This window comes from Phyllobates terribilis, unplaced genomic scaffold (genome assembly GCF_046119375.1).
Source record: "Phyllobates terribilis strain yellow unplaced genomic scaffold, ASM4611937v1 Scaffold_11__3_contigs__length_659146591, whole genome shotgun sequence".
Taxonomy (NCBI): domain Eukaryota; kingdom Metazoa; phylum Chordata; class Amphibia; order Anura; family Dendrobatidae; genus Phyllobates; species Phyllobates terribilis.
The window spans coordinates 540,807,392-540,951,570 of record NW_027362771.1 but is presented as its reverse complement, the minus strand read 5'-3'; the positions used below and the strand labels follow the sequence as shown (position 1 = coordinate 540,951,570).

At 45.8% G+C, this 144,179-nt stretch overlaps 2 protein-coding genes across 2 annotated transcripts; both read left to right on the top strand.

The window, feature by feature from the left end:
- Positions 1-9,670: 9,670 nt before the first annotated feature.
- Positions 9,671-38,892, top strand: LOC141165303 (uncharacterized). The gene is made up of 5 exons (XM_073650902.1): positions 9,671-9,758; positions 26,402-26,587; positions 32,345-32,440; positions 34,352-34,414; positions 37,591-38,892. The coding sequence occupies exons 1-5, from the start codon at positions 9,689-9,691 to the stop codon at positions 38,007-38,009; spliced, it is 834 nt and encodes a 277-aa protein (XP_073507003.1). The 5' UTR covers positions 9,671-9,688; the 3' UTR covers positions 38,010-38,892.
- A 22,728-nt stretch (positions 38,893-61,620) lies between these two features.
- On the top strand, positions 61,621-143,749 carry LOC141166815 (CD209 antigen-like protein A). Its single transcript, XM_073653884.1, has 7 exons — positions 61,621-61,744; positions 108,420-108,461; positions 121,670-121,726; positions 123,337-123,390; positions 126,196-126,347; positions 134,584-134,690; positions 141,088-143,749. Exons 1-7 carry the CDS (start codon positions 61,711-61,713, stop codon positions 141,200-141,202), a joined length of 561 nt encoding a protein of 186 aa, XP_073509985.1. The 5' UTR covers positions 61,621-61,710; the 3' UTR covers positions 141,203-143,749.
- The last annotated feature ends 430 nt before the right edge of the window (positions 143,750-144,179 follow it).

The window sequence follows — 144,179 nt, the reverse complement described above, 5'->3', positions numbered from 1 at the left end:
CCATGGTCCTCCATAGAATATAATGCATTCCCCATAGTCCTCCATACAGTATATTACACACCTGATAGGGTAAAATGCAGCCCCCCATATAGTATAATGCACCCCACAGTCCTGCAGTATTATGGGCACCACGTACTCACTGACTTTAAAATATTGTATATTTTAAATAAGCCGACTCAAGTATAAGCCAAGACCACTAATTTTACCACAAAAAAATGGGAAAACGTATTGACTCGAGTATAAGCCTAGGGTGGGAAATGCAGCAGCTACTGGTAAATTTCCCCATCCTGCTACGTATGGTACCCCTCATGCCCCAATCCTGGTATGTATGGCACACCTCATCCCCCAATCCTGGTACATATGGTAGCCCTCATCCCCAATCCTGGTACGTATGGCACCCCTCATACCCCAATCCTGGTATGCAGGGCCTCCTCATCCCCCAATCCTGGTATGCATGGCCCCCTCATCCCCCAATCCTGGTATGAATGGCCCCCTCATCCCCCAATCCTGGTATGCATGGCCCACTCATTCCCCCAATCCTGGTATGCATTGCCCCCTCATCCGCCCAATCCTGGTATGCATGGCCCCCTCATCCCCCAATCCTGGTATGCAAGGCCCCCCTCATCCCCCAATTCAGCTATGTATGGCCTCCTCATCCCCCAATCCTGGTATGTGTGGCCCTCTCATCCCCCAATCATGGTATGTGTGGACCCCCTCATCCCACAATTCTGGTATGTGTAGGTCCCCTCATCCCCCAATCCTGGTATGTGTGACCCTCTCATCCCCCAATCCTGGTATGTGTGGGCCCCCTCATCCACCAATCATGGTATGTGTGGCCCCCTCATCCTCCAATCCTGGTATGTGTGGGCCCCCTCATCCCCCAATCCTTGTATGTGTGGGCCCCTCATCCCCCAATCCTGGTATGTGTAGGCCCCTTCATCTCCCAATCCTGGTATGTGTGACCTCCTCTCATCCCCCAATCCAGGTATGCATGGCCTCCTCATCCCCCAATCCTGGTATGTGTGGACTCCATCATCCCCCAATCCTGGTATGCATGGCCTCCTCATCCCCCAATCCTGGTATGCATGGCCTCCTCATCCCCCAATCCTGGTATGTGTGGGCATCCTCATCTCCAAATCCTGGTATGCATGGCCTCCTCATCCCCCAAACCGGGTATGCATGGCCTCCTCATCCCCCAATCCTGGTATGCGTGGTCACCCTCATCCCCCAATCCTGGTATGCGTGGCCCTCTCATCCCCCAATCCTAGTATGTGTGGGCCCCCTCATCCCAAAATCCTGGTATGTGTGGGCTCCTTCATCCCTCAATCCTGGTATGTGTGGCCCCCACATCCCTGAATCCTGGTATGTGTGTCCCAATCACTTTACACATAAAAAAATAAACATTTATATTCACCTTCCTTCCTCACTTCGGCTCCAGCACTGCTGTGTCCTGTCTGCCAGCAGCTCATGTCGGCATCTGAGCAGCATGTGCTCTCAGACGCTGAGGTGAGCTGCTGCTGCTGCCGGCACATTCACTCCTCCGGGACTATGGGCGTGGAGAGGAGTGAATACACTTTCTCTTTAGTAGCGGGCACTGTCAGCTGGAGCTGCGGCTCAGCTCTCCACTGTGCTGGCTACTAAAGAGAATGAATATTCCCTCTTCTCCATGCCCATGGGAGTGGAGAAGAAGGAATATTCATGTCCCTTTAGCAGTGGGCACACGTGGTAACTGGTGTACCTGCCAGTGGCAGTACGCCACTGGCATCCGTCTATAACAGCGACGGCCAGAGTGAGTTCTGCCCATGGCTGTTTCACTTTTTAAATGCCGCTGTCAATCTCTGCCAAGGGCATTTAAACAGTGCGATTGCCGCTGTAGGTGTATGCAACAGTTCCCATTGGCTCTCTGCGGTGCAATTACAGAGAACCGATAGGTTTGTCTTAGCAGCAGGGGGTCTGCTAAAAATCCTACTTGCTGCCATATTGGTACTGTCATACTCCTCTTCAGCAGACCCCTGTAACAGCTAGCTTGGTCCTCCTGTGAAGCCCACCCTGCAGTTATTTTCACTATATACTGCAATAATGTGGTGTTGACCAGAGACATCTCTACTCAGAAACAACTCTCCTCCTCTTCTCTGTCATCCTACTGCCCAATGTTCCTTTTTTTCCAATCTCAACCAACTATTTTTTCCAAGTTCTTCAAACCTTAATGCATCCCTGTACACTGGTGGCCAAAAGTATTGGCACCCTTGCAATTCTGTCAGATAATACTCCGTTTCTTCCTGAAAATGATTGCAATCACAAATTCTTTGCTATTATTATCTTCATTTAATTTGCTTGCAAGGAAAAAACACAAAAGAGAATGAAGCAAAAATCAAATCATTGATCATTTCACACAAAACTCCAAAAATGGGCCAGACAAAAGTATTGGCACCCTCAGCCTAATTCTTGGTTGCACAACCTTTAGCCAAAATAGCTGCGAACAACCGCTTCCGGTAACCATCAATGAGTTTCTTACAATGCTCTGCTGGAATTGTAGACCATTCTTCTTTGGCAAACTGCTCCAGGTCCCTGATATTTGAAGGGTGCCTTCTCCAAACTGCCATTTTGAGATCTCTCCACAGGTGTTCTATGGGATTCAGGTCTGGACTCATTGCTGGCCACCTTACCACCTTAGAGGTCTCCAGTGCTTTCTCTCAAACCATTTTATAGTGCTTTTGGAAGTGTGTTTTGGGTCATTGTCCTGCTGGAAGACCCATGACCTCTGAGGAAGACCCAGCTTTCTCACACTGGGCCCTACATTATGCTGCAAAATTTGTTGGTAGTCTTCAGACTTCATAATGACATGCACACGGTCAAACAGTCCAGTGCCAGAGGCAGCAAAGCAACCCCAAAACATCAGGGAACCTCCGCAATGTTTGACTGTAGGGACCGTGTTCTTTTCTTTGAATGCCTCTTTTTTTTCCTGTACACTCTATGTTGATGCTTTTTCCCAAAAAGCTCTACTTTTGTCTCGTCTGACCAGAGAACATTCTTCCAAAACGTTTTAGGCTTTCTCAGGTAAGTTTTGGAAAACTCCAGCCTGGCTTTTTTATGTCTCGGGGTAAGAAGTGGGGTCTTCCTGGGTATCCTACCATACAGTCCCTTTTCATTCAGACACCGACGGATAGTACGGGTTGACACTGTTGTACCCTCGGACTGCAGGGCAGCTTGAACTTGTTTGGATGTTTTTCGAGGTTCTTTATCCACCATCCGCACAATCTTGCGTAGAAATCTCTCGTCAATTTTTCTTTTCCGTCCACATCTAGGGAGGTTAGCCACAGTGCCATGGGCTTTAAACTTCTTGATGACACTGCGCACGGAAGACACAGGAACATTCAGGTCTTTGGAGATGGACTTGCAGCCTTGAGATTGCTCATGCTTCCTCACAATTTGGTTTCTCAAGTCCTCAGACTGTTCTTTGGTCTTCTTTCCTTTCTCCATGCTCAATGTGGTACACACAACGACACAGGACAGAGGTTGAGTCAACTTTAATCCATGTTAACTGGCTGCAAGTGTGATTTAGTTATTGCCAACACCTGTTAGGTGCCACAGGTAAGTTACAGGTGCTGTTAATTACACGAGTTAGAGAAGCATCACATGATTTTTCAAACAGTGCCAATACTTTTGTCCACCCCCTTTTTAGGTTTGGTGTGGAATTATATCCAATTTGGCTTTAGGACAATTATTTTTGTGTTTTTTCATTGAAGACAAATTAAATGAAGATAATAATACCAAACAATTTGTGATTGCAATCATTTTCAGGAAGAAACTGAGTATTATCTGACAGAATTGCAGGGGTGCCAATACTTTTGGCCACCACTGTAGTTTTTTTTGGATATGGAATCTGAGAGCAGTATGAGGGCTGATACTCTAATTCCAGCAATGTGTCACTTACTGTTCTGAATGCTGTCATTTTAATACAATCCCTGTTTCTCTTTTCTCTGCTGCAGCTCTAGCAGTGCTTAGAATGCTTTACTCTGTATAACCCCGCCCACATCACTGATTGGCAGCTATCTGTGTACACTGTACATTGATATCAAGCTGCCAATCAGTGGTGCGGGCGGGATAACACAGAGCAGTTGACTAGGAGGCAAAGACACCTAGTCCTGTAGTGATAATCTCCTGCTGATAAAACACTGATTTTATTGAAATAGCAACACACAGCCTAGTGTGTGTCACATCGCTGGAATCAGGGTCTCAGTCCCTACATCATGCTGCTTTCAAACTACATAAAAACAGCTTACAGATACTCTTCAATTGCATATTTGTAAAATATTTAGTAGTATTAACAATTTTGTAAGAAAAAGCACAAATTACTACTAGTGATGAGCGAGCACCAAAATGCTCGGGTGCTCGTTGCTCGGGTCGAGCACATTGGAATACTCGGGTGCTCGACTAGAGCAACGAGCCCAATGTAAGTCTATGGGAAACTTGAGCATTTTTCAGGCGGCTCCCCCTGGCGGTCTGCAGAGTGCCTAAAAACTGCCTAAATCGATGGGAACAGTGCTCAAATGGCATGGGAACAGCATGGGGAAGACCCCTGGAAGCATTTCTCATTCCCAGGTCACTGCTGTCAACAATGTTGTCAGAGGTATTACGCCACTTTTACGGACTCACAATAAAACATACAAAAACGAAAACCAAAAAAGATTTTCCTGGGAAATATGTTAAGGAACATCCTTTCCAGGGTAATGACTTGTAGGTAAGGCAAAATAAATAACCAAAAACAAAAATACTCCTCCACACCTTGGGCTATGTTCACACGTAGCGTTTTTTCATGCGTTTTTGCACTTTTGCATTGCTTTCAACCAAGACAAGTGCATTCATCGGGAAATGTCATTTTAACATTTTACAACCTTATCTGGCCATGTGGTGTGTGAGACATCATCAGACACATCCTGTTTCATTTATGAAGGAGGGACTCTTAAAGTCACAAAGCCTATTTTTATAAGGCCATCAGGCGGCTTTTACTATTCTTAGAGAGCCATCAGCCGGCTATGCTTTGGTGTTCCCATTACTAAAGAGTGGGTTTCCTATACTGTTATTGCATGGAAGAGCTGTTCAAAATTTGGAAGCACCCCAATACCCATTTGAAGAGACTAAGAGGAGGGCCTCCTGAAAACAATGTTCCCCATTATTAGGAAGTGGGTCTCCCATACTGTCTGCCTATGCAGTGAATGCAAGGGCTGCCAAAAATTTGGACCTACTCCAATGCCCCTTGGAAGAGACGTAGAGGAGGGCCTCCTGAAATCAATGTTCCCATTATTAGTAAGTGGGTCTCCCATAGTGTTGACCTATGCAGTGAATGCAACGGCTGCCAAAAATTGGGAGGCACTCCAATTCCCTTTGGATAAGACGTGGAGGAGGGCCTCCTAAAAAAAAATTCCCCATTAGAAAGGAGCGGGTCTCCTATACTTGTAATGCCCATGCACTAAGTGTATGGGCTGACAAACATTTACCCCTGGGGGGTATACATGAACATACTGTATAAAAATTTTTTTTTACGGGCATCATAAACACTCTTTAAAAAAATTATGTGGGTGTTGCATCACGGACCACGGTCATCCTGGTGATATGGTAGAGCAGGGTTCCCCAACTCCAGTCCTCAAGGCCCACCAACAGATCATGTTTTCAGGATTTCCTTAGTATTGCACAGGTGATAATTCCATCACCTGCACAGGCAATAATTCCATCACCTGTGCAATACTAAGGGAATCCTGAAAACATGGCCTGTTGGTGGGCCTTGAGGACTGGAGTTGGGGAACCCTGTGGTAGAGGATGAGGATGAGGAGAAGGAGGAGGACAAGAGCAAATAGCTAAAATCAGAAAGCGTATACCCATGTGTGGGTGTGAAAAGGTGCATGGGAATACACCTCCCAAAAAAAGACACCGGATTTGAGCTTATGTTACGCTGCTATCATTTGTCTATTTCTTACACATTCCTCACATGTAATAAAGCTGTCAAACAGTTGCAAATCATGCACAAAGAGCGATTCAAACATATCACCGAGCAGCTGTAAATACTCGGAGCTCGGCCCGAGCATACTCGGACAGAACATACTCGCTCAACACTAATTCAGACCCCTTTAAATTTTTCACTCCTTGTTTCATTGCAGCCATTTGGTAAATTCTAAAAAGTTAATTTTTTTCTCATGAAAGTACACTCTGCACCCATCTTGACTGAAAAAAACAGAAATGTAGACATTTTTGCAAATTTATTAAAAAAGAAAAACTGAAATATCACATGGTCATAAGTATTCAGACCCTTTGCTCAGTATTGAGTAGAAGCACCCTTTTGAGCTAGTACAGCCATGAGTTTTCTTGGGAATGATACAACAAGTTTTTCACACCAGGATTTGGGGATCCTCTGCCATTCTTCCTTGCAGATCCTCTCCAGTTCCGTCAGGTTGGATGGTGAACATTGGTGGACAGCCATTTTCAGGTCTCTCCAGAGATGCTCAATTGGGTTTTGGTCAGGGCTCCGGCTGGCCAGTCAAGAATGGTCACAGAGTTGTTCTGAAGCCACTCCTTTGTTATTTTAGCTGTGTGCTTAGGGTCATTGTCTTGTTGGAAGGTGAACCTTTGGCCAAATCTGAGGTCCAGAGCACTGTGGAAGAGGTTTTTATCCAGGATATCTCTGTACTTGGCCGCATTCATGTTTCCTTCAATTGCAAACAGTCGTCCTGTCCCTGCAGCTGAAAAACACGCCCATAGCATGATGCTGCCACCACCATGTTTCACTGTTGAGATTGGATTGGGCAGATGATGAGCAGTGCCTGGTTTTCTCCATACATACCACTTAGCATTATCACCAAAAAGTTCTATCTTCGTCTCATCAGACCAAAGAATCTTATTTCTCATAGTCCAGGAGTCCTTCATGTGTTTTTGAGCTATGCGGGCTTTCATATGTCTTGCACTGAGGAGAGGCTTCCGTCGGGTCACTCTGCCATAAAGGCCTGACTGGTGGAGGACTGCTGTGATAGTTGACTTTGTGGAACTTTCTTCCATCTCCCTACTGCATCTCTGGAGCTCAGCCACAGTAATCTTGGGGTTCTTCTTTACCTCCCTCACCAAGGCTCTTCTCCCACGAATGCTCAGTTTGGCTGGACATCCAGGTCTAGGAAGAATTCTTGTGGTCCCAAACTTCTTCCATTTAAGGATTATGGAGGCCACTGTGCTCTTAGGAACCTTGAGTAATGCAGAAATTCTTTTGTAACCTTTACTAGATCTGTGCCTTTCCACAATTCTGTCTCTGAGCTCTTTGGGCAGTTCCTTTGAGCTCATGATTCTCATTTGGTCTGACATGCACTGTGAGCTGTGAGGTCTTATATAGACAGGTGTGAGTCTTTCCAAATCAAGTCCTATCAGTTTAATTAAACACAGCTGGACTCCAATGAAGGAGCAGAACCATCTCAAGGAGGATCACAAGGAAATGGACAGCATGTGACTTAAATATGAGTATCTGAGCAAAGGGTCTGAATACTTATTACCATGTGATATTTCAGTTTTTCTTTTTTAATAAATTTGCAAACATTTCTACATTTCTGTTTTTTTCAGTCAAGATGGGGTGCAGAGTGTACTTTAATGAGAAAAAAAAAAACTTTTCAGAATTTACCAAATGGCTGTAATGAAACAAAGAGTGAAAAATTTAAAGAGGTCTGAATACTTTCCGTACCCACTGTATATCTTCACTTCTGCTACATTCACAATTGGCTTTGCCCAAGTAATTAAAATACCCAAGCTTCTAGCTACGCAAGTGTAATTAAACTATCATGCCCTTTTCTGTCTGAAGTAATTGTCCACACCAAACTTTGGCTGATTGGGTACACTATATCAAACGGGAATTGGATGTTTTACCCCCAGCAGTTCGCCCTCAGCAGTTCGCCCCCGGGTACATTTAGCCGCCGCACATTTCGTCCCCAGCATTTGGCCCCTAGGATGTTTTGCCCCCGTGCGGGGGCGAATTGCTGGGGGCGAACTGCTGGGGGCGAAACTTCCTATAACCATATCAAACAGTGCCTAGTTAATACAGAGCTGCCATCACGTATACTGAAAAGTAACCTACTGTACAGTGCCTTAATAACTGCGCAATACAGTTATATGAAAAGTTTTAGCACCCCTATTAATCTTAAGCTTAATGTTATATAAAAATTGGTGTTTTTGCAACAGCTATTTCAGTTTGATATATGTAATAACTGTTGGACACAGTAATGTTTCTGCCTTGAAATGAGGTTTATTGTACTAACAGAAAATGTGCAATCTGTGTTCAAACAAAATTTGACAGGTGCATAAGTAAAGAACACAAGGAATGGACATTAGACCAGTGGAAATCTGTGCTTTGGTCTGATGAGTCCAAATTTGAGATCTTTGGTTCCAACCACCATGTCTTTGTGCGACGCAGAAAAGGTGAATGGATGGACTCTACATGCCTGGTTCCCACCGTGAAGCATGGAGGAGGTGTGATGGTGTGGGGGTTTTTTGCTGGTGACACTTTGAGGATTTATTCAAAACTAGATGGTGGCCCGATTCTAACGCATCGGGTATTCTAGAATATGTATGCGGCCAACCGGGCGCAATTAGCTGAGCGGTGTTTAAATTTGGTGCCAAAATCGCTGATTGGTCGCAGCCGGCAACCGCGACCAATCAGCAAAGCGGTGTTTAAATTTGGCGGCAATATCAGTGATTGGTCGCGGGCGGCAGCATATGTTAATTCATAGTTTTGATGCCTTCAGTGTGAATGTACAATTTTCATAGTCATGAAAATACAGAAAAGTCTTTAAATGAGGTGTGTCCAAACTTTTGGTCTGTACTGTATATTATAATGCTGATGATCTGTCCTCATATAATACTATTATATAGGTACTATTAAAATCCAGGAAATCTGAACCTCTCTCTGCAAGAGGGGCTGGTCCTATCTATGAATGCTCATATTGAAGACTGCTCGTTGACCTGGTACTGGAAGATTTCAGTAAAGGCCTCATACACAATAGATAAAAGTCAGCCAAACCGTTGATTTTGGCAGCACCAGCCGACCTCATAATGTGTATGGGGGCCTCCCAACTCTCCCTTGACAGATGATGTTGGAGGAAGAGAACAACCTGGAATTTTAGACTTCTCACAGCTGATCCTTTTGATAAGCCTCCGCCAAAGATGTCTGGCACTGGCTCTCTCATAGCAAACACAGGAGCGCTGGACTGAGATAAACGTCCCTATGTATGGGGGAGTCAAAGAAGAAAGCTGTCAACTGAACTACCATTCGACTGACTACTATCTACTCTGTGTGGGGGACGTAAATGCCGTTCATTTATCCAACTTATATTCTTTCACTGTAAATATAATATATTTGTAAGGACTAATTTTACATGAAAAATGTTTATTCTCCACAATTTTATATTAGGAGTACAAATAGTATTATTGTGATGGTGCCTTGCCAGACATCCATATTGGATTCCTATACAGTAGTGCCATTGTCATACTGGGTGACGCTTTGCTTCCCCTATCTCTTCCTGTTCACTGTCTCATGGACCCAAACATGATGAGCAGATGTATCATCGTACACACCATGTGTCTCCGGATGCCTAGTCTTATCTCCTTGTACAATAAGTCCTCTCCGTGCCCACACTGCTCACATTCATCATCTTATGGAAACATGTACGGCAACGTGGATTATGTTCCCCCAGCTAAGCACGGAGACGTTTTCCTAAAGAGAAGCCCATCAGGTAATTAAGAAAAATGGCTAAGGGTCGTAGAACAAAAGGGCCATATTTATAGGAGTGATTGTTTTTCTTTAACTTGCATATGTCAGTATATGGCTCAAATGGGTTTTCTGATTTTTGCTTCTTTTTAAGGGTTCAGGGGTGGCTTTGTTAATGATACGCTACATAATACACCCAGGTCCGGTACCGGATACTACCAAACCTGGACAAATGCAGGGTCTACTGCGCCCTGTGTCACTTGGCTTATCGAAGTATGGAGCAAACAACCCCTTAGATGCAGCTGTCAATTATGACACCGGCATTAAAGGGAAACTTGTCACGTCCTAGTTACTATCATCACTGCCCCCATTGGTTTGTTAGTGATGCAATGTGCATCACTAACAAGCTATTTTCATGAAAATCGGTAGTAGTTTAATGGTTTTATTACGTTTTATATACTTTGTCCTACCTGCTCTTATTCAGTCATAGGGGTGTGATTCTCATATTCAGTCACGGGTGGGCGCCGCTTTCAGTCTGTGCATAGGCATACTCAGCTCCGGACTCCTCAGCGTCGCCAGCGTCTTCCCGCTCTGCGCTGTGACTGCTCAGGAGAGGGTGCAGAGGAAAGACGTCATCGTGCCCTCTGACCTGAGACATCACCGTGCAGCAGCCACGGACGACACCGTACCTGCTGTGGAGGCACGGAGAGAGGTAAGTATTGTGCCGGGGCCCTGAGCAAGCGGGGGAGGGGGCGGGCGCTGGCACGGCTCTCCTCCGCTCACGGGGCCCCATAGCGTGCCGGGGTGCCTGACGGCGAGTGGCCCCCCCGCCTGTTCAGGGCCCCGGCACTTGCCTGGGTGCGCCGGGAGCTGACGCCGGGCCTGACTGGGGGCATTGTACTTAGCAACTAGGACGTGACAGGTTCCCTTTAGAGTGGTTGGAAATAGGGTGCTGATGTCATTGTTATGTCCATGTATGCTCACCTATGAAGACCAGCCTGTGGCTTATCTTCATAGGAGAATGGTAATTTTAAAGTGCTCTGCAATATTGCAGTGTACTGTACAAGTGATTGCAGCATCAAGTCATCTAAAGAGACTAATAAAAGGTGTAAAAAGCAATGAAAAACATCGGACATTGGACGATTGTTTATTGCCAACAGCTATCTTCCCTGCCTTACCTTACCTATACACAGGAACGGTCAGCTTGACCAAGCACTCCTTTACTCTCTATAAGAGATTTTATGCCTGAATAATCTGCCAGAGAATAAAAGGACTGGACAACACACTAAATCCTTTTCACTTCTGATACCATTGAGAAGCCCCCCACACACATTAGACTGTAGGCCAATCTTACAAATACTAGCAGCAGGTTTGGCCAACTTTAATCAAATATGTAGAGAGGCCAATTTCAGATTGGCGGTAGTCTGAGAACAGGAACCCCCCTACACGGATCAACAATTCAAATGAATAGAAGCTGATCTGCAGTACCCCAGAATGGCCACTAGACTGTGTACGGAGCTGAGCTGTTCCAGCTCCATACACTGTTTACATCTGGCAACTTTCGGAGCTGGTAACAGCTGATCCATGGGGGTGCAGGGTTCTGAACCTCCACTGATCTGATATTGATGACCTATCGAGAGATTAGGTCATCAATATAATGGTAGTGGAAAACCCCATTAAGGTGACTAGGATGGGCTACCAGTGTAGACTGTGTGAGAAGAGGGGGGATACTGATACTTGGGTGTCCCCTCTTCTACTTGAGCACCTGTGTAGTAAATAGGCTATATGTCTGTTCCTGACCATTTATCATGATATGGTTCGGTCTTTTATAAAAAGGACATGAGTCACAGTGGGACCTCATATGTTACAAACTGGGTCCATTGGAGGTTCCCATGACTTCTCAGTTTTTAAGCAACCTTCTTCAACCCTAGTATATGGAAACATTTTGTAACTTTCTAATATACATTTCTCACCGTTTTAAAGATATCTAATTGCAGTCCGTCAAACAAAAACATCTCAAGAATCAGTATTTTTCTCACCTTTGACTCGGCAAAAATTCTTACTGACGCTCTTATTCATTCTCGTCTGGACTACTAAACTTTCCCCTCTCCAATTCGTCCTTAACGCAGCAGCCAGGATCATATTCCTCGCCAACCGCTACACCGATGCCTCTTCCCTGTGCCAGTCCTTGCATTAGTTACCCATCCAATATAGAGTTCAATTTAAACTTATTATGCTTACCCACAAAGCGCTCCATGCTTCAGTACCCCCCTACATCTCCTCCCTTGTCTCAGTTTACCACCCTACATGTGCCCTCCGTTCTGTCAGTGACTTAAAACTTAAATCCTCTATAATCCGAACTCTCCACTCCCGTCTCCAAGATTTCTCGCGTGCTGCGCCAATTCTTTGGAATGCACTACCCAGGACAGTTCGATTAATTCCCAATACCCACAGTTTCAAGCGGACCCTAAAAACCCATTTCTTTAGACTGGCGTATCGCCTCCACACACTATCTGTCCGTCCCAGTTTTCCCTGATATTAAAATCTTCTTCAATTTCAGGTTCATACCAACCATGCACATAATAGCCTCGGTCAGGACTGCAAACATACTGGCAGGCGACCAGTCCATGTATTATTTATCCTATATAGTATATCAAGGCTGCATTATACAATATATGTACATTCTACCTTTTGTGTCTCCCCCATTTCCTCATAGACTGTAAGCTTGCGAGTAGGGCCCTCACTCCTTTCGATATGAGTTATGTTTATTCTGTATTGTTGTATAAGTCCCCCCTAAAATTTGTAAAGTGCTGCGGAATATGTTGGCGCTATAAAAATAAAATTATTATTATTATTATGATTAATGGTAACAATTCTTGGCACCCAGGGGCTAACACTTAGTTCACATCTTACAACAGCTGCAGAATTGCTGGGCCTAAAGCAGATTTGTCATCAGATTTCACAATACAAATGTAGCATATTATAGAGATGTCTTAGACCTGATGAACCTTTCGTACTTACTATGAAAATTTACGCTAGTATGACTGCATAATCCGTAAATGAAAAAAAAAAATGTACATTTCATGAAACTCAAAAAAAATCATCATTTTAAAATTAGGCAAAGAAACTTAAAAAAAAAGAATCATACAGCTATTCTGACGTGATTTTTCAAAGCAAGTACACCAACCACATCAGGTCTAAGATATCCATTTGAAAACCTATTTAGTCTGTATTGTGAAATCTAATGACAGATCCTCATTTGTAAGCAGCATGTGTCCAGGACAGCATCTGAATGTAAACAATGAAGTTTCAATTAGCTGATAACAAATGGAAAGAAAAGTGGAACACAGAAAAAAATTCTTTGTTACAAAGTGATTACGAAAACCGGAAATCCCCTTAATGATAATGACAAGCAAACACACAACCATCTTGACCAGCTGTGATAAAAAGTTACTGTAAAACAGGAACTTCAAACTAAAAGTCATCAACAAGTCAGAGCTCTAGGAAAAGGGTGACTTGAGAGACTCGTCATGGGCTTATTTCCATTCATATGGCCATCAGATGGCAATGCAAAACTCTTTCAATTAGTCCTTATATGAATTTTTCCAGGAAATACTGTATATATACAGTGGGGAAAATAAGTATTTAATACACTGCCAATTTTGCAAGTTTTCCCACCTACAAAGAATGGAGAGGTCTGTAATTTTTATCATAGGTACACTTCACCTGTGAGAAACAAAATCTGAAGAAAAAATCCAGAAAATCACATAAAATCTGCTTTTTACATAATTCATTAGCATTTTATTGCATGAAATAAGTATTTTATCACCTACCAACCAGCAGGAATTCTGGCTCTCACAGATCTGTTAGTTTTTCTTTAAGACGCCCTCCTACTCTGCACTCATTACCTGTATTAATTACACCTGTTTGAACTCGTTACCTGTATAAAAGACACCTGTCCACACATTCAGTGAAGAACACTCCAACTTCTCCACCATGGCAAATACCAAAGAGCTTTCTAAGGACACCAGTGACAAAACTGTAGACCTGTGCAAGGCTGGGATGAGCTATAGGACAATAGGCAAGCAGCTTGTTGAGAAGGGAATAACTGTTGTCATAATTAGAAAATGGAAAAAACACAAGATGACTGTCATTCTTCCTCGGTCTGGGGCACCATGCAGGATCTCGCCTCGTGGGGTAAGGATGATTCTGAGAAAGGTCAAGAATCAATCCAGAACTACAAGTGACAATCTGGTCAATGACCTGAAGAGAGCTGGGACCACAGCCTCAAACATTAGCCTTAGTAACACACTATGCCGTCATGAATAGTGTTGAGCGATACCTTCCGATATCGGGAAATATCGGATCGGATTGGATCGGACCGATACCGAAAAAGTATCGGATATCGCCGATTCCGATACCGGAAACCAATGCAAGTCAATGGGACAGAAATATCGGAATGAAAATAAACCCTTTCTTTCCTTGTAGGTTAATTCTACATGAAGGAAAACAACTAAGAATAATGTAGAATGTATTGGGGGAGGTGGGGGAGACAATAAAGGCATAGAGGTTTAGCCCAATCAAATGGAATAGCAGGAATTAATTTTTTTTTTTAAGACGTTCTGAGTTACGGAAATATTGACTATGTTAAGTTTTTTTATATTTTGTCAGATATTTATGTTTCACTACTTCCATGCTCTTCACCTTCTTTTTTACTTCTCCCACACTTTCTCCTTTATCATCCTCAGCATCTTTTTCAACCACTTCTTCTTCACCTTCTTCATCTTCTTCTTCTTCACCTTCTTCGTATTATTCTTTTTTTTTACATTCTTCATATTCTACTTCTTCATTTTCTTCATCTTCTTCTTCTTCATTATATTCTTATTTGTGGCAGGCATTCCTGTAGTTGTTATCTATAAAAGGTTGGATATTACACCTTTTGTTCTGCCCGTCACAAAAGATTTACAACAGGATTTGTCCGCGTTCAGTTTGGCCTGCAGCAGCAGGTCTTTTCCAGGGGCACCACGAGGAGGAACGGACTCACCCCCATACACTGCTTAGTCATCTTCTGCTTATAATTTAGATATTATCTTTTGCTCTGATTTTTAGTCTTATGCTTAATGTTCTTCCGCTTTTTGTTCTGCAGCTTCTTGTATTTCTGCTTCTTGGTTTTCTGTCTCTTGTTCTTCTGTATCTTGGTGCTTGTCTTCTCTTCTTTGTCCTCTTGGTCAACTTCTTCAGGGTCATCTTCTTGGTCTTCTTCGGGGTGGTCTTCAGGGTCGTCGTCTTCGGGGGTCCTCGTCTTCGGGGTCCTCGTCTTCTTCGGGTTGGTCTTCTGGGTCCTCGTCTTCGGGGTTCTCGTCTTCTTCGGGGTGGTCTTCAGGGTCCTCGTCTTCTTCGGGGTGGTCTTCAGGGTCCTCGTCTTCAGGGTCGTCGTCTTCGGGGTCCTCGTCTTCTTAGGGTTGGTCTTCAGGGTCCTCGTCTTCAGGGTCCTCGTCAGGGAGATCTAGAGTGATTACCAAGAACCATTTCAAAAAGCTTGAACTTGGAAATGTAGCAGAAGGTACAAGAAAGCTGAGGAACTACCGAGGACCAGCTGACGGTACTGGAACCCGGATGGGTAGCAGAAGGTACAAGAGCCAATGGAACTGCCGAAGACCAGCTGACGGTACTGGAACTCGGTTACTAAGCAGGAGGTACCTGTGCCAGAAAGCACTACCAAGGACCAGCAGACGTTGGTGGAACTTGGATACCGAGAAGGAGGCACCTAATCCAAAGGCACTGCCGAGTACCAGCTGACGGTACTGGAACCCGGATGGGTAGCAGAAGGTACCCATGTAAAAAAAAGTTCAAGGCCGCGAGCCGGCCGCAGTTACCAAAACCCACAGTCCTACAGGGGGTGCTTCTCCTATTGGCACTATGGAAGCAGCCTTCATTGCCAGATCCCGCAGCCCACATAGGAGTCACCTAAACTGCAGGCACCATAGAGTCGGCTAACCCGACCGCAACACGACAGGACAACGCATTGGAGGCAAAGTGACGTTGACACTACCCGGAAACAGCTGGCGTGCTGGAACCAGGCTGGGCAGGAGGGAGTACCCGTGCCAAAGTCACTGCCGAGAACCAGCTGACGGTACTGGAACCCGGATGGGTAGTAGAAGGTACAAGAGCAAATGGAACTACCGAGGACCAGCTGACGGTACTGGAACCCGGATGGGTAGCAGAAGGTACAAGAGCCAATGGAACTGCCGAAGACCAGCTGACCGTACTGGAACTCGGTTACTAAGCAGGAGGTACCTGTGCCAGAAAGCACTACCAAGGACCAGCAGACGTTGGTGGAACTTGGATACCGAGAAGGAGGCACCTAATCCAAAGGCACTGCCGAGAACCAGCTGACGGTACTGGAACCCGGATGGGTAGCAGAAGGTACCCATGTAAAAAAAAGTTCAAGGCCGTGAGCCGGCCGCAGTTACCAAAACCCACAGTCCTACAGGGGGTGCTTGTCCTATTGGCACTATGGAACCAGCCTTCATTGCCAGATCCCGCAGCCCACATAGGAGTCACCTAAACTGCAGGCACCATAGAGTCGGCTAACCCGACCGCAACACGACAGGACAACGCATTGGAGGCAAAGTGACGTTGACACTACCCGGAAACAGCTGGCGTGCTGGAACCAGGCTGGGCAGGAGGGAGTACCCGTGCCAAAGTCACTGCCGAGAACCAGCTGACGGTACTGGAACCCGGATGGGTAGTAGAAGGTACAAGAGCAAATGGAACTACCGAGGACCAGCTGATGGTACTGGAACCTGGATGGGTAGCAGAAGGTACAAGAGCTAAAGGAACTGCCGAAGACCAGCTGACGGTACTGGAACTCGGTTACTAAGCAGGAGGTACCTGTGCCAGAAAGCACTACCAAGGACCAGCAGACGTTGGTGGAACTTGGATACCGAGAAGGAGGCACCTAATCCAAAGGCACTGCCAAGAACCAGCTGACGGTACTGGAACCCGGATGGGTAGCAGAAGGTACCCATGTAAAAAAAAGTTCAAGGCCGTGAGCCGGCCGCAGTTACCAAAACCCACAGTCCTACAGGGGGTGCTTGTCCTATTGGCACTATGGAACCAGCCTTCATTGCCAGATCCCGCAGCCCACATAGGAGTCACCTAAACTGCAGGCACCATAGAGTCGGCTAACCCGACCGCAACACGACAGGACAACACATTGGAGGCAAAGTGATGTTGACACTACCCGGAAACAGCTGGCGTGCTGGAACCAGGCTGGGCAGGAGGGAGTACCCGTGCCAAAGTCACTGCCGAGAACCAGCTGACGGTACTGGAACCCGGATGGGTAGTAGAAGGTACAAGAACAAATGGAACTACCGAGGACCAGCTGACGGTACTGGAACCCGAATGGGTAGCAGAAGGTACAAGAGCCAATGGAACTGCCGAAGACCAGCTGACGGTACTTGAACTCGGTTACTAAGCAGGAGGTACCTGTGCCAGAAAGCACTACCAAGGACCAGCAGACGTTGGTGGAACTTGGATACCGAGAAGGAGGCACCTAATCCAAAGGCACTGCCGAGAACCAGCTGACGGTACTGGAACCCGGATGGGTAGCAGAAGGTACCCATGTAAAAAAAAGTTCAAGGCCGCGAGCCGGCCGCAGTTACCAAAACCCACAGTCCTACAGGGGGTGCTTGTCCTATTGGCACTATGGAACCAGCCTTCATTGCCAGATCCCGCAGCCCACATAGGAGTCACCTAAACTGCAGGCACCATAGAGTCGGCTAACCCGACCGCAACACGACAGGACAACGCATTGGAGGCAAAGTGACGTTGACACTACCCGGAAACAGCTGGCGTGCTGGAACCAGGCTGGGCAGGAGGGAGTACCCGTGCCAAAGTCACTGCCGAGAACCAGCTGACGGTACTGGAACCCGGATGGGTAGTAGAAGGTACAAGAGCAAATGGAACTACCGAGAACCAGCTGGCGGTGCTGGAACCCAGGGTGAATACTAAAAACAGAGTGGAGCCAGAGGTGTAATTGGAGCAAGTTTTAAATCCGTAGTACAGTGGATGTGGACAAAGCAGGAAAATTTGCCGGACACACAGCTGGGGATCAGCTGACGTTACTGAACCCCAATAACACTGGAGCAAGCGTTGACTGTGCAGATGGCACTTCTGAGCAGCAACTAGCGGTATTGGAGCCCAGGGTAAATACTAAAAACAGAGGAGCCAGAGGTGTATTTGGAGGAGGTTTTAAATCCGTAGTACAGTGGATGTGGACAAAGCAGGAGAATTTGCCGGACACACAGCTGGGGATCAGCTGACGTTACTGAACCCCAATAACATGGCAGCAAGTGTTGACTGTGCAGATGGCACTTCCGAGCGCCAACTGGCGGTGTTGGATCTCAGGGATAATACTGAAAACAGAGGAGCCAGAGGTGTAATTGGAGCAACTTTAAAATCTGTAGTAGTGAGAATGTGGACAGAGCAGGAGAAATTGCCGTCCGCACAGCAGGGGAACAGCTGACGTTACTGAACCCCAATAACACGGCAGCAAGTGTTGACTGTGCAGACGGCATTTCCGAGCGCCAACTGGCGGTGTTGGAGCTCTGGGATAATACTGAAAACAGAGGAGCCAGAGGTGTAATGGGAGCAACTTTAAAATCTGTAGTAGTGAGAATGTGGACAGAGCAGGAGAAATTGCCGTCCGCACAGCAGGGGAACAGCTGACGTTACTGAACCCCAATAACACGGCAGCAAGTGTTGACTGTGCAGACGGCACTTCCGAGCGCCAACTGGCGGTGTTGGAGCTCAGGGATAATACTGAAAACAGAGGCGCCAGAGGTGTAATTGGAGCAACTTTAAAATCTGTAGTAGTGAGAATGTGGACAGAGCAGGAGAAATTGCCGTCTGCACAGCAGGGGAACAGCTGACGTTACTGAACCCCAATAACACGGCAGCAAGTGTTGACTGTGCAGACGGCACTTCCAAGCGCCAACTGGCGGTGTTGGAGCTCAGGGATTACAGTTCAGGTGGTAGAAACATGAACACAACAGGAGACCTGGATACTGTTGCCAACCAATTATTTATTCTGGAAGAGGACTGGCAAATTCATGAGAGATCCAGGCCTTGTTCATTTTGAGAAAAGTAAGCCGGTCAACGTTATCGGAGGATAATCGCATGCGACGGTCTGTTAGTACACCACCTGCGGCACTAAAGACGCGTTCCGATAATACACTAGCAGCAGGGCAAGCTAGCACCTCCAATGCATACTGACTAAGCTCTGGCCATGTATCCAGCTTACAGACCCAAAACTTGAAGGGAGAAGAGCCGTCTGGGAGTACACTAAGAGGGCAAGACATGTAGTCTGTCACCATCTGACGGAAACGTTGCCTCCTGCTGACTGGAGCCGTCTGTGATGGTGTAGACATTTGTGGCGGCGGGGACACAAAACTTTGCCACATTTCGGCCATACTGGTCTTGCCTTGTGCTGAGGCGCTGCTTCTGCTCCCTCTTTGTGCAGAGCTTCCTCCACTGCCTCGACGCACTGAGCTGCTTTGTAAAGCACTAGCAGCACTGCTCTCGGTTGGAATGGAGAACATGATGGAATGCACCAGTGCGTCTTGGTACTCCCGCATTTTACGCTCCCGGTTCAACGGTGTTATGAGGCTTTGTAAGTTGTCCCGGTAGCGAGGATCTAGGAGGGTGGACACCCAATAATCAGCCGTGTTGAGAATGTGGGCGATGCGGCGGTCGTTTCTCAGGCACTGCAGCATGAAATCAACCATGTGCTGCAGACTGCCAACTGGCCAAGAAACGCTGTCCCCTGCTTGAGGCGTGATCTCTGCCTGCTCTGCATCACCCCACCCTCGCTCTAGATACTGACTACTAGAGCATTGTGTACCTCCCTCCTCTGGACAGATGTCTTCCTCATCCATTGACTCCTCCTCATCCTCCTCACAAAGTGTCCCCTGCCTAGGCCTTTGTGAGGAACCACGTTGCGCAGACTGTAGAGAAGCAGATGGCATTTGTGACTCCTCATCCTCCACCTCTTCCAAAACCTCGTCCCTTAGTGCTTGCAGTGTTTTTTAAAGCAGGCAGATAAGGGGGATAGTCATGCTGACTAGTGCATCATCTGCACTCGCCATCCGCATGGAATAATCGAAGGCACGCAAAACGTGGCAAATGTCCTTCATAGAGGCCCACTCAGTGGTGGTGAAGTGTGAACGGCGCGCACTGCGACTTGTTTGCGCCTGCTGCAGCTGGTACTCCATTACTGCTGCCTGCTGCTCACACAACCTCTCCAACATATGTAACGTTGAATTCCACCTGGTGGGTAGGTCACATATGATGCGATGTTCCGGAAGACGTAATCGGCGCTGCAGAGCTGCAATGCGTGATCTTGCATTGCTGGAACGCCGCAAGTGAGCGCACTCTATGCGGACCTTGTGAAGCAGTGCATCAAGATCCGGATAGTCCCTCAAAAAACTCTGCACGACCAAGTTGAGCACATGTGCCAGACATGGGATGTGAGTGAGGTTGCCTAGGCCCAGAGCTGCCACCAGATGTCAGCCATTGTCACACACTACCATGCCTGGCTGGAGATTCGCTGGCACAAACCACACGTTGCTCTGCTGCTTGATGGCATTCCAGAGCTCCTGCGCTGTGTGGCTTCGATTCCCCAAAGAAATTAATTTTAATACGGCCTGTTGACGTTTGGCCACGGCTGTGCTCATATTGGTCACCATAACAGGTAACCGTTCACGGGTCGATGTGGAGGTAGACCGTGACGGCTCCTGCAGCGCTGATTCAGAGGAACTGGAGTATGAGGAGGAGTCAATGTGTACAGACTGGATTCCTGCAATCCTTGGAGTTGGCAGAACACGTACAGCGCCACTCTCAAGATCTGTACCCGGCTCCACAACATTTACCCAATGGGCAGTGAGGGAAAGGTATCGTGCTTGTCCATGCTTACTGGTCCACGCATCGGTGGTCAGGTGGACCTTGCTACTGACGGCATTTTGCAGCGCATGTTTAATTTTTCCCTCCACATGATGTTGCAGGGCAGGGACGGCTTGCCTGCTGAAATAAAATCGGCTGGGCACGTTGTATTGTGGGACTGCCAATGCCATAAAGTTACGGAATGTGTCAGTCTCCACCAGCCTGAATGATAGCATTTTAAGGGCCAATAGTTTTGCAATGCCAGCATTCAGAGCCTGTGCTCGGGGGTGGTTTGCCGAGTATGGGCGCCTTTTCTCCCATGCCTGTGCTAACGATGGCTGTAGACTGGCCTGGGAGTGTGAGGATGACTGGGAAAGTGGTGCTGTGGGTGGAATTACACTGTGTCTCTGTACAACAGTGCCAGAGATTCTTCCATGGCGATCCTGTGAGGAAGCCGAACTAGCTGTGTGTGAGCTGGAGGAAGAGGCTACAACACGAGCTGAAGAGGTGGTAGGTGGTGCTGTAGGTTGGCCTAGGTCTTCAGTGTGTTTTTGTAACTCCACCACGTGCTTGGTCCGCACATGTTTCCACATATTTGTGGTATTGAGGTTGCTGACACTTTTCCCTCTTTTCACCTTCTGATTACACAGCTTGCATTTGACAAAGCAAATGTCATCTGCAACTGTGTCAAAAAAGGACCAGGCACTGCAAGTCTTGGGAGCGCCCGCTTTGGATTTTGGAAGAGCCATGCTCCTAATGGGTGCCGAAGTGGAGGCTACAGGCATCCAAGTCTGCCCCCTCCCTCTCCCTCCTTTTTGGGCTGTTTGGGGAATCTCTTCCTCAGAGCTGCTCCCACCACCTTCCTGTCCCTCACGCCATGATGGGTCAAGGACCTCATCATCTACACCACCCTCTTCAAACAACTGCTTCTCCTGGGTAGTCTCGACAGCACAGTACGCACCAGAAAGTGGCACCTGAGTCTCATCATCAGATGCGTACTGAGGTGTGCTGCTGACCATAGGCACTGGCCCACCCGCCTCTTCAGATTCAGAGAGACAAAACGGTTGCGCATCACTGCATACTACCTCTTCTTCAAATTCTCGAATTCTGCTTGGCTGGCCCCCTCTTTCCAAGCCAAGAGATTCAGAGAACAGAAGTAGAGATGGCTCCTGTCCAGGGCTCTCTGACTGCCTGGGCAATTTGGCAGGTGGTGAAGAGACAGATGGGTGCTCTTCAGTGCTCAGGACCTGAGAGGATCTGGAACTAATTGAAGTCGATGCGTTAGCTGCCATCCATCCGACAACAGCTTCAATTTGGTCCTCGCGCAGCAGTGGGGTACGGCTAGCTCCTACAAAGCTGCGCATAAAGGACTGTTCCCTGGTAAAACTGGGGGATGCTGAGTCACTGGTGCCCGCAGCAGGCACAGAATCCCCACGTCCTCTCCCTGCAGGCACAGAATCCTCACGTCCTCTCCCTGCAGAAACTCCACGCCCACGCCCACGACCACATGCCTTACTCCCTGCCTTCTTCATCTTGGTAGACTGATAAAGATAGGCAGAAAAGTACTAAGGGCTTAGTGTGCTTATTCCTGAACAGCTGCTAACAGGTATAAGAAACACTAATTTTATAAAGTGTGGACTAGACTTTAATATGAGCTAATGTGGCCTACACAACTGTAAAGTGGAGTGTTTGGTGAACTTTATTTAGGTTTTTTTTGTCACAAAAAGACACTGGATGTGCCTAAAGATGTAATAACGATAGTATCACAAACTTTTTGTAGCTATTACAATGTAGGAAGGTAACCTACAATGCAATAGATGAGTCTGCAAAAAATAGGCTAATACTAATCTGGCTGGGGCTGCAGGGCCCAATGCTGCAGAAAGGCTCCTCTAACTACTCCTATATAGTGTGTTTGGAACCAATTTAGCTGAATACGGATGGAACCACCACACTAATAGGAGAAATCAGGAAAAATTATGAATTGGCAAAAAAGGACAATGTATGAGGCAGTGACACACACTGAGTGCACTACAACCAGACGTGGTTGAAGCACACACTACAGGGTGAGCTGCACTCACACACCAGACCTTGCAGACAGCGGTGAACAGTACAGATGCAGAGCACTGTGCACTAGCGCTGCAAGACCAAAAAAAATTCTCTATCTACTCCTATATAGTGTGTTTGGAACCAATTTAGCTGAATACGGATGGAACCACCACACTAATAGGAGATATCAGGAAAAATTATGAATTGGCAAAAAAGGACAATGTATGAGGCAGTGACACACACTGAGTGCACTACAACCAGACGTGGTTGAAGCACACACTACAGGGAGAGCTGCACTCACACACCAGACCTTGCAGACAGCGGTGAACAGTACAGATGCAGAGCACTGTGCACTAGCGCTGCAAGACCAAAAAAATTTCTCTATCTACTCCTATATAGTGTGTTTGGAACCAATTTAGCTGAATACGGATGGAACCACCACACTAATAGGAGATATCAGGAAAAATTATGAATTGGCAAAAAAGGACAATGTATGAGGCAGTGACACACACTGAGTGCACTACAACCAGATGTGGTTGAAGCACACACTACAGGGTGAGCTGCACTCACACACCAGACCTTGCAGACAGCGGTGAACAGTACAGATGCAGAGCACTGTGCACTAGCGCTGCAAGACCAAAAAAATTTCTCTATCTACTCCTATATAGTGTGTTTGGAACCAATTTAGCTGAATACGGATGGAACCACCACACTAATAGGAGAAATCAGGAAAAATTATGAATTGGCAAAAAAGGACAATGTATGAGGCAGTGACACACACTGAGTGCACTACAACCAGACGTGGTTGAAGCACACACTACAGGGTGAGCTGCACTCACACACCAGACCTTGCAGACAGCGGTGAACAGCACAGAGAACTGTGCACTAGCGCTGCAAGGCACAGCAATTTATAAAGTAGCTTGGGTAAAGCAGAATAGACCAAATAGGTAGCTAAAACTGTCCCTCAGAACAACAGCGTCCTATCCCTAACTGAATTCACAGCAGAGTGAGCTCAAAATGGCGGCGGCGGCTTTTATAGTGCATCATGACATCATTTCAGCAGCCAATCACAGCCATGCCATTAGTTAAGATGCCTACATGCCTAACAGGATGTGCCCACACTTCTTAGGATCCTCATTGACTGAATAAAATGAAAATGGCTCATTGCATTATGGGAACTTCCGATTCCGGTATACGATATTGCAAAAGTATCGGAATTAAGTATCGGAATTCCGATACCGCGAATATCGGCCGATACCCGATATTTCAGTATCGGAATGCTCAACACTAGTCATGAATTAAAATCTTGTAAGGCATACAAGGTCCCCCTCCTCACGCCAGCACATGTCCAGGCCCATTTGAAGTTCGCCAATGACCATTTTAATGATCCAGAGGAGGCATAGAAAAAAGGTCAAGTGGTAAGATGGGATCAAAATAGAACTTTTTGGTATCAACTCCACTTGCCGTGTTTGGAGGAAGAAGGATGAGTACAACCCCAAGAACACTGTCCCAACCATGAAGGATGGTGGGGAAAACATCATACTTTGTGGGTGCTTTTCTATGACTGTGCCGTATTGAAGGGAGGATGGATGGGGTCATGTATCGCGAGATTTTGGCCAACAACTTCCTTACCTCAGTAACAGGATTGAAGATGGGTTGTGGCTGGGTCTTCCAGCATGACAATGACCCAAAACACACAGCCAGGGCAACTGAGGAGTGGCTCTGTAAGAAGCATTTCAGGGTCCTGGAGTGGCTTAGCCAGTCTCCAGACCCGAACCCAATAGAAAATCTTTGGAGGGAGATGAAACTCAATGTTGCCCAGCAACAGCCCCGAAACCTGAAAGATCTGGAGAAGATGCTGCAGTGTGTGCAAACTTGGTCAAGAACTGCAGGAAACGTCTGACCTCTGTAATTGCAAACAAAGGTTTCTGTACCAAATATTAAGTCCTGTTTTTCTATTGTATCAAATACTTATTTCATGCAACAAAATGCAAATTAATTATGCAAAAATCAAACAATGTGATTTTCTGGATTTTATTTTTAGATTCTGTCTCTCACAGGTGAAGTGTGCCTACGATAAAAATTACAGACCTCTCCATTCTTTGTAGGTGGGAAAACATGCAAAATCGGCAGTGTATCAAATACTTATTTTCCCCACGGTAGATGATAGACTTTAACAATATTCAGTTCAAAAACTATGCGCTTGCTATGGAGCCTTAAAGAAACTATGCAAAGAAATTGTCGACTCAATATTTGTTGTCCGACAGTAATCTCCCCCAATCTCAGAAGTCCATACTTGCCTTTGGTATGGGGAGAGAAGAGTAAAGCCCCCGTCTCATATAGCTAGATCGCTAGCGAGATCGCTGCTGTGTCACGGTTTTGGTGACGCAACAGCGACTTCACCAGCGATGTCGCTATGTGTGACACTTTGCAGCGATCAGGCCCCTGCTGTGAGGTCGCTGATCGCTGCAAAGTGTCCTGGACCATTTTTTGGTCGTTGCCCTCCCGCTGGTCAGCACACATCGCTGTGTGACCAGCGGGAGCAGCGATCAGGCTGGTAACCATGATAAACATCGGGTTACTAGGGGCACACGCGCACCTAGTAACCCGTTGTTTATCATGGTTACCACTCTGCTACAGTGAGCAGGAGGTTACCGCTCACTTTAGCAGGCTCGTAACCATGATAAACAACGGGTTACTAGGTGCGCGTGTGCCCCTAGTAACCCGATGTTTATCATGGTTACGAGCCTGCTAAAGTGAGCGGTAACCTCCCGCTCACTGTAGTAGAGTGGTAACCATGATAAACAACGGGTTACTAGGGGCGCGTGTGCCCCTAGTAACCCGATGTTTATCATGGTTACCAGCCTGCTCCTGCTTCAGCAGGCTGATAACCAGGAGCAGGGCATCGTGGAAAGATTCTTTCCACGATGTCGCTGCTCCCCTGATTGTTGGTGAGCCTGCCTGTTTGACAGCTCACCAGCGACCACATAGCGACGCAGCAACGATCCCTGACAGGTCGTATCGTTGTCGGGATCGTTGCAGCGTCGCTAAGTGTGACGGGGCCTTTAGACGACACCTCTGTTGGTGGATTGTCTCCAAAAACTAATGGACATTTGAATTCAAAGTGACTATCCATGAATGTTATCACCTGCAGGCTAGAGACAGGAGGCCTCCAAGCACATCAGATGATCAGATGGTTCTGCCGTAATCAACAACTCTGGCCAATTTTGCTCTAATGTGTGTTGGTATCTTTACATCTATTATGTAGCAATATCATTGGGCAGGGCTCCCCTCTTCAGAGGAACTGCATTTTTCACAAAGAGGTAGGTAGGTAATGGACTTTTAGGTTGTAGAAGATAAAATAAACACCAGACCTCTCTGCCATTGGTGTTGAAACCCATCACCAAAATGGTGTATAGGGCCTATTTGGATCTTTGCCTTGATGCCTTTTTTTTCTTTTATGGACATTATTGAGTGAATATATTTTATACTTAGGTAATGATGATAACTTATTACTCTGCCCAAATCCATACTTCTCAAGTATCCATTTTGGGAAGGAAAGTAAAATTTTTTACTCAAACCCTTCTGTTCCTCTTTATACCAAAAATCTTCTTCATATGAAAATGATTCATGGCACTAACCTTTTTGGTAAGAAATATGTTCATCTTCTATTTTCAGAACATAGTGACATATATCTTCAAGAAGAAAGTATATATGAACCAGTGCCAAGCAGTCAGAAGCCAGACTCCGATAACCTCTGGAGACTATCATCCATTGGAAGCAGTGTCGAAGATAGTACGCTTCAGTGGAACCCAGACCCACCACAAAGAAGTAAAGCATGGATCCCTTCTTATCAAAGCCATTGTAAGAATTCCACCAGGGTACGATGATTGATGTGAAGCAGTGGCTCATAGCCAAATTATATTGCCATGTAGCATTCTAACCAAGCAACCTAAAATGCAAGGTTTCTCCTGACCTAGTCACCTCCACATGAACTATTTAGTCATACTTATCTATCTAGGCATGGGAATAATGAACATATAAATAGAGAGAATAGTTCTTTCCTCCTCAACAGAACACCTCTGTACACATGAATCACTTCATAGATGTCCAAATTAAATATATGAGCCCAGGATGGGGAGACAGGAGGAAGGGGGAGAGGAGAGGGTGAGATGGTGTAGTGGATGGGTCTCAGCGTGGGCTGTAGGCCTGAAGGAAGAGGTGGGTCTTTAGGTATTTCTTGAAGGTTCCAAGGGTAGGGGAGTGTCGGATGTGATGGGGGAGAGAGTTCCAGAGTATGGCGGATGCACGAGAGAAGTCTTGTAGGTGGTTGTGGGAGGAGGAAATGAGAGGGGAGAAGAGGAGAAGTTCTTGAGAGGAGCGAAGATCGCGTGGGGGAACATATCTGGAAACCAGGTCGGAGATGTAGGGGGGGGGGACAGGTTATGTATGGCCTTGTATGTTAGGGTTAGGGTTTTGAACCGTGATCTCAGGGCAATGGGGAGCCAGTGAAGGGCTTGGCAGAGGGGGGAGGCGGGGGTGAAATGTGAAGATAGGTGGATGAGTCGGGCAGCGGAATTGAGGATGGTGCGGAGAGGTGCGAGGGAGGAAGCGGGGAGGCCAGTGAGCAGGGGGTTGCAGTAGTCGAGACGGGAGATGATGAGGGCGTGGATGAGTGTTTTTGCCGAGTCCTGGTCCTCAGTTGGAGTCGGCAGGTGGTGGTGAGGGCTTCGATGTGGGGCTTGAAGGAGAGGGCGGAGTCGAGGATTACCCCGAGGCACTTGGCGTGGGAGACGGGTGAGAGGGTGCAGTCGTTGATTGTGATGGATAGGTTGTGGAGCTGGGGAGAGCGGTTAGGGGGGGAAGACGATTATCTCGGTCTTGTCCATGTTGAGTTTGAGGAAACGGGCGGAGAAGAAGGATGCGATGGCGGATAGGCATTGGGGAATTTTGGATAGTAAGGCGGAGATGTCGGGGCCAGAGAGGTAGAGCTGGGTGTCGTCGGCGTAGAGATGGTATTGAAGGCTGTGGGATTCGATGAGTTTTCCCAGGCCGAGGGTGTAAATGGAGAAGAGTAGTGGTCCCAGGACTGAGCCTTGGGGAACTCCAACAGAAAGGGGGTGGGGCGAGTATGAGGTGTGGGAGTGTGTGACGCTGAAGGTCTGGTCCGTTAGGTAGGAGGAGATCCATGAGAGGGCTAGGTCGGTGATGCCAAGGGATTCTAGGATGTGGAGTAGGAGGGGGTGGTTGACTGTGTCGAAGGCGACGGAGAGGTCGAGGAGGAGGAGGACGGAGTAGTGTCGCTTACTCTTGGCAGTCAGTAGGTCGTTGGTGACTTTAGTTAGGGCTGTTTCGGTGGAGTGGTGGGGTCGGAAACCGGATTGAAGGCGGTCAAAGAGGGAGGAGGAGGAGAAGTGGGAGGACAGCTCGGCGTGTACGTGCTGTTCAAGTAATTTTGAGGCAAAAGGGAGGAGAGATATTGGGCGGTAGTTGGAGACTATTGCAGGGTCAAGGGAGGGTTTTTTGAGGAAGGGTGTGATTGTGGCATGCTTGAAGGATGATGGGAAGGTGCCAGATTTAAGTGATAGGTTGAAGAGATGGGTTAGGGCGGGGATGAGGACAGTGGTGAGGTTAGGGATGAGGTGGGAGGGTAGGGGTCGAGGGTGCAGGTGGTGAGGTGTGAGTGAGCTAGCAGAGAGGAGAGGAGGTCTTCTGTCATGGGGGAGAAACTGCATTTGGGTGAGGGGGGTTGGCCGGTGGGGGTGGGGGGCCGAGAGGCTTGTAGATCGAAGCTTTGTCTGACTTTGTCAATCTTGTCCTTGAAGAAGGTGGCGAAGTCGTTGGCTGAGATGAGGGGCGAGGGGGGGTGCAGGGGGATGGAGTAGGGAGTTGAAGGTACTGAAAAGTTGCTTGGGGTTGCGGGATAGGGCGGTTATTAGGGAAGAGAAGTAGTCTTGTTTTGCATTCGTGAGAGCAGTCTTGAAAGCAGTGAGGGACTGTTTGAACAGGTTGAGGTGTTCCGTGGAGTGGGATTTCTTCCATTTCCATTTAGCCACTCTGGACGTCTGCCGAAGTTTTTTCGTGTGGGGCGTTAGCCAGGGTTGTCTGTGTGCACGGGTTGTGACGTGTGAGAGCGGCGCAGCTTGGTCGAGGGCTGTGGTGAGGGTGGTGTTGTAGAGGGTGGCGGCGGCGTCGGCATCTTGGGAAGAAGATGGGCCAGAGAGAGGGAGGAGGGACTCGGAGAATGAGTGGAAGTCGATGAGTTTGAGGTTTCTGCGGGGGTGGGGGAGTGTGCGGGGAGTGGCGATCAGAGAGGGGGGGAGAGAGAGGTCAGTAGGTTGTGGTCAGATAGGGGGAGAGGTGAGTTTTCGAGGTCAGCGAGGGAACAGAGGCGGGTGAAGACAAGGTCCAGTGTGTGACCGTCGGTGTGTGTGGCAGATGAGGTCCATTGGGAGAGACCGAGGGAGGACGTTAGGGATAGGAGTCTAGAGGCGGCGTGTCGACGGGGATGTTGAAGTCGCCCATGATGATGGTGGGGATGTCAGAGGAGAGGAGGTGGAGGAGCCAGGATGTAAACTGGTCGAAGAAGGAGGAGGGTGATCCTGAGGGATGGTAGATGACTGCCAGTTGGAGGTTGCAAGGGGAGAAGATGCACACGGAGTGTGCCTCGAAGGAGGGGAGGGGACAGGAGGGGGGCGGCGTAATCGGGATGAAGGAGCACGTGTTGGCCAGGAGTAGGCCGATGCCTCCAACGCGGGTGTTGTTGGGGCGGGGGGAGTGGGAGAGAGTAAGTCCGCTGTAGGAGAGGGCGGCCGGGGAGGTTGTGTCAGAGGGGATGAGCCAGGTTTCCGTGATGCCGAGGAAGGAGAGTTTTTTGGAGATGAAGAGGTCGTGGATGTATGGTAGTTTGTTGCAGACCGAGCGGACGTTCCAGAGGGCGCCCGGGAGGGAGACTGGGGAAGCAGGGGCAGGAGGGATGGGTCTGAGGCTGCTGAGGTTACGGGGGTTGGTTATATGTCGTGGGAGTGGGGGGGTGGTATGATGGGGTGGGCCAGGATTGGGGGAGATGTCGCCCGCAATTAGGAGGAGCAGGGCGAGGGTGAGAAGGTGCGGGTAGGAGAGCTTGCATGGCGGGCGTGTTTGTTTGGAGATGGAGGGTTGAAAGTGGAGGAATAGTTCAGAGGAGAGGATGAGGTGGGTAGGTAGGATGGAGGGAGAGATGAGTATTTCATTGCTGGGAGGAGTGATGAGTGGGGGAAGAAGGAAGTGAAGAAGGATGGGAGTGAGGGTGAGAAGAAGTAGGAACATTGCGAGGGTGAGTAGTGGGCGAGAGGTGATAGGGGTAGGAGGCAGCCCGGTAGCGATGTATGTGGGGTGGGTCCTAGTGGGGGACAGGTGGCCACATGTGGGGTGATGTTGGGGGATAGGGTGCGGTCCGGGGTGGGGAGCAGTTCAGGGATGAGATGCAGTCCAGGGGAGAGGTACAAACAGCCGGGGTAGAGATGAGGGTGAAGCAGCCAGGGTGAGATGCAGCAGCCGTGGATGAGGTGATGGAGCCTGGATGAGAGGGTGCGGCTGGGGGTAGGATGTACGGCGGGGATGGGATGGTGCAGTGGGGATGAGGTGAAGCAGCCGGAGATGAGGTGATGCAGCAGTGATGATATGAGGCAGCCAGAGATGGGGTGATGCAGTAGGGATGAGATGATGCAGTCAGAGATAAGGTGATGGAGCCGGGGTGAGGTGAAGTGATGCAGCCGAGGATGGGGTGATGCAGCCGAGGATGGGGTGATGCAGCCGAGGATGGGGTGATGCAGCCGAGGATGGGATGAAGCAGCCGAGGATGGGATGATGCAGCCGAGGATGGGATGATGCAAAAAATGTCCCCTGATTTTAATAACTTTGCCACCATTCTACATGCACTATGTCACATCTACAGTGGTGTAAAAAAGTGTTTGCCCCCTTCCTGACTTCTTATTCTTTTGCATGTTTGTCACACTTAAATGTTTCAGATCACAAAATAAATTTAAATATTAGACAAAGATAACACAAGTAAACAAAAAATGAAGTTTTTAAATGAAGGTCTTTATTATTAAAGGAAAAAGAAATCGAAAAAGGTACAGGGCCCTGTGTGAAAAAGTGATCCCCCCCCATCCTTAAAACATAAATTAACTGTGGTTTATCACATCTTTGGGAAGCTGAGTTCAATTCCTCTAGCGACTGGTCAAAAATGGCATACATGGTAGAGTTCCAAGACGAAAATCACTGCTGAGCAAAAAGAACATAAAGACTCGTCTCAGTTTTGCCAGACAACATCTTGATGATTGCCAAGAATTTTGGGAGAATACTCTGTGGACTGACAAGACAAAAGTTAAACTTTTTAGAAGGTGTATGTCCCATTACATCTGGCGTAGAAGTAACACATCATTTCAGAAAAGGAACATCATGGCAACAGTAAAATATGGTGGTGGTAGTGTGATGGTCTGGGGCTGTTTTGCTGCTTGCTGTGGTAAATGGAACCATGAATTCTGCTGTCTACCAAAAAATCCTGAAGGAGAATATCCGGCCATATGTTTGTGACCTCAAGCTGAAGCGCACTTGGGTTATTCAGCAGGACAATGATCTAAAACACACAAGCAAGTCCACCTTTGAATGGCTTAAGAAAAACTAAATTAAGATTTTGGAGTGGCCTAGTCAAAGTCCTGACCTTAATCCGATTTAGATGCAGTGGCATGACCTTTAATGCTTGAAAACCATCCAATGGCTAACTTACAACAATTTTGCAAAGATGAGTGGCCAAAAATTCCTCCATAGCGTTATAAAAGACTCATTGCCAGTTATCTCAGACAATTGCAGTTGTTTCTTCTAAGGGGGGGCTCAACCAGTTATGAGGGGGCAATCACTTTTTCACACAGGGCCCTGTAAGTTTGGATTTCTTTTTCCCTTTATAATAAAGACCTTCATTTAAAAACTACATTTTGTGATTACTTGTTTTATCTTTGTCTAATATTTAAATTTGTTTTGTGATCTGAAACGTTTAAGTGTGACAAACATGCAAAAGAGTAAGAAATCAGGAAGGGGGCAAACACTTTTTCCCACCACTGTACATGTACAGTTAGTGATAGTATTCTTGTAACACCCCAGGTCATTTAGGATGTTTAGATGGAGAGAAGTCTTTATACATGTATGGCTAGCGTTAGTATTCCTGTAACACTCCTGGTGGTCTTTGGTGGTTAGGTGGGTAGTAGCCTTAATCTCTGATGTCATTTCATGGATAGTGCTATTGGTAGTATCAATAATTCATGATGGTTTAAGGTGGTTGTGATTGTGAGTAAATACCTAAACTCTCTATGGGTTCCATGATGATTTGGGGGGTTAGCATTTAATATTCCTGGCAGTTTAAGGTAGTTAAGGTGTTAATGGTCAAGAACAAAAACTATAACTATGATTAAAATGTATTTTAGTCATTTTGGAAAATCTCACTATTTTTTTCAGCCACTCAAATACAGGTTTCTGAATACTAGGAAGACACCTCAAGTCTTCCCCTTGCACCTTTAATACAACTGTGTTGCTTTCCAACACTGGTTTTGAAGCCCACCTCTGAAACACTTTCTTCTTTACTAGGTTGTTATCAGAAATCCCGACTCCTGGTTGCTGCTTTTAGCTGTGGTCTTCTGCTGCTCTTGAGTATCTTCATCTTGGGTTATTTTATGACTAAGTGTAAGTAGAGACCTATATTTTACATCCTGTTATAGGTATCTGAACCTTTGATTGAATAGAAGTTAAAATATGTTCATTTACTTAACAACCATTCCAGTTCCAACTAAGGGGGCTTCTAAAGACAAAAACAACAACCCTTCTGTCACGAACGTGGTTTGTGGAACCACTGTGCCACGGACCACGGAGAGCCTGGAGGGGCATGACTAAGCGGACACCGGACTGTTCACTAGAGCCTCTGATGGTGAGGTTAGACTTGGCTCCCGATGAACGCCAGACGCCACTCCAGAACAGACAAACGGGCGCGCAGTAGCTGGACCCAGTAGGACAGGCAGCATGGTACCCAAGGGAGGCAAGCAGGATAGCACCAGAGTGCATCAGGCTGGGCTTGCAGTGGAGTGCAGCAGACTGGGTTTGCACCGGAGTGCAGCAGGCTGGGTTTGCACCAGAGTGCAGCAGGCTGGGTTTGCACCAGAGTGCAGCAGGCTGGGTTTGCACCAGAGTGCAGCAGGCTGGGTTTACACCAGAGTGCAGCAGACTGGGTTTGCACCGGAGTGCACCGGGCTGGGTTTGCACCTGAGTGCACCGGGCTGGGTTTGCACCTGAGTGCAGCAGGCTGGGTTTGCACCTGAGTGCAGCAGGCTGGATTTCCACAGGAGTGCAGCAGGCTGGGTTTGCACAGAAGTGCAGCAGGCTGGGTTTGCACAGGACTGCAGGAGGCTGGGTTTGCACCGGAGTGCAGCAGGCTGAGTAGCGGGGACTAGCACGTAACCTTTACAACATAGACTACAGAACAGGAAGGTTGCTCAGGCATCCCCCCCATGGGGAGGATGCAATATATTTGGAATGCCCCACAGCCATTGGCTGGGGACGTAATAACAAGTGCGCTCGCTGGCCCTTTAAGAGGGCGGGGGCGCGCACGTGCGCGTGCCCTAAGGACACGCCCGGAAGCCCTGCTGGAAGCAGGCAGAGCACGGGAGGGGAAAGCGCCGGCCGCAGCGGGGGTGGGTGTGCTGACACACCGGAGTCCCTGCCTGTCAGGGTGGGGATCTGATGTGGCAGTAACACCTGCTGACAATTTCTATGTGAATACATACATATGACCAGCCTTGGCTACAGCAAATCAATAAATTTGTGTCAAAATAATAATGAGGCATGTTCTTAGTAAGTTTGATGCGTTATATGACTTATTTTTTAGCTCTGCCACTTTATCAGGTCACATTTTAAAACTGTTAAAAATTATCCAAACACATAAAGAATTTGTCACATACTAATTACTTCATTATTTGGATCAGTTATATTAATCTGAGAGAAGTCATACTAGACATCACCAGACTCTCAAAGGATCAATGCTAAAATTAAATGGTTAAAAATAAATTTGAGCAGATGCATAAAATCATTCCCCGTACATATCCCCTATGTTATGATAATGTTCCTGTTTATCCCAGGCTACCTTTAACTTGCTTTTTAGAAGTGAATAATCCAGATTCTCTGATTTTAGGAATTATTTTATTCATACAAGCTTAAGGCCCATGATGCTTTGTACAGAAGTCACATACTGAAGGGTGGTCACATTACATTTACCTGAAGTATAGATCATTCCTGTGAGCAGTTTGCTGGGGAGATACAGATGTAGGCCGAAGCCACAGGAGAGCAACACCCATGTCATAGACAAATTCAGGCTAACTTTAGGGAGAGGCAAAAATGATTGTTTAGTAATAGTTTTACATCACCGGCAGAAAAGAGCAAATATCCTATAGGAGATTGAGCGAACAGCAGAATACGCAGGTTTATCAATTTATAGCTCACAATTGGTACATTCTGTTGTTTACCTTCAAATGCTTTTCTTCTAATATTGAATGTAATATTTTTTCCCTTGTTCCTTTTAAAATAAATCTGATTTTAAACTTACAGATTATGCTATAGAGATGGAGTTAGAGAAAGTTAAAGAGCAGCATAGACGGCACATAATGATGGGTGAGTATTAATGTATACACATAATCTATAGAGGTGCAGAGCAGTGGCATATAAAGAAATCACAGGGCCTATAGAAAAAGTTCTATCTTGGGCAAACTCACCCCCTCTCCAAAAATATATATACAGTACAGACCAAAAGTTTGGACACACCTTCTCATTTAAAGATTTTTCTGTATTTTCATGACTATGAAAAGTGTACATTCACATTGAAGGCATCAAAACTATGATTTAACACATGTGGAATTATATACTTAACAAAAAAGTGTGAAACAACTGAAAATATGTCTTATATTCTAGGTTCTTCAAAGTAGCCACCTTTTGCTTTGATGACTGCTTTACACACTCTTGGCATTCTCTTGATGAGCTTCAAGAGGTAGTCACCGGAAATGGTCTTCCAACAATCTTGAAGGAGTTCCCAGAGATGCTTAGCACTTGTTGGCCCTTTTGCCTTCACTCTGCGGTCCAGCTCACCCCAAACCATCTCGATTGGGTTTAGGTCTGGTGACTGTGAAGGCCAGGTCATCTGGCGTAGCACCCCATCACTCTCCTTCTTGGTCAAATAGCCCTTATACAGCCTGGAGGTGTGTTTGAGGTCATTGTACTGTTGAAAAATGAATGATGGTCCAACTAAACGCAAACCGGATGGAATAGCATGCCGCTGCAAGATGCTGTGGTAGCCATGCTGGTTCAGTATGCACCCCCACACCATCACACCTCCTCCTTCATGCTTCACGGTGGGAACCAGGTATGTAGAGTCCATCCGTTCACCTTTTCTGCATCGCACAAATACACGGTGGTTGGAACCAAAGATCTCAAATTTGGACTCATCAGACCAAAGCACAGATTTCCACTGGTCTAATGTCCATTCCTTGTGATCTTTAGCCCAAACAAGTCTCTTCTGCTTGTTGCCTGTCCTTAGCAATGGTTTCCTAGCAGCTATTTTACCATGAAGGCCTGCTGCACAAAGTCTCCTCTTAACAGTTGTTATAGAGATGTGTCTGCTGCTAGAACTCTGTGTGGCATTGACCTGGTCTCTAATCTGAGCTGCTGTTAACTTGCGATTTCTGAGGCTGGTGACTCGGATAAACTTATCCTGAGAAGCAGAGGTGACTCTTGGTCTTCCTTTCCTGGGGCGGTCCTCATGTGAGCCAGTTTCTTTTAGTGCTTGATGGTTTTTGCAACTGCACTTGGGGACACTTTCAAAGTTTTCCCAATTTTTCGGACTGACAGACCTTCAATTCTTAAAGTAATGATGGCCACTCGTTTTTCTTTACTTAGCTGCTTTTTTCTTGCCGTAATACAAATTCTAACAGTCTATTCAGTAGGACTATCAGCTGTGTATCCACCAGACTTCTGCACAACACAACTGATGGTCTCAACCCCATTTATAAGGCAATTAATCCCACTTATTAAACCTGACAGGGCACACCTGTGAAGTGAAAACCATTTCCGGTGACTACCCCTTGAAGCTCATCAAGAGAATGCCAAGAGTGTGCAAAGCAGTCATCAAAGCAAAAGGTGGCTACTTTGAAGAACCTAGAATATAAGACATATTTTCAGTTGTTTCACACTTTTTTGTTAAGTATATAATTCCACATGTGTTAATTCATAGTTTTGATGCCTTCAGTGTGAATGTACAATTTACATAGTCATGAAAATACAGAAAAATCTTTAAATGAGGTGTGTCCAAACTGTACTGTATATACACATGTATATTTATTTATATTTTCAGCAGTCATGTCCTCCAAATTTTGTAAAGCAGCAGAAGGACAAGTATTGTGACACGCACACAATAATTTTATCCTTATTGAAGCCCCTTTTTGTTTTCACCAGCAATACCTCTTTTATGGCCACTATAGAAAATGATGCTTCCAAAAATGCCTCCACCCACACACACTGAGTATGGTATCCCACAGTGAATACCCCTCTACATAGTTTCCCCCCAAATGTACAGTAGGATGACTACGCAGTATCTCCAGCAAAGTATGATGTCCCCACAGTGCCACTAACACAGTATAATATGCCCCTAAAGTGCCCCCCTATAGTATGATATCCCCATAGTCCCCATACACACACACACACACACACACACAATATCATGGCCCCCACACATTATGATGGCCTGTTAGTATGATTCCCTCACTCAGTATGATGGCACCCGCAGCCCACTTTCAGCATGATAGTCCCCACTGCCCCCTACTCAGTATGAGGGCCCATACAGCTCAATACTTAATGTGAGGGCCCCCACAATATGAAGGGTATCAGAGCCCACACAGAATGAGGGCCGCCACACAGAATTAGGGCCCCTACAGTCCCTAATTCAGAATGAAAGCCACCACATCCCTCATTCAGTATAATGAGCCCTATAGCTCCTCACACAGTATAATGGCCCCTACAACTCCATACTCAGTATGATAGTATTATGGCCCCTACAGCTCAACACTCAGCATAAGGGCACTCACAGCCCCTCACATAGTGTGAGGGCCACCACAGCCCTCTACAAGAATGAGGACCCCCACTGCACACCACTCAGTATGGCAGCCCCCACAGTCCCCCACCAGCCCTCCGCTCAGTATCCCCCAACATTACCCTACCTAGTATAATCGCCCCTACCATCCCCCACTCAGCATAATGTTTCCCACCAGCCCCCCAATCAGTATAATGGCCCACTCAGTATAATGGCCCCAATAGCTCCCCACTCAATATGACGGCCCCCACATTTACTGACATTTTAAAAAAGCAAATATAACTCATATAAACCCGTTTCCCCATCCCCCAATGCTCTGCTCCGATATATGGGGTGCAGTATGAGGGGGGAGTCAATGTGGTAACGTCATCGTATGCAGATTCACAGGCAAAGGTTGAATGGTGGATGACGGCGCTCTCGGAAGGGGCTCGGGACCTTCCCAGAATCATGGGTCCTATAACTGCCATGTGAACTGTCACTATGGATGGTATGCCCCTGGTACAGAGGTAACAGTTACATCCACGCCCTGGTTTCTAAAGGCCCCCAGATGCCCCTTTGCCAAATAAGTAGAGTCTGGCATTATAAATGGCACATGGTAGGTGAGGTCCCAGTTACATATTTTTCACCGATGCCCAGAAGCATCAAGCTATACTTCTAATTAGCTACATTGCTAAGTGCTTTAATAAAACTCAGTCTTTTGTTCCCACAGGTTCCTTCCTTCTATATAACGAGGCCCATAACAAGTGTGCAGAGGTGCGCTCACCTTCCGATCGCAGAGAGCTTTTTGAGCTCACCGCCTCCGTTTGCTCCTCAGCTTCCAACTCTCAGCTCTTCCATTGGCTCCCAGGAGGCAGGCTCATGAGCTCAGAGGAGGGACTATGTGTAGGGGTGGAGGGAAAGCCTCAATCACAGAAGCCACTAAGGTTTTATCAATGTGACGCTAACAAGACCTTGAGCTGGGAGTGCTACAATGATACTTTGTTGGGAGTCAAAGGGGAAAATCTTTTCTTTAACTTTGGGAATAATCAAAAATATGTGGTCATGCTTTACTGGGGAACTGGGATTTGGAGTCGTTGGAGGGCCCGGAATCTTGATGGATCGGTATTAGATGGAGGGGCTTGTGCTTAAGGGGGATTATAACCATTTAGAAATATATATACACTGATTCAATGGATTTATTGTCAATAGTGATAACATGTCATGTCGCATGACTGCAGTGATAGGCAGGGAAAGAATAGTTTAGCAGATATTTTTCTTTATTTGTTCCACACATTTTGTTTTATTATATAAAGTGTTATTCTCTGTTTAGGCCAAAAACACCATATGGTTGGAATCCTTTTACTGGAGAGTAACGCATTATGACTGCTCAGATAATAGCTTCTCGGTTAGAGCTGGATACAATTGGACCTATGAATTTATCCAGTTTGATTTCAAACGCAGGTTGTATGCAAATAACAATGCCCTTTAAATCACATGACTCGGTAGAACTCATGTATATCACGTACAAATATCAAGTACTATCAAGTAAACTTTTGACTTTTTACTTTGGCCGTGAATAGAGAAGAAATAGAGCTCAAAATTTGTACAAGATAAAAAATACTGTTTAAAAAAGTTAAAGAGAATACAAATGTTTAATAAAACAAATATTTTATGCACATTTTTATTTTAGATGTATGCAAAATAGACAGCATCAAATTCAAGGTGATAATATGAACTCGTGATTTATTCTGGCAAAAACATGAGTGGCAACGTTTCGATCTACAATAGGTCTTCATCAAGTACAAACAGGAAGAGCAGGTTTAAATAGTGTGGCTCACAGAGGTAAACCAATCACCACAAAGCCACGCCCACATATACAATTAAACATATTAAACAACATCACCATTAAAACAATATAAAAAGTTGTTAAACTTAATCTCCTAAAGAATATGTACAAATTTTTTTCTACCTGGAACTATTCTATTAAACTTGATGGACAAAAAAAGAGACCATTCAATAGCAAATCTGTCTAAATATCAGTCAAGGAAACAAAATATACATTTACCACCAATCCTTGATCCTCAAATTGTCGTTCTGCCCCTCCTTCACCCGTGTTTCCTTCGAGTTGAGTCTTACCATCCTCTGATCTTGTCCTCCTCCTCTTCCTTCTATGTTTCAAACCACCTCTTTGCCTCCACTTGTTCGTATGATTCTGTCCATCATCCCTCTTCCTAAAAAAGGGGGAGAGGTATAGGGCCCCATACTTGATTCAACCATGGATTCAGAGTCCCTGGTGGTAAAACCAAAGTTGTTAGAGAATTTCTCCTGTGGCTTCTGGCAACGACATGTTGAGGCTGGTCTACCCCACCTGTTAAATTGTGCAGGCACAGTTCCAGATTGTCAACGGAATACACAGCCCATATTATAATCCTCTGCATCTCTGAACCATTTTGTGCATTTGGTTTGCTCAATACCTTGCTTATATTTAGAGAGGTTCTTATCCAGTTTCCCCTTCAGGGTACCCATCTTCTGAGTTGTATCCTGTTTCGCCAATTGACTTTCCAGGTCATTTGCTCAACGTAGGGTTTCTGTGGATTGAAATTGATATTCTCATGAAAATACTCTCTGACCTGGAAAGTCAATTGGCGGAGCAGGTTAAAACCCAGGAGATGGGTACCCTGAAGGAGAAACTGGATGAGAACCTCTCTAAATATAGGCAGGATATTGAAAAAACCAAACTCATAAAATGGTTGAGAGATGTAGCGGACTCTAAGACGGGCCATGTGTTCTGTTGGCAATCTGGAACTGTGCCTGCACAATTTAACATATAGAGTAGACCTGCCCCAAGAAGTTGACGTCTAAAACCACAGGAGAAATTCTCTAAAATCTTTGGTTTTACTACTGGGGACTCGGAATCCACGGATGAATCAAGTAAGGGGCCCTCTTCTGCTCCCCCTTTTTAGGAAGAGATCAATGATTGATGGCAAATATATCTTCCATTGCCTTGACTAATATTCAAATAGATTTATTATCAAAGGGTCTCTCGTTTTGTCCATTGAGTGGAAATCTTCTTGTTCCACCTAAAAAAGGATTTGTACATTTTCATTATGAGATTACTACTAGGGCATTAGGTTACGTACCTATGAAGGGTATGTACAATTGACTTCACTGAACGTGCACACTATTGCCCTCATAAGCAAGAGTTACAGAGCCCTGATGGTGATGTCACCTGTGTGATGGATGTCAATCATGTTTCCCTGCGCATGAGTACAAGACCCTAGGCAGGACTCGTCTTGGGTAACAAACACCCCATCGGACTAATCCTGGCTAATTTGCCTACCGCATGCCAGAATTATAATGCAATATTTAAAAAAAATAGGAATAAGTTTAAGACACATGAAGGACCTTCTTATGATTAACAAAAAGATATGGACCGCACATCCAAAAATCATATGGTGATTTAATGCCTCTTGGCAAAAATACACATAACTGAACAGGAGGTTCTTAGTTTAACATTCTGATCAGACTATATGAAACCCACTGCCACGTCACAGCACACCTCTTAGTGGGTCCTAACTTTTTATAGCCATAAAGGAGCAGCACCGTGCACTAACCACCGTCACAACGACAGTGCACCAGCAGGGCGGGTAGCCTGGTGCCTCACAGCACCCATAATGCAAGACTGAGTCCCCGTGACTGCCACACTGCCCCACAAGCACAAAACCACAGCAACAATGGACGACACACTGCACCAACACCAAGTAAAAAGAGCCATGAAACTCACCTTCCACAAGCTGAAACTCACCTTCCACAAGCTCTCAGACTGTGAACTGAGAGCAAAAATAGGCAGAACCCATCTTACAGTTTCCTGCTGCTTAAATGGGAGGTGTGCTGAACCAAGTAACCTGTCAGTCATGTTTCCCTAAGCATGAGTACAAGATCCGAGACAGGACTAGTCTTGGGTAATCAACACCCCATCTAACTAGTCCTTGCTAATTTGCATACCGCAAGCCATACTTATAATGCAATTTTTGAAAAATAGCAATAAGTGTATGGCACATAAAGGAACTTCTTATGATCCAGGGATATGCTTACATAAAGTTATGGTGGCAGGTTTGCAGGTTCCTTAGAAGAATGGCCGGAGATCACTTTAATCATTTACGGTCAAGTATGATAATGATCAAAAGTAATGCCAGACATTCACAGCTACTGCCTAGAAAATTGGACATTGAAAACTACTTTGACTTAAGGAAAAAGCTTTGGACACTTAACCCTTTTGTGACATAATGTGTTTTTAATCAATTGGGGCTCTAAAGTTGACTTGCGCTGATATCATTACCTCAGTTCAATAAACCTGGTCTTCCACATGAGCACAATGGAGACACCAGCTCCTGGAAATTGGTATCAAGAGGTAAATGGTGTTTGAATATAGTAGCTACTTGCTGTGTTGTCGTTCAATAATTGTCCTCTGTGTTTGCTCATTATCTCATCCTGAGGTCTTTCTAGATACTTGTGTTGTGCACACCACAAATGAGTAGATGCTTAGACAATGACAAATAGGCCCTCAGTGTTCTTTTGGAAGTGGCTGTTTTTTTGGGAGAATGTTAAAAGAGTATTACCGAGTTTGCAAGTCTATCCTTAGGATAGAAGATGAATTCCTAATCGGGGTGGGGGGTGGGGGGGGAGTCGGGACTCGCACCGATCTCAAGAACTGGGTCTCTGAAAAGTCCCATGTGAATGGAGTGGTGGTCTATTCTGTGCAACTCTGCACCATTCATTCTCTATGGAACGACAAAAGATAGCCATTTGGCCTTTGGCTCTTACAATTTACTGGGTATAGTTCAAGAATGGGTAAACGAGGACGTTAGGTATGAAACATAACCTAGTGAAAAGAAGAAGTATATTTCCTGTGCAAGAAAGAGATAATCTGCTAATCGGAAGGTTATTCTGAAGCTAAAATTAGACTTTTCAGAAATTGCATATCTACTTACTATACATGCCTTCTTTTCAATTTACTGTATGTCATGTGCAATTATATACAAACCTATGTCGCTTAGGGATTAGTGAAAGTACTTTTAGTAGTAACAGTATTCGTATCATACTCCTGGTGGTCTAGAATGGTTTAGCGTATTACTATCCCTGACGAACTAGGGAGATAAAGCGCTTTGCCCGACTCTCCCCATTGCCCTGTGGTGGTGGCAAGTGGGGTAATATATGTGGGGTTGATGTTACCTTTGTATTGTCCAGCGACTTCAACCCTATTGGTTAGTAATGGAGAGGCGTCAATAGGATGCCTCTCCATTACTAATCCTATAGTCAAATTGTTAAATAAACACAAACACCCAGAATAAATTAATTTATTTGAAATAAAACACACACACAGTTTTACTTTTTTATTAAAAAATAACAAACAATGTTATACTCATCTAACACCTAATCTCAGATGCCCTCATCTCCTGTAAGAAAGCAAAAATAAAAAACAACAGTATCCCTCACCTGTCTGAAGTTCTGTCCCACGTCGTAATCCAAGTCTGGGATAAATAGTGTTCAACTAGGATGGTGCCAAAATGCGACCGTCCCCAGCTGAAAACCACTGAAGAATGAGCTGCTGTGAGCTCAGCCTCAGTGACTAGCGGTGACATCATAGAGTTCACCGCCGGTCATTGAGGCCGTATTCCCAGCCGAGCCGCTAGCGGTGATCTCACAGAGGTCACCGCAGTTCATTGCCCCGGCTGAGAGTTCAGCCTCAATGACCGGCGGTGAACTCTATGATGTCACCGCTAGTCACTGAGGCCGAGCTCACAGCAGCGGCAGCAGCTCATTCCTCAGTGGTTTTCAGCCGGGGATGGTCACATCTTGCCACCGTCCAGGTTGAAAACTATTTATCCCAGACTTGGATTACGTTGTGGGACAGAACCTATGAACAGGTGAGGGATATTGTTGTTTTTTATTTTTGTTTTCTTACAAGAGGCGCATTGGGAATTAGGTGTTAGGTGCGTATAACAGTATTTGTTATTTTGAAATAAAAAAGTAAAACTGTGTGTGTGTTTTATTTCAAATAAAATACTTTATTCTGGTTGTTTGTCTTTATTGAGAATATAACTATAGGATTAGTAATGGAGAGGCGTCTGTAGGGTTGATGTCACCAGACAATACAAAGGTGACATCAACCCCACAAATATTATCCCAATTGCCAACCGCCACAGGGCAGTGGGAAGAGTGATTGATTCGTCATTTCTTGGGCCACTGAGAGCTGATATTTTTAGCCTCGGAGGGGGCCAGCTTCAAAGACCCCTTCCCTGGCTATTAAAATCAGATCCCAGCTGTCTACCTAGCCTTTGCTAGTTAGATTTTAGGGGACCTTACGTCAATTTTATTCTGGGCTCCCCCTGTAATCTAGCCTGTAAATGCTAAGCAAACAGCTATGGGCTGTTATTAATAGGCAGGGAACATTTGGGCCTAATAGCCCCTTCCTAGGTTATTAATATCAGCTCACAGCTGATGGTTTCAGCCCACAGCTGACAGTTTTGCCTGGCTGGTTGTCAAAAATACAGGAGAACCCATGCTATTTTTTAATGAATTTATTTATTTATAGCTCAGGCGCCGGCAGATGACTACTCCCATAAGCCGTGCCTGCTCCCCCTGTTATCGGCGACAGCAGGTGCAGGCTGATGGGTGTAGCAGTTGCATCTGCTGACGCCTGTGACTGGAGGTAAACTCTTTATCTCCGGTCACAGCTGCGTGCTCACACTGTCATCTGACAGCGTGGGAACTACAGCCCTCTAATCGGTGGTATTAATCTTACCACCAGTCAGAGGCAGTGTTTGCCATGCTGTCATGCACATGACAGCGTGGCAAACACCAGATGTTCCGGCCCTTATTCCCACGCTGCCATCTGACAGCGCAGGAACTGCAGCGCTCTGACCAGTGGTATTAATATTACCACCAATCAGAGCCACCAGATTTTCTCACGCTGTCATGCAGATGAGAAACACTCAATGTTCGGGGTCCCGAATCCGAACAGTAACACGGACTTCCTGGTGAAGTCCGTGTTCGGGGTCCATGCCCAAACAATAGGTGTTCATTACGGACCCCGCACTTTACTGTTTAGGTTAAAAATTTATCAGCAATTTTTCATTTTTCTAACAAAATTTACAAAACCAATTTTAGAGACCACATCATATTTGAAGTGACTTTGGGGGGCCTATGTGACAAAAAATATCCAAAAGTGACACCACTGAAAAAACTACCCCAAAAACTGTATATTGGACCTGAGGAAATAATTTACTTGTAAAATGTTGTTACACGCACGCTGCTAGGTTCAGATAGGGGCGAGACAGGTTACATGAATTCTTTGGAATCCTGGGGGAACCGTTGCTCAGGGCGACCATAGACCATGTGCTGCAGCTTCTCTCTGGCACACAGGGGTATTGACCCTAAGGCACAGAAACGTAGGTTGTTTCATTTGCTGACCAGACACACTTGACAAGAGTTCTCATAAATGGTAGAACAGTAGCATTTAATAAGAAGCTGCACAGCCATTGCAAGTTAAGTCTTATGAGCCACAGGCTCCAGTGACAAACAGTACAGTTTCCTTAGCAGCACAGCAGTTCACAGTTTTCCCAGTAGTACAGGACAGCACAGTTCTAATGCAAAGGCACATTAATGAACACAACATTCTTTACAGCACAGTGAGATGGAGGGGGGGAGGGTTTGCTGAGGGAGATAATCCCTGTGACACCATTTCTTCCAGTCCTTATCTTTCTGCCTGACAATACTCTGCACTGCTAGTTCAGGAACTCTACCTGACCTGTGCTTAGCTTCACTCCTGACTTGAATCCTTTTCACTTGCAGGGGCGCTTCTGTGAGATACAGAACACACACCACCTTTCTTTTACGCTCCAGCCAGACAGTAAACAACTTCCCCACAATCCCCCTGGGGCTCTGCTAAAGCACTCCCTGTCTCCTATGACTGTGTTAACCCCTCTAGTTGCTGGATGCTTCTGGAGCACAACACTTCCTGTCTCCTGTGCTTGTGTTACTTCTAATAGTTGCTGGATGCTTTTAAAGCAACAGCACTACTTCTAGATGTCACAATGTATGTTGTATCATCAATACAGCAAATGGTTCTTTCTTTGCTTCCTTCATTATCAATGTCGATGTACTATTACACTCTAAACTTCTGTAATGTCAAATGTGGTTTAAATTGTAACACTTAATAGTAAATACACTGATAACAACTTGTACAGAGTGCACAGCAATAGTAAATGCACCTAATTCATTATATACAACAAGAACACTCTTACCTATAATAAGGTGCACTGTGTAAAGTCCCACCAACCATGTCCCCAAATGCATGTTTCAACTGTTCCCACTTGCTTCTTCAGGGGGTGCATATACTACTGATTGGAGATACACAATAAAATATACACATTTTTTAGCATCAAACACTTTTTTGTTTTTCCTTGTTCAGTCTATAGTTTCAAGTTGCTAATGGTTACTACTGTAGAAGGCTGTTTTATGCTATGTTGGAGCTGCCTAGCTCCTAATTTGAAAATGTGCCTAGTGGTTTTGATTTATCTAAGTGATTACAGGAAGTGTGTGGTAATCTGAAACCCATCTTTTTCCCATCACCTAACCTTGCCTGTGTGAGTGGTTGTCTTGAGTGTAATTTGCATACTCGTCGTCATTTTCTAACTAGTTACGCATTAGCTTTTTGCAATGTGCTTGCTGAAAATTTACACTGGGCTGCACAACAGCTTTAATAAAATTGCAAAGTTTCAGTTTGCAGTCTCTATTTCTTCATTCGATGTCAGACACCCTGACATGCAGTTTGCAGTTTTGTAAGGGTGTGACAGGGACAGTCACACACCTCTTCCTTATGTGTATAAACCGGTTGTAACTTGTGGTTATAAAGGAATGTTTTATATTGCATAGAACCTTATAGGCACCAAGGTGCATAGTTAATGTAATGTTATAAGATATGTTCTGATAAATGGATAATGTCTGATATAGGGAAAGTATAGGACATCAAACAGTTCAGTTGTGGGCACAATAGAATCAGGAAGTGTGTAGTTACAGTCATGAAACAGTTAAATGGGTCCAGAAGCTGCCCCAGTGTGGGGGGAGCAGAACAGTTACCAAGTAGGATATTTTCTGATTAGAGTTAGTTAGAGTTAGCGTGAGATGAGGACTGAGCAGTATTTAGAGGTCCAAGAGCACTAGAAGCATGGGCGGTTCAGAAGCAAGAGTACGTCAGCATATACTCATCAGGGACATTCCTGAAACGTTCGGGGCCTACGATCCATGTGAGGCACTGAGAAGCGTGCCTCAATATCTTACTATGAGAGAAAGTCAAATGGGGAATCTCAGAAGGGAGTTAAGACGGGACGGGCAAGCGAACAGCGGACATCAGATCGTGTTGTGCTATGCACTTAGAAAACGGAGGAGTTTGTGCCCAATACCGTGTGTTTAATATGGTGAAAATGTATAGTTAAGTAAAGTTCTTTAATATAAAACAAATTGGATGTCCCCTAATGATTATGCAGTGGTTACTGAGATGGAAGAACCGAAGAACACAGAGCCGTGCGACCAAAACATGAGTGTCTCACTCCACATGCAGAGCATAGGAGAGTTGGGACATTGTTTATTTGCAAGGGGCAGGGTGTGGCAACACAGCAGCCCCTCCCTACAACTAGCACCCTGAACACCTCACAGCTTGATCCAAGTTTTAGATCTTTCTCTTGTGGGAGTGTCTCTCCCAGAAATATAGGCTGGATGTGAGATCTGTATATATCCAGAGTACTGCTGTCTTCACTTGCTTTCATGTATCAGTGTTAGAATCTATGTTGTTTTACTATCGGCCATCTTGTTGTGGTTTTCTGGCTTCTACTCTTTTCCTCTGGTGCTGGGTTTCTTGGTCATGTGATCTCTGCACCCTTTATTATTCAGCACCTGGCTCTCATTCCCCGCTGGACATCAGTGTTGTAATGCTCGTGCTCTGGCTAAGTAGCCTTGTTTAGTTCTTTTTGCCTTGGACTATTGTTATTCTGGGACTTCTTGTTCCACTCGTTTTGTTTCCTTTAATTTTCGTTTCTGCAACTAACTTTTCTGTTAGGAGGTCTCCTGCTTTTGCTCCCAGTCCTTAGATCTTTTAGGGACCCCTTTCCCCTCCCTACAGGTCTTCGTTTGAGTTCAGTGCAGGAGTTTCGGTGGGGCTATTCATAAGGAATAGGGCACCCACCCCAGCGTAGGGTAAAGCTGAGTCTCAGTACAGGGACAGCTTTTCCCTCCTATTCCTTAGTTCTAAGTTGCAGAACATAACAATCAGCACAGCTCCAGTATTGTATTGATTGCCTCTCTGTGTGCTTGTCACCTTGTATAAAGCATGTTTTTTCCCTCTCTGTGATACTTTCATCCCTCTTTGTGTACATCTCTCTACCCCACCCTAATTTCATCTGTAATAGTGAGAGAACAGAGAGAGCCATTAGAACCAGAACAAGAGCTCTGATGAATTTCTAATGTTTTTTTAAAAGTATTTAGCTAGATAAAAGACTTACAGACACTCTATAGCAGCAAAATGATTGCAAATGTTTAATGAATACTATTTAGAAGGCTGCATATCTTTGCTTTAAGGAAGCAAAAAAAATCATGAAGTATTCAATGGAAAGGTATACATAGCATTTAAAACAGTTTTAAAGTATAAAATTAAACAAAAAAAATATAAACCATCCCCCTATTGGGAATCCCTCTTTGCACCACTCATTGAACAAGTGTCAAAAAAGCTCAAAGTAAAAAGCAAAAAGTAAATCTCAAAAGGAGACATCTGGACCATTTGGTCTACTCTTGTCTATTCTTTCAGACAACTCTCTTGTTGACCCTTTACAATCTGGTTTCCGCTCTTTATGCTTTATTGAAACTACCCTTACTAAAGTCTCTAATGATGGTATACAGGTGGTTTCCAGTACCACCTGTATGCTGATGACACTCAAATCTACCTCTCTGGCCCAGATGTCACCTTTCTGCTATCCAAAATCCCAGCGTGTCTATCAGACATATCCTCCTTCTTCTCCTCCCACTTCCTCAGACTCAATGTGGACAAATCTGAACTCATCATCTTTCCTTCATCTCATGTATCTTCCCCATCTGATCTATCTATCTCAATAAATGACATCACTCTTTCCCCTGTACCAGAAATCCGCTGCCTCGGCGTAACCCTCGACTCTGCCCTGTCCTTCAAATCCCACATCCAAGCTCTTGCCGCCTCCTGTCGCCTCCAGCTCAAAATTATTTCCAGAATCCGTCCTTTCCTCAACCCTTAGTCTACTAAACTGCTTGTGCATGCCCTCATCCTCTCCCGCCTCGACTACTGCAACATCCTCCTTTGTGGACTACCTGCTAATACTCTTGCACCTCTCCAGTCTGTCCTTAACTCTGCTGCCCACCTAGTTCATCTCTCTCCTCGTTACTCCTCTGCTACCCCCATTTGCAAATCTCTTCACTGGCTCCCAATTGCCCAGCGTATCCAGTTCAAACTATTAACACTGACCTACAAAGCCATCCATAACCTTTCTCCTCCGTACATCTCTGAGCTAATCTCCCGATATATTCCCTCACGTTATCTCCGGTCCTCCCAAGGCCACTTCCTCTCCTCCACATTCCTCACCGAATCACCTCCAAGACTTTTCCCGAATATCCCCCATCCTCTGCAATTCTGTGCCTCAACATGTCCGATTATCTGCCACACTCGGATCCTTCAGACGGAACCTGAAAACCCATCACTTCAAGAAAGCTTACAACCTGCAATAACCACGTTGCCACATCACCACCACCAGAGCTGCTGCAACCCCCCAACCTACTGTCTGCTTCCCCATCATCCTGTAGAATGTAAGCCCGCAAGGGAAGGGCCCTCTTCCTTCTGTACCAGCCTATCATTGTTAGTTCATTTACTGTAAGTGTTATCTGTATTTTGTATATAAACCCCTTCTTATGTACAGCACCATGGAATCAATGGTGCTATATAAATAATAATAATAATAATAATAATGATCTACAAACAGCTAAATCTTATGGCCACATCTCTCTACTGATCTTCCTAGGTTTCTCTGCAACCTTTGACACTGTGGATCACCAGCTCCTCCTTAATATGCTCTGCTTTATGGGCCTCAAGGACACCGCTCTCTCTTGGTTCTCTTTGTACTTCTCTAACCGCTCCTTCACTGTATAATTTGCCGACTCTTCTTCCCCTCCTCTTCCCTTTACTTTTGGAGTTGATCTAGGCTCAGCCCCTCTTCTCCTTATACACTGCCCCTATTGAACAAGCCATCAGTATATTTGTCTTTCAGTACCATCTCTTTGCTGATCACACCCAATTATATACATCTTCCCTTGACATCACCCATGTATCACTACATACTATCAGTGTTTACCTTTCCCTGTTTCACATTTCTGTGTGTAGCTCCACCATAACTCCTGTAGCGTTATGCCTGGTGCCCCTGAATGGTGTCCCCTTCTCCCTCCATGCAGGGGCACCGGCTTACTCACCGCCCTGGCCCATGGCACGGTCCCCAGTGTGCTTCTGCTCCTTCCTCCTCTGTGCATGCCGCACTGCATCTTGGTGGCATGCCTAGGCGCACGTGCGCTCCCCCTGTTCTTAAATGTGTGTTCAACTGCAAGGTGTCTCCCAGCCAATAGCTGGGAGACATCTTGTATAAAAGGCACCCTCCCCAATAGAGAGGTGCCTGAGCAATTCCTAAAGTTCTGAGTTCGGTGGTTGGTGTGTATGCAACTGTATGATGCCAGGTCCCCCGCCCCTATTCTGTTATAGTATCCCATATCCCTTATCCTGTGTCCCGTTAGTCTACCATAGTTAGTCCTTGTTTCCTGTGACCACTTCGGCGATGTCCTAATCCCAAAACCACATCTGTGGTGCCTGTACTCTGTGGCCGCATTGGCAGTACCTGTCTGCCACCCTGGGGGCTGAATACCTTGGCCAGAACTCTGAACTTGTCCCTGTGGCCGTCCTGTCTGCGCAGAGTCTGAAACTGTCCTTGTGGCACTGTCTAAATTCCTGTTGTCCTTCTCCAGTTTGACCACTACTGACTGCTATTGTTCACTTTAATAGTTGTGCTGCAATCCTACTCCTTACCACTGGAGGCTGCTGGTTGTGTTCTGCAATTACCCTTTACTAAGATGGCATATTCTGAACCTGTGGAATCCATTTTGTTTCCTGTTTGGGCCTACTTAAAGCTGTATGGATCTCTCACTCATTGCTTGAGTATAGTGTCTAGCTGTTAGCCTAGATTGTTTCCTACAACTCCTTTTGCTAACTCCAAGAACTTCTTGTGACGAGGTATGCGGCAGAGCAAGAAGAGACCACCGGACTAAGAACGCTCCAACGGGATTTATTAAGGCAGGCAGCATACCAAATCAAAAATCCATGTTATTCCTAAGGTTCATAATAAGTCCACAATCACCGACGGGCGTGAGGTCTTGCCGCAGCTAAGAGCCCCCACACTTCTTCCTCCAGAGATCTCCCAACACAACACTGGTCACGCATAAGTCCATTGTCTTGGGCCACCGGGAACAGCCCAAGGGTAGGGGAGGAGAGGTTTCCCCCCTCCTAGTCGATGGTTTCGTCCATGGCATGGCTCCGATGTGTCTATAAAGATGTGTACTGTGAGTTCTCCCCCTGCTTAAGAGAACAATGGGGAGTCCTCTAGCGGTGTTGACACAAGCCCAAGTTAAATTATGGTTGAGGAACAAAGATCTGGGAAAGAGCATGGGTATTTACATCACATCATGACATTTTATACAGAAATGCAGGACAGGGAAAACGATGTACCATGACAATTGCTTCCCCTCCAATTTTGTGTACGTACGAGGGACCTCTACAGGTCGCTTGTTAAGTACACACAGGCAGGGCTGACCGGACTCAGGGCTCCTCCTGCATTTTGGTGTTGGCTGCCTCTTCTATACTGTACTGTAAAGTTATAGGGTTGCAGAGCCAGGCTCCATCGTAGTAAGCGTCCATTGTCCCCAGAGGCTCTGTTCAGCCAAGTGAGGGGATTGTGATCAGTAACCACAGTGAATTCTCGTCCATACAGATATGGCTTTAGTTTCTGGAGGGCCCACACTATAGCCAGACATTCTTTTTCTACAGTTGCATAGGCCACTTCTCGGTCCAGCAGTTTCCTGCTGAGGTAGGCGACGGGGTGCTCGTCCCCCGCTGCATTCACCTGGCTGAGTACAGCTCCCAATCCATAAGCAGAGGAGTCTGTCTGCACAATGAATCGCCTCTTGTAGTCCGGAGCAGCCAGAACAGGGTCACAGACCAGGGCGTCCTTCAGCCGGTTAAAAGCCTCCTCACAGGCTAGAGTCCAGATTACCAGCCTGGGCATCGTTTTCTTGGTCAGGTCGGTAAGAGGCTTGGCTACAGTGCTAAAATGAGAAACAAATTTTCGGTAGTAGCTAGCAGTGCCCAAAAAAGCCATAACTTGTTTCTTAGTTTGGGGTACAGGCCAGTCTCTAATAGTCTGGACTTTTGCAGGTTCTGGACGGAGCTTCCCTCCCCCTACTCTATGCCCTAGGTACTGGACTTCACCCATCCCCAATTGACATTTATCGGGTCGAATGGTCAGGCCGGCTGCAAGAATCAGGTCGAGAATAACGGCTACTTGATTCAGATGTTCCTCCCACGTCTGGCTGAAGACGGCGATATCATCTAAGTAGGCACAAGCAAAGTCCCCACATCCCCGGAGGATCTGATCTACCATTCTCTGGAAGGTTGCCGGGGCATTTTTCATTCCAAAAGGCATGCTTTGAAATTCATACAGACCAAAGGGGGTTATAAAAGCGGACCGTCCTCTCCCTTCCTCCGTCAGAGGAATTTGCCAGTATCCCTTACTGAGATCTAAGGTAGTGACATATCGGGATCCAGCCATTCGGTCTAGAAGTTCGTCAATACAGGGCATTGGGTAAGGATCACTGACAGAATGTTCATTAAGTCGTCTGTAGTCCACACAAAATCGAGTACTCCCATCCTTCTTTGGTACTAACACAACAGGAGAGGCCCAAGGGCTATGAGAGGCCTGGATTACCCCCAGCTGTAACATCTCCTCTAGTTCGTGCTACATGGTGTTTCGAACTGATTCAGGTACCCGGTAAGGAGCCTGTTGTATGGGACGGATACCCTGAGTGTCTACATGATGTTGGGTGACGGTGGTTCGACCTGGTTGAGATGAGAAAGCAGCCTGTCTCTGTTGAAGCACTCCCAGCATCTGGTCTTTCTGTAAGGGGTCCAGGTGATCTCCCAGAGGAACCTGTTCCACAGTGGACGGGGCTCTCGTGGCTTCCACGAGATCCGGTAGGGAGTCCTCTTCCTCGGGACCGTCTTCTGAAGCTAGCCGACAGCTTGCTATCATTGGAAGGTTCCGGTCGTGGTATTCCTTAATCATATTCACATGGACAGTCTTTTGTCTTAGTCCCTGATCATCTAGAGCAAGAAGGTAATTGGTGTCATTCAGTTTCTTGAGAACCCGGAAGGGACCCTCCCACGTGGTCTGCAGTTTATTTTGTGGATGGGGAATAATCATTAAGACCGGTTGTCCTTCTACAAACTCCCGATAGCGTGCTTTACGGTCATACCAGGTCTTCTGTCGGGTTTGAGCCATATGCACATGACTCTGGGCGAAACTAGCAAGTTGAGCCAGGGCTTCTCGCAGCTTTAGGACATAAGGGACAACAGGGGCTCCAGTATCTTCAACTTGCCCCGCCCAGTATTCATTGAGCAGAGTTAAGGGTCCTCGGACCTTTCTTCCATAGAGGAGTTCAAAGGGGGAAAACCCGGTGGACTCCTGAGGAACTTCCCGATAGGCAAACAAGAGATGGGGTAGGTATTTTTCCCAGTCTGAATCTCTGTCCGGGAAGGCCCTCAGCATATTCTTCAGAGTGCCGTTAAATCGTTCACAAAGTCCATTTGTTTGTGGATGATACGGTGTCGTTCGAATCGCTCGTACTCCACAGGTGCGCCACAGACACTGGACTAGTTCTGACATGAACTGGGAGCCTTGGTCCGACAAGATCTCACTGAGAAATCCTACTCTGGTGAAAATGGTAACCAGGGCCTCGGCCACCTTGGCTGCAGAAATACTGGACAAGGCCACAGCTTCCGGATATCGGGTGGCGTAGTCCACAACAGTGAGAATGTACTGCTTTCCTGATCTACTTGGCTTAGCTAGAGGCCCAATGATATCAACAGCTACTCTTTGAAATGGCTCTTCTATGATAGGGAGTGGTTGCAGAGGGGCCTTTGGGTTATCTCCGGGTCGCCCTCTACGCTGACATATATCGCAAGTTCGGCAGAAATGCGCCACTGCCTGAGAAATCCCTGGCCAATAGAAGGTTTGAGTCAATCGTCTCTCGGTGCGGGTTTTGCCTTGATGGCCAGCAGTAGGGATATCATGAGCAAGGTGTAGTAGGGGAATCCTGTATTTCTGAGGAACAATCATCTGTTTGTTACAAGTCCAGGGCTTATCTGGGGAGGCAGCATTGGTAACCCTATACAAAAGTCCATTTTCTCGGATAATCCTTTCCCTGTTCTCCCCTAACTGCCCTGTCTCAGCTCGTGCTCTAAAACTAGCTAGGGTGGGGTCAGTATCGACCTCTTGTCGAAACTGATCTCTATCCCTGGTATCACTCACATTGTCCCCACAAGAAGAATCACTCACCTGCGGTGTCGGTGGTTCTGGTGGCCTCATTTCCATGGATGAGTTGTATACGTCCCCATCTGCTGCTCTCTTGGCTTGACTTCTGGTTACCGCACCGACGAAGTGGCAATGCAGATGTCCCACATCATTTCCTAAAAGAACGTCTGCGGGGAGGCCGCTCATCATACCGACCACGCATTGTTTGGCCCCAAAGCCATAATCCAGGGTCACCCTCGCTCTTGGAATATATCTCTGGGTGCCTCCAGCCAATTCAATGGCAATTCCTGGTCCCTTTTGAATTGCTTCTGGCTGAAGTACGCGGGGATCGGCTATGGTGAGAAAAGCCCCAGTGTCACGGAAGCCGACAACCTTCTGGCCATCCAGCACGACCTCCTGTAGATGTTTGTGCTGACGGTCAGAAGAACAGGTGGCTGGGGCTCGCACCCCATAGACTCCTGGTATGGGAGCCAGGGTATCGGAGTTGACGCGCCCCCTGGGACATATTCCTTTTTGAGGGGAATACCCGGCACCGGATCAGATGGGGGGTTGTAGTCTCCGAGCGGCTGTGACCCGGTCCCGTGCCCAGGGCGTCAAGCTCAGTGTGATGTGGCAGTTCTACAGATGTTACTAAAGTTCTTTTGTGTCGACTACGCCACCCGTTGTGATGCGGTCACTGTGGCCGCCGCTGCAGCAGGGTCCGCTGAGGCTGATGGTGGGTGCGCAGCTTGGTGAGATAACCCCCAACGGGAGGGGTATAGCCTCAGAGGGGACAGGCGCAGAGGATGGGGGTTGTGGTGGTGTAGTGCAGACGGCAGTGAAGACAGAGTCGGGTTGTGCAGTTAAGGGTGTTTACTTACTGCAGATGTTGTACTGGTCACTCCAGCTGCTAGTGACCACCCGAGCCGTGCTGCGTCCACCAGGTCCTGGATCCAGCCAACCCCCAAACAAGTCCGGAGCGTGGCCCTGAGCTCTCCCTCTGTCCTTTCTTCAGCCGTCCCCACCAGTGATCCACCTAGGTCCAGCTCCCTCGGGCCTTCTGTTGGGACACCCTTGGCCCTGGGTTCCCTGACCCTTCATGTGGTGTGCCTTCGGGGTGAATGTGGTGGGTGACCGTGACAGACACTGCCCACGGTCTCCGGTCTCTGGCTGGGGATTGTTTTTACCCCCACCAGCTTGGGTTCCGGTACCCTGATGCTGACTCCTCACCCGGTGCTCTGATTTGGGTTCTTGGGTCCCTTCTCTTCTGTGCTCTGGGTCTTTCTCTTTTCTCCTCTCTCACTCTGGGTCTTGGTCTTTCTTCTCTCCTCTGCTCCTGACTTGTTCTCTGCAACTGACTGACCCTGATTCTAGTTGGTGCCCACTTTATATACACCCTCTATGTGTGAGCTCAGGTGACCAGCACCCAATGAGCTCCTATCTTTACCCAGGCTGCTCCCCCTATCTGCCCCTACACTACATGGGATGTACCACCCCCCTCCCACTCCAGCCAGGAACAGACTCGGTCGTACCTGCACATTTCTAAGTGGGAGTACCGTCGGCCTGTTCCTCGGAAATGGGATGTGTGTAGTGCATGCAGCCTACCGAGCTCAGTTCCACTCTCCATCCTTGCCCGGGAGTGGAATATCACACCTCTGGGTTGAGGTGCAATACCCCTGTAGCAGCCGAATCCTCAGGGTGCTACAGAGTCACTTGGCAAGTCGTCAGGGACTGAATCCAGCTCTTCTCTTGGTGAGGGTGCCTGTAGATAATGAACTGGCAAAGGCGGTCTGTAGCTGTCCTGCCTCCGAACACCTGGACATTGGAATTGCAGATGCCCAGGCTGCCCACATCTATAACATCTGCGCTCTGGGACTCTTCCTCCACGTCATAGTCCCGAAGGCGGAGCAGGAGTAATGTGAGGCACAGTCACACGAAAGTCACCATGAGTGGATGGTCTATTGGGATGGTGAGTATGGGAGGCCGAAGGACCAGGGGCCGCCATCGTCAGGGGGCTGGTAGTTTTTTTCTCACTGAGCAGTAATTTTTTCCATTGAGGCTTGATGGTGAGAGCCTCATCCGCTAGAGCTGCAGCTTCCTCCACCGTGGCTGGCCTCCTTTCACGCACCCATTCTCGGATCTCAGCGGGACACTTGAAGTAAAACTGCTCTTTCAAGATGACCTGGAGGAAGGCCCCCCAAGTTAAGGCCTCCTCCCTCCAGTCAGCGATGGCATATCTGTTTGAGTCTGTGGGCATACATCTTGAAGGACACCTCCTCATCACAGGCCAATGTACGAAACTGGGTCCTATAAGTGTCTGGGGTCACAGCGTAGTGTTCCAGAATAGTCCGTTTAATGTCTGCATACTCACAGTCCCCCCGAGGGTCCATAGCTCTATAGGCTGCGGCAGCTCCACTCTCTAAGAGCCCCACCAGATGTCAGACTCGCTCCCTTTCTGGGACTTCCATTAATCGACACTGAAGCTCAAAGTCCTGGAAGAAGCCCTCAATGTCACCTGCAGCCTCCTGGAACGGCTTGAAATCTTTGCGGGACTCTCTGAGGAGTTCCCTCATGGTGGGTGCTGGGGTTACAGTCTGTCTGGAGCTTCTAGCTGCTTCCAAAGCTATCTGCCTCTCCAGCAATGCCATCTCCTTAGCTCATCGCATGACCTCCATCTTATAGTCTATGGAGACCTCCTCTCCCATCATTGCCATCTCCTCCTCGTACCACACAGCCCACTGACTTTTTTGGATATTTACCTCTGCCTGTCGCCTTTCCTCCATTGACCGTGGAGGTGCTTCCTCAGCGTCCTCTTGCAGGCGAACTCCTTCCAAAGCCTCAGTTAGCTGCTCCTTTGAGAGTCCCTTGTAGCTGACCCCCAGGTCACGGGCCTTTGTTTGTAAGCTCACCACAGTCCAGTTCTTGTACTCTGAGGCTCTGGTTCCAGCAGTTGATGGGCCGTTGTCCTCCATTCCTTCTGCTCTGATCCCACCGCTGCCAACCAGTTTGTGACGGGGTATGCGGCAGAGCAAGAAGAGACCACCGGACTAAGAACGCTCCAGCGGGATTTATTAAGGCAGGCAGCATACCAAATCAAAAATCCATGTTATTCCTAAGGTTCATAATAAGTCCACAATCACCGACTGGCGTGAGGCCTTGCCGCAGCTAAGAGCCCCCACACTTCTTCCTCCAGAGATCTCCCAACACAACACTGGTCACGCATAAGTCCATTGTCTTGGGCTACCGGGAACAGCCCAAGGGTAGGGGAGGAGAGGTTTCCCCCCTCCTAGTCGATGGTTTCGTCCATGGCATGGCTCCGATGTGTCTATAAAGATGTGTACTGTGAGTTCTCCCCCTGCTTAAGAGAACAATGGGGAGTCCTCTAGCGGTGTTGACACAAGCCCAAGTTAAATTATGGTTGAGGAACAAAGATCTGGGAAAGAGCATGGGTATTTACATCACATCATGACATTTTATACAGAAATGCAGGACAGGGAAAACGATGTACCATGACACTTCTACTACCACTTGTTGTTCCTGCTTGTGCTCCTTCGGCCACTGGATTCCAACAGTACTATGCCAGTATCGTAACAGGTACAGTGGGTCCACGAACCACTTGTGCCATCTAGAAGCATAACAACTCTCATACAGCACACTCACTGTCTTTGGAATATATTTGATTCTGATCTTTCCTTTACTCTCTATGTCTAATTCAGATTACCTGCACCTTAAAAACATCTCTTGAACACTCTCCTCTCTCCAATCTATCCTAAATACAGCAGCCAGTGTCATATATCTGTCCAGCCGCTACACTGATGCCTCCACCTTGTGCCAATCAATGCACTGGTTACCAACCAGCTACAGAATACATCATAAACTTATCACAGCATCCACAAAGCACTCCACAGTTAAGCACTTCTCTCCCATCTCTGTCTACCAACCTACCCATTCTCTCCATTCCATTGTTAACCTAAGACTGACCTACTCTATAATCCGAACCTCCCACTCCCATTTCCAAGACTTCTCTTGTACACACTGCTCTAAAAATACATTTCTTTAGACTGCCCTATAACCTCACCTAATTAATCTATTCCATATTCTCCCTTCCTAACTTGTCCTCAGAATCTGGTTTCTCCTATCATCTGTATCCTCACCCTCCATCTACTCAGTAGCACTTTGAAACTGTACTTATTCTTGCTGGTAACAGGTTCATGCGGCGTTATTCGAATCCCCCTATTCATTGTACTAATTGCTGGACATTACACTACAAGCACTTTATTTTTATATTTTATGTCCCCTTATTTCTTTATAGATTGTACGCTTGCAAGAAGGGCCTTCACTCCTCTTGGTATTTGTTGAATTATGTGTTACTCTATAATTTCTTATTTTGTACAAGTCCTCTCTGATTGTAACGATGGTGGGTGTGGACCCACTGCTCCACTGGTCGGGCTTACCCTGGAGGGGTGTGACTAATTAACTATCTGGTCTTCACTACAGCCTTTGATGGTGATGATAGGCTTGACTGTTAGGGTAGTCACCAGGTGCCACTCCAGAACAGTGCTCGGACCTGCAGCAGCTGAACTGTGGGTCAAGACAGGAATGCAAGGCACAGAAGATGAAGACAGAGACATAGTCAGACAGTCCGAGGTCGGGGCAGGCTGCACAGGTTCAAATTAAGGATCCGGGATCAGGAGCGGAGACATCAGACAAAATGGGTAAACAAGCCAGGTCAGTAACTGGAGAGTCAAAACATGAATGCACCTAGACAGTAAACTGGAAACTAACTGCAGTTCAGGTGAGGTGTGGAGGGAGAAGCTTCCTAATATATCCCTTCCTGGAAGGGGATAGGCCAGGGAAGGAAAATTCTGCAGGACAGAGGGGGTTAAATTCCTGTAGAGTCTGGTGTCACCTCCCTATAGCTAGGTGGTGACAGCAGGAAGATACCGCAGAACTGTGAGTGCTGCTAGAGGCAATTTAGTATAATGGCCTGACATGGGGAGGAGCAGAGCGGAAAATGCAGTGAATATGATGGCGCCCACTAATTGTGCGAGTCACTGGCGTGATACTGATTTGTAAAGTGCTATGGAATATGTTGGTGCTATATAAATAAAATTAATAATAATTACTATTATCTGTCAAAGAATACATTTACCATCAAACTGTAATTTTAAGAAATTAAACATTTTTGGATTTAATGGAAGGAGCCTAAAATATTATTTTTAAATCTGAATTTCCTATATAATTACAAATTAATGCATAATAAAAATATGTATGATTAGCAAGTGCATTAGGTTTTTGTGTGATACTATTTTGTCAGGGAATGACAAATTATGGATTGATCTAAATTAATTTTATTCCTTTTTAGGACACAAAACCCAAAGGATGAAATCTAAAATTAATAAATGGGCAGGGGGAATCAAAAGGACCAACAATTCAATATAATTGTAATTGAACTTGGCCAAAGAATTTGTCCGTCAGACCTTTTTGTGAATAGAAACTAATAAAAAGGAGAACTATACTTCCAAGTAACTTTTCCAACTAAGCAATCATATGAGTGTAGATGAATAATAAAAACGATTTCTGACCATATGACTTCTAACCTGCATCTTGCATTTTTCAACAGTTTTCCCCTTTGCAGGTTCTTTTTTTTATCCTCAATTGTGTCTGAGCTAGAGGGAGGAGACTTGCTGCTATCATGTATCACATACACTAAACATACAGAAACAGCGATTCAGCTTTTTTGTTCCTTTAGTTTTATTCAGACAGCGGTAAGAATTTGTACTGCCATACTGAGCAGTGTAGCTGTGAATCCACCTCTGGGATGAGATAAACTAATTGTTAGGCTATGTGCCCACGATGCAGAAATGCTCCAGATTTTTCCTGAGCGTTTCTGCATCTCCCTGGCAGAAAAAACGCATGCGGATTGTACATGCATATTGTACATGCGGATTGTACATGCGTTTTTCCTGCCAGGGACAAGCAGAATTGAAGCTTTCTTCACATGCATTTCCGCATGCGGGTTGTCAAGCGCTTTCCAAGCAATTTTAGCATCACTTGGAAAGTGCTTGACAACTTGGTCACACAATATAAATCCATGCAACCGGCATGGATTTATATAGTGTGACCAAAAGAATGGTAAAAAATAAAAAATAAATATTATACTTACCTTCTGATGGCCCCCAGTGTCCTTGTCTTGGCTTGCCGGCAACTCACGGTAGACTAAAGGACCTGCCGACATCAGTGGTTGCGTGACCCGTCACATGACTAAATGACGTCACCGCAGGTCCTTTTAGTCTACCGCGATCTGCCGGCAAGCCAGGACAAAGAACTTGGGGCCATCAGAAGGTAAGTATAATATTTATATTTTATTTTATTCTTTTTTTTACAGGTTCTATGGTACCCGGGTCCGGAGGAGAATCTCCTCTTCTCCAAACCCGGGTACCATTGAAACGCATGGATTCCGCATGTACAGATCCAGTGATGCGGATTCCATGCGTTCCAATGCAAGTCAATGGCGGCGAAAACACAGCACTTCCGCAAAATAATTGGTAGTGCTGCGTATTTTTCCGCAATGATAATCCGCAGCAGAAATTTCCGCAGCATGTGCACAGCACATGCGGATTATCATTGGGGAACATGGCAGGCCTTCTACCAAGCGTTTTTTAAGCGTTTCTGCAGCGGAATTGCCACTGCAGAAACGCTTAAAAAACGCATAGTGGGCACACAGCTTTAGAGGAATTTCAGCACTGATCTGTTTGTTTGCATATGTGAGTACCTCATTCTGTTCCTCACTCCTACTTCTCCCTCCCCTCTCCATAGAACTCAATATATTCTGCAGCCTATACCTCACTGTGCATGTGCTTGTGTTGAATAAGTTAGAGCTGAGGGTTTTTTTTAAGAGTGGATAATGAGTTCAAGAGGCAGGGAGGGGGTGAAGAAGTGGCTCATAAGTGGAGAAAGAAGCAAATTTTTCTCACAAAGTTTCTTATATTCACTCATACGAAGGATTTCAGGAATTTTTTTTGAAAGTACAGTTCCCATTTAAGGTATTTTTACTGTCTGGGTGCATTTCTAACTAAGGGGATATTTCTAAAAAAATCTCTAGAATCTAGATTCTTAGATAATATTTCCTAAAGGTCTGATTGCATGGTCAGATTTATGCCCACAATAAGTGGGGATCGATCGTGCTAAATGTTGATTGGTGCTTGTTTAAAGGGAGGTGCTGCCTATAATGATGTCATTTAGGCCCAATATTCAAATCAGTTGGCAAATGAAGACGCTAACGTTTGGGAAAAAGTGTTCTCATAATGTCTCGTTTGCTAGTTATCACCCCTTTTGAAGGGGCTCCAGACGGCTCTTGAAAAGACTAAGTAGCCTTTTTTAATCATCTACAAATTAGGTTTTCTCCTCCACAGATGAAGCATTCATGATGGTAGTAGCAATTGTTTGTCCACTTACCTGTGCCTCTTGTCATCAGCTTTTTTAAAAATGCTTTTTAGCTGAACATAAGAAAAGACAATGGCTCTGATTTATTAAGATTGACGTCTCATATGCCAGTCTTAACGAAGGACGTCCTGTAAGAAAATGCACTAAAAATCATGCAGATACGTTTCACCAGAAATGTTACTCCAGTCAGAGGCTGGAGTAGCATTTCTGGGATAAGAAACATTGATCAATACGATGGGCGTTCATAGTCATACCCATCACGGCTCCTTTTAAGTGGGATGAAAGTACATGCCCAGAGAGAGGGTTGACCAAAATAAACAGCCCAGCTGAGTGCTAAAAAATGTAACCCATAAGGCACCAGTAATTTCTTCATTGGTTATCTCCACAGCAGCCTGGAAAAAATCAAAAGAAAAACGTTATGATCTGCATTCTTGCGCACTCTTCTGGTTATTGTAGCGAAAACCAAACTACGTCAGCTCAAGTGTTTAAGTTAACTCTCTGTAACTTAATTTCATATTTTAAAGCTTTGTTAACTCTATGGAATAATTTTAGGAAGTTTGGATAGAAACTCCCTTCCCCTTTGTGGTTTCCCATTAGGTAATAAATGTCTATATATATATATGTAACATGCTGACGTTTCTAGTGACCAGAACATGGAATGACATTGCTAAGCGACAGCATAGAACTACATATCTTACAACTTTACATTGAAAAGAACCAAAATGAAAAAAGTTGAAGATCATAAAAGAATGAAAGGTAAATTATACTGAGCTTGGACTAATTTTGTGTAAGAAAATGTCTTGAATTTAGTAGAGATGTTCTCTGAAGGAAATATGACTCTCATTTATGTAAAAACCTCTTTAACCTATTTATACTCAATATTGCACAAACTTAATTCTCGCTTTCAATGGTATAAATGTCTCTAGCCTGACTTACATCTGTGATCACCACTTTACTGCTTATGTATACTTATGTATAAAGGGTATATTGCATTCCAGAGCAGCATTCATAATTCTGCTAGTTGGAAACAATGGACAATATTGTATAATACAGGTTATCCCTTAGGAACAGTACAAGCAATATATTGTATGTACAGAATAAAGTTACTCAAGTTCATAGTTTCTATGTGTAAACTGTTTCATGATTTCCAGAGATGGCAGGAAACTTCTTATTTTTCTTACCCTTACTCATATTAGTCTGAAGGTGATAAGATCTGAAATGATTTTCAGAGTTTCTGAATTGAGATAAAATAATAAAATAAACCCTGTAAATACTAGATATAGTTGAGATATTCCTGGATACAATGTCTTCAAACACTTTCAAATTTTTCATAAATGTATTCATTAGTGTTGAGCGAGCATGCTCGACACTGCTCGGTACTCGCCCGAGCATCACGCTACTCGGGATGTTCGGCGAGCACCGAGCATTTCCGGGTTACTCGGGCGGGAGCTCGGGTCTCCGCCCTGCATGTTTGGCGCTCTTTACAGAGCCAATGAACATGCAGGGATTGCCAGCCAGTCACTGTAATGCCGCAGCCATGTTGTTTGTGGGCATTACAGTGATTGGCTGGCCGCACAGCGTCACCTCGAGTATTTAAAACCGGGCGCCGCCATCTTGGACACAGTCGCTCCGTAGCAGACGGTGTAGGGAGAATGCTGCTGAGCTAGAGAGAGATTTATACTGCAAAATAGGTAGTCTAGGGTCTGTAAAGGCTGCCAGATCAAACAAACAGTCCTTCTCAGGAGTAATATCCATCCCAGATATCAGGCAGGCAGGCAGGCAGGCTGTATAGGAGACGCAGTGGTTATACCAGCAAACGCTGCATTACAGTCCTGTGTGCTCCTGTTGCTGAAATTGCTGGACTTAGCTCCAGGTCTCGGGGGCCAGGAAAAATCCTTTTTTTTTCATCTAAATCCTCTTTTTTTTCCTCCTTCACACTGTACAAATACCAGTCTTATTAACCTTTTGGTGTCCCCCCCAAAAAAAAAGGTGTGTCTCTGATTTTTCAGACACAAATATATCTGTTGAAAATAGTCTGGTGTAGGCTAGAGAAACAGAAGTGTGGTTTTGCAGTTCCACGGTTCAAACCTCTGTATTATCCACTTTTGGGCCGTTTGTATCTAAAAAAAAAACAATTTGAGTGTGTCGCTCACTGTTCAGCCGCAAATATATATATTTAAAAAAGTCTGATATACACCAGTAAATTATATCTGTGGTTTCGCTGTTCCACGGTAAAAAAATCTCTATTATCCTGCTTTTGGCATTTTTTGCCGTAAAAAAAAAATAAGTGCCTCCTGATTGTTCAGACACAAATATATCTGTTGAAAATAGTCTGGTGTAGGACCGAGAAATACAAGTGTTGTTTTGCAGTTCCACGGGTCAAATCTCTGTATTATCCTGCTTTTTTGCATTTTTTGCCGTAAATAAAAACAGTAGTGTCTCCTGATTGTTCAGACACAAATATATCTGTTGAAAATAGTCTGGTGTAGGCCCGAGAAATACAAGTGTAGCTTTGCAGTTCCACGGGTCAAATCTCTGTATTATCCTGCTTTTTTGCATTTTTTGCTGTAAAGAAAAACAGTAGTGTCTCCTTATTGTTCAGACACAAATATATCTGTTGAAAATAGTCTGGTGTAGGCCAGATTACTAGAACTGTGGTTTTGTAGTTCCATGGGTCAAATCTCTGTATTATCCTGCTTTTTTGCATTTTTTGCCATAAAGAAAAACAGTAGTGTCTCCTGATTGTTCAGACACAAATATATCTGTTGAAAATAGTCTGGTGTAGGCCCAAGAAATAGAAGTGTGGTTTTGCAGTTCCACGGGTCAAATCTCTGTATTATCCTGCTTGTTTGCATTTTTTGCTGTAAAGAAAAACAGTAGTGTCTCCTGATTGTTCAGACACAAATATATCTGTTGAAAATAGTCTGGTGTAGGCCAGATTACTAGAACTGTAGTTTTGCAGTTCCACGGGTCAAATTATGTATTATCCTGCTTTTTTGCATTTTTTGGCGTAAAGAAAAACAGTAGTGTCTCCTGATTGTTCAGACACAAATATATCTGTTGAAAATAGTCTGGTGTACGCCCGAGAAATACAAGTGTGGTTTTGCAGTTCCACGGGTCAAATCTCTGTATTATCCTGCTTTTTTGCATTTTTTGCCATAAAGAAAGACAGTAGTGTCTCCTGATTTTTCAGACACAAATATATCTGTTGAAAATAGTCTGGTGTAGGCCAGATTACTAGAACTGTGGTTTTGTAGTTCCATGGGTCAAATCTCTGTATTATCCTGCTTTTTTGCATTTTTTGCCATAAAGAAAAACAGTAGTGTCTCCTGATTGTTCGGACACAAATATATCTGTTGAAAATAGTCTTGTGTAGGCCAGAGAAATACAAGTGTGGTTTTGCAGTTCCACGGGTCAAATCTCTGTATTATCCTGCTTTTTTGCATTTTTTGCCATAAAGAAAAACAGTAGTGTCTCCTGATTGTTCAGACACAAATATATCTGTTGAAAATAGTCTGGTGTAGGCCCGAGAAATAGAAGTGTGGTTTGGCAGTTCCACGGGTCAAATCTCTGTATTATCCTGCTTTTTTGCATGTTTTGCTGTAAAGAAAAACAGTAGTGTCTCCTTATTGTTCAGACACAAATATATCTGTTGAAAATAGTCTGGTGTAGGCCAGATTACTAGAACTGTGGTTTTGTAGTTCCATGGGTCAAATCTCTGTATTATCCTGCTTTTTTGCATTTTTTGCCGTAAAGAAAAACAGTAGTGTCTCCTGATTGTTCAGACACAAATATATCTGTTGAAAATAGTCTGGTGTAGGCGCGAGAAATACAAGTGTGGATTTTACAGTTCCATGGGTCAAATCTCTGTATTATCCTGCTTTTCTGCATTTTTTGCCGAAAAGAAAAACAGTAGTGTCTCCTGATTGTTCAGACACAAATATATCTGTTGAAAATAGTCTGGTGTAGGCCCGAGAAATGCAAGTGTGGTTTGGCAGTTACACGGGTCAAATCTCTGTATTATCCTGCTTTTTTGCATTTTTTTGCCATAAAGAAAAACAGTAGTGTCTCCTGATTGCTCAGGCACAAATATATCTGTTGAAAATAGTCTGGTGTAGGCCCGAGAAATACAAGTGTGGTTTTGCAGTTCCACGGGTCAAATCTCTGTATTATCCTTCTTTTAGCATTTTTTGCCGGAAAGAAAAACAGTAGTGTCTCCTGATTGTTCAGACACAAATATATCTGTTGCAAATAGTCTGGTGTAGGCCAGATTACTAAAACTGTGGTTTTGCAGTTCCACGGGTCAAATCTCTGTATTATCCTGCTTTTTTGCATTTTTTGGCGTAAAGAAAAACAGTAGTGTCTCCTGATTGTTCAGACACAAATATATCTGTTGAAAATAGTCTGGTGTAGGCCCGAGAAATACAAGTGTGGTTTTGCAGTTCCATGGGTCAAATCTCTGTATTATCCTGCTTTTTTGCCGTAAAGAAAAACAGTAGTGTCTCCAGATTGTTCAGACACAAATATATCTGTTGCAAATAGTCTGGTGTAGGCCAAATTACTAGAACTGTGGTTTTGCAGTTCCACGGGTCAAATCTCTGTATTATCCTGCTTTTTTGCATTTTTTGGCGTAAAGAAAAACAGTAGTGTCTCCTGATTGCTCAGACACAAATATATCTGTTGAAAATAGTCTGGTGTAGGCCCGAGAAATACAAGTGTGATTTTGCAGTTCCACGGGTCAAATCTCTGTATTATCCTGCTTTTTTTGCATTTTTTGCCGTAAAGAAAAACAGTAGTGTCTCCTGATTGTTCCGACACAAATATATATGTTGAAAATAGTCTGGTGTAGGCCAGATTACTAGAACTGTGGTTTTGCAGTTCCACGGGTCAAATCTCTGTCTTATCCTTCTTTTGGCATTTTTTGGCGTAAAGAAAAACAGTAGTGTCTCCTGATTGTTCAGACACAAATATATCTGTTGAAAATAGTCTGGTGTAGGCCCGAGAAATACAAGTGTGGTTTTGCAGTTCCATGGGTCAAATCTCTGTATTATCCTGCTATTTTGCATTTTTTGCCATAAAGAAAAACAGTAGTGTCTCCTGATTGCTCAGGCACAAATATATCTGTTGAAAATAGTCTGGTGTAGGCCCAAGAAATACAAGTGTGGTTTTGCAGTTCCACGGGTCAAATCTCTGTATTATCCTTCTTTAGGCATTTTTTGCCGGAAAGAAAAACAGTAGTGTCTCCTGATTGTTCAGACACAAATATATCTGTTGCAAATAGTCTGGTGTAGGCCAGATTACTAGAACTGTGGTTTTGCAGTTCCACGGGTCAAATCTCTGTATTATCCTGCTTTTTTGCATTTTTTGGCGTAAAGAAAAACAGTAGTGTCTCCTGATTGTTCAGACACAAATATATCTGTTGAAAATAGTCTGGTGTAGGCCCGAGAAATACAAGTGTGGTTTTGCAGTTCCACGGGTCAAATCTCTGTATTATCCTGCTTTTTTGCATTTTTGCTGTAAAGAAAAACAGTAGTGTCTCCTGATTGTTCAGACACAAATATATCTGTTGCAAATAGTCTGGTGTAGGCCAGATTACTAGAACTGTGGTTTTGCAGTTCCACGGGTCAAATCTCTGTATTATCCTGCTTTTTTGCATTTTTTGGCGTAACGAAAAACTGTAGTGTCTCCTGATTGTTCAGACACAAATATATCTGTTGAAAATAGTCTGGTGTAGGCCAGATTACTAGAACTGTGGTTTTGTAGTTCCATGGGTCAAATCTCTGTATTATCCTGCTTTTTTGCATTTTTTGCCGTAAAGAAAACAGTAGTGTCTCCTGATTGTTCAGACACAAATATATCTGTTGAAAATAGTCTGGTGTAGGCGCGAGAAATACTAGTGTGGATTTTGCAGTTCCATGGGTCAAATCTCTGTATTATCCTGCTTTTCTGCATTTTTTGCTGTAAAGAAAAACAGTAGTGTCTCCTGATTGTTCAGACACAAATATATCTGTTGAAAATAGTCTGGTGTAGGCCCGAGAAATACAAGTGTGGTTTGGCAGTTACACGGGTCAAATCTCTGTATTATCCTGCTTTTTTACATTTTTTGCCATAAAGGAAAACAGTAGTGTCTCCTGATTGCTCAGGCACAAATATATCTGTTGAAAATAGTCTGGTGTAGGCCCAAGAAATACAAGTGTGGTTTTGCAGTTCCACGGGTCAAATCTCTGTATTATCCTTCTTTAGGCATTTTTTGCCGGAAAGAAAAACAGTAGTGTCTCCTGATTGTTCAGACACAAATATATCTGTTGCAAATAGTCTGGTGTAGGCCAGATTACTAGAACTGTGGTTTTGCAGTTCCACGGGTCAAATCTCTGTATTATCCTGCTTTTTTGCATTTTTTGGCGTAACGAAAAACAGTAGTGTCTCCTGATTGTTCAGACACAAATATATCTGTTGAAAATAGTCTGGTGTAGGCCAGATTACTAGAACTGTGGTTTTGTAGTTCCATGGGTCAAATCTCTGTATTATCCTGCTTTTTTGCATTTTTTGCCGTAAAGAAAACAGTAGTGTCTCCTGATTGTTCAGACACAAATATATCTGTTGAAAATAGTCTGGTGTAGGCGCGAGAAATACTAGTGTGGATTTTGCAGTTCCATGGGTCAAATCTCTGTATTATCCTGCTTTTCTGCATTTTTTGCTGTAAAGAAAAACAGTAGTGTCTCCTGATTGTTCAGACACAAATATATCTGTTGAAAATAGTCTGGTGTAGGCCCGAGAAATACAAGTGTGGTTTGGCAGTTACACGGGTCAAATCTCTGTATTATCCTGCTTTTTTACATTTTTTGCCATAAAGGAAAACAGTAGTGTCTCCTGATTGCTCAGGCACAAATATATCTGTTGAAAATAGTCTGGTGTAGGCCCAAGAAATACAAGTGTGGTTTTGCAGTTCCACGGGTCAAATCTCTGTATTATCCTTCTTTAGGCATTTTTTGCCGGAAAGAAAAACAGTAGTGTCTCCTGATTGTTCAGACACAAATATATCTGTTGCAAATAGTCTGGTGTAGGCCAGATTACTAGAACTGTGGTTTTGCAGTTCCACGGGTCAAATCTCTGTATTATCCTGCTTTTTTGCATTTTTTGGCGTAAAGAAAAACAGTAGTGTCTCCTGATTGTTCAGACACAAATATATCTGTTGAAAATAGTCTGGTGTAGGCCCGAGAAACACAAGTGTGGTTTTGCAGTTCCATGGGTCAAATCTCTGTATTATCCTGCTTTTTTGCATTTTTTGCCGTAAAGAAAAACAGTAGTGTCTCCTGATTGTTCAGACACAAATATATCTGTTGCAAATAGTCTGGTGTAGGCCAGATTACTAGAACTGTGGTTTTGCATTTCCACGGGTCAAATCTCTATATTATCCTGCTTTTTTGCATTTTTTGGCGTAAAGAAAAACAGTAGTGTCTCCTGATTGTTCAGACACAAATATATCTGTTGAAAATAGTCTGGTGTAGGCCCGAGAAATACAAGTGTGGTTTTGCAGTTCCACGGGTCAAATCTCTGTATTATCCTGCTTTTTTGCATTTTTGCCGTAAAGAAAAACAGTAGTGTCTCCTGATTGTTCAGACACAAATATATCTGTTGCAAATAGTCTGGTGTAGGCCAGATTACTAGAAATGTGGTTTTGCAGTTCCAGGGGTCAAATCTCTGTATTATCCTGCTTTTTTGCACTTTTTGGCATAAAGAAAAACAGTAGTGTCTCCTGATTGTTCAGACACAAATACATCTGTTGAAAATAGTCTGGTGTAGGCCCGAGAAATACCAGTGTGGTTTTGCAGTTCCATGGGTCAAATCTCTGTATTATCCTGCTTTTTTGCATTTTTTGCCATAAAGAAAAACAGTAGTGTCTCCTGATTGTTCACACAAATATATCTGTTGAAAATAGTCTGGTGTAGGCCCGAGAAATAGAAGTGTGGTTTGGCAGTTCCACGGGTCAAATCTCTGTATTATCCTGCTTTTTTGCATGTTTTGCTGTAAAGAAAAACAGTAGTGTCTCCTTATTGTTCAGACACAAATATATTTGTTGAGAATAGTCTGGTGTAGGCCAGATTACTAGAACTGTGGTTTTGTAGTTCCATGGGTCAAATCTCTGTATTATCCTGCTTTTTTGCATTTTTTGCCGTAAAGAAAAACAGTAGTGTCTCCTGATTGTTCAGACACAAATATATCTGTTGAAAATAGTCTGGTGTAGGCCAGATTACTAGAACTGTGGTTTTGCAGTTCCACGGGTCAAATCTCTGTATTATCCTGCTTTTTTGCATTTTTTGGCCTAAAGAAAAACAGTAGTGTCTCCTGATTGTTCAGACACAAATATATCTGTTGAAAATAGTCTGGTGTAGGCCCGAGAAATACAAGTGTGGTTTTGCAGTTCCATGGGTCAAATCTCTGTATTATCCTGCTTTTTTGCATTTTTTGCCTTTAAGAAAAACAGTAGTGTCTCCTGATTGTTCAGACACAAATATATCTGTTGCAAATAGTCTGGTGTAGGCCAGATTACTAGAACTGTGGTTTTGCAGTTCCACGGGTCAAATCTCTGTATTATCCTGCTTTTTGCATTGTTTGGCGTAAAGAAAAACAGTAGTGTCTCCTGATTGCTCAGACACAAATATATCTGTTGAAAATAGTCTGGTGTAGGCCCGATAAATACAAGTGTGATTTTGCAGTTCCACGGGTCAAATCTCTGTATTATCCTGCTTTTTTGCATTTTTTGCTGTAAAGAAAAACAGTAGTGTCTCCTGATTGTTAAGACACAAATATATCTGTTGAAAATAGTGTGGTGTAGGCCAGATTACTAGAACTGTGGTTTTGCAGTTCCACGGGTCAAATCTCTGTCTTATCCTTCTTTTGGCATTTTTTGCCGGAAAGAAAAACAGTAGTGTCTCCTGATTGTTCAGACACAAATATATCTGTTTAAAATAGTCTGGTGTAGGCCTGAGAAATACAAGTGTGGTTTTGCAGTTCCATGGGTCAAATCTCTGTATTATCCTGCTTTTTTGCATTTTTTGCCATAAAGAAAAACCGTAGTGTCTCCTGATTGTTCAGACACAAATATATCTGTTGCAAATAGTCTGGTGTAGGCCATATTACTAGAACTGTGGTTTTGCAGTTTCACGTGTGAATTCTCTGTATTTCCTGCTTTTTTGCATTTTTTGGCGTAAAGAAAAGCAGTAGTGTCTCCAGATTGTTCAGACACAAATATATCTGTTGAAGATAGTCTGGTGTAGGCCCGAGAAATACAAGTTTGGTTTTGCAGTTCCACGGGTCAAATCTCTGTATTATCCTGCTTTTTTGCATTTTTTGCTGTAAAGAAAAACAGTAGTGTCCCCTGATTGTTCAGACACAAATATATCTGTTGAAAATAGTCTTGTGTGGGCCCGAGAAATACAAGTGTGGTTTTGCAGTTCCATGGTTCAAACCTCTGTATTATCCACTTTTGGGCCATTTTTACCTAAAAAAACCCAGTTTGAGTGTGTCGCTCTCTGTTCAGCCACAAACATATCTATTGAAAATTTTCTGGTATACCCCAGTAAACAATAACTGTGGTTTTGCCGTTCCACTGTAAAAAATCTTTATTATTCAGCTTTTGGTATTTTTTCCGTATAGAAAAACTGTAATAGTTTCTCCCTGATTGTTCAGATTGTTTAAAAGAGTCGGATGTAGGCCAGAGAAATAAAACTGTGGTTTTCCTCTTCCACGGTTCTAATTTACTTTTTATTACCCTTTTTCCATTGATAGTGCGAGTGTAAGCTATTTTACTTCCTTTACAATGGGCAAGGCGCGTGGCTAGGGACGTGGAACTGGACGTTCTGGTGATGGTGTGTGCAGAGGACGGGGCCGTGGCCAAGGTGAACATGTGCCACAACCAACAGCCACATCTCCTCGCTCCCACTTCTTGACCGAATTACTAGGGAAGCGCAGAACAACACCAGTATTGCGAACTGATCAGTGTGAACAGGTTATTAATTGGATAGCAGATAATACTTCCAGTTACCTGGGCACCACCACCTCTGGTCTGTCTTCCACACGGTCAACTCTTAGTAGCAGTGAGTCTCGACCGCATACTCCTCCTCACCCTGATGTTCCTTCCCCCCACCATGCCGAGTGTCGTCAGACAGCAACTGATCCCACACTTGGACACTCTGAAGAGCTGTTCACTGGTCCATTTCCAGATTTGTGCCCCTCGCCTGCTCTGCTTGAAGTGGTGGAAGAGGAGATCCCATGTAGCGATGCCCAAATATTTGAACAGCCATGGCCACAGGAAGTCGACGCTGGCAATTTGTCACAAGAGGTGGACGATGACGAGACACAATTGCCAGGAAGTGAGGAGGAGGATCGTGGTGTGCAAGTGGAAGAGGAGGAGGTGGTGGATGATCTAGTAACTGACCCAACAGGCAGGAGGACATGCAGAGTGAGGCCAGTAGCACACAGGGTGAGGGAGGAAGAGTACCCCAACAGGCAGGAAGAAGCAGTGTGGTGGCCGCACACAGAAAGTGGGCAACAGTTCCCCGTAACACCAACACGAGGGACGTTGCCAGTACAACCTGTAGGTCTTCCAGAGTCTGGAATTTTTTTAAGGACTCTGCTAATAACCCCAAAAAGGCCATTTGTACCACCTGCCATGCCAGCATCAGCCAGGGTGACAAAACTACCAGCCTGACCACCACCAGCATGATCAGGCACATGGCAGCAAAGCACCCGACTTTGTGGGGCAAACACCAGGGTCCACGACCAGTGTCAGCGGGTGTCACCACTGCTTCTTCCGCTGTTGTGCGTGCAATAGAACCCCCTGATGTGTGTGCAAGGCAATCCCATGTTCATACTGCATGCAAAGATGCCCCCTCCTCTCAGTCTTCACTTATATGGCAGTTTCTCAAGAAACAGCATCAACGTCCACGTCCACGTCCCACCGCAGCGTTCAATTGTCCATATCCCAGACCATTGAACGAAAGCGGAAATTCGCAGCTAATGCCCCACAGGCCACAGTCCTAAATTCGCACATTTCACGACTGCTTGCGTTGGAAATGCTGCCTTTTAGGCTGGTGGAGATGGAATCCTTCCGCAACCTTATGGCGGTGGCCGTCCCTCGGTACTCGGATCCCAGCCGACACTATTTTGCCTGGTGCGCCATCCCCGCACTACACAAGCACGTGTCCCAAAACATCTGCCGTTCCCTCAACAACGCAGTTACCGGGAGAGTCCACCTGACAACGGACACGTGGACAAGTGCTTGTGGCCAGGGACGGTACATCTCCCTGACGGCACACTGGGTAAACATAGTGGAAGCCGGGACCCAGTCGGACCTTGGGACGGAACAGATCCTCCCCACACCAAGGATTGCGGGCCCTATGTCAGTCAGAGTTGCCCCCACAGTGTACAGCTCCTGTGCATCATCCTCCTCCTCTTCATGTTCAGCCTTCATCTCAGATATCACCACATCAGTTACAAGCTGGAAGCACTGCAGTACTGCCTCCGCCAAGCGGCAACAGGCTGTGCTGAAACTCATAAGCTTAGGTGAGAAACCTCACACTGCTTGCGAGTTGTGGACAGCTGTGAAAGAGCAGGCAGATCTGTGGCTGAGACCGCTGAACCTACATCCAGGCATGGTCGTGTGTGACAATGGCCGTAACCTGGTGGCGGCTCTGAGGCAAGGCGAGATCACACACGTTCCATGCCTGGCTCATGTGCTTAACCTCGTAGTTCCGCGGTTTCTTAAATCGTACCCTGAGTTGCCAGATCTCCTCGTCAAAGTACGCCGCCTGTAAGCTCATTTTCGCCAGTCGGCTACAGCTTCCGCCGCCCTTGCTGTGTTGCAGCAGCGTTTGCAGCTTCTGTCACACCGACTGGTGTGTGATGTCCCTACACGTTGGAACTCTACCCTCCACATGTTGCAAAGGATTTGTGAGCAGAAGAGAGCAGTTGTGGAGTACCAGCTGCAACAAGGCCATCGATATTCAGGTCAGACTCCACACATAAGACCTCAGGAGTGGACCTGGATGTCTGACATATGTACCTTCTTGACAAACTTTGAGGAGTCCGCCAAGATGGTGAGTGGCGATGACGCCATCATTAGCGTCAGCATTCCACTTGTATATCTTTTGCAACACTCTCTGCAGAGGATTAAAGAGGAGGCATTGCAGCCAGAGTATGATGAGATGGATCAAGAAGCCGTTGCAGTCGATTACACACAGCCCAGCCTCATCTCATCCCAACGTGCATTGGTGGACAATGAGGGAGAGGAGTTGGAGGAAGAACAGGAGCTTGTATCATGCGCTGTAGACGTTAGCACCTGTACAACTTTCATACCGTCGGTTCAGCGTGGGTGGCCTGAGGACAGGGGGGAGGAGGAGGAGGAGGAGAGCATGGTCAGTCGTCATCTTGGTGAAGACACGGAAGTCTTGCCCGTTACCAGTTTGGCACGCATAGCTGACTTTATGTTACGCTGCCTTAACCGTGACCCTCGCGCTGTCAAAATGTTGGGTGACAGTCATTACTGGTTGGTGACACTTTTAGACCCCCACTACAAGGAGAACTTTTACTCTCTTATTCATGAGGTGGAGAGGTCTACAAAAATGGGGCAGTACCAGAAGGCCCTTGCTGCAGAACTGTTAAAAAAATTCCCATCTGAACACGCTAGCGGCAGAGGTCACAGTTTGTTGACCAACCAAGGCGTACAAGCGAGATAGAGGCAACTCCAATCCAGCAGAGGCAGGGGAACACTGTCAACATTCTGGGACAGTTTTCTGAGGCCCGCCAAGCTTACAGGCCCTGAGGCGCGGGGTATTCTCACAAGGAGTGGAAAGTTTCAAAAGATCGTGAGGGAGTACCTTGCTGACCGTACCAGCATCCTCCGTGATTCCTCTGTGCCTTTTAATTATTGGGTATTCAAGCTGGACACTTGGAATGAACTCGCTCTGTACGCCTTGGAGGTCCTGGCCTGCCCTGCCGCTAGCGTGTTATCGAAGCGTATTTTTAGTGCTGCTGGGGGAATTATAACTGATAAGCGCACTCGTCTGTCAACTGACAATGCTGACAAGCTGACCCTTATCAAAATAAACCAGGGCTGGATTGGGCCAGACTTCTCATCACCACCAAATGACAGCAAAGTAACTTAAAGTCAAATTCACTGTGTTATTTCGGGAGGTGTATTAACATGCACGGCTTCACACCCACACATGGGTATACGCTTCTTCATTTCGGCTGTTTTATGTTATTTTCCTTATCCTCCACCACCATTATACCACCAGGGTGACCGTGGTCCGTGTTGCCATTATTGAAAGTTCCTCCGTCCTTAATTTTGTCAGCTTTTGCTTGGTAGGCATAAGCAAAGACTGTGGGAGAACCATTCCCCAATAATGGGAATAATATTTTTAAGATGCTGTACTGTATGGCTCTTGTAAGGGGCATTTAAAGCATCTTGTTAAGCTACTGCGACCTCCACCACTTTTCCGAGGGGAATTAAAAGACTCTTGTTAAGCTACTGGGACCTCCATCACTTTTTTGAGGGGCATTAAAACCGTCTTGTTAAGCTACTGGGACCTCCAAGTCTCTTCTGAGGGGCATTAAAAGCATCTTGTTAAGCTACTGTGACCTCCACCACTTTTCCGAGGGGCATTAAAGCGTCTTGTTAAGCTACTGTGACCTCCACCACTTTTCCGAGGGGCATTAAAACCGTCTTGTATAGCTACTGTGACCTCCAACACTTTTCCGAGGGGCATTAAAATCGTCTTGTTAAGCTACTGTGACCTCCACCAATTTTCCGAGGGGCATTAAAACCGTCATGTTAAGCTACTGGGACCTCCACGTCTCTTCTCAGGGGCATAAAAAGCGTCTTGTTAAGCTACTGTGACCTCCACCACTTTTACGAGGGGCATTAAAACAGTCTTGTTAAGCTACTGGGACATCCACCACTTTTTCGAGGGGCATTAAAACCGTTTTGTTAAGCTACTGGGACCTCCACGTCTCTTCTGAGGGGCATTAAAAGCGTCTTGTTAAACCACTCTGTACTCCACAGCTCTTCCAATGGGCATTGAAATGTAGTTTTTAATTAACTCTAACCTCCAGGACTCTTTGAACGGGCTTTGCATTTCCTCCTAATTTTTGGCAGCTTTTGCTTGGAAGGCATAAGCAAATACTATGGGAGACCCACTCCTCAATAATGGTAATAATGTTTGTAATATGCTGTACTGCATGGCTCTTGTAACGGGCATTGCAAGTTCCTCCGTCCTAATTTTTGGCAGCTATTGCTTGGAAGGCATAAGCAAAGACTATGGGAGACACACTCCCCAATAATGGGAATAATGTTTGTAATATGCTGTACTGCATGGCTCTTGTAAGGGGCATTGCAAGTTCCTCCGTCCTAATTTTTGGCAGCTTTTGCTTGGAAGGCATAAGCAAAGACTATGGGAGACACACTCCCCAATAATGGGAATAATGTTTGTAATATGCTGTACTGCATGGCTCTTGTAAGGGGCATTGTAAGTTCCTCCGTCCTAATTTTTGGCAGCTTTTGCTTGGAAGGCATAAGCAAAGACTATGGGAGACACACTCCCCAATAATGGGAATAATGTTTGTAATATGCTGTACTGCATGGCTCTTGTATGGGGCATTGCAAGTTCCTCCATCCTAATTTTTGGCAGCTTTTGCTTGGAAGGCATAAGCAAAGACTATGGGAGACACACTCCCCAATAATGGGAATAATGTTTGTAATATGCTGTACTGCATGGCTCTTGTAAGGGGCATTGTAAGTTCCTCCGTCCTAATTTTTGGCAGCTTTTGCTTGGAAGGCATAAGCAAAGACTATGGGAGACACACTCCCCAATAATGGGAATAATGTTTGTAATATGCTGTACTGCATGGCTCTTGTAAGGGGCATTGCAAGTTCCTCCATCCTAATTTTTGTCAGCTTTTGCTTGGAAGGCATAAGCAAAGACTATGGGAGACACACTCCCCAATAATGGGAATAATGTTTGTAATATGCTGTACTGCATTGCTCTTGTATGGGGCATTGCAAGTTCCTCCGTCCTAATTTTTGGCAGCTTTTGCTTGGAAGGCATAAGCAAAGACTATAGGAGACACACTCCCCAATAATGGGAATAATGTTTGTAATATGCTGTACTGCATGGCTCTTGTAAGGGGCATTGTAAGTTCCTCCGTCCTAATTTTTGGCAGCTTTTGCTTGGAAGGCATAAGCAAAGACTATGGGAGACACACTCCCCAATAATGGGAATAATGTTTGTAATATGCTGTACTGCATGGCTCTTGTAAGGGGCATTGCAAGTTCCTCCGTCCTAATTTTTGGCAGCTTTTGCTTGGAAGGCATAAGCAAATACTATGGGAGACCCACTCCCCAATAATGGGAATAATGTTTGTAATATGCTGTACTGAATCTCTCTTGTAAGGGGCATTGCAAGTTCCTCCGTCCTAATTTTTGGCAGCTTTTGCTTGGAAGGCATAAGCAAAGACTATGGGAGACACACTTCCCAATAATGGGAATAATGTTTGCAATATGCTGTACTGCATGGCTCTTGTAAGGGGCATTGCAAGTTCCTCCATCCTAATTTTTGGCAGCTTTTGCTTGGAAGGCATAAGCAAATACTATGGGAGAGCCACTCCCCAATAATGGGAATAATGTTTGTAATATGCTGTACTACATGGCTCTTGTAAGGGGCATTGCAAGTTCCTCCGTCCTAATTTTTGGCAGCTTTTGCTTGGAAGGCATAAGTAAAGACTATGGGAGTCACAGTCCCCAATAATGGGACTTATGTTTGTAATATGCTGTACTGCATGGCTCTTGTAAGGGGCATTGCAAGTTCCTCCATCCTAATTTTTGGCAGCTTTTGCTTGGAAGGCATAAGTAAAGACTATGGGAGTCACACTCCCCAATAATGGGACTTATGTTTGTAATATCATAGAATCATAGAATCATAGAATGGTTGAGTTGGAAGGGAACTCCTGGGTCATCTGGTCCAACCCCCTGCTCAAAGCAGGATTCACTAGATCATCTCAGACAGATGTCTGTCCAGCCTCTGTTTGAAGACGTCCATTGAAGGGGAACTCACCACCTCTCGTGGCAGCCTGTTCCACTCATTAATCACCCTAACTGTCAAAAAGTTTTTTCTAATATCTAATCTGTGTCTCCTCCCATTTAGTTTCATCCCATTGCTTCTAGTCTTTCCTTGTGCAAATGAGAATAAAGATGATCCTTCTACAATGTGACAGCCCTTGACATATTTGTAGACAGCTATTAAGTCTCTTCTCAGTCTTCTTTTTTGCAAGCTAAACATTCCCAAATCCTGCAACCGTTCCTCATAGGACATGGTTTGCAGACCAGTCACCATTCTGGTCGCTCTTCTCTGAACTTGCTCCAGTTTGTCTATGTCTTTTTTAAAATGTGGTGCCCAAAACTGTACACAGTATTCCAGATGAGGTCTGACCAAAGAGGAGTAAAGACCGATAATGACTTCACGTGATCTAGACTGTATGCTTCTGTTAATACATCCCAGAATTGTATTTGCCTTTTTTGCTGCTGCATCACACTGTTGACTCATGTTTAGTCTATGATCTATTAGTATACCTAAGTCTTTTTCACATGTACTGTTGCTTAGCTCTATTCCTCCCATTCTGTATATGCTTTTTTCATTTTTATTGCCCAGATGTAGTACTTTGCATTTTTCCCTGTTAAAAACCATTCTGTTGATTGCTGCCCACTGCTCCAGTTTATTTAGGTCTTTTTGAATCCTCTCTCTCACTTCTCTAGTATTAGCTATCCCTCCTAGCTTTGTGTCATCAGCAAATTTAATCAGTTTACCCTCAATTCCTTCATCTAAATCATTGATAAAGATGTTGAACAATACAGGTCCCAGGACGGAGCCCTGTGGTACCCCACTTGAGACATTCATCCAGCTGGATGTGAAGCCATTTACAACCACCCTTTGAGTCCGATCACTAAGCCAGTTATAAATCCACCTAACAGTTGCCTGGTCCATTGCATACTTGGTCATTTTTTCAATAAGGATGGTGTGAGATACTTTGTCAAATGCTTTGCTGAAGTCAAGATATACTATATCTACAGCATTTCCCTGATCCACCCAGTCAGTGATTCTGTCATAGAAGGAAATTAAGTTAGTCTGACATGACTTGTTAGTTACAAACCCATGCTGACTCTGGTTAATCACTTCATTCTTATCCATGTACTTACATACATGTTGTTTAATAATTTGTTCAAAGATCTTTCCTGGTATAGAAGTCAGACTCACCGGCCTATAGTTCCCTGGGTCCACCTTCTTCCCCTTTTTGAAGATAGGAACAACATTTGCTCTTCTCCAGTCTTCTGGGACTTCTCCTGTTCTCCAAGAATTTTCAAAGATTATGGAGAGTGGTTCTAAAATTTCTTCTACGATCTCCTTCAGTACTCTGGGGTGTAATTCATCTGGACCTGGAGACTTGAACTCATTTATGTTAGCTAAATATTCCCTCACAATCTTTCTGTTTACAGATAACTTTGCTGTACTGCATGGCTCTTGTAAGGGGCATTGCAAGTTCCTCCATCCTAATTTTTGGCAGCTTTTGCTTGGAAGGCATAAGCAAAGACTATGGGAGACACACTCCCCAATAATGGGAATAATGTTTGTAATATGCTGTACTGCATGGCTCTTGTAAGGGGCATTGTAAGTTCCTCCGTCCTAATTTTTGGCAGCTTTTGCTTGGAAGGCATAAGCAAAGACTATGGGAGACACACTCCCCAATAATGGGAATAATGTTTGTAATATGCTGTACTGCATTGCTCTTGTATGGGGCATTGCAAGTTCCTCCGTCCTAATTTTTGGCAGCTTTTGCTTAGCAGGCAAGACTATGGGAGACACACTCCCCAATAATGGGAATAATGTTTGTAATATGCTGTACTGCATGGCTCTTGCAAGGGGCATTGCAAGTTCCTCCGTCCTAATTTTGGCAGCTTTGGCTTGGAAGGCATAAGCAAAGACTATGGGAGACCCACTCCCCAATAATTGGAACAATGTTTTTAAGATGCTGTACTGTATGGCTCTTGTAAGGGGCATTAAAACCGTCTTGTTAAGCTACTGCGACCTCCACCACTTTTCCGAGGGGCATTAAAACCGTCTTGTTAAGCTACTGCGACCTCCACGTCTCTTCCAAGGGGCATTCGAACCGTCTTGTTAAGCTACTGGGATCTCCACGTCTTTTCCGAGGGGCATTAAAACTGTCTTGTTAAGCTACTGTGACCTCCACGTCTCTTCAAAGGGGCATTAAAAGCGTCTTCTTAAGCCAATCTGAACTCCACAGCTCTTCCAAGGGGCATTGAAATGTTGTTTTTAATTACCTCTAACCTCCACGACTCTTCCAACGGGCATTGAATTTCCTCCTAATTTTAGTCAGCTTTTGCTTTTCAATGCAAAGGCGAAAACTAAGGGAGACCCACTCCCCAATAATGGGTAGAAGGTTTTTAGTATGCTGTAATCCACGTCTGTTTCAAGGGGCATTGCAGTTCCTCATAATTTTTGGAAAGCCTTCCATTCACTGCTTAGGCCAACAGTGTACAGGAGACCCAGTTGCTATAAATGGAAAAAACGGTTTAGTTAAGGCCCTCTGACCTCCATGTCATTTCCAAGGGGCATTGGAGTGCCTCAAACTTTTTGGTAGGCATTGCACTCACTGTATGCCCTATAACTGTGTAGCCGAATCGCTCCTTTTGTTACAGAAACATATCCTACAAGACAGATGTGGTTGACTGGACTGATATTGATGTGAATGGTCCCTGTTCCTCCTGCTCTTTCTCCTTTTCCACTACCTCATCCATCATTTATCACCTGAAGCTTTGTTTTATAGGGAGTCATAGAACTGGGATTGTAGCAGGAAAACATCCAGCAATCCTCGGAGGAGGTAGGATATACGCCAAAGAGCTGACCACCTCAGGCCTAGCCGCTACTACATACATGCCCTTGCATTCCAAGAAAACAAAGCAGATGCTAACTTCTATCATCATCATCATGCTCCTCACCTTGGCACTCTCAACTCCCCTGATGGAGAAGCCAGGGCCCACCGGAATAGTCTGGTTCTCTGGTGGGCTCGTCCAATGCTGCCCTAAAGCAGGCCGGGCTAAGAAAAGTGTGTGGGGGGAAGTTGACAGGAGTAATAGGGGTGGCTGGGGACCGTTTATGAACACCCAGCCACCCCCAGGCGGCTGGGGACCGTGCGTTGGCATCCGGTCGCAGGGCGGTTGGGGACCGAGTATTGACACCCGGCCGCCAACGCAGCCATGACGTGGTGGCCAGATTCCGCCTCCACATGCCTAAAAGGCCCAATTTCAAGTGCAAGCAAACAAGCAGTGTGGTATTGCAGCTTGGGGGTGGGCGGGTGGCAGGCTGCATACATGCGCTTGCATTGCAAGGAATGGGAGAGGTACAATTGAACACTGCCCTGGGACAAGGACTTGAACGGGGATAGTTGCAAGTCTGCAACGACAGGTGCAGGGTGGCAGGCATCTTCGCATGTACCATGAACAGGGGTTTGGCATGCACACACTACAGCGGAATAGGCTGTCCTTCCCACTAAATGCACTGGGGAGGGCACAGGTAATGTTTTGGTATGCGCGATTAATCTTATGTATAAGGCACACTGGGACAAATAGGGGCGGCTGGGGACTGAGTATGGATACTTCGCTGCCGAAGCAGCCATGAGGTAGTGGCCAGCTTCGGCCTCCTCCAAACTAAAAGGCCCCATTTCAAGTGCAATCTAGCAGTATGGCATTGCAGCCTGGGGGTGGGTGGGTGGCAGGCTGCACACTTACGCTTGCATTAAAAGAAAACAAAGCAGATGCTAACTTCTATCATCATCATCATGCTCCTCACCTTGGCACTCTCAACTCCCCTGATGGAGAAGCCAGGGCCCACCGGAGGAGTCTGGTTCTCTGGTGGGCTCGTCCAATGCTGCCCTAAAGCAGGCCGGGCTAAGAAAAGTGTATGGGGGGAAGTTGACAGGAGAAATAGGGGTGGCTGGGGACCGTTTATGGACACTCGGCTGCCCCCAGGCGGCTGGGGACCGTGTGTGAACACCCGGCCGCGGGGGGGCTGGGGACCGAGTATGGACACCCGGCCGCCGGGTGGCTGGGGACTGAGTATGGATTCCAGGCTGCCAACGCAGCCATGACATGGTGGCCAGATTCCGCCTCCACATGCCTAAAAGGCCCAATTTCAAGTGCAAGCAAGCAGTACGGTATAGCAGCCTGGGGGCGGGTGGGTGGTTGGCTGCATATTTGCGCTTGCATTGCAAGGAATGGGGGAGGTACAATTGAACAGTGCCCTGGGACAAGAACTTGCACGGGGATAGTTGCAAGTCTGCATCTTCTGATGCGACAAGGATGACTTCTGAAGGGCACACTTTTAGGCAGTGACCTGGGTGTCAGAAATGCTTCCAGGGGTCTTCCCCATGCTGTTCCCATGTCTTTTCAGCACTGTATGCATGTGTCACACAGCAGATGGCCAGATAAGGTTGTAAAATGTTAAAATGACATATCCCGGTGAATGCATTTGTCACGGTTGAAAGCAATACAAAAGTGCAAAAACGCATAAAAAATGCTACTTGTGAACATAGCCCAAGGTGTGGAGGAATATTTTTTTGGGGGGTTATTTATTTTACCTTATACACAAGTCTTTACCCTGGAAAGGATGTTCCTTAACATATTTCACAGGAAAGCAGTTTCAGTTTAGTTTTTGAACGTTTTATTGTGAGCCCTTAAAAGTGGCTTAATACCTCTGACCACGTTGTTGACAGCAGTGACCTGGGCGTCACAAATGCTTCCTGGGGCGATCCCCATGCTGTACCCATGTCATTTGAGCACTGTCACTATCGTTTTGGGCACTTGTTAGGCTTTTAAAAGACTGCTGGGGGTGCCGCCGCAAAAATGCTCGGGTCTCCCATAGACTAACATTGGGCTCATTGCTCGGGTCGAGCACCCGAGTATCACGGCGAGCTCGGCCCGAGCTTCGAGCACCCGAGCATTTTAGTGCTCGCTCAACACTAGTATTCATCAATGATTCCCAGGCTCAGCTTTTTATTCCTTTTTAAATATTAACATAGAAGAAATATTATTAGGTACTAGACGCTGCATACCTGAGACCTGCCGATTTGGAGATGTTTTGATCCTGTTGTCCAGCCATCACAATTTGCCTCTTATCAGAGATGCACAGAGTTTTACGCATTTTTCCTCCTTTCAATACATCAACTTCAGGAGCAAATTTACTGCCTTAAAAAACAGTTTCTTTGCTCTTGGCAGAGGCCATTGCAATAAGATGTCATTCACTTCTTCATAACTTGACCTAGGCATATATATCTCAACAGTCCATACTTTCCTGTGCTCTTTGCATCATTGGATATTATATTAGTGTGGGTACAGACCTTGGCTCAGTGATTGGTTCTCAAAATATTTTTCATTTCCCCTCATTTCACGTACTGGTGCCCAAGACAGAATGAACTCTTGATACCTACTGTAATAAAAAAAAACAGGACAAATCACTATAAAAGATTGCTTGCACATCCTGAATTATAACAATATGAATCAATATTATTATTAAGGAAATACAAAAGTCTAGACAAATGAAAACATTAACTACAGGGTGGGCCATTTATAAGGATACACCTAAATTAAATGGGAATGGTTGGTGATGTCAACTTCCTGTTTGTGGCACATTAGTATATGGGAGGGGGAAAACTTTTCCAGATGGGTGGTGACCATGGCGGCCATTTTGAATGTGGCCATTTTGGATCCAACTTTATTTTTTTCAATGGGAAGAGGGTCATGTGACACATCAAACTTATTGAGAATTTCATAAGAAAAACAATGGTGTGCTTGGTTTTAACATAACTTTATTCTTTCATTAGTTTTTTACAAGTTTATAACCACTTATAAAATGTGTTCAAAGTGCTGCCCATTGTGTTGGATTATCAATGCAACCCTCTTCTCCCACTCTTGACACACTGATAGCAACACCGCAGAAGAAATGCTAGCACAGGCTTCCAGTATCCGTTGATTCAGATGCTGCACATCTCGTATCTTCACAGCATAGATAATTGCCTTCAGATGACCCCAAAGATAAAAGTCTAAGGGGGTCAGATCGGGAGACCTTGGTGGCTATTTAACTGGCCCACGACGACCAATCCACTTTCCAGGAAACTGTTCATGTAGGAATGCTTGGACCTGACACCCATAATGTGGTGGTGCACCATCTTGTTGGAAAAACTCAGGGAACGTGCCATCTTCAGTGCATAAAGAGGGCAACACATCATCATGTAGCAATTTCAGATATCCAGTGGCATTGAGGTTTCCATTGATGAAGAATGGCCCCACTATCTTTGTCTCCCATATACCACACCATACCATCAAGATACGAGATGTGCAACATCTGAAACAACGGATACTGGAAGCCTGTGCTAGCATTTCTTCTGCGGTGTTGCTATCAGTGTGTCAAGAGTGGGAGAAGAGGGTTGCATTGACAATCCAACACAATGGGCAGCACTTTGAACACATAAATTTGTAAAAAACTCATGAAAGAATAAAGTTTCATTAAAACCAAGCACACCATTGTTTTTCTTATGAAATTCTCAATAAGTTAGATGTGTCACATGACCCTCTTTCCATTGAAAAAAATAAAGTTGCATCCAAAATGGCCAACTTCAAAATGGCCGCCATGGTCACCACCCATCTGGAAAAGTTTTCCCCCTCCCATATACTAATGTGCCACAAACAGTAAGTTGATTTCACCAACCATTCCCATTTAATTTAGGTGTATCTATATAAATGGCCCACCCTATATAGATACATTACAATGTTGCTAGGCCAAAATCGTACATAGAGAGAGAGGAACCTGCTGATCATAAGAGCTTACACTATACAGGAGAAAGAGAGAGGAACATGATGACCATCAGAGCTGACTATAAGAGCTTACACTCCACAAGAGAGAGAGGACACCACTGACCATAAGAACTTACACTCTACAGGAGAAAGAGAGAGAGGACCATGCTGACCATAAGAGCTTACACTTAACGAGAGAGAGAGGACCCCACTGACCATAAGAGCTTACACTCTACAGAAGGGACTTTACTGATCACAAGAGCTTACACTCTACAGGAGGGAGAGAGAGGATCCTGCTGACAATAAGAGCTTACACTCTGCAGAAGGGGTAGAGGACCCCGTTGACCATAAGAGTTTACACTCTACAGGAGAGAGAGGACCCCGGTGACCATAAGAGCTTACACTCTACAGGAGAGAGAGGACCTTGCTGACCATAAGAGCTCACACTCTATACGGGAGAGAGGAACCTCCTGATCATATGACCTTACATTCTACAGAAGGGATAGAGGACCCCGCTGACCATAAGAGTTTACACTCTACAGGAGAGAGAGGACCCTGCTAACCATAAGCAATTACACTCTATAGGAGAGAGAGAGGACCCTGCTGACTATAAGAGCTTACACTCTACCGGAGAGGAAGGACCCTGCTGACCATAAGAGCTTACACTCTACAGAGGGGATAGAGGACCCCACTGACCATAAGAGCTTACACCCTACAGGAGAGAGAGGACCTTGCTGACCATAAGAGCTCACACTCTAAAGGGGAGAGAGGAACCCCCTGATCATATGACCTTACACTCTACAGAAGGGATAGAGGACCCCGCTGACCATAACAGTTTACACTCTACAGGAGAGAGAGGACCCTGCTAACCATAAGAGCTGACACTCTACAGAAGGGATAGAGGACCCCGCTGACCATAAGAGCTTACACTCTACAGGAGAGCGAGGACTTTGCGGACCATAAGAGCTTTCACTGTACAGAAATGAGAGGAACCCCCTGATCATATGAGCTTACACTCTACAGAAGGGATAGAGGATCCCGCTGACCATAAGAGCTTACGCACTACAGGAGAGAGAGACTTAACCAGTGACTCTGGAGATGGAAAAATACCCTACTGTACAAACTGTGCCCTGCTGGGAACCGCTGATCTATGATCTATAATCTTATAAATGTTCCCCTTGCTGTGTACTGTGTAATAGCTGTGCCTGACCATGCAGAAACATGGTCTAATCATACCACATCTCCTGGGTACTTCTCCTAGGAAGTATGGCGCCCCTGAGGGTTTGACCGCCACAGGGATGCTGCACTTCTTTAATGGAGTGTGGTGTTCCTCCTCTGAGGTAAGAACAGTGTGATGGTCAGGACTCTCCCTTCACATCCAACACCACACTTCTCCACCAGAGGAGGCTAGAATGCACTAGGTGCTGCCCTCCTGGTTATTGGGAGACTGGGGAACCAAGAGCTAGGGGAACCATTTAGTGGGTGAGGGTTGAGGACTCAAATTTTAGTGACACTTTAAATTTCATATTTAATAATAAAGCCATTTTGGTTCTTGGTCTTTGGTATTGTGATCTCCCTCCCTGAGCGTGGATCTTGTGTGGGCCTGCAGAGGACGGAGACACAGCCCTCGTACCTTAGCCTTGGGTCGAGGGGCAGGTTGTAGACAATGGATCTCTCAACCCTGTCAAGGACCATGACCAAGAAGGCCCGGAGCTTAAGAGTGTAGCTCCACAGCAAATGGATCCCAGGGAGGATACAGACGGAGCGGTGATGCCACCTGTCCTCGCCACCTGATATACTCAAAGGGAGTCCGGCTGCAAGAGGGGTACCGGCCCCCGACACCTGACCTTACTACTCCACGTCCTGGTCGGGAAAGCCCGGTAGGCCCTGAGGATCCCACCAGGTAACGGAAGGAGCGGAGCTGCCACCCGTACCCTTGTTCTGAGAGAAGTTCAGAGGGAGTCCCGGCCTATCCACACACGCACAGACAGGAAAGCACCCAGTCTGAAGTCTAGGAACACTCTGGTGCAGGGTCCTGATTTAAAACTGGATTTACTCGGAGGTTGTCGGACCCCCTTCGTCCCTGGTGACCGCAGAACTCCGCGAGGAGCAGGGAGTCGCCTTCCTTCTGGAATCTCTTATGTGAGTAAAGCCTTGGAAGTTCACCCCTATGGCCTCCGGACTCTTTATTCTGCATTACACCGCGCTACGCAGCACCAGATCTCCTAGACTACTACCACCATCATCCTGTCCCTTTGCCCTGGGGCCTTGCTCCGCCTGTGGGGAGTAGTAACAACTACGGCTGCCATAACACCATGCCTCAGCGGACTGCAGCGGCGCTGGTGGCCTTCACCAGATGCCACAGGTGGTGTAGTCGTAATCAGCCACTCAACCCGGATAAGCCCATACCATCTTTTTTTTTAATGTGACAGCCCTGGGCACGGAGTGGGTCCGGGCCCTGGCTGCACCCCCATCTCTCCATCATAGGACCCGACTCCGAGTCCCCCATCTCCCAGGGTAAAGAGGGGCTTTCGAGTAGAGGTGTCACAAAACTTGGCGTAGTCGGCAGGATCGCGTTCCCGCAGCAATGGAAGGAATTACCCATTGCTACCGGGTACTGTGTGCCTTACACCTTGGACTGTCGTTTTCACTTAAAATGGCGCCCGCCCAACAAGAACAGGCGCCATAATGCTGTGGAAAGATGGTCTCAAACACCTCCCATCGTGGGCTGGGCTCCCATATGGCGCCAAAAGTGCGAACCGCCCCTTCCATCAGAGACTATCCGCGGGGTAATGCCCGTCAAACCGGATGGACTGAACGAAGGCGGGCCTGTCAGCATGCCGCCCAAGAACCGCCCCGAAAGAGGAGGAAGAAGAAAAGCAACAAGGTGCGGCCATTGCAGTCGGAGGTTGGCAATCTTTGGGAGCAGACATGGGCGCTTCTGGAGCACAACCTACGGAGCCTTCCGAACCCGGTCCAGGACCTTCACCTGGAAGGGAGCAAAGCGCCAGAGTTCTTACCATGGGAGACATTGAGTTTCTCCACTGGGAGGCCCCGGCTCTCATGCGGAGATAGAAAGAGGCCCAGGAGGCGGCGATGGCTGCGTGGCGGGAAGAAATGCTGCTGCGCATCCGCGCCCGCCGCCAAGGAGCTGAAGCCCAGGGAGACGCGGTGACAGACGTCATAAGCGGCCCAGAGGCGGGTGAGTGTGCTACCCCTGCCCCGGCTGCTGAGCCTACCGTTCCCATACTGGACCTCATGGCTGAATATTTCCTGCCCGGCGCGGTCACCTGCGAGCATTTCTTTGCTCCGGAGCTGCAAGCGGCAGCTAGAGGAGGGGACCTGCAATGCCGCCCAACTCCCGAATCTGAAGTACCTGAAGCTGCTGGGGTATCCACCGACCCCAACCTGGACTGGTCCACACTTGCAGAGGACCCGCAGCAACCCCTAATGACACCGCTACCCGCACCGACAGTCACCTGGCCGGAGGCTGAAGAGTGGGCCTGGGACAACCAGGGGGGGACCTGATGGGCTTCCCCCGGGAGACCCGGGCTGAAATGCAGAGGAGGAGTGAGCAGTGCAGTGAGCAGATCCTCCAACTCACTCGGGAGCAACACCAGAGGGAGATCCGCTGCGAGCGCCTCGAGGTGTGGGCCAAAGCTGCTAAGTCCCGGGCCTGACAGGAAGAGGCAACCCGTCCCAGTCCCCGTGTGGAAGGGCAAGTCGTCCGCTTCCACCATGAGGTGGGGTGGGGGTTCATCAGGAGTTCCCAGTACCAGGACGACGTCTTCGTCAGCAGGCGGGACGTCGAGCCGCGTTTGAAGAAGGGACACCCTGGCCGGAACCTCTTCCCGGGCAAAGTAGTTACGTACTCTTGTCACCATGGGGTGCGGGGGTGGTACGCCCTGGATGTGCACAAGGTGTCCGGTAGTGACGCCCCCTCGCGCTCAGCCTCAGGGGACCGGTCAGCCTCCGTCGGGAGGAACGAGCCTTTTCCCAGGAGGGAACCAGAGATCTAAGCAGCCCCGGCAGGTGTAACCTGTTAAAAGTTATAATGTTTAAGTTGACTATGTTTTTCCCCGGTTTCTAGAGACATTGGTCCCTGCGGACTTGCAGCAGACAGACTCCTATCTTGTACATAGTTTGCATCTCTTTAGGTGCTCCTTATTGGTTTTATGTAAAACCGCGTATATATTTCTACCTCAGACCTCAGAAGAAAAACCTGTCAGGGTGGCTCTCCTGCAGGCCCAGGTTGAGGGTTTGGGACAGGTCCCTCGCACTTCTGAACTGACTTTGCGTTCTTGCACTTTAACCCGCCTGTCTGCACATGAATGTCTCTGGATAATGCTAGCACTTTTATAATTTTATACTTTTGTACTTTTATAATGTTATATTATGTTTGCAACGTTTAAGAAGATGTGCCTCCCATAAAGGGAAGATGGTTTATTGTTATATAAAAAGAAAACTTTCCTAGGTATTGCTCTTTTGCAGCCTGCGGACGTGCTGTGTTTCACCAGGGGGGAATCTGGCGCCCCTGAGGGTTCGACCGCCACACGGATGCTGCACTTCTTTAATGGAGTGTGGTGTTCCTCCTCTGAGGTAAGAACAGTGTGATGGTCAGGACCCTTCCTTCATATCCAACACCACACTTCTCCACCAGAGGGGGCTAGAATGCACTAGGTGCTGCCCTCCTGGTTATTGGGAGACTGGGGAACGAAGAGCTAGGGGAACCATTTAGTGGGTGAGGGTGGAGGACTCACATTTTAGTGACACTTTAAATTTCATATTTAATAATAAAGCCATTTTGGTTCTTGGTCTTTGGTATTGTGATCTCCCTCCCTAAGCGTGGATCCTGTGTGGGCCTGCAGAGGACGGAGACACAGCCCTCGTACCTTAGCCTTGGGTCGAGGGGCAGGTTGTAGACAATGGATGTCTCAACCCGGTCAAGGACCATGACCAAGAAGGCCCGGAGCTTAAGAGTGTAGCTCCACAGTGTAGCATCGGCGTCTCTGCCTCCTGCTAGGCAGAGACGCCGTCCCTCTCACCTTCCTGTTCAGCGTGCGGCGTCCTCCAGCGCTCCTTCCCTCGCTGCTCCTGGCGCGCGCTCCTTCCCGGGCACAGTGCTTAGGGCGCGCGCGCGCTCCCCCTCTCTTAAAGGGGCCGCGCGCGTTGTCCTAAGGAGTCCCCGGCCAATTGCCGGAGGACTTCCCATATATAAGGCACCTCCTCCAAAATGGAGGTGCCCGAGCAAAGTTGTTTGCACTGTGTCTGATCTGTGCTTCAGTCCTCAGGTCCCGCTGCTAGCCTGACTTCTCGTCCTGCCTGCCAGCCTGTTATCTGCCGAGCCTGCCAGCCTGCTCACCTGGAGTGCTCACCTGTTACCTGCCTGTTACCTGCCTTGGCTATCTGTTCGCTCACCTGGGAGCATCGCCTGCCCTGTCTGTCAGACCGCTCACCTGGGAGCGTCCACCAGTTACCTGCCTGTTACCGGCCTCGTCTGTCTGCCCGCTCACCTCGGAGCACCCGCCTGTTACCTGCTGTGTCCGTCAGCCCGCTCACCTGGGAGCACCCACCAGTTACCTGCCAGTTACCCGCCTCGTCTGTCTGCCCGCTCACCTGGGAGCACCTGCCTGTTTCCAGCCAGCCTGCCTGGAGACCCTGCCGTCACTTGCTGTGACCACCTTCCTGGTAAACCTAAAGACTGCTACTTGCCCTGCTTTCTCGAACTGTGACCACCTGTCAGCTACCAGAGACTTCCACCTGCTTGCCGTGTCCATCCGCCATACCGGTCAGTCCCAGCCATCTGACCCGTGGGAGCCACCTGCTCTCTTACAAGGTCGTCCCCAGAGTAGCACCTGGTCCCTCAGCCCGGATCCTCCCTGGTCACGGTGTCATTAGCTGCCGTACGACCAGGGTCGGTCCGGGTGGATACTTAGTCACGCCCCTCTGGGTCCCTCCTTTCACCTCGGCACAGAGGTTCCACCACCCGGACCCGTAACAGTTTGCTCGGGCCATGGAACCCGGTGGCACCCAAGCTCCCTCGCTCTCTGACCTATACCAGGAAGTCTCCCGTCAGAGATCCCAGCAGGAGTCCATCCTGAACCACCTGCGGAATGTCCATTCCCGCCTGGACACACTGACTGCTCCACCAGCAACCACCGCTAGTTGCACGACTCGCACCCCGGCAGCGCCGCTGCCCATCTATACCATGGCATCCTGCTCCGGACCCCGGCTTTCTGCACCTCCTCGCTTCGGAGGTGACCCCGCTCAAGCTCGGGGTTTTATAAACCAGTGCACCCTGCACTTTGAACTCTTGACACATCACTTTACCACCGACCGGGCAAAAGTGGCTTTCATCATGTCCCATCTCACTGGGGAGGCACTGGCTTGGCTAAATCCCCTGTGGGAGAGAGGGGATCCCCTAGTATCCAACTTGTCAGCTTTCCTCACTGCTTTCCGGAAAGTCTTCGATGAACCGGGACGAAAGACCTCGTCAGCCTCCTCTCTGCTACGTCTCCGCCAAGGGAGTCTCACCGTAGGCCAATATGACATACGATTCCGTACCCTCGCTTCTGAACTTGCCTGGGATAACGAGGCCCTGCTGTCCGTCTTCTGGGAGGGTCTTTCCGGTCGGATTAAAGATGAACCTGCCGGTCGGGACATCCCTACCACCCTGGACGACCTGGTGTCACTTGCTACCCGGATTGACATCCGGTTCCAGGAACGTACCAAGGAAACCACCCGTGAGAGAAAGTTTCCCCGCCTTGCTCCTAACTTCCAGAGACCTGTCTCTTCCTCAGTCACTCCCCAGGCGCACTCACCCGAGCCCATGCAGGTCGACCAGACCAAGTTGGTCAAATCCCGCCAGGAGTCACGCCGGGCCGAGGGGAGCTGTTTCTATTGTGGCAGCAAGGAGCACCTGATCCGTTCTTGCCCGGAGAGGCCGGGAAACGCTGGTGTCTGCGATCGCTCGGAGAGGTCGTCCTAGACAAAAGTAAGTCCTCTCCCTCCATGACTTTCTGTCTCTCTCTCCTGGGGAGAGGATCGGCACTTTGAAAACGCTCACCTGGACTCTGGAGCGGCTGGGAACCTCATCTCCCAGTCCTTAGTAGAGAGATACCATATTCCCACCAAGCCTCTCACTGAACCTTTGTCAGTTGCCTCCGTGGATGGTAAACTCCTTCCAGTACCCATCCTGCTCGTCACTGAACCCTTAACTCTGCAGGTGGGAATGCTGCACTCTGAGAAGATCTCCTTCCATGTGCTATCTGGACTCTCTCACTCCCTGTTGCTAGGTCTACCTTGGCTCCAGACACATGAACCCGTATTGAACTGGCGATCCGGCGAAGTACTCCGGTGGGGTCCAGACTGCCATAAGACCTGCCTGGTTCTGGTCCGCCCAGCTCGCCCTCCGCCTACTCCAGCTAATCTACCCGGTCTCCCGGCCCCATACTGGCCCTATGCGGACGTCTTTGGAAAAAAAGGAAGCAGAGACGTTGCCACCCCATAGGCCATATGACTGCCCGATCGACCTGGTACCTGGCGCCACTCCTCCCCGTGGGCGTATCTACCCGTTGTCTGCGGCCGAAACCCGGGCCATGTCTGAATACATTGAAGAGAATCTGGCTAGGGGATTTATCCGAAAATCTACCTTCCCGGCTGGAGCCGGATTCTTCTTTGTCAAAAAGAAAGACGGCTCACTATGTCCCTGTATTGACTACAAAGGACTCAATCTAATCACTGTAAAAAACAAATATCCCCTGCCGCTCATCTCCGAATTGTTTGACCGTCTCAAGGGCGCCAGGATCTTCTCCAAGCTGGATCTACGAGGAGCATATAACCTGGTCCGTATCCGTCAAGGAGACGAGTGGAAGACAGCATTCAATACCCGGGACGGTCACTATGAGTACCTTGTGATGCCCTTTGGTCTCTGTAACGCCCCCGCTGTCTTTCAAGAGCTGGTCAACGACATCATCTGTGACCTCCTGTACTCCTGCGTAGTGGTTTACCTGGACGATATCTTGGTCTTCTCTCCGGATCTCCCCGCACTTCTCGTCCCGGACTGCTCCCATATCTGCGCTTACCCGTAAGGGGGAAAATGCTAAGGTATGGTCGCCTGAAGCTGAGGAGGCCTTCCTTTCCTTAAAGAGAGCATTCGCCTCTGCCCCCGTCCTGCATCGTCCGGACTGTAATAAACAATTCTACCTGGAGGTTGATGCCTACTCCTCCGGAGCTGGAGCGGTACTCACCCAAAAATCTTTTACCGGGAGAATGGTAACCTGCGGCTTCTCCAAAGTCTTCTCCTCGTCTGAGCGCAACTACTCCATAGGAGACCGTGAATTGCTAGCCGTCAAATTGGCACTGGGGGAGTGGCGCTATCTGCAAGAAGGGGCTGTTTACTCGGTAATCATCTACATGGATCACAAAAACCTGGCATATCTCCAAAATGCCCAGAGACTCAATCCTCGCCAGGCCCGGTGGTCGTTGCTTTATGCCCTCTTCGACTTCATTCTTCATTTCCGCCCGGCGGACAAGAACGTCAAAGCTGATGCCTTGTCCCGGTCCTTCCTGTCCTCCGATCAAGAGGAGGAGCCTACGCACATCATTGACTCCTCCAAGGTGATGAATGTGGCCCCCTTGGATCTGACTCGTCTTCCACCCGGTAAGACGTTTGTAGCAATACCAGATCAGGAGAGGGTTCTTCGCTGGGGACATTCTTCTAAACTAGCTGGCCATGCTGGCCAAAAGAAGACCTTCCAGCTCATTGCCCGGCATTACTGGTGGCCTACCCTGCGTAAGGACGTTGCAGACTTCGTCGCGGCCTGTTCATCCTGTGCCCGTAACAAAGTTTCCAGACATCTACCAGCTGGCCATCTCTTGCCCCTGCCCGTACATGCTGCTCCATGGCAGCACATTGCTATGGACTTTATCACCGATCTTCCTGTTTCTGCCGGTTGTACAGTCATTTGGGTGGTCGTTGACCGCTTATCTAAAATGGCCCACTTCATTCCCCTGCCTGGTCTCCCATCTGCACCCGAGCTGGCTAAAGACTTTATCCGCCACATCTTCCGTCTCCATGGCCTACCCCTCCACATCGTGTCGGATCGTGGGGTTCAGTTCACCTCACGCTTCTGGAGGGCCACATGTAAGCTGCTAGACGTCACCCTGGATTTCTCCTCCGCTTACCACCCACAGTCCAATGGTCAAGTGGAGCGGATCAATCATATCCTGACCAGCTACCTCCGGCACTTCGTTAATGCCCACCATTCGGATTGGGTGGATCTCCTACCATGGGCCGAGTTCTCTTATAATAACCATGAGAGCGAATCCTCTTCCCAATCCCCGTTCTTTATTGTCTATGGCCAGTACCCCCGGATTCCAGTTCCTGTCTCCGCTTCTGTGGACAACCCTGCCCTCTTGTCAGCGAATTTTCTACTATTTGGGAGAGTACCAGGTCCGCTCTTCTTCTGTCCTCCGAGCGGATGAAGAGATATGCTGATAAGAGACGTCTGGATCCACCTCAATTCCATCCGGGAGACAAGGTTTGGCTCTATTCCAAATATGTGCGGCTCAAAGTACCCTCCTACAAGTTGGGCCCTCGGTTCATCGGACCCTTCGAAGTCCTCAGGCAAATTAACCCAGTGGCCTACAAATTAAAACTCCCGGCCACCCTACGCATTCCCAACTCCTTCCGCGCATCCCTCCTCAAACCCGTTGTCCTTAACACTTTTTCCGACAATCCAGGTACTCCTCCTACTCCGGTTTCTGCTGACGACGTCTTTGAAGTGGAGAGTATCCTGGCCACCAAGAGGGTAAGAGGGAGAACCTTTTTTCTGGTGGATTGGAAGGGGTTTGGTCCTGAGGAAAGAACTTGGGAACCCAGGGAGAACATCAACGCTCCGCTTCTCCTTGAGAAATTTCTCTCTGGCCTAAAAAAGGGGGGGGGGGGGTACTGTAGCATCAGCGTCTCTGCCTCCTGCTAGGCAGAGACGAAGTCCCTCTCACCTTCCTGTTCAGCGCGCGGCGTCCTCCAGCGCTCCTTCCCTCGCTGCTGCCGGCGCGCGCTCCTTCCCGGGCACTGTGCTTAGGGCGCGCGCGCGCTCCCCCTCTCTTGAAGGGGCCGTGTGCGTCGTCCTAAGGAGTCCCCGGCCAATTGCCGGAGGACTTCCCATATATAAGGCACCTCCTCCAAAATGGAGGTGCCCGAGCAAAGTTGTTTGCACTGTGTCTGATCTGTGCTTCAGCCCTCAGGTCCCGCTGCTAGCCTGACTTCTCATCCTGCCTGCCAGCCTGTTATCTGCCCGTTACCTGCCGAGCCTGCCAGCCTGCTCACCTCGAGCGCTCACCTGTTACCTGCCTGTTACCTGCCTTGGCTATCTGTCCGCTCACCTGGGAGCATCCGCCTGCCCTGTTAGACCGCTCAACTGGGAGCGTTCACCAGTTACCTGTCTGTTACCTGCCTTGGCTATCTGTTCGCTCACCTGGGAGCATCCGCCTGCCCTGTCTGTCAGACCGCTCACCTGGGAGCGTCCACCAGTTACCTGCCTGTTACCGGCCTCGTCTGTCTGCCCGCTCACCTGGGAGCACCCGCCTGTTACCTGCTGTATCCGTCAGCCCGCTCACCTGGGAGCGCCCATCAGTTACCTGCCAGTTACCCGCCTCGTCTGTCTGCCCGCTCACCTGGGAGCACCTGCCTGTTTCCAGCCAACCTGCCAGGAGACCCTGCCGTCACTTGCTGTGACCACCATCCTGGTAAACCTAAAGACTGCTACTTGCCCTGCTTTCTCGAACTGTGACCACCTGTCAGCTACCAGAGACTTCCACCTGCTTGCCGTGTCCATCCGCCATACCGGTCAGTCCCAGCCATCTGACCCGTGGGAGCCACCTGCTCTCTTACAAGGTCGTCCCCAGAGTAGCACCTGGTCCCTCAGCCCAGATCCTCCCTGGTCAAGGTGTCGTTAGCTGCCGTACGACCAGGGTCGGTCCGGGTGGATACTTAGTAGAGATGAGCGTTGTTCTACTCGAACTGTTCGCCAATCTCAAATTCGAGCTGTTTTGGGCGGTGTTCGAGCCGTTCGGCGAACACGAACGATTTCAGAAAAATTCGGCTGTTCGAGGTTATGTTCGATAACTGTTTGTGCACCAAAATCATAACAGGATTTTTTCTCAGTAACGATGAAAATTAATGTTAATACGCAGTTTGAGTGTACAGCGGGGTGGGGGGAGGGGCAGGGGATGGATCTCTGCAGGAATAATGAAGATCTCCATTTTTTTTTCTCTTTCCCGCATTTGCAGTGGGAAGGTGCAGTCTGTCAGCCTATCAGCAGCGCACACACGGAGCGAACTGCTGTTTTTCACACAAGCAAGGGCATGTGTCATTGGCAGTGTATGTCACATGTCCTTGCCCTATAAGACCAAGCCATTTTCCCCGTCGCCACCATTTTCTCACTGCTGCAGCTGCGTGTTAGACGGCACCGCTGTTGCTGTGTGCGCTATACCTTGTTAATTTCAAGCCAATTTTCGCACAAATCTACAGATAGCTTGGGAGTAGGGAATAGTTGTGATTGCAGTCCTTTTAAGGACTAGGTTACAGCATTTCCTACGACTTTTATCAGGCAGGTCTGTGCTCTTAAATAGATAGATTGTGGGAGTAAAGACTAATTGTAATTGCAGTCCTTTTCAGGACTAGGTTACATGAGTTCCTATCAGTTTTTGCCAGGCAGGTCTGTGCCAGTGCTGTGCAAGTTTTTTTCACAGCATTTGGCTGAATCTAGCAAAGCTAATCCTTTTTGGCCTATTGCAGAGTGTGTTAGTCAGTGGAGTAGCCTATCTGTGTTGCAAGATATACCACCTGTGTATAGAATACCAATTTTTTTACTGCACCTAGTGAAGTAAAATCTTTTGGGCATAGCATCATTCTATTAGTCCATCTATACTGACCTCCATCAGGTTGCAAATTGAATATATTTTTTTTCTGCATCTAGCTCTGAAAAAATATTTGGGCTTCTAGCAGTGTGTGGGACTTGTTCTATTAGTCCATCTATACTGACCTCCATCAGGTTGCAAACTGAATATAATTTTTTTCTGCATCTAGCTCTGAAAAAATATTTGGCCTTCTAGCAGTGTGTGGGACTTTCTCTATTAGTCCATCTATACTGACCTCCATCAGGTTGCAAATTAAAAATAATTTTTATCTGCATCTAGCTCTGAAAAAATATTTGGCCTTCTAGCAGTGTGTGGGACTTTCTCTATTAGTCCATCTATACTGACCTCCATCAGGTTGCAAATTAAAAATAATTTTTATCTGCATCTACCTCTGAAAAAATATTTGGGCTTCTAGCTGTGTGTGGGACTTGTTCTATTAGTCCATCTATACTGACCTCCATCAGGTTGCAAACTGAATATATTTTTTTTCTGCATCTAGCTCTGAAAAAATATTTGGCCTTCTAGCAGTGTGTGGGACTTTCTCTATTAGTCCATCTATACTGACCTCCATCAGGTTGCAAACTGAATATATTTTTTTTCTGCATCTACCTCTGAAAAAATATTGGGCTTCTAGCTGTGTGTGGGACTTGTTCTATTAATCCATCTATACAAACCTCCATCAGGTTGCAAACTGAATATATTTTTTTTCTGCATCTACCTCTGAAAAAATATTGGGCTTCTAGCTGTGTGTGGGACTTGTTCTATTAATCCATCTATACAGACCTCCATCAGGTTGCAAACTGAATATAATTTTTTTCTGCATCTAGCTCTGAAAAAATATTTGGCCTTCTAGCAGTGTGTGGGACTTTCTCTATTAGTCCATCTATACTGACCTCCATCAGGTTGCAAATTAAAAATAATTTTTTTCTGCATCTAGCTCTGAAAAAATATTTGGCCTTCTAGCAGTGTGTGGGACTTTCTCTATTAGTCCATCTATACTGACCTCCATCAGGTTGCAAATTAAAAATAATTTTTATCTGCATCTACCTCTGAAAAAATATTTGGGCTTCTAGCTGTGTGTGGGACTTGTTCTATTAGTCCATCTATACTGACCTCCATCAGGTTGCAAACTGAATATAATTTTTTTCTGCATCTAGCTCTGAAAAAACATTTGGCCTTCTAGTAGTGTGTGGGACTTTCTCTATTAGTCCATCTATACTGACCTCCATCAGGTTGCAAATTAAAAATAATTTTTATCTGCATCTAGCTCTGAAAAAATATTTGGCCTTCTAGCAGTGTGTGGGACTTTCTCTATTAGTCCATCTATACTGACCTCCATCAGGTTGCAAATTAAAAATAATTTTTATCTGCATCTACCTCTGAAAAAATATTTGGGCTTTTAGCTGTGTGTGGGACTTGCTCTATTAGTCCATCTATACTGACCTCCATCAGGTTGCAAACTGAATATAATTTTTTTCTGCATCTAGCTCTGAAAAAATATTTGACCTTCTAGCAGTGTGTAGGACTTTCTCTATTAGTCCATCTATACTGACCTCCATCAGGTTGCAAATTAAAAATAATTTTTATCTGCATCTAGCTCTGAAAAAACATTTGGCCTTCTAGCAGTGTGTGGGACTTTCTCTATTAGTCCATCTATACTGACCTCCATCAGGTTGCAAATTAAAAATAATTTTAATCTGCATCTAGCTCTGAAAAAATATTTGGCCTTCTAGCAGTGTGTGGGACTTTCTCTATTAGTCCATCTATACTGACCTCCATCAGGTTGCAAACTGAATATAATTTTTTTCTGCATCTAGCTCTGAAAAAATATTTGGCCTTCTAGCAGTGTGTGGGACTTTCTCTATTAGTCCATCTATACTGACCTCCATCAGGTTGCAAATTAAAAATATTTTTTTTTCTGCATCTACCTCTGAAAAAATATTTGGCTTCTAGCTGTATGTGGGACTTGTTCTATTAATCCATCTATACAGACCTCCATCAGGTTGCAAACTGAATATAATTTTTTTCTGCATCTACCTCTGAAAAAATATTTGGGCTTCTAGCTGTGTGTGGGACTTGTTCTATTAGTCCATCTATACTGACCTCCATCAGGTTGCAAACTGAATATAATGTTTTTCTGCATCTAGCTCTGAAAAAATATTTGGCCTTCTAGCAGTGTGTGGGACTTGTTCTATTAGTCCACCTATACTGACCTCCATCAGGTTGCAAATTCAAAATAATTTTTTGTCTGCATCTAGCTCTGAAAAAATATTTGGCCTTCTAGCAGTGTGTGGGACTTTCTCTATTAGTCCATCTATACTGACCTCCATCAGGTTGCAAACTGAATATATTTTTTTTCTGCATCTACCTCTGAAAAAATATTTGGGCTTCTAGCTGTGTGTGGGACTTGTTCTATTAGTCCATCTATACTGACCTCCATCAGGTTGCAAATCGAATATAATTTTTTTCTGCATCTAACCCAGCCAATAGTTTTGGCCTAATACCACAGTTTGGCCACTCAGCTCTGCTCGGTTCCCATCCATTGTTTTTTTGTGCAAACAACTCCAGAGTTGTGAATTAGTTAACCACCAAAATGAGTGGAAAAAGGCCTGCTGCTGGTGGAAAGGGGAATAGGCGTGTTGGGAAGGGGAAAATAGGTTGTGTCCGTGGGGTAGGTGTTAAAGCAACAGTAACATCTGCAGAAGAAAGACCATCTTCCAGCCAAACTAAAATGTCTACTTCTTTTAGCGGACAATGTGATAAGATCCCTTTCTTACGGCCACGCCAATCGCTACAAATTCCAGATGAGGCACAAAAACAGCAGGTGCTTCAACGGATATCAAGTGCTCCTTTAAGTGGGCTCTCCTCCACATCAACTTCAACATCACAAATACTCCAGTCCTCAAAGGTGTCACCCCAATCGCACTTGCTTCCTCACAGCTCCCAAATCTCCAGCTGCCCGACTGAGTATGAGGTAGAACAGATGGTTGAGTCTGCAGAGCTGTTTACTCATACTATAGCCTGGGAATCAGAGGTCGACTCCAGCGCTTCTGTGAATCCAGACGAGGAAATGATCTGCACTGATGCCCAGAATCTTTATGAGTCGGATCCAGGACCAGACGCAGAAGGTTCTGACCATAATGTAGACCCTCTTTCCCAAACTGTAACTCCTGTTGGTGGAGACAATGAGGAAGACGATGATGAGACTCAAATACCTGATTGGAGCGACAACTTTAGTTTTTTGTCAGGGCAGAAACAGGTTGGCTCTGAGGACGACGGGTGTGATAACGCACAGGGTGATGATGATGAGGTTGGAGATCCCACTTACTGTCAACCCACAGTCAGCCAAGAGATGAGGTCAGCAGAGGAGGTGGAGGAAGATGCTAGTGACGACGAGGTCAGGTTGCGCCTTCCTGGACAGAGACGTAGTACTGGAAGCACGTCAACAACTGCATCCTCAAACACAACTCTGCCTCTCACCACAAGTCGTGGTGGCTCTTCAGGTCGCATGGGTGCTAAGCCTTGCATAGCCTGGGCATTTTTTCAGATCGATAAAGATGACCCAACTCGTGTTATCTGTAACATTTGTCAGCAAAAGCTAAGTAGAGGCCAAAAACTACATAGTTTGAGTACTTCATGCATGAACCGGCACATGGACATGAAGCATAAGTTGCAGTGGGAAGCTCAGTGTGCTACAATGCGGCCTAGCCGGCCGGGCCAACCACCGTCTGCCATATCTTGTGCATCCGCGGCCTCTTCATCCTCTGTGACTGGGGGGACAGCAGTCACACCTGTTTTGGGCCGCAGACCTGCCACCTCTTTACCCGCAACAGCCAGCGTGATTGGCAGGTCATCATTTTCTTTGGAGGTGGTAACACCAGCTGGTGTTGAGCGCTGTCAGACATCGATAGCACCACCTTTGGATCAAGGCAACCTAACATGTCCGCCTGCATCTTCCTCACAGACCGGCAGTTTGCCGGGGACACCCTTATCAACCCCGTCTAAGCACAATAGCCAGCCCTCGGTCCCTCAGATGTGGACAAGTAAAAGACCATTTCCTCCTAGCCATGAGAAAGCTAAGAGGTTGAATTTCACCATCTGCAAGCTCTTGGCTACAGAAATGCTGCCTTTCCGCCTGGTGGACACAGAGGATTTTCGAGACCTTATGTCCGTCGCAGTGCCCCAGTACCAGATGCCCAGTCGGCACTACTTCTCAAAGAAAGGTGTGCCTGCGCTCCACCAGCATGTCGCACACAACATCACCGCTTCTTTGAGAAACTCTGTGTGTGACAGGGTGCATTTCACCACAGACACTTGGACGAGTAGGCATGGACAGGGGCGTTACATGTCGCTGACTGGGCACTGGGTAACTATGGTGACAGCAGGACAAGGGGCTGCTGTCCAAGTCTTGCCGTCCCCACTAGTTGTGCGTCAATCCTCTTTATGTCAAAGTTCCTCCACTGCTTCTGCCTCCTCAACCTCCTCTCGGTCTTCCACCTGCACCCAAAGCCTGTCTGGTCATGCCACAAGCTTTCTAACTGCGCAGAAGGGATCCTGCACACCTCCTTACTATGCTGGCAGTAGGGCTCAACGTCATCAGGCGGTTTTTACTTTGAAATGTCTGGGAAATGTGAGTCACACAGCTGAGGAGTTGTGGTCAGCTCTGGAGAACCAATTTCATTAATGGTTGTCTCCACTGGACCTGAAACCAGGGAAGGCCGTGTGCGACAATGCTGCAAACCTGGGTGCGGCCCTTCGCCGGGGCAATGTCACACACGTGCCTTGTATGGCTCACGTGTTGAACCTGGTTGTCCAGCAATTTTTAGCCCACTATCCCAGACTAGATGGCCTTCTGCAGAGGGCACGGTCGCTGTGTGCTCACTTCCGCCGTTCGCATCCCGCAGCTCAGCGACTTACATCTCTACAGAAGTCGTTGGGCCTGCCACTTCACCGGCTAAAATGCGATGTGCCTACCCGGTGGAATTCAACTCTGCACATGTTGCAGCGACTGTGGCAGCACCGACAAGCCCTGGTGCAATACGTTCTGACGTATAGCCTGGGCCAACGAGATCCAGAGGTGGGGCAAATCACGCTGGAGGAGTGGTCTCAGATCAGGGACCTATGCACCCTTCTGCACAGTTTTGAAATGGCGACGAAGATGTTTAGTGCTGACGATGCCATTATCAGCATGACTATTCCGGTGATTTACATGCTGGAGCACATGTTAAACAGAATTCGGAGTCAGGTGGTGGCACAAGAGGAGGTGGAGGAAGTAGAGGAGGAGGAGTTGTATGCGGAAGGGCTAACATCTGCAAGGTCCAGACGGTCGGCAGCACCAAGGCGGCAGGCATGTGAGGGTGGGGTAGATGGTTTTACCAGGGTGCATGGTAGCAGCCAAACTAGTGAGGAAGGTGCAGGAGCCCTGGAAGAAGTGGAGGACGAACTGATGGAAGACTCATCAGATGAGGGAGACCTTGATCACATTTCTGTTGTGCGAGGTTGGGGGGAGAGGACAGAGGAAGGAAGCATGATTGTTACCTCGCCACCAACACAACAGGGACTTGGTGCTCCTGGATGCGCAACACACATGAGTGCCTTCTTGCTGCACTACCTGCAACATGACCCTCGAATTGTGAGAATTAGAAATAATCCTGACTACTGGGTTGCCACACTGTTAGATCCCCGGTACAAAAGTAAATTTGCCGAAATTATTCCTGCCATAGAAAGGGATGCACGCATGCAGGAGTATCAGCAGAGACTGTTGCAGAATCTTACATGTGCTTTTCCACAAAACACCAGTGGTGCACGTAGTGAATCTCACAGTTCCAACTTGCCAACCGTGGGACCGTCAAGTGTTCAGCACTCAAACCGTAGCAGAACCACAGTATCTGCTGGTAACATCAATTTTGCGGAATCATTTCACCACTTTTTTAGCCCATCCTTTGCAAGGCCACAGGAGACAAGAAGTCTGACACATAGTCAACGCCTAGAGACGATGGTACAGGAGTATCTCCAAGTAAACATTGAAGCCATGACTGTGTCACTGGACCCTTGCTCTTTTTGGGCTTCCAATCTGGATAAATAGCCAGAGCTAGCCACTTACGCCTTGGAGATCTTGTCATGCCCCGCAGCCAGCGTTCTGTCTGAACGTGTGTTCAGCGCTGCTGGTGGTGTGCTGACAGATAAGCGCACGCGGCTCTCCACTGATAATGTAGACAGACTCACGTTCATAAAGATGAACAAATCATGGATCCGAAACGACTTTTCTACCCCTGTGTCATCCTGGGGAGAGTAAAAGCTTGATGATTGGTTAAAATCACCCTACCAACCGTTTTAAGCTTTCAAATTACTAATCATGTTTATCTGTATCTTGGCTGGAAAATAATTTGGGCTTTGTAGCAGTGTGCAGCACTGATTCTATTAGGCCATCTATAATAAGCTCCACCAGATTTAAAATTACTAATCATGTTTATCTGTATCTTGGCTGGAAAATAATTTGGGCTTTGTAGCAGTGTGCAGCACTGATCCTATTAGGCCATCTATACTAAGCTCCACTAGATTTAAAATTAATAATAATTTTTAGCTGCATCTAGCCCGGAAAATAATTTTGGGGCTCCGAGATGCGCAAGACACATAAGTGCCTTCTTGCTGCACTACCTGCAACATGACCCTCATATTGTCAGAATTCGAAGTAATCATGACTACTGGGTTGCCACACTCTTAGATCCCCCAAACTTTTCGATCAACCTTTTCATTTTAATAAAGACCAAAAAAATTGTCATTTTTGAAATTATAAGCATTAGCAGGTTATTAGAAACTGAAATCAAACAGTTTTCAACTCAAAACTTTATTCTAGGTGATGTTACATTTTCACATAGGACCCCTTGTTCGAAAGGAGCTTCTGAACTCTCTCGTCCATTGAATTTGTCAGGTTTTGGATGGTTTCTGCTTCAATTGTTTTGCATGAGGACAGAATACCCTCCCAGAGCTGTTGCTTAGATGTGAACTGCCTCCCGCCATCATAGACACTCCTTTTGATGATGCTCCAGAGGTTCTGAATGGGGTAGAGGTCAGGGGAGCATGGGGGTCACACCATAAGTTTGTCCCCTTTTATGCCCATATCAGCCAGAGATGCAGATGTTTTATGTGCAGCATGAGATGGTGCATTATCATGCAAAAAAATGATCTTGCTGTGAAATACACGGTTCTTCTTCTTGAACCATGGCAGGAAGTGCTGTTTGAGAAAATCCACATACATTATGGAGTTCATCTTTAGCGCCTTCAGGGATCCTAAAGGGGCCGACAATCTCTCTCCCCATGATTCCAGCCCAAAACATTACTCCACCTCCTCCTTGTTGGCGCAGTAGCCGTGTTTGCGTGGGGTGTCCATCAACCAGCCATCCTCCACTCCATCCATCTGGACCATCGAGCGCTGCATGGCACTCATCCGTGAACAAAACAGTTTTGAAATCAGTCTTCATGTAATGTTTAGCCCACTGGAGCCGTTTCTGCTTGTGTGAAGTGGATAGAGGAGGTCGACAGGATGGCGTATGCACAGCTGCAAACCTCTGAAGGACCCTGCATCTTGTTGTTCGGGGGACGTTGGAGGCACCAGCAGCTTCAAAAACTTGTCTGCTGCTATGACAAGGCTTTTTTGCCGCTGCTCTTTTAACCTGACGTAATTGCCTGTAGGAAAGAGTCCTCAATTTGCCCTTATCAGCACGCACACGTGTGTACTGTGAATCAGCTACATACTTCTTGATTGCCAAGACACTTCATCCTGATCATCGCACAATGTTGATTGTAGTCATGCCTTGACCTAAACACTCCACAATTTGTTGCTTCTCAGCAGCCGACACATCCTTTTTCTTTCCCATTTTGGCAGAAAATGTAGGCTGCTTAATAATGTGAGACAGCCTTCTTAAGTAGTCTTGCCTTTCATTGGACACACCTGCCAAACTAATTAGCACAGGTGTCTGCAATTGCTTACAGTGATATAAAGAGCCCTGACACACATCACCATCAATGAGTTTAACTGACAAACAAACAAATTCTTCCTTATCACTCCTAAACACTTTTTGCATAATAATTTGGAACACAGTGTACATGTGCTTTTCCACAAAACACCAGTGGTTCACGTAGTGAATCTTACAGTTCTAACTTGCCAACCGTGGTCTGTATGGAGTTGTTCAATAAAGGGCCCAAAATTAAGATAACATAGATGGGAGAGGTCTCTATGAATAGGAATTCCTAAGTATTTGATACCCTGTGAGGGCCAGGCAAAGGGAAAGTTGGACTGGATGGAATCCTATATGGATTTGGGGAGGGAGACATCGAGGGCCTCAGACTTCGCTGCATTGATTTTAAAATTTGACCATGTAACAAAGTGATGTATTTCAGCCATAACAGCATGGATGGATATATGTGATTGAGTGATATATACTAGGACATCATCAGCAAATAGAGAGCACTTGTACTCGGTGCCTCCCACCTCAATCCACCTAATATTGGGGTTATGGCGAATTGATGAGAGCAGGTGCTCCGTCACTAGGATGTATAAGAGAGGGGACAGAGGACATCCCTGCCTTGTCCCATTGGTGATTGTGAAAGGTGATGAAAATGTTCTGATGCACCCCCTGGGCCTTGGGACACCCGGAGCCGGACCCTTTTTGGTGGATGCTGGTGGTTGTAGTCTTCGTGGCGGCGACCCGGTTCCATGGCTCAGGGTGGTCAAACCAGTGGCGGAACTATTTATGTGGTTTTGATGTTTAAATGTCTGACTACGCCACCCGTGGATTGCGGTCATTGTGAACCGCCGCTGCAGGGCAGACCGCTGAGGCTAGTGTTGTGGGTGCAGCAGAGCGTAGCATAACTCCCCACGGGAGGAGTATAGCCTCAGGGCAGTGTATGCGGAGGATGGGGGTGATGGTGCAGGGCAGCAGCAGTAACGACACGGAGTCAGTGATGCAGTCCAGGACCTTTACTCACAGTTCTTATTATCCAGACCACGTCTGCAGGTAACGGCTGCCCACGTCGTACTGTGCTCACCAGGTGAGGGGCTCAGACAACTCCCAGATAACTTTGGAGCGCTTCACAGGACCCCCTTTGTGTGGCCTTTGTCTGGCCTTTCTTACCAACCCTTCTGTCCGGCTGCCTCGGGCCTCCTCTTGGTAAACTTGGCGCCAGTTTCCCTGACCCTATGTGGTGCCTTCCTAGCAGGTGTAGCGAGGGGCTGCGCCACATAAAATGTCACAGCCTCCGGTTTCTAGCTGAGGGTCGTTTCCTGCCTCCACTTGTTTCGGGGACCGGTCTCCCCCTTTGGCCTGACCCCTCCACGCAGGTGGATTCGGGAGTGCGGTGGCGACTCGCCCGTCCGCACCCCTGGGATCCCTTCATTCCTCATTCCTGGAGCCTTCTCCGCTCCTCTTCCTTCCTTCTCCCTCTTCCAGGCCTGGGCCTCTGTTACTAGGCCCGCCTCCGGAGCAGAGCTCATGCAGAGCCACTTCTGCTCAGACTTCTCTGCACTGAACTAAGATGGTGCCCACCTTTTATACTCCCTTCTCAATGCACCCAGGAACTGCTTCCTCCCTGCTCCTGCACTACAGGGTTCCCCTTCCTCAGTGTTCCCTCCCCCCACTCCAGCCAGGGACAGGGACTGTCGTGCCCATCTCAGAGGCATATTGGTCGCCCTGCTCCACGGCAATGTGGTGTAATGCATGCAGGTGTCGGGTCCTGATCCACACTCCATCCTTACCTGAGAGTGAGATATCACACCTCTGGGTGAGGTGCAATACCTCTGTAGCAACCGAGCCCTCAGGGTGCTACAGTTCCATTTATCTTCAGCCTAGGTGACGTATTGTGATACAGGGCCGTGATTTTGGCTATAAAAGGATCCCCTAGACCCCTACCCCAAGCTTTTTAAGAGAATCATATATGGCGTGCCAGGAGACTCTATGGAATGCTTTCTCAGCATCCAACGAGAGTATCTAATTACAAATTTTTAACTGCATCTAGCCCAGGAAATACTTTGTGCCTAGTAGCAGTGTCTGCTAGTCAGCGGATTATCCCGGCTGTTAAGCAAGCTACACCACCTGTAGTTTGGACACTTAATTTTTTCAAAGGAAATGCTTCGGGACCACGGGATACTCAGTGAAGAGCATCAGGAGGCACCCCAAGGCATAGGGGCTGGGACTGGCAGTAGGATGCCTTACGGTGGACAGCCGAGCTCGATCCTTATAAAAGCTTTTTAACTGCAGCAGCTTTAGTGGACGCTACTGGAGCTGGAATTACGCAGCTGCTGGCATGAGACTTGCCCTCCAATAGATCCTTGTAAATGGATTTAAAGTGTATTCATTCAAATTAGAGAGACAATTTAAATTAAAAAGCTTAGAGCTGCCTCCACCACAGGGGGGCTCGCTCGACCCACCAGCGGACAGGCACCAGTATTGGGAGAGGGGGGCTGGCCGTCAGGGTTCACCGCGGCTCTGGCACAAACCCGGCAACACGGAGGTGGCACGGGCAGGAGCGGACTGAACGTGTCGGCTTCTCACTTTTTGGATTTTAGAAGGGCATGACATGCCTATATCTGTGTCTCCCCCTCCTTTTACTCCTCCACCTCTTTTCTTTTCGTAGGACTATATGTACTTGTCACTTTTCCATGTGTTAGTTGTGTCTTCTGAGCAGTTTGTCAGCTTTTGGACACCTTTGAAGGTGTTTTCTATGTGTTTCTATGTGTTTTTGTTTGCCTGCCATTGGTTTTAACGGTGTTCGAAGGTGTTCGACGAACAGTTCGACGAACAGTTCGGCGAACACACGGGTGTTCGACGAACCGAACTCGAACACTACGGGGTTGGCTCAACACTAGATACAACTAGTATGTTACTCACCTGTCCCGACTCCAATGCCAGATCTTGCTCCCTTCTTCTATGGTTTTGTTACAACCTGGTTGTCAAGAGCTAACTTCAACTTCCAATTTGCAGAAGAGCTGCTGGGTTCCTAAAAAGAATATTTATGCTCTAGTCCTACTCAAGAGTTTTCATCCCAAGAAGAAGTGTAATATAAATCAGCAAGCAGGAGGTGGTGGCACTGGGCGGAGGAGGTGGCACTGGGGTGGAAATAGAACTGACATGACAGAGGCTTCAGATCTACCGTAGACATTTGCATATCAATACAAGCACAGATTTCTCAGTAACAGAGGAATGGACTGCCCATGTGTTGAGCCCTCACGAAACTGATGTTGATGACCTAAGGACAGTTCATCACTACCTGGAAAACCCCCTTAATTAAAAGAGGAAAATTGAATTGTAGGTTAGACTTTAGAAACCACCAATGATCAGTTGCTTTTACCTAATAAATTTGGGTGGAGTTGCATAAGAAATTATGGTATAACATGATACTTACAATATGCACTATGTAGGATGGATTTTTCCAAAGCAGACCATACTCTTTTCAGCATCTCCTCACTTGGACTAATGATGTGGTTACCTGAGTAGGGAGTCTACCTGATGGTGTCCATAATATCTTCTAGGTCACATAGAAAGGCGTTACTTTGATGGACAGTGCCACTCCTGCCCATTGGCAATATCTGGTATTCTGCCTGAGTCCAAGTGAAGTGAATACTAATCAAAATCCCCAGTTACATAGAACTCATAAAGCTGAAAACAAAACTGAGAATTTCCCCCCTCCCCACTAAGATCATTTCTTAAAGGGAACCTGTCACCAGAAATAATGCTGTTAACCTGCAGATATGTGGTTAATCTGAAGGTTAACACCATTATTATGCTGCCCGGCGCCTGCACACAGCCAAATGCAGTGAGGAGAAAATGAACTTTATTCTCCCTGCCAGCATTCGGCATTCAGTCATGGAGGCAGGTGCGGTGCCGGTTCAGTCACTGCTCTGAGAATAAAGAGCGGTGGCTGTAAACGCACCCCAGGCACTGACTGACAGCTGAGACCCAATGCCGGGGGCGCGGTTACAGCGGTCGCTCTGTATACTCAGAGCTGTGACTGAACCAGCGCCGCACCCGCCTCCATGGCTGAATGCCGAATGAGGTGGGGAGAATAAAGTTAATTTTCTTCCCTCTGCATTCGGCTGGGAGCAGGTGCCGGGCAGCATAATAACACTGTTAACCTGCAGATTATCCGCATATCTGCAGGTTAACAGCGTTATTTCTGGTGACAGGTTCCCTTTAACTAATCACTTTCACCAAATGGAAGTAACATGTAAAAATTATTGAAACTTTGATTAACAGTCCTATATATATTATGGGTGATAATAAGTAAAGGCCCCATACTTATTAGATAGCTGTCGGCTACCATTTCCAACTCCCCCATACAGAAGACATTGAACTTTGCCAAGCAGCTTATCTCTCTAATAAATAAAAGGATCAGCCATTGAAATTCAACAGGTCGGATCCTTCTCTACCCTAATATTATCAATTGGAGGAGCGTTGGGAGGCCACCATACACATTAGACTGCGTATTGTTGCTGCCCATATGGGTGGTTATGAACGCTTTTAGTCTAATGTGTTGGGGGTCTTAAAAATTAGCTGAAATTGCCATCTCACTAATTTGCTATGTTCTCCACAGATTTGGCAATGAATAAAGAAATCTCACAGCTAAAGAATCATAGTAAGTATCCTTCATATTGTTGCTCAAATATTACTTAGAATTGTTAAATGTACTGATTACAGATTTCTCATATGTAATGCATGAAAATGTATAGTGGTTGTCCTATCTTGGCCTACTACCAAACGTGGGCCCAACTCTGAAGGAAATACCATTCTTGGTATGGCAATGCTGTGTAGGAATTCTATTTTCAGACCTAGATCTGGCTCTGTTTCTGGTGTTTTTAATGATAACGTCCCTGGTGGTCTTGGGTACTAGATAGGCGGCTTCTCTCTTTCTGGCTTCTGATTTTGCATTTTAAATACAGGACTACACTACAAAGTACTCAGGTATGGATCAATGTTTCCCATTGCTTTATAGATTTAGGGAAACCAAAGAAATGAGACGTAACATAATGTATGTTGGTATAAGTGTAATGTATAGGTGCACTTTCACACTGTGATCATTTAACAGGCAAAACATGAGATAAAAACAAAATGGGCATATATGCTGCAGTAAGTAAATGGTAATAGTAAATGTAAATAATGAAGGGTACTTATTTAACACTAATTAACTAGTTAACACCGGCTCATTTCTTTGGTCTTGCTTTAGTTTTTTGTACTTTGTACAAACAGGGGCACGGCTCTCCTTTCTGAACTGAGCATTTTGTATATCTAGCTTTGCTTTGGCAGGTGTCTGAATTGTCGGGTCTCAATCCTGCTCTGCCATCTATTTTAACAACTGCTAACACATAGTAAGCTGAACTACAAGAGTTAGGGTACATCCTGGCTGGGTACACCTTGTAGCGGTGGGATGGCTTTTACGCTTTTTTTTTATCAAATAATGTTAACTAAGTACCCCATGTTATTTACATGTACTATTACTATCTACTTATTTACTTTTTGCAGGGTATTTGCTCATTTTGTTTTTATCATAGGTTTTTTCTTTATTGGTTGTGGGTAGAATATTTCATCTGCTTTAGAAAGGGATCAAATGGAATCTGTCCCCAGGAGAGATCTCTTTTATAGTGATGAGCGAGTATGTTCTGTTAACCCTTTCGCCGAGTATGCACGGGCCGAGCTCCGAGTATTTACAGCTGCTCGGTGATGTGTTTGAATCGCTCCCGTGTGCATGATTTGCAACTGTTTGACAGCTTTATTACATGGGAGGAATGTCTATTTCTTACACATTCCTCACATGTATTAAAACTGTCAAACAGTCGCAAATCATGCACACGGGAGCGATTCAAAAATAACACCGAGCAGCTGCAACTACTCGGTGCTCGCCCCCGAGCATACTCGGCGAAAGGGTTAACAGAACATACTCGCTCATCACTCTTTAACTGTGAAGATCTCTTAGATGCCCTTTGAAAAACAAAGAATAAGCCAGTGGGCACTATTATCCCAGTGCAACATCAGGGCATCATCCACACTACAACTACCTTCCAAACTTAAAGGGGGATTCCAGTAAGAAAAAGTTATCACCCATCCAATAGTGGATAACGAAAGTGCAGGGTGGGTCGTTATCCACCCTACCTCCCAATCAGGGCAGTGTCTGGACTTTAAATAGCCAGCCCTGACACTCAGGTGTGTTCAGTACCTTGGGGAACTTTGCTTCAGGAAGGAGCTAGCACGAGCTGTGCTGAATCTGTGTGTGCCTAATCCAGAGTGGCCAGACCTTGGCCGAAATACAGACTGTGCAGCGAGTTTTGTATTTTGTTTTGTCTCTTTAGCTAAATGGGCTGCGTTTTCATTATGGACTTGAGGGTAGTTTATGACTGCTTAATAAACTAACCCGAACATTTAAAGAGACAGTATCCAGTGTTTTACCTCCACATACAGCCGAGTTTGTCGCTATATCACAATACAGGTGCTTCTCACAAAATTAGAATATAATCAAAAAGTTATTTTATTTCAGTTTTTCAATTCAAAAAGTGAAAGAGTCATTACAAACAGAGTGACCTTTTTCAAGTGTTGATGATTATGGCTTATAGCCAATGAAAGCACATTCATTGGCTGAAGTCATTATCTCAGTAAATTAGAATAATTAACAAAAAACACCTGCAGAGGCTTCTGAAGCATTTAAAAAGGTCCTTTAGTCTGTTTCAGTAGGCTCCACAATCATTGGGAAGTCTGCTGACTTGACAGATTGACACTCTACAAGGAAGATAACCCACAAAAGGTCATTGCTAAAGAAGCTGGCTGTTCACAGAGTTCTGTATCCAAGCATATTAATGGAAAGTTGAGTGGAAGGAAAAAGTGTGGTAGAAAAAGGTGCACAAGCAATTGGGATAACCGCAGCCTTGAGAGGATTGTTAAGAAAAGGCCATTCAAAAATTTGGGGGAGATTCGCAAGGAGTGGACTTCTGCTGGAGTCATTGCTTCAAGAGCCACAACACACAGACGTATCCAGGACATGGGCTACAAGTGTCACATTCCTTGTGTCAAGCCTCTCATGAGTCCAATAGACAACACCAGAAGCGTCTTACCTGGGCCAAGGAGAAAAAAGACCTGGACTGTTTTCAGATGAAAGTACATTTTGCATTTCATTTGGAAATCAAGGTCCCAGAGTCTGGAGGAAGAGTGGAGAGGCCACAATCCAAGCTGCTTGAGGTCTAGTGTGGAGTCTCCACAATCGGTGATGGTTTGGGGAGCCATGTCATCTGCTGGTGTAGGTCCACTGTGTTTTATCAAGACCAAAGTCAGTGCAGCCGTCTAACAGGAAATTTTAGAGCACTTCATGCTTTCCTCTGCCGACAAGCTTTTTGGAGATGGAAATGTCATTCTCCAGCAGGACTCGGCACCTGTCCACACTGCCAAAAGTACCAATACCTGGTTTACATACAACAGTATCACTGTGCATGATTGGCCACCAAACTCGCCTGACCTTAACCCCATAGAAATCTATGGGGTATTGTCAAGAGGAAGATGAGAGACACCAGACCCAACAATGCAGACGAGCTGAAGGCTGCTATCAAAGCAACCTGGGCTTCCATAACACCTCAGCAGTGCCACAGGCTGATCATCTCCATGACACGCCGCATTGATGCAGTAATTGATGCAAAAGGAGCCCCGGCCAAGTATTGAGCGCATTTACTGAACATACATATCAGTAGGCCAACATTTTGTATTTTATTCCGCAAGCTTCTCACAATAGTTGGTCAGAATTTGGGTCCATTCCACCTGACAAAACTGGTGTAACTGATCCAGGTTTGTAGGTCGCCTTGCTCGCACATGGCTTTTCAGCTTTGCCCATAAATTTTCAATAGGATTGAGAACAGGGCTTTGTGATGGCCACTGCTGTGAGTGTGTCCGATGATCGGATCGTACTCACCGATATAAGTCTACGGGTGCGTATGAAACATTGTCTCCCAAAAAGTCTTTTATGACTTATCCAAAGGATATGTTATAAATGATGTCTGATAGATGCAAGACTCACCTCTGGGAGCCAAACATAGCTCCAGAACAAGGATCTCCCAACCTCCCCCCCTCCCCCTTTGAACTGTCATCCACCCACCAGTAAGTGAGGAGGTTGAAGTGTAGTGCCCCGAGGGCTCGGTCGCTACAGAGGTATTGCACCTCTGCCAGAGGTGTGATATTCCACTTCCAGGTAAGGATGGAGTATGGACCAGGGCTCAGGTAGCTGTATACAGCACACTCACCCCATTTCCAGGGGACAGCTCAACGGTGCTCCCATTAGACAGAAATGCAGGCACGACAGACCATGTCCCTGGCTGGAGTGGGGAGGGGGGAGGAAAACCCGGTGATGTAGGAGCAGAAGGGGACGGTTCCTGAGCGTAGGTAGGAGCTCATTGGTTGCTGGTCACCTGGGCTCATGTTCTAGAGGGAAGTATAAAAGGTGGGCACCATCTTAGAACAGTGTTCAGTGAGAGGAGAAGACAGGGAGTGGAGGCTCTGTTGGAGCTCCGCTCAGAGGTGGGCCTAGAGAAGAGGCCGAGGAAGGAGGAGAAGAAGGAACAGGGAGCGAAGGAACAGGAGAAGAAGGACAGGAGAAGAAGGAACAGGAAAGGAGGAGGAGAGATAGAGAAACAGAAGGGCTCAGGAACAAGAAGGTGGAAGGGACCCTAAGAACCCATGAGAATACCGGGTGAAGGGTCAGGCAGATTAAGGGTACCGGATCCCAAGTTGGTGGAGGAGAAACTACCCTCAGCCAAAGACCGGAGGTCGCGATCATTTATTGGTGCGACACCTCATCAAACCTGCTAGGAAGGCACCATATAGGACAGCGGTGAACGGGGCCCACGTTTACCCGCGCAGATCCGCGGCAGCTGGACAAAAGTGGGTCACTGGTGAGGCAGGCCAGAGAAAGGATAGAAGGGGGTCCTGTGCCATACTTCTGAACTGCCTGGGGGTTGACCGAGCCCCACACCTGGTGTACGCAGCACGGCTTGGGCGGTCACTACCTGTACAGAAGTGACCCGGAGCATATGAACTGTGAGTAAAAGACATTGGATTGCAGTACGTTGTCTGTGTACTTTTCGCTCCTCCAGCACTAACGGTACTGGGACTCTCTTCACCATCACCCCCACCATTCACTGCACTGCCCTGGGGTTACACTCTTCCCGTGGGGAGTTACACTACCTCAGCTGCATCTACCATCAGCCCCCAGCGGTCTGCCTTGCAGCGGCGGTTCATAACAGCCGCAATCCACGGGTGGCGTAGTCGGACATCACCCAGAACTGATAAAGGACTACCACTGGTCTGACCACCCTGAGCCACGGACCGGGTTGCCACTACTACCCCCCATCGTCTCCCTATTGCCCGGCTCCGAGTGCCCCATGGCCCAGGGGGCGAGTCAGCTTTGGCGTAGTCGCCAGGATCGTTACCAACACGCCACCAGCGGATATTGCGTGCCTGAAAAGAGACTGTTTCACCGTGTTAAAAATGGCGCCCGCCCGAGAAGGACGAGTGCCATAATGTGCGCGCCAAAAGACCACAGGAAGCTACCTCCCATCGTGGGCCAGGTCCCAGAATGGCGCCGGAGAAGGAGCCCACCCCCAACAGCCATGAGCGCGGCTGTGGAGATGTCCATCAAGGTGGGGGGCTGCCCCTGAAAGTGATTGTCACCAAGTTGCCCCAGGACCACCCCCAATGGGGGTGGGAAGAGAAGAAAACTGTGGGGCAGGGCACGGTCTGGATCAGTCTAGACAGACCGCACCCGGGAATGGAAGAAGCATTTAGCACCACCAGTACCTTGGCCCGGAGCCTGCTGCAGGCTGAACCGCCATGCAGCCTGGCAGAGATCCTAGCGCAGCTCCCTAGAAATCCGGAGCGTGCGCAAGCTGCACTGGAGGACCTGGATCGGAGAATGGTCTGGGCGCAGCGGGGTGCACTCACCGAGTGGAAAGAAGAACTGGCCCGGCAGGCTGGAACCCGCCAGCGGCAGGCATCACCCGCACCCCGGAGTACGCCTGCCTCTGAGGACGGTGCAGGAGGAGTGAAGGCCGGAGACGGCGTCGCGGAGGAAGCCAAGAGGACCGAGGCAAGTACAGGGGACGTTACCACCCCAGGCCCAGCAGCTGCAAGCCTGCCCCAGCCTCCCGTCGCAGAACCTGAAGCCCCACTCACCGCACCTGTTGCCGCGCCGTCACTGCTCCCAGCTAGGCCTCAAGGGGCGAGAGCCGCGTCCACGCCCCGCCCTGCGCCACGCCCCTTGACCCCGGGCGCCGCAAAGAGGGAGGCGTCACCGGCCCGGTCGCAGGGCCTAGTGAACCCGGGCGCCGTCACCCCACCAGCGCCCCCCTCCCGGACTGAGCCACCACCGGGCACAACCAGAAGACCCCCGGCCTGGTCGCAAGGCCGAGTACCCCCGGGTGCTGCTCCCAAATCGGGGCCCTCCGCTATACCACCGCTGGGCGCAGACCTGTTTGCCCAGCACACCGGTCCGGATGGACTGCTGTTGGAGTGGCCGGCCGAACTGACCAGCGGTCAGCCATGGAAGACCCAGCACCCGCGCGAGCCCCTGATACCTGCTCCGGAGCCCGTAAAAGTCACCCTGCCCCCACTGGAGGACGCCCAATTTGAGTGGGACTCCGCTGGTGAGAACTTAATGGGGTTCACTCAGGAGACCCGGGCGGACGCAGTCCGTCGTCTGGAGGCCTGCCAACAGCAGCTGGTGACCTTTGAGCGGGAACGGCGAGAGAGGCGCGTTAGAGAGGAGCGGCTCCAGGCCCAGTGTGCCGAGCAGAAGCTCAAGGCCCGTCAAGATCCCCGGGCCGCCCGCGGTCCCCGAGCCACCGGGACCGTGATAAAGTTCCTCATGGAGAATGGCTGGGGCTTCGTAAGAGATCCGGAAACCACCGGCGACGTCTTTGTGACCCGCAGGGACGTTGAAAGCCATCTACCCAAGGGACACTGTGGACTTGACCTATACCCTGGTGATGTGGTCACCTTTACCCGACACGAGGGCGCCAAAGGACCGTACACCCTCCATGTCCATCGGCTTACCGAGGAGGAACTGCAGCACTACGGCTACGAGGAAAGCCAAGAGGACCCGGACGGGTCTGAAGACTATCCTGAGGAAGGTGCGCAAGGAGGACACTGCCACTAAGAAAAAAATGGCAGCGCACAAATGTATATAGTTACCCGTCAGGGTAAAAGGAACTGTTTTGGGACTGTTTCCAGATTAAAGTGTGGTCCCCGTTGGGACTGTTATGGGACTGTTACCGGTTTGAAAAGTTGCCCCATTTCCCTAATCTGGCTGGGGACTGAGAACAGCCATCCCTCTTCCCTTACCTGGCTGAGGACTGAGAGCAGCCAATCCCCTTCCCAAACCGGCCGAGGACTGAGAGCGGCCGTCCCTGTAAATAGTTGCGCTTCCTAAAGCGCCCCCTACTGGTTTTATAAAAAGACTACAACATCTACCTCGGGACAGAGAGTCCCTCACGTTTAAAAGTTTGCTGAAGTTTTTGCACTTAAAAGAAGAATGAACGCCTGGTCGCAAGTTGCACCGCGGCCATGATCCAAGAATATGCTTTACTTAAAAATGTTTTATATGGAAAAGTTTTATATGCTGCTAGGTGATAATGCAAATGTTTTACATGCTGTTTTATACAAAAGAGTTCCGGTAGTATGAAAGTTTTCTATAATGTTTTGACAAGAGAAAAGTGAAGTGTGTTAAGAGTGAGAAAAATGTTTTTCCCATAAAGGGAGTAGTACCTGTCAGCAGTGATCTGAGTTTAAAAAAAAAATGTTTTGCATATCCTGTACTTAATTGTTTTTGCTCTGTTCCAGCCCGAGGACGTGCTGTGCTTCACCGGGGGGGAATGTAGCGCCCCGAGGGCTCGGTCGCTACAGAGGTATTGCACCTCTGCCAGATGTGTGATATTCCACTCCCAGGTATGGATGGAGTATGGACCAGGGCTCAGGTAGCTGCATACAGCACACTCACCCCATTTCCAGGGGACAGCTCAACGGTGCTCCCATTAGACAGAAATGCAGGCACGACAGACCATGTCCCTGGCTGGAGTGGGGAGGGGGGAGGAAAACCCGGTGATGTAGGAGCAGAAGGGGACGGTTCCTGATCGTAGGTAGGAGCTCATTGGTTGCTGGTCACCTGGGCTCATGTTCTAGAGGGAAGTATAAAAGGTGGGCACCATCTTAGAACAGTGTTCAGTGAGAGGAGAAGACAGGGAGTGGAGGCTCTGTTGGAGCTCCGCTCAGAAGTGGGCCTAGAGAAGAGGCCGAGGAAGGAGGAGAAGAAGGAACAGGGAGCGAAGGAACAGGAGAAGAAGGACAGGAGAAGAAGGAATAGGAAAGGAGGAGGAGAGATAGAGAAACAGAAGGGCTCAGGAACAAGAAGGTGGAAGGGACCCTAAGAACCCATGAGAATACAGGGTGAAGGGTCAGGCAGATTAAGGGTACCGGATCCCAAGTTGGTGGAGGAGAAACTACCCTCAGCCAAAGACCGGAGGTCGCGATCATTTATTGGTGCGACACCTCATCAAACCTGCTAGGAAGGCACCATATAGGACAGCGGGGAACGGGGCCCATGATTACCCGCGCAGATCCGCGGCAGCTGGACAAAAGTGGGTCACTGGTGAGGCAGGCCAGAGAAAAGATAGAAGGGGGTCCTGTGCCATACTTCTGAACTGCCTGGGGGTTGACCGAGCCCCACACCTGGTGGACGCAGCACGGCTCGGGCGGTCACTACCTGTACAGAAGTGACCCGAAGCATATGAACTGTGAGTAAAAGACATTGGATTGCAGTACGTTGTCTGTGTACTTTTTCGCTCCTCCAGCACTAACGGTACTGGGACTCTCTTCACCATCACCCCCACCATTCACTGCACTGCCCTGGGGTTACACTCTTCCCGTGGGGAGTTACACTACCTCAGCTGCATATAGCATCAGCCCCAGCGGTCTGCCTTGCAGCGGCTGTTCATAACAGCCGCAATCCACGGGTGGCGTAGTCGGACATCACTCAGAACTGATAAAGGACTACCACTGGTCTGACCACCCTGAGCCACGGACCGGGTTGCCACTACTACCCCCCATCGTCTCCCTATTGCCCGGCTCCGAGTGCCCCACGGCCCAGGGGGCGAGTCAGAAGCGCATACCACCCTCTGCATTCCTTATTTATTTAGTTTCGAATACCCAACTGTGCAGATCCACTCAACTGAATTTGGAACTCCCTGGAGAGAGTCAGCACCTGCACTCAGTGGTGGTTGTTTGTCATCTGGAATAAGGGATTTGGGAACCCCTATTCTGACTCTAGATGTGAGTCTCAGACGTGGGACTTGCATTCATCATGGATGTGCCATAAAACTTTATTGTGACACAACCCAATTAATTAATTGTAAATATATGTTTGAAAGTGTTAAAGAGGTTAGGAGAAAAATGATAACCAGCAAAAAAGTGGGAAAAAATACAATAAAGAAAAACAAGAGAAACCTGAAGACACAAAATGAAGACATGGCATTCAGGAATAACACTATCCATTAAGTGGCCAGTAAAATTTTGCAACCTATATGTCACTTACCTAAAGTCTAAAATGATAAGTCTGCAGTCACCTTGCTCAATACAAGTGCATGGAGCGAGGCCAGGCCCACTAGACGGCTTCTGTCCGGGAGTATGCATATCGCATACATCACTGCTGTTCCTGGCAATCCTTGGAGTGCACAGAGTGCGCACTGGGGGAATTCAAAAGTCTGCAGTCACACAGAATGACTGCAGACTTATTGTTTTAGATCGGACAACCCTTTTAAAGGGGGTCTTCGAGAAATGTAATAAAATAAATAATACACATTTAAATATTTAACTTTTTTAAGGTATTTCGAAAAATGTATGTTTTATCTTGTGCACTCTGTCAGGACTTCAAAGATGGCAGCGGCCATTTATATCATTGTGCAACCTATCCTAGATTTCAGACGACACGCAGTAGGACAGGCTGCGTGAAGAACATCTGCTCGAGCCAGAGGTCATGTGAGAGCAGTGTCTGGTCAGGCATTGTGGACACACATCTCTCTGTTCAGTCAACCTGACAGGACAATAAGTGAAGCCAGACTAAAGGAAAAATAAACCACTTTCTTTAACTGACTGAGAAACTGTCTTGTTCTTCACGCAGCCTGTCCTACTGCATGTCCTCTGAAATCTTGGCTCAAGATGATATCGGTGGCAGTTGCCATCTTTGAAATCCTGACAGAGTGCATTAGATAAAGCATACCTTTTTGCAAAAAAAAGATATTTAGGCTAAGTGCCCACGATGCAGAAATGCTCCGGATTTTTTCCTGAGCGTTTCTGCATCTCCCTGGCAGAAAAAACGCATGCGGATTTTACATGCGGATTGTACATGGGGATTGTACATGCAGTTTTCCTGCCAGGGACAAGCGTTTGTGAAGCGTTTTGCACATGCGATTTCGCATGCTTTTGTCAAGCGCTTTTCCAAGAGATTTTAGCATCACTTGGAAAAGTGCTTGAAAGTTGGTCACACAATATAAATCCATGCAACCGGCATGGATTTATATTGTGTGACCAACATAATGTTAAAAAAAAAAGAATTAGATGTAAAAAATAAAAAATAACCTTATACTCACCTTCCCAGCGGCAACCTCGGTCTGCTCCCGGCGTCGCTGCTGGCTCCGTGGCGGGTGCTGGTAATGTAAAAGGACCTTCCATGATGTCAGCGGTCATGCGACAGGTCACGCGACCGCCAACGTCAGAGCGGGGGCTATCGGAAGGTGAGTATAAGGTTATTTTTTATTTTAATTCTGTTTTTACTTACAGGTACTATGGTACCCAGGTCTGAAGGACAGCCTCCTCTTCTCCAGACCCGGGTACCATCCGCGCATTAATTGCATAAGATCCGCATGACTACATGTAGTCATGCGGATCGTATGCGATCCAATGCAAGTCAATGGTGGCGATTTTGCAGCGAAATCGCACTAGAATTGATCTTGCTGCGGATTTTACCGCAATGCAAATTCGCAGCGTAAATTTCCGCATGATGTGCACAGCACATGCGGATTTGCATTGCAGTAAATGGCAGACCTATTACAAGCGACTTTAATGAGTTTTTGCAGCGTTTTCGCAGTGAAAATACGCCGCAAAAATGCATTAAAATCGATCATGTGCATGTAGCCTTACAAGAACAAAATGTAATATTTAAATGTGTATTATTAATTTGAAATACAGTACAGACCAAAACTTTGGACACACCTTCTCATTTAAAGATTTTTCTGTATTTTCATGACTATGAAAATTGTACATTCACACTGAAGGCATCAATACTATGAATTAACACATGTGGAATTATATACTTAACAAAAAAGTGTGAAACAACTGAAAATATGTCTTATATTCTAGGTTCTTCAAAGTAGCCACCTTTTGCTTTGATGACTGCTTTGCACACTCTTGGCATTCTCTTGATGAGCTTCAAGAGGTAGTCACCGGAAATGGTCTTCCAACAATCTTGAAGGAGTTCCCAGAGATGCTTAGCACATGTTGGCCCTTTTGCCTTCACTCTGCGGTCCAGCTCATCCCAAACCATCTCGATTGGGTTCAGGTCTGGTGACTGTGTAGGCCAGGTCATCTGGCGTAGCCCCCCATCACTCTCCTCCTTGGTCAAATAGCCCTTACACAGCCTGGAGGTGTGTTTGGGGTCATTGTCCCGTTGAAAAATAAATGATGGTCCAACTAAACGCAAATCGGATGAAATAGCATGCCGCTGCAAGATGCTGTGGTAGCCATGCTGGTTCAGTATGCCTTCAGTTTTGAATAAATCCCCAACAGTGTCACCAGAAAAGCACCCCCACACCATCATATCTCCTCCTCCATGCTTCACGGTGGGAACCAGGCATGTAGAGTCCATCCATTCACCTTTTCTGCGTCGCACAAAGACACGGTGGTTGGAACCAAAGATCTCAAATTTGGACTCATCAGACCAAAGCACAGATTTCCACTGGTCTAATGTCCATTCCTTATGTTCTTTAGCCCAAACAAGTCTCTTCTGCTTGTTGCCTGTCCTTAGCAGTGGATTCCTAGCAGCTATTTTACCATGAAGGCCTGCTGCACAAAGTCTCCTCTTAACAGTTGTTGAAGAGATGTGTCTGCTGCTAAAACTCTGTGTGGCATTGACCTGGTCTCTAATCTGAGCTGCTGTTAACCTGCGATTTCTGAGACTGGTGACTCGGATAAACTTATCCGCAGAAGCAGAGGTAACTCTTGGTCTTCCTTTCCTGGGGCGATCCTCATGTGAGCCAGTTTCTTTGTAGCGCTTGATGGTTTTTGCAACTGCACTTGGGGACACTTTCAATGTCTTCCCAATTTTTCGCACTGACTGACCTTCATTTCTTAAAGTAATGATGGCCACTCGTTTTTCTTTGCTTAGCTGTTTTTTTCTTGCCATAATACAATTTCTAACAGTCTATTCAGTAGGACTATCAGCTGTGTATCCACCAGACTTCTGCACAACACAACTGATGGTCCCAACCCCATTTATAAGGCAAGAAATCCCACTTATTAAACCTGACAGGGCACACCTGTGAAGTGAAAACCATTTCCGGTGACTACCTCTTGAAGCTCATCAAGAGAATGCCAAGAGTGTGCAAAGCAGTCATCAAAGCAAAAGGTGGCTACTTTGAAGAACCTAGAATATAAGACATATTTTCAGTTGTTTCACACTTTTTTGTTAAGTATATATTTCCACATGTCTTAATTCATAGTTTTGATGCCTTCAGTGTGAATGTACAATTTTCATAGTCATGAAAATACAGAAAAATCTTTAAATGAGAAGGTGTGTACTGTATTTATTTTATTACATTTCTGATAGAATCCCTTTTGTAAATTTCCACAGCTTATTTTTTGTGGAACAAAAAATCTGCTGAGCAACTGGTGGCAACATTTTTTAACCAGTTCAACAGGCATGCTGATTCTATGAGAACATATAGCATTGTGTACTTTTTTGACTTTGAGTTGCGTTTGGGAAGTGCATGATATTGTGGCTAACTGTACTCATCCCTGAAGTTTTACAATGTAGTGTGGGTAGACTGTAATCTAGGGAATGTACGAAAAGGCTTCTTCTGCTAACTAGTTAACTATGACTAATTGACCATCAAGCTATACCATGTGTGAGAAGGTCACTGGTAAAATACTGGAGAGGAGATATGTGTCACTCAGGATGTTAGCCTCAGTGTTATGAACCTGGAAAATGCTCCAGCATACTAACTGCTGAGAGGGGTTAATCAGCCATAGTAAGAGCTGGGTTTTTGTGAACAGCTGAGGAGTGGGTGGGAGGTTGTTCACCATATCTCCACCCCAGGGTGTGGTCCAGAAGGTAAATGTGGAGCCTTTGGACTCATTCAGTGTTCGATGCGTCTGGAGATGAGAGCTTCAGAGCTGTGCTGGTGTTAAAGAGAACTCAACATTCTTTTGTTCCACTGAGTGGGAAGGATCCCCACAGCTACACAGACTGTACTGTATGCTATTTTTTTCCATTATGCCAGAAGGGCCATGCTTGTTTACCCAATTTTGGACTGGTCTATGCAGTACAGGTTTTTTAATAAACCAGTAGAAAAGTTAAACAGAAATTGTTCGTGTGACTACCTCTTGAAGCAGCCAAGTGAGTCAGTCTACCACACATGTAACTCTATAACTTATCACATATGCAAATATAGTTCACTTAATATGTAATGCCATCCACTGAGCTACAGACATGTTTTGAAACCTCATGGCTTTATCCAATTGCTTTACCTGTTTATCTGAATGTATCTCCAGCAGACAACCAACAGGGGATTGTCCAGGAAGATGTGAAAACTTTCAAAAAGAATTTTGGTGAGTTCTTCTAAAGATTCTTAGCAAATCAAGGTCCTACATTTTCTTGCTATAGTTTTCATTTTTAACCCCCATCATCCAAGTGTTTTGGTCAAAAATGACCATACCCTTTTTAGCAATTTTTTGCACATTGTGGTTTAATGACCCTAAATTTCATTTTTTTTGTTGTACATGCTGTTTTAATATTTTTTTTCCAGATTTTTGTTATTTTATTAGGGTTTATTTGAACAAAAAGTAAATTTTTACATAATGCAGTATGTGCCCTATGTGGGTAAGAAAAACTCTATGGCGACATTAATACAAAACTGTAAAAAAATAGAAAAAAGCACTTTATAGGGTAACAACTCATGTATGTGTATAGGGAAGTTAATAATATCTGGTGTAGGACTGACTTTCACCTTCGATTATTGTGTCTAGGACACAACACCTCCAGGCAGATGTAAGTGCATCCTGAAGAAGGGGTTGATCCGACCTCAAAATGTGTCGACGGTTAACAATAAAAGTAGAGATATCCATCTGCTATATGTTTCAGCCATTTATTTCCACTGGGAGAAATGTGGTGTTCTAGACCCACTTTTCCATGATTATTGTAAATCTACGGGGATAGTGATTCTTAATATTTTTTGGCTTGCATTTTTTACCATTTAATTTTATAGCATCCATTGGAAATTCATTTATAGTACAAAATAGCCATCTGCTGTTAACTACCATTGACTAATGTTTTAGTTAGTCCCAGCAGCACCTCCCAGTTGTGGGCTACTAGCGATTACGTGATCACTAGACACTATACAGACAGCATCATTGACAGTGCCTCTATTCACTACACTATGTGCTATGTAGGCAGGAAATGGGAAGACAGAAATGGTTATAAACTGCTTCTGTCTACTCGCAATGATCCATGGCTATTTCTGACACCTGAGAACCTAACCTGCCAAATTGCAGGATTTGGTGCTCCTCATAATGTGGGATTAAAGCCCAGAATCAACTAATTTACATACTTAGTGGTTATACGTATCCTGATCTAGTGTTCGGTAACTAGGTATTGCACACTATTAGGCTAAGGTGGTTTATTATCCAATTTTTCACATACATTCAGTTAAATTCAATATTTTGAATTTTTTTCTAAATAGTTTATCTTTTTCGATATAGAAAACAGATGCAAATCCATCTGTTGACCACTTTTTCAAAGACCTGATTCACACATCCGTGTTTCACAGTCCAAGTATGGATCAAGCTGCATGGACCAGCAACGGGTCTTCTGAACTTGTCAGCCTCATATACTGTATCAAGTTGTCGAGTTTGGGTCAGGAGACCTGCAGCTGGTCTGTGCATCATAGATGTGTAAATCCGAACTAATTTAGTGATTTACTTTTATAGCTTGGTTACCATGGCTGAACTACAAATCAAAATTGTAACCATATTATGATTTCTATCAGATCATTGGCCTATTGCAGTTTTTTGATTAAAAAAAAAAAGAAAAGGAAAGAATTGAAATGGTTGAGATTGCCCTCTTCAGCCAACATTTTTGTAATTGCAGTGGTCATGTTCAGCTTGTGATGTTCCTGCTATTAAATGTTTTGATTACAAAACACAATTGTTCTTTATTACAGAAAATGTAAAAGAAAACTTCTTCCAAGATTTCAAACATATTAACAAAACAATGGGTAAGTGATATAAAAATGACACTCCACAGATTTAATGTGTATATCAATTTGTTGCTAATCCTTTAAACATGGGTACAGGCTAGACCGCTCAAGTAAAGGGGTCGCTAGAGTTTATTTCATTATGGGATGATTAACAATATATCAGACCTTATAATGATGTCATCTCCTTTATATATTATGAAAAAAAAGGCTATGGTGAAATTTTATATAGACAAAAAATGAAATGGTGGCAGCCATACAGTGTCCATTTTAGGATATGATCAGATATCAAAATCAAACATCAGAATGATGTCAGTTTAAGGCTAAATACCCTGTCTGACAAGTGATTCTGACAAGTGATCTTGACAAATGATTCTGACAAGTGATCCTGACAAGTGATTTTGACAAATGATTCTGACAAGTGATCCTGACAAGTGATTTTGAAAAATGATTCTGACAAGTGATCCTGACAAGTGATTTTGACAAATGATTCTGACAAGTGATTCTGACAAGTGATTTTGACAAATGATTCTGACAAGTGATCCTGACAAGTGATTTTGACAAGTGATTTTGACGAGTGATTCTGACAAGTGATTTTGACAAGTGATTTTGACAAGTGATTCTGATGAGTGATTTTGATGAGTGATTCTGACAAGTGATTTTGACGAGTGATTCTGACGAGTGATTTTGATGAGTGATTGTGACGAGTGATTTTGACAAGTGATTCTGACGAGTGATTTTGATGAGTGATTTTGACAAGTGATTTTGACAAATGATCTGACAAGTGATCCTGACAAGTGATTTCGACGAGTGATTCTGACGAGTGATCCTGACGAGTGATTTTGACGAGTGATTTTGACGAGTGATTCTGACGAGTGATTTTGACGAGTGATTTTGATGAGTGATTCTGATGAGTGACTTTGACGAGTGACTTTGACAAGTGACTTTTCCAACTATAATAACAAAAAAAAAGTAACTGTTCGCTGATGGGACTTGAACCCAAAATTCTGTGTCCCAAAGCCAGAGCACTAACCACTAAGCTATAAGCTCAGTTGTTAAAACCCAGGAGTTCTATTTGCTTATATGATTTTCAGTGCAAACTTGTCTATAACTTATTGGGACTTATGCACAGACTGCAAGCAAGCCAAATTCAAATGATGTTTGATTTTGATGTGTGAGTCTGATGTGTGACTTTCTTCAAACATCAGAATCACAATGACTTTTAGTCACCCTGAGTATTTTCATGATTAATGTCATAAGACAAGAAAAGCTGCCAGCTACTATCACTTGACTGGATAACATAATGGTAAGGCATCAGGCTCTGGAACTACAGTGTTAGAGTTCAAATCCTGATAGGAATAAGATTTTTTTTTTTTAATTATGCCTATTTAGCACACAAACTACAGGGGTGTTTTACTTTTAATATCTGATACTCTGATTGTCATCCTGATGTGTTAAGAGTTTCAGATACGCTGTCTATTTGCATGGTAAATTACATAGCCAAAGTAAATTGGGAGTTTGCAGCCAGTACTTGGGTGGATGGAAATGAAAATTTACAATAAAGACATTTTATCATTAGACCCCTTTAAGAAATTATGCAAATATAAAGTCACTTGGAAATAGATATGTAGTAAATTAGTGCCCCCCAATTTACTTTGGCTATGTAATTTACCATGCAAATAGACAGCGTGTAGCCTGCACCCCTGATATGTACCCCCACATATAGCCTGCCACCCCCATATGTACCTCCACATATAGCCTGCACTCCCCATATGTATCCCCACATGTAGCCTGCACCTCCATATGTACCCGCCACATGTAGCCTGCATCCCCATATATACCCCCACAGATAGCCTGCACCCCATATACCCCTGTTCCCTAATTATCTGTCACCAGTGCCCCTTCTGCTGTTTTCAGCCTGGGAAAACATCTCACTTTCAATCTGAAGCATGGCTCCACCCATAAGAGTCACATGGGCATGACATCATCACAGTCCTTCACCTCTATGATTCTTCTTCTTCCAGTCGGTGCAGGGAACTGATCGGTGCTACTCTGCCCATGCACACACACCCTCCTCCCCCAAATAAAGATGGTGGTTTTTATACCTAGTCCAGCGGAGGTGAAGAGAAGGGGGAGCCTAGTAGTAAATATGGCCTTGAGTGTAAGTATAAAGCCCGAAGATTTAAGTAATTCTAACTTTTCTTTAATTTGGGATTAGAAAGATCAAAGGGAGGGGAGAATGGATATATGCACAGTGCACACACAAATATCAGAGTCTAAATTATAGAGATTATAGGTAAGTATGAAACAAAACGTCACAAGTATATATGCCTATATTGTAAGTATGCATAGAAATGGCGGACCATGATGCAATTAGATCAAAACAAAGAAACCAAGAGCAACGCAGAAAAAAAATGATAATAGATGGCGTGAGGAAAATAGGTATATACTTTATTGTTCAAACAAATTGCTGTGCAGTGGAAATGCAACACGATAAAAAGGAGGCACACATCCAAACACAGAACAAAGATACAGAAAGGTCATAAAAGTGCTAGTACAATTATATGAATGTATACAGAAGGATATAATATGTGGATGACAGCAGATACTACCACGTGATTCGCCCAATCCAACTCACGTTTCGGTGTTACCTTCGTCAGGGGGTGGGTGGCAACCCTCTTCCCTTCTTGCCTCCCATGTAGCCTGTAATAATATAAATACATCTTTAATAATATCTTTGTTTTTCCATAAGCAGTTCTGGAGCAATTTTTTGTCTTCAGTGGGTTACTCTATATCATTTATCATTTCTTACCATCTCCCATTCAGAGATTTTGTGCAGATCTTGTCCCACTGGATGGATGTCAGTTGGTCTTTTCTGCTATTATTTGCCAACGGATAAGTTATCCTGGGATGAAGCTAGAGATAACTGCATCCAAAAAAGGTCAACTCTTCTGATTTCTAAAAACAAGGAAGAAATGGTAAGAACTTTCCGAATGATGAAATCACATTAATTCTCTGACATAACAGAATACATTTTTACCCTGGCCTGTTCCCGTCCTGGATTCTTTCATGTCCATCTTTTAATTGATGTTCTCCTCCAGTCCTGATGTGTAGACATTAAAATATCAATAAACTGAATCCATCAGCAGGTTTTTGCTATCTCATCTAAGATCAGCATAATGTAGGCAAAGAGAAGCTGAATCCAACAATGTATCACTTAGATTACTGGGTGCAATCGTTTTGACACAATCAGAGTTTTTAGATTAAGCAATGCAGCAGAGCAGAAAAGCTGCCCCCTTCCACACCAGGCTCTGTACATACAGTGTCTATAGACAGTGAGCTGCTTATCACATGAGGGGGTGTGTTGTCTGGATAATGATGATCACCAGGTGATTAAACCTTCATTGTAAGTAAACAACACCACACAGCCTGACATGTGACATATAGCTGAAATCTGTGTTTTAACCCCTACCTCATGTTGTCCTCAGATTACACAGCAAAAACCTGCTGATGAGACAAGACAGCTCCAGCTCCAGTGGTAACAGGCACTTGTGCAGATGAAACGAAGGGCCAATACACCTATACTCACTGTGCTGGGTGGTGCCAGAGATGGGACATCAATCATGTGACTCTTAGGCAGGAGCGGATGTACCATTGGTGGAATGTGTGCCACCACACAGGGGCCCACTTTCATCTCAAAAGGAGCAAGCAGCTTCTGCCACAGACACATTAATGGACTTCAAAGGGCCCATATACTGTTCTTGCAAAGGGGTTCCTATTCTATATGTGTCCATCCTTGCTTTTAGAAGTTGTTGCACCGCCCCCACGACATTCTATAGGTAATTTGAATGTACCGGAATTGTTTTCAAGGTTTTATTTCTACATTTTGCTGCATCGGCCAAAATATGCAAGGGCATTGTTACAACTAAAGAAAAGCGTTGGTTGTGGTTTGAGGGGTGGTCTAAAAATGAGCTAAAGCTTTACTTTAAATACTGAACTTGAGGCTAAAACAGAAAATAATACATTTGTGGGATCCTGTAAGCAGCAGATACAGACACCCTGCATTTTATAATTTAACTCTAGATAGTTTATAGATCTTTTCAAGTTTTTTTTTTAACCCCTTTCTGACGTTTGACCTAATAGTACGTCATGGTGACCTGGGCCGATTGGACCATGGACGTACTATTAGGTCATATGGCGATCACGCCCGCACACAAGCGGTACGAGGCGATCGCCGCCGTGTGTCAGCTGATTTTCACAGCTGACACCCGGTACTATGTGCAGGGAGCGGTCCTGCACCGCTCCTTGCACATTAGCCCCCTCAATGCTGCGATCGAAGTCGCGAGGGTCACGGTTAAGGCAGCGTAACATAAAGTCAGCCATGCGTGCCAGACTGGTAACGGGCAAGACTTCCGTGTCCTCACCAAGATGACGACTGACCATGCTGTCCTCCTCCTCCTCCCCCCTGTCCTCAGGCCACCCACACTGAACCGATACTATGACAGTTGTACAGGTACTACCGTCTACAGCGCATGATACAAGCTCCTGTTCTTCCTCCTCCTCCTCCTCCTCTCCCTCATTGTCCCCCAATGTACGTTGGGATGAGATGAGGCTGGGCTGTGTGTAATCGACCACTACGGCTTCTTGATCCATCTCATCATACTCTGGCTGCAATGCCTCCTCTTTAATTCTCTGCAGAGCGTGTTGCAAAAGACAGACAAGTGGAATGCTGACGCTAATGATGGCGTCATCGCCACTCACCATCTTGGTGGACTCCTCAAAGTTTGTCAAGATGGTACATTTGTCAGACATTCAGGTCCACTCCTGAGGTCTTATGTGTGGAGTCTGACCTGAATATCGACGGCCTTGTTGCAGCTGGTAGTCCACAACTGCTCTCTTCTGCTCACAAATCCTTTGCAACATGTGGAGGGTAGAGTTCCAACGTGTGGGGACATCACACACCAGTCGGTGTGACGGAAGCTGCAAACGCTGCTGCAACACAGCAAGGGCGGCGGAAGCTGTAGCTGACTTGCGAAAATGAGCTGACAGGCGGTGTACTTTGACGAGCAGATCTGGCAACTCAGGATACGATTTAAGAAACTGCTGAACCACGAGGTTAAGCACATGAGCCAGGCATGGTACTGTGTGATCTTGCCTCGCCTCAGAGCCGCCACCAGGTTACGGCCATTGTCACACACGACCATGCCTGGATGTAGGTTCAGCGGTGTCAGCCACAGATCTGCCTGCTCTTTCACAGCTGTCCACAACTCACAAGCATTGTGAGGTTTCTCACCTAAGCTTATGAGTTTCAGCACAGCCTGTTGCCGCTTGGCGGAGGCAGTACTGCAGTGCTTCCAGCTTGTAACTGATGTGGTGATATCTGAAATGGAGGCTGAACATAAGGAGGAGGATGATGCGCAGGAGCTGTAGACTGTGGGGGCAACTCTGACTGACATAGGGCCCGCAATCATCGGTGTGGGGAGGATGTGTTCCGTCCCAAGGTCCGACTGGGTCCCGGCTTCCACTATGTTTACCCAGTGTGCCGTCAGGGAGATGTACCGTCCCTGGCCACAAGCACTTGTCCACGTGTCCGTTGTCAGGTGGACTCTCCTAGTAACTGCGTTGTTCAGGGCACGGCAGATGTTTTGGGACACGTGCTTGTGTAGTGCGGGGATGGCACACCGGGCAAAATAGTGTCGGTTGGGGACCGAGTACCGAAGGACGGCCACCACCTTAAGGTTGCGGAAGGATTCCGTCTCCACCAGCCTAAAAGGAAGCATTTGTGAAATGTGCGAATTTAGGACTGTAGCCTGTGGGGCGTTAGCTGCAAATTTCCGCTTTCATTCAAAGGTCTGGGATATGGACAATTGAACGCAGCGGTGGGACGTGGCTGTGGACGTTGATGCTGTTTCTTGAGAAACTGCCATAGCAAGTGAAGATTGAGAGGAGGGGGCTTCTTTGCATGCAGTTTGGACAGGGGATTGCCTTGCACACACAACAGGGGGTTCTATTGCACGCACAGCAGCGGAAGAAGCAGTGGTGACACCCGCTGACACGGGTCGTGGACCCTGGTGTTCGCCCCACAAAGTCGGGTGCTTTGCTGCCATGTGCCTGATCATGCTGGTGGTGGTCAGGCTGGTAGTTTTGTCACCCCTGCTGATTCTGGCATGGCAGGTGGTACAAATGGCCTTTATGGAGTTATCAGCAGAGTCTTTAAAAAAAATTCCAGACTCTGGAAGACCTACAGGTTGTACTGGCATCGTACCTCGTGTTGGTGTAACGGGGAACTGTTGCCTGCCTTCTGTGTGCGGCCACAACACTGCTTATTCCTGCCTGTTGGGGTACTCTGCCTCCCTCACCCTGTGTGCTGCTGGCCTCGCTCTGCATGTCTTCCTGCCATGTTGGGTAAGTTACTAGATCATCCACGACCTCCTCCTCTTCCACTTGCGCACCATGATCCTCCTCCTCACTTCCTGGCAATTGTGTCTCGTCATCGTCCACCTCTTGTGACAAATTGCCAGCGTCGACTTCCTGTGGCTGTGGCTATTCAAATATTTGGGCATCGCTACATGGGATCTCCTCTTCCACCACTTCAAGCGGAGCCGGCGAGGGGCACAAATATGGAAATGGACAAGTGAACAGCTCTTCAGAGTGTCCAAGTGTGGGATCAGTTGCTGTCTGACGACACTCGCCATGGTGGGAGGTAGGAGCATCAGGGTGAGGAGGAGTATGCGGTCGAGACTCACGGCAACTCAAACTTGACCGTGTGGAAGACAGACCGGAGGTGGTGGTGCCCAGGTAACTGGAAGTATTATCTGCTATCCAATTAATAACCTGTTCACACTGATCAGTTCGCAATACTGGTGTTGTTCTGTGCTTCCCTAGTAATTCGGTCAAGAAGTGGGAGCGAGAAGATGTGGCTGCTGGTTGTGGCTCATTTTCACCTTGGCCACGGCCCCATCCTCTACACACACCATCACCAGAACGTGCAGTTCCACGTCCCTTGCCACTAGCCTTGCCCATTGTAAAGGAAGTAAAATAGCTTACACTCGCACTATCAACGTAAAAAGGGTTTTAAAAAAAATAGATTAGAACCATGGAAGAGGAAAACCACAGTTCTATTTCTCTGGCCTACACCCGACTCTTTTAAACAATATGAACAATCAGGGAGAAACTATTACTGTTTATCTTTACGGAAAAAATACCAAAAGCTGGATAATAGAGATTTTTTACTGTGGGACGGCAAAACCACAGTTATAATTTACTGGTGTATACCAGACTCTTTTAAAAAGATATATTGGTGTCTGAACAATCAGGAGACACTATTACTGTTTTTCTTTACGGCAAAAAATGCCAAAATCAGGATAATACAGAGATTTGAACCGTGGAACTGCAAAACCACAGTTCTATTTCTCGGGCCTACACCAGACTATTTTCAACAGATATATTTGTGTCTGAACAATCAGGGAGAGACTATTACAGTTTTTTTTTATGGCAAAAAATGGCAAAAGCAGGATAATAGAGATTTTTTACCGTGGAACAGCAAAACCACAGTTATAATTTACTGGTGTATACCAGACTTTTTTAAATATATATATTTGCGGCTGAACAGTGAGCGACACACTCAAACTGTTTTATTTTTAGATACAAATGGCCCAAAAGTGGATAATACAGAGGTTTGAACCGTGGAACTGAAAAACCACACTTCTGTTTCTCTGGCCTACACCAGACTATTTTCAACAGATATATTTGTGTCTGAACAATCAGGGAGACACTATTACAGTTTTTTTTTTAAGGCAAAAAATGCCAAAAGCAGGATAATAGAAATTTTTTACCGTGGAACAGCAAAACCACAGTTATAATTTACTGGTGTATATCAGACTTTTTTAAATATATATATTTGCGGCTGAACAGTGAGCGACACACTCAAACTGTTTTTTTTTTAGATGCAAATGGCCCAAAAGTGGATAATACAGAGGTTTGAACTGTGGAACTGCAAAACCACACTTCTGTTTCTCTGGCCTACACCAGACTATTTTCAACAGATATATTTGTGTCTGAACAATCAGGGAGACACTATTACAGTTTTTTTTTACGGCAAAAATGCCAAAAGCAGGATAATAGAGATTTTTTACCGTGGAACAGCAAAACCACAGTTATAATTTACTGGTGCATACCAGAATTTTTTAAATATATATATTTGCGGCTGAACAGTGAGCGACACACTCAAACTGTTTTTTTTGTAGATACAAATGGCCCAAAAGTCGATAATACAGAACCGTGGAACTGCAAAACCACACTTCTGTTTCTCTGGCCTACACCAGACTATTTTCAACAGATATATTTGTGTCTGAACTGTCACAGACACACTTTTTTTTTGGGGGGGGGGACACCAAAAGGTTAATAAGACGGGTATTTGTACAGTGTGAAGGAGGAAAAAAAGAAGAGGATTTAGATGAAAAAAAAGGATTTTTCCTGGCCCCCGAGACCTGGAGCTAAGTCCAGCAATTTCAGCAACAGGAGCACACAGGACTGTAATGCAGCGTTTGCTGGTATAACCACTGCGTCTCCTATACAGCCTTCCTGCTTGCCTGATATCTGGGATGGATATTGTTTGTTCTGGCAGCCTTTACAGACCCTACACTAACTATTTCGCAGTATATATCTCTTCCTAAATCAGCAGCGCTGTCCCTACACTCTGATCCCAGACGTCTGTGTCCAAGATGGCGGCGCCCGGTTTTAAGTACTCGAAGTGACGCTGTGCGGCCTGCAATCAATGTAATGCCCACAACCAACATGGCTGCGGCATTACAGTGACTGGCTGGCAATCCCTGCATGTTCATTGGCTCTGTAAAGAGCGCCAAACATGCAGTGCGGAGACCCGAGCTCCTGCCCGTGTAACCCGGAAATGCTCGGTGCTTGCCGAACATCCCGTGTAGCGTGATGCTCGGGCGAGTACCGAGCAGTGTCGAGAATGTTCGCTCAACACTAGTCAGCAGGATTGTGCTATGTAAACTACATACACTGTCAGGTGGGCGCCATTACACTGATTAAAATGATACTTTGGTTGAAATCCATTCTGTGGTTCTTTTTTAAACTTTATTTTCATTTTTTGGGGTGGTCTGTGGGTGGGGTTTATGTGGTGTTCTGCTTACATACAGTGGTGGCCAAAAGTATTGGCACCCCTGCAATTCTGTCATATAATACTCAGTTTCTTCCTGAAAATGATTGCAATCACAAATTCTTTGGTATTATTATCTTCATTTAATTTGCTTGCAAGGAGAAAACACAAAAGAGAATGAAGCAAAAATCAAATCTTTGATCATTTCACACAAAACTCCAAAAATGGGCCAAACAAAAGTATTGGCACCCTCAGCCTAATACTTGGTTGCACAACCTTTAGCCAAAATAACTGCGAACAACCGCTTCCGGTAACCATCAATGAGTTTCTTACAATGCTCTGCTGGAATTGTAGACCATTCTTCTTTGGCAAACTGCTCCAGGTCCCTGATATTTGAAGGGTGCCTTCTCCAAACTGCCATTTTGAGATCTCTCCACAGGTGTTCTATGAGATTCAGGTCTGGACTCATTGCTGGTCACCTTAGAAGTCTCCAGTGCTTTCTCTCAAACCATTTTATAGTGCTTTTGGAAGTGTGTTTTTGGTCATTGTCCTGCTGGAAGACCCATGACCTCTGAGGGAGACCCAGCTTTCTCACACTGGGCCCTACATTATGCTGCAAAATTTGTTGGTAGTCTTCAGACTTCATAATGCCATGCACACGGTCAAGCAGTCCAGTGCCAGAGGCAGCAAAGCAACCCCAAAACATCAGGGAACCTCCGCCATGTTTGACTGTAGGGACTGTGTTATTTTCTTTGAATGCCTCTTTTTTTTTCCTGTACACTCTATGTTGATACTTTTTGCCAAAAAGCAATACTTTTGTCTCATCTGACCAGAGAACATTCTTCCAAAACGTTTTAGGCTTTCTCAGGTAAGTTTTGGCAAACTCCAGCCTGGCTTTTTTATGTCTCGGGTAAGAAGTGGGGTCTTCCTGGGTATCCTACCATACAGTCCCTTTTCATTCAGACGCCGACGGATAGTACGGGTTGACACTGTTGTACCCTCGGACTGCAGGGCAGCTTGAACTTGTTTGGATGTTAGTCGAGGTTCTTTATCCACCATCCGCACAATCTTGCGTTGAAATCTCTCGTCAATTTTTCTTTTCCGTCCACATCTAGGGAGGTTAGCCACAGTGCCATGGGCTTTAAACTTCTTGATGACACTGCGCACGGAAGACACAGGAACATTCAGGTCTTTGGAGATGGACTTGTAGCCTTGAGATTGCTCATGCTTCCTCACAATTTGGTTTCTCAAGTCCTCAGACAGTTCATTGGTCTTCTTTCTTCTTTCTTTTCTCCATGCTCAATGTAGTACACACAAGGACACAGGACAGAGGTTGAGTCAACTTTAATCCATGTTAACTGGCTGTAAGTGTGATTTAGTTATTGCCAACACCTGTTAGGTGCCACAGGTAAGTTACAGGTGCTGTTAATTACACGAATTAGAGAAGCATCACATGATTTTTCAAATAGTGCCAATACTTTTGTCCACCCCCTTTTTTAGGTTTGGTGTGGAATTGTATCCAATTTGGCTTTAGGACAATTCTTTTTGTGTTTTTTCATTGAAGACAAATTAAATGAAGATAATAATACCAAAGAATTTGTGATTGCAATCATTTTCAGGAAGAAACTGAGTATTATCTGACAGAATTGCAGGGGTGCCAATACTTTTGGCCACCACTGTATGTATCTGCATTCACTTTTAACAGGTCACTGATTCTTCAGTGACATGCCTCCTATTTTCCATAATGAATATACTATGTGGGGTTCAGAAGGAAAAGTTACATGCAGCAAAATGGCGTCGCCTCCCACGCATGCACAGTAGCAGCTATCGCTTGCCGATAGATGCTACTGCGCACGTGCAGCGGCCCTTTTGCTGGAACTAAAAAATTTTTTTTTTAGCTCCAGCAAAATGGCCATGACGCGTTTGCAGTGGCATCTATCGGCAAGCATTGGATGCTACTACTCCGCAAGCCCCGCAGTCATTTTGCTGGAGCCAAATTTTTTTTTTGCTCCAGAAAAATGGCCACGACCATTTTTTGATGTATTAGATTTGAAGAAGTTGAGATCATCATTTGCAGGCTTATGTTATTACAGGATGCTTTGAAATTTTTGCTTGAAAAAGATCGGTACTGGATTGGATTGAGGCGTGATACAGATCCTAAAAAATGGAGATGGTTGGATGGATCAATGTTGTCCTTCAGGTAAAAAAAAAATTCTACTTTATTCTTCAGAGGCAATAATGCTAGGTTAGTGTGATAAAGAAAAACATCACTGAGAAAAAGCTCCCATACTTTCCCATACCAGTATACAAATTGCCTCTTTAGAGAGGAAGAGGACTTGAACTCTCCACCTATTGGAAGTAGCATCCTAAAAGTCATTATTGAGCCTTTAACGAGCCTTGCCACATGACTTAGGATAAAACCAAACCAGAATCTCAATTTGCAGACCCAGTATTCCGGGGTGTTGCCCCTCATCAGCGCAATGTATGAGATCTGATTTGACTGTACGAGAGGCTTCTGACTGGGTTCTAAGGGGTAACGTTTTTCCTTCTCTGAGGGGGCAATTTTCATATTTAATTTCCCAGAGGCGCATTGCATGGCTTATAAGCTTCCTTACACTGGCATGCTAGGGTTGTCACTCTCCATAAGGAAAAACTTTACCCTTAGATTCCAATATCAAGTCACGCTACTAATGCACTACAGGATGCGGCAGGCCACCATGATAAAGGCAGAGGCGGCAATGGTGCAAAATACTGATGAGACAACCACTCACTCATCTATCATCCATGGGGAGTGGTTGCTTAGTATTATAAATACACAAGACTTGTATAAGTGTGATTTGTGCCCAACACAAAGATGCGTGTAGTGCACCTTGCCAGCTTACAGCCTATGGGTGACGTGGTTTGTGAGCGTGCGTATTTTAGTCAAATAATACCTCATGTAGTTTTTCATCTTTGCAGCCAGGCCGTGCAATATGGATGAGGGAAAATAGGATATTTTTCCTTGTGGGGTGCACTTATTTATACCTGACTGCAATTGTGCAGCCAAGTTCTGGTTCATGCTGCTCGTGATTTGGCCAGCATGAATCAGTGGACAAGTTACCTTTAAATGTGTCAAAGATATATTTTTGGTGACTGGCTGAAGCTGTTACATTCAAGCCACAAGCAATTTGTGCATTGTAATGTGCCTTCCTTTACAAAGGGAGGGCAGTCCAATATTTACACAGTCCATGTCCACAGTTCTTAAATTAAGACACTACCTCTTTAAGAGTAAAACTTTAAGGTCACGTTCACACGTTCAGTATTTGGTCAGTATTTTACATCAGTATTTGTAAGCCAAAACCAGGAGTGGGTGATAAATACAGAAGTGGGGACGTGTTTCTATTATACTTTTCCTCTGATTGTTCCACTCCTGGTTTTGGCTTACAAATACTGATGTAAAATACTGACCAAATACTGAACGTATGAATGTGGCCTAAAGGGGTTGCCTACTACCTGGACCATTTCAATCACTATGTTCCCCACTTATAAAATAATATCAGCTATACTCACCTACGGTGCGGTCACCTTTTCAGCGGTGTCAAAATACTGACTCTCCCAGGGCTTTGTCATGTCACACAATCCCTGCAGGCAGCAGCTCTCGCGAGCCCCGTGAGAGTTAGTACCGATACTATTGGGATGAAGATCGCATCGAAGGCGAACATAAATGTTATTAATTCATAAGAAGGGAACATAGTGCTTGAGAGGGGATCATCTAAGTAGTGGGCAACCCCTGTAACTTTGGTCCACAGCACACAGTTTAAGCGCTCGTTCAAACGAGCATATTATACAGACTTGTGCTGTCCGTGTTCATCATGGACTGCACACACACCCATTGTAGTCAATGTTGGTCTGCGTGGAAAAAACTATACCATGTTCTACTTTGGTTTAATTTACAGACTAGATTAGTGCATTAGTGAAAATGGCAGGTAGTTTCTGCATTTGTCCAAACTGCGGACGAGCACACAGGGGTACACATAGAGCCAGTCACATACTCAATTTTTGGATGAGATTGGCCAGAGTTTTAGTACTCCCGTCTGTTCCCATGATGTACGTGAAGTCCATGGCTCTCCTGGCTAGAACTCAACAGTCTCAAAAGCATATAAGAGACTGTCAAGTTGCTGCTTCAGCGTTTTTACATTTTTTAGTCATATGTTTCTATGGTTACTGCAGTATAATTATCAGCTTTTCATAAGTTTTTAAACTTTTATTGGCAAATACATCAAGTTTATGCAAAGAATTCTGCAATTTGCCCCGGTATGCTGGATATCAATATTCTGGACTACATCCTGATTGATGGCAACTAGAAATGAGTGGATATTTTGAAATTCAAATTTGCCGGTTTTTCCGAATTTTTCCAATATTAAAGGTCTAAAAATTATTCCTTTTGGGTAAGGGCAAATACATGTATTGCTATTGTTTATAAACAGGTCTTACAAATGGAAGAAGCCATGGCATTTTCACATTGTTGGCCACATCAATTATCTTGATTTGGAGAGCATAAAGAACTTTGCACTTTGCTAAATGAAGAAGAGATAGCTTTTTCATAAGCCTTCCAAAAATTATCCCTTTAATTAGGGAAACAAAACAGGTGTACTTTATTATTTTGAATGTGAAGAAGTAATGGCCTCTTAACTAGAAGTGGAAAAAATTATTCCTTTTTTGGGATCCGCAACTGGTTTGCTAATCACAAAATGATTGGGCTTATATTGGCAATAAGCCAATTAGGACTCACTTTCAGAAGCTAAAAAAAAATCCCCTATTTGGCTTTAAATGTGAGAGTCTAAAAGAGTGGCAATGCAATAATATTCACTTTGCTTCATGTTAATACACGTGTCTTCCCATAAGCATTGCAGCATACAGCTTTCCATGCCTGCCAGCACAACTGAGGGCCCCGTTGTTTCATTGTCGTAACCCCATTGTGATGGTTAGTTGTCATGGCCAGAGTTTTAGTCATCATTATAAATTTGACTGTTTGCTTCATTCCCTACCTACACCAAGTCTATGTCCTCCTTCACTTCCACTTACTGCTTCTCCTCCTCTTCCTCCTGCAAATCCTGAAGCATATGACATGGACCTTGAAGGTCCCCAACAGATTCAGGGCAGCACTGAGCAGGTGGAAATTGGTGTTCTTCCTCCATTCCCTCTTCCATACTAGTACGTTTTTTTTGCAGGATAAATATTGGCGGATTTACATCACTGATTCCACACAAATTTTGACACCTGTTCAAAGGGCTTCAGTAGGCAACACACATCCCTCATTAGTTGACAGCGTTGGATCTCAAAATAACTCACACCTAAAATGCTATGTTACAAAGTTGCTACATGTATGTAACTAGCCATTTAACAAACATGCGGTAACAATGGCAGTGTGATCGTGAGGTGTACGGTTTCTAAAGTGGACAATTTAAACCTGGTATTACAAAAGAGAAAAGAGATGTTTTATATTAAAGGTGAACAAAGAAAAAGGCCACTTGCCTTTACAAAACAAAATGGGACCAGAAAATGTAGGTAGAATTATGTCCCAATTGCAAGCATGTGCAACTGGCCATTGTATTCATGTGACATGTGTACACATCTAATATTAGACTATTAAAGCAATGAAGCGGGCTCAAAAAATCATTTTGAAAAAACACACACGCTTTGGTAGGTAAACACTTGTGTTTAAGGTTCAGAATCAGGGAGATTTCTCTTTTTTAAAAAAAGGAGCATCCCAAAACACAGAGATTGCACTTTCATTTACCAACAGAAACAAGCCTTGAATTCCAAATTTGGATTTAGTTGCAAACTTTGCAATGAAATGTTTAATATTACCCTTGCTTACTGGCACTGTGTAAAAAAAGCAGTTATTAATATGATGCTGCAGCTACAGTATATATCACAGATGTATTAATTCACAGTCACACACTGAGTGGTGCTGATGAGATGGTACAATAGGTCACTGTATATCACGTAAATCTTAGATTTCTATTCACAGACTGAGATTATCACTTCCATTTTCAATCTGGAACATCAGCATTAAAGTAGTATGCCGCAATCACATTAGGTATTTTTCTATCCCTATGCTGTTCACTGTGAGCTCCTATCCCAACACTGTAAAAGCATAAAACTGTCTTCTTTGGCCAGCTCCTATGTGTTATACTGCATGTGAAAGCTGTCCTCAATGGCTATGCTATATCACAAGATTGGATTGCGGTTGGACATTGTGAGGAAGTCCACGCTGCTGCACTTGACGTCATTAGCCCACTGACTGAGTATGCAGGATGTGTGAAATTGTGCTACACATTTTTTGCCAATCCTCGTAAGTCAAATCACAAGATGCAAAATGTCAATGTTTTGTTCCCTGAGCCACTTAGTTATACCTTTTGCCTTGTGACATGCTCATGCTGGAAAAAGCATTGCTCATCACTAAATTACTCCTGGATGGTTGGAAGAAATTGCTCTTGGAGGACATTCTGGTACCATTTTTTATTCATGGCAGTGTTCTTAGGCAAAATTGTGAGTGAGCCCATTTCATGTATGAAAAGCAACTCCATATATATAAAAGCAATCCCTTCACACTGTTTGGGACAGCTGAAAAAATGGGTGTGTGGGGAATAAAAAGTGAGAGCTACCATGAATCCTGTGTCTGTCAACAGTAAAATATTAAAATTTGAGAGTCCTCAGTGGTTGATACCTTTTAATGGCTAACTGAAAAGATGGTAAGTAACACATTGCAAGCTTTGGAGACTACTCAGTATTATCGAAAGCTTGCAACTTGTTACCTTTCAATGGCTAATGCCACGGCCCCCCTATCAGTATTAGTTCAGTATTTGGTCAGTATTTTTTCTCAGGAGTGGGAGCCAAAACCAGGAGTGGGTGATAAATGCAGAATTGGTGCACTTATTTCTATTATACTTTTCAATTATACTTTTTCTATTATACTTGTTACTCACTTGGTTTTGGCTCCCACTCCTGAGAAAAAATACTGACCAAATACTGATAGTGGGGCCGTGGCCTAACTGAAAAGATGGTAGCAAATTGCAAGCTTTCGAGACTACTCAGTAGTCTCGAAAGCTTGCAATTTGTTACTATCTTTTTAGTTAGCCATTAAAACATATCAACCACTAAGGACTCGCAAATTTTAATATTTTTGTATCTACTGACTAACACGGTACAAAGATATACAGTACAGACCAAAAGTTTGGACACACCTTCTCATTTAAAGATTTTTCTGTATTTTTATGACTATGAAAATTGTACATTGTACATGTGGAATTATATACTTAACAAAAAAGTGTGAAACAACAGGATCATTAATAAATATATTAAATAATATAGGGCCCAAGACAGACCCTTGAGGCACCCCGCTACTAACCCTGACACACCCTGAGCTTACTTCATTGATAACCATTCAGTAGGACTATCTGCTGTGTATCCACCAGACTTCTGCACAACACAACTGATGGTCCCAACCCCATTTATAAGGCAAGAAATCCCACTTATTAAACCTGACAGGGCTCACCTGTGAAGTGAAAACCATTTCCGGTGACTACCTCTTGAAGCTCATCAAGAGAATGCCAAGAGTGTGCAAAGCAGTCATCAAAGCAAAAGGTGGCTCCTTTGAAGAACCTAGAATATAAGACATATTTTCAGTTGTTTCACACTTTTTTGTTAAGTATATAATTCCACATGTGGTAATTCATAGTTTTGATGCCTTCAGTGTGAATGTACAATTTTCAGAGTCAAGAAAGTACAGAAAAATCTTTAAATGAAAAGGCGTGTCCAAACTTTTGGTCTGTACTGTATATTTTTCCTGTGTCAACATTAAAGCATCCTGAGACCATTCGTGTGTGGGGTTGCTTTCCTTCAGGGAAGTGGCCTCACTCACAATTTACCAAACACTGTCATGAATAAAGAATTGGACCTAAAAATCCTCCAAGACCAACTTCTCTTAGTGATGAAAAACAACATGTTGGAAAAACAACATGATGGAGACCAGGTCACAAGACAAAAGTGATGACTAAGAGGCTCTGGGAACCAAGAATTGAAATTTTGGGTCCATGGCCAAGAAAGTCCCCAGATCACAATCCCATTGAGAATCTGTGATAATTCCTCAAAAAGTGGGAGGACAATAAAAAACAACAAAAGTGTGATAAACTCCAAGCACTGAATAGACAAGAATGGGTCATCAGTCAGAATTTGGCCCAGAAGCCGATATCCAGCTGCCAGGACGAAGAGCAGAAGTCTTGACAGATAAGAGAAAATGCTGTAAATATTGAGTCTTTCCATGAACTTGATGAATTTGTCAATAAAATTGTAAAAACTTATGAAATGATGATAATTGTACTCCAGTAACCATAGAAACATCCGACTAAAAGATTGAAAGCAGCAAACTTTGGGAAAACCCAAATTTTAGCCACAATTGTACAATCTCATAACTTGTGGTGTAATTTTGAACCTTTTCACCTTGTAGGAGAACAATTCATACAATCACTGATCCTGTAATAACTAACAAGTTGTAATTTATTCTGATTCAAAAAATATATACAATTTTTACAGATTTTTTTGTTCTTTTCTAGCAACTGGAATGAAGGAGAGCCAAATAACATGAATACAGAGGATTGTGTTGAATCTTGGGGAAAATTTAATGATCTAGGCTGCGCCAATAAACTGAAGTATGTTTGTATGAAATAATGCTGTTGCTGAGACTGGTGCTGATACTTCACAAAGACTGACTGTGCTATATCAAACTATTATTAATCTTCTTATCTGTGGTGTGGAAAAAGCTAAACTCCATTTGGAAACAGAAAAAAGAGGAAGGGCGAACGCCATAGGCCACAAGTCATCATTGCCTTTGTGCCTATTTTTTGTCTAGTTTTGTGTGTTTTGCGCCCTTACTTTCTTTGCACCCAATTAATTTTTCTATTTGCACTTTTTTTGAAGTCTATTTTATATGAGCTTGCCTAATTTTTTTTTTGCTTCCTGCTTTGTGGGCAGAGTTTAACGATCCCAAATGTGTTCAGCTGATTCAAAAGTCGCAAAAAGGAGTTCAAGACAGGAAAAAAGACCATTTTTGATTTTGCGTCAAATTCATGAGCACGAGGATCATTTTCGCGCCAAAAACGGCAAAGAACACGACAAGACAAAAAAGAAAAGTGACAAAAACCCTACCAATTTATTGTAGTGCCAAATTTTAATCAGTGATTAGCCCAGTACACGTTAACTCACAATCCACCAAAGAGTGTGATAAAACGTCAACAAGTTGAGACCAAGAAGAGAATGAGATTTATGGAAGACGTACAGTTTACAAAAGTGACATGATGACGAATAAGACTAAATTTGGCTCAAATCATGAAAGAGAATAACTATTAGTCATGAGTGGAATAGATTTTTTACAAAAATCTACATTCACCAAAAGCACCTTTTTATAATTAAGCTTTGGCATGGATTCGGCCAAATAGAGGCCATCAAAATGTTAAAAAATGAAAAAAATCCTAATACTGACCATATCAATCAACTCTCTGCCCCTTCTGTTCCTCACCATCACCCATCCGATCCTAGCCACATATTCATTTCGCTGCTGCTTGCACTCAAATTGCCGGAAGGGTTCTATGCGATAGGTCACGGCGTCATGATGTCATGGAATGAAATGTGACCTTGCGTGTGCATGTGCATAACCCTCCCGAGACTCATCAAAGCTGGAAGTCCCAGCCCATTGAGAGAGGCAATTTCTGAGCGGACTGGTGATGGTGAGGAGCGGAGAGGCTGAAGAGGTAGAAGGATGAAGTGAATATAAGGATTTTTTTTGTTTTTATACAGTTATAATGCTCCGGGGTCTCTCCAGACCCCAAAGCATATTAGGGGACATTAAATTAGTGAAAATAACTTCCCAGAAAAACTACAGGAGAATTCAAATTTTGCCTGATCCGCTCATTTCCAGTAGCTACTTAGCCTCTCATGCAAATTTGTAGGGTGAAGGATTATGTGAAAGTCTTGGTATATGGGATCTTTAGTGATCTGTTCCTAAATCTTTATTTCAAACTTGAAGGAATTATTGAGGATTTTAAACTAAATAGATTTCGTGGAATTTATTATTCCTCCCTTATCTGTAGCTTAAACATGTATTTGAAAGACCACATTCTAGGTTTTACTAATACCTCCAATGGAACCGAAAAGAAATGGCTCAGATGCATTGAGTTAGACCTCACATGAATATGTGATATTTCAGTTTTTCTTTTTTACTAAATTTGCAAAAATTTCTACATTTCTGTTTTTTCAGTCAAAATGGGGTGCAGAGTGTATTAATGAGAAAAAAAAAAAACTTTTTAGAATTTACCAAATGGCTGCAATGAAACAAAGAGTGAAAAATGTAAATGGTCTAAATACTTTCTGTACCCACTGTAGGTCTTAGGTCAGATGCCCACGATGTGTAATAGTGTTTAATCGTGTTCAGTGAAATTGTCCTATATTTAAGAAATAATGGGAAAGAATACTGAATCTTACATGTGTAGCACCCTGAGGATTCGGCTGCTACAGGGGTATTGCACCTCAACCCAGAGGTGTGATATTCCACTCCCGGGTAAGGATGGAGTGTGGAACTGAGCTAGTAGGCTGCATGCACTACACACATCCCATTTCCGGGGAACAGACCGATGGTACTCCCACTAGAGAAATGTGCAGGTACGACAGTGTCTGTTCCTGGCTGGAGTGGGAGGGGGGTGGAACATCCCAGTAGTGTAGGGGCAGATAGGGGGAGCAGCCTGGGTAAAGTTAGGAGCTCATTGGGTGCTGGTCACCTGAGCTCACACATAGAGGGAGTATTTAAGGTGGGAACCATCTTAGATCAGGGTCAGTCTGTGAGACGTCAGTCAGTCAGTTGTCAGTCTGTGAGACGTCAGTCTGTCAGAGTGTAACCTGAGAAGCAGAGCAGAGGAGAAGAGAGAGAGACCCAGAGGCGCAGAGGGGACCCCAAGAGCCCATAAGAGAGCTAATAGGGTGAAGGGTCGGCAACAGGGTACCGGATCCCAAGCTGGCAGAGGCTACAGCACACCTTAGCCAGGAACCGGAGGTCGTGGGCAGGATCTGCCACGATCACCCACTAAATCCACCCGGAAGGCAGACCAAGAATAGGGTCAGGGAGCCCAGAGGAGGCTTGACCAACAAGAGGCCCGAGGGAGCCGGACTTAGGTGGATCCCTGGTGGGAACGGCCAGAAGAAGGGAGAGACAGAAAGGAGCTCAGGACCACACTCCGGAGTTGCCTGGGAGTTGACCGAGTCCAGGACCTGGTGGACGCAGCACGGCTTGGGTGGTCATTGCTGTACACAGTGACCCGAGCAACACCAGTAAGTAAAACCCTGGAACTGCAGTTTATGTCTCTGAGTCTCCTTGCTGCACCTTCACAACCACCATCCTCCACGGCTGACCCCCTGAGGCTATACCCCTCCCGTTGGGGGTTATACTACCTAAGCTGCACACACATCACCAGCCTCAGTGGACCCTGCTGCAGCGGCGGCCTTTTGACCGCAAATCAACGGGTGGCGTAGTCGACACAAAGAACTCTAATAACATCTGTAGGACTGCCACACACTGAGTTTGACACCCTGGGCACGGACCGGGTCACAGCCACTCGGAGACTACAACCCCCATCTGATCCGGCTCCGGGTATCCCTA

Bases quoted from the DNA above. Each gene is read 5' to 3' on its own strand.
- LOC141165303 (XM_073650902.1), top strand. From the start codon at position 9,689: ATGTACGGCAACGTGGATTATGTTCCCCCAGCTAAGCACGGAGACGTT. The intron at 9,759-26,401 runs GTAATTAAGAAA...TTCTATTTTCAG, and splicing joins CCTAAAGAGAAGCCCATCAG to AACATAGTGACATATATCTT. The intron at 32,441-34,351 runs GTAAGTAGAGAC...TTAAACTTACAG, and splicing joins GGGTTATTTTATGACTAAGT to ATTATGCTATAGAGATGGAG.
- LOC141166815 (XM_073653884.1), top strand. From the start codon at position 61,711: ATGAAAAAAGTTGAAGATCATAAAAGAATGAAAG. The intron at 121,727-123,336 runs GTGAGTTCTTCT...TCTTTATTACAG, and splicing joins AACTTTCAAAAAGAATTTTG to AAAATGTAAAAGAAAACTTC. The intron at 126,348-134,583 runs GTAAGAACTTTC...ATGTTATTACAG, and splicing joins CTAAAAACAAGGAAGAAATG to GATGCTTTGAAATTTTTGCT.